Source organism: Euprymna scolopes, chromosome 28 (assembly GCF_053919585.1).
Source record: "Euprymna scolopes isolate OS-2025 chromosome 28, ASM5391958v1, whole genome shotgun sequence".
In the NCBI taxonomy this organism is placed as follows: domain Eukaryota; kingdom Metazoa; phylum Mollusca; class Cephalopoda; order Sepiida; family Sepiolidae; genus Euprymna; species Euprymna scolopes.
The window spans coordinates 30,315,500-30,459,678 of NC_136509.1; the positions used below are offsets into that span (position 1 = coordinate 30,315,500).

Sequence of the window (144,179 nt, forward strand, 5' to 3'; positions counted from 1 at the left end):
CATTCTTTAACTATATACTAGCAGACCTGTGTCTCGGCGTTACTCGAGAAAATTGTGAAACTCAAGATTATTATTATTATTATCAGGCTTACTATTAATTTTTAATCTTTCTACGCAATGCTAAAAATTGAAATTGCATAAATACATTCAAATTTGTTGCTTTTAATTCTAAAATTTAGAATTAATAAGCATCATATTTGTCTCAGTACCAGTGAAGTTAATTCCCTGAATGCAGAACAGTTTTGCGCCTTTTTTTTATGTTTCATTAGGAAGATTAAAATCAAGGGAGCAAAACCTATTAAACATAAACTTCTCCGCCCTTTTAATATATACTAGGGGACCCGTGTACCGGCGTTGCCCAAGAAAGTGTGAAACCAAGATTATTACTAATTTCAAATATTTCTAGGAAACGTGAAAATTAAAATTACATCATTTGTTCTTTTTTATTTTAAAATTTAGAATTGTCAAAAACCATGTACGTTCCTTAACATAGAACAATTTTGTGCCACATTTATGCCTCCTTATAAAGGTTAAAATCAAGATATAGTTTGCTATTAAACCTTATGTCTAGAGGTCTTAATCCAATTATGATTTTGATTTTGGAAATTGCCTCTAAAATCAATGTTTAAGCTTAAGGAATCTTATGAAGATATTGAATTTCAAGTAATGAAATGGTATCTACTGATCTTGGATCAAATCTTGAATGATTGAATGTTAAAAAGGTTGTGCTGGCATTCTGAGCCCTAAAACCATGTTAAATTCTAAAAAATAATAAATAAATGAAATTTGGGGAATATTCACTGATTGCTGTTTAATACCTAAATTAAACTAAATATAGTCAGCTTTACGATCCTTGCGCTTAAAGCTTTGTTCAAACATGATCGTTTAACTACTATAAGAATGGGCCATGTATATATAAATATATACACATATCAAACTTTAATGTATATATATTAAATTATATATATATATATATATAAGAACAAATAATTAATTTAAAAAATGTTATAAACACTTTAAGAAGAGTTAAAAACATATATATATATATATATATATATATATATATATATATATATATATATATATATGTTAGTATAAATAATAATCGTATTCTACATTTTCTTATTCGGACAGTGGTATTATCCACTGGAGAGCCATGTCTTGTTTTTAAATCTCCGAAACAGCTACATGGTAAACAGCTGAGGATCCCTGTTTTCTATTTACAAAATTTTAGTAAAATTCTCTTTTATAATTGCACATTTTTGTGAAATCGGCTCGTGCAAGTACTAAGTCTATTTATATTAAACGATTTTAGTTAAGTCTTTTCTTCTTTTTTTTTTAATACATTTATACATATATGATTTAATATACACTTCCCGGCATGAAACATGCCCACAGACTGAACGATGTCCTCATAGTACGGCATAATCACGATGACACACCGGTTCTCGTCAGATCACCGAAGTTAAGCAATGTTGAGCCCACTTAGTATCAGATGGGTGACCATTTGGGAATTCAAGGCGCTGTATGTGCTCTACGCTTTATCTCGGAATTTGTTTCCAGACATCCTGTACTTCACTTGCCACTGATATTTCTCAGAATAAATAATAAACTTAAATAAAACACTTAAAACAATTTTCTCGCTATAGACAATGACTAAAACACCGCTATTTAATAAAATCGATGTTCCTTAATGTAATATGCACATGACATCATCCCTTAATCATATATTTTGCAAGAATTATACTATGTATAGGAATGAATGAAAGATTGAATTAATGGACCTTTTGTATATGTTAATCAAATTGTGAACAAAAAAAAACAAATAAACAAACAAACAGGGAGAAATAAGAATTTATCTATATATATATATATATATATATATATATATATATATATAAGCTGAACGTTTGTGAGTGTGTGTCTAATATCGAATAGGCTCCTATATGATTGACTATTATAGAAAAATGATCACATATAATGATAGAAGACGTATAGAGACATAGTTATGCGTATGTTTGATCTGGCATAATGATGATTCATTAAAATTGTGGGGTCTGCGTACACACCTGGTCCACAAAGTAGGGAAATAAAAAAATTTTAAAAAAAAGTTTACAATTGTTTTTCATATAGATGTACATAATACTTTTATAAGTATGTTTTAACTTAAATAGGGATAGTATATTAAAATTGTGGGGTCTGCGTTCGCGCCTGGCCTCCATAGAATGGAAATAGGCACAAACTTTAATAAAGACTTTTCATATCTATCTGCGTAAGTATACTTTGATAATTATGTTTCAGTTTGAAGAAATATGGTATAATAAAATTATGGGATGTTCGTTCGCGCCTGACCTCCATAAAATGGAAATATGTCACAAAGTTTAACAAGTTTTTTTAATATAGATCCACAGAATATTGTGATAAGTGTTTCATTGTGAACAGGTATGGTATAATAAAGTATGGGGTTTATCTATTTTATTTTTACTTTCATCATATTTTGCTTTGGTTTCGATACCCCCAAATTCGAAGCTATCTCTTTACAACCGTTCCTTTTCATAACCTTTTCATTGAACCCAGTCAACGACGGGTACTTTTGCTAGTATATATATATATATATATATATATATATATATATATATATATATATATATATATATATATATAGGTCCTTGCTAGTGAAGGCAGAGATAGCTTCTGTTGCCGGGTTCGAATCTATCAACTGGTGTTAATCGTGACACTCTGCACTGATGATTCCCGAAAGGATGAAACACTAGTGTCTGTAGGTATTTAATAATCATTATAGTAAATAATTATATCAGCCCCTTTAAGAAACTCGTTTCTTATCGTTGAGCATTTTCAGTTGAATTAAAGTCGGTCAATTTAGCTCTTAAGTGCAGATCATCATATAATGATTAGATCACTCTGACAGACGTTAAAAAAGCATTTAAAAATAAATATTTAAATTTCAACAGTATTTCTCTGGGTTTATGATGGCCGAATGGTTTAGGTCCTTGCTAATTAAGCCAGAGATGGCTTCTGTTGCCGGATTTGAATCTATCGACTGGTGTTAAACGTGACACCCTGCACTGATGATTCCTGGAAGGATAAATAAATAAAAAATAAGGGCGATTTAGTCATATAGATATATGAATAAGATTAAGAGTTTATAGCTCTTAAAAATCGCTAAGGTAGCGGAAAAAAAATAAATGATGTGATTGTGTATGATTTTTCTTTGTTGGAGTCTTTTATTATAGCTAGTCCATCATCTCTATATAGGCCGATATTCGTAGTATCAAATATGCTTGTGAGGGTATATAGAATGAATAATCCCACAAGATCTGATGCCTCTGCAGAATCCTAAATCAAACGAATTTGTCATTTTAGTTTCTTATCCATTGGTTATTGTTATCAGAACTGATTTTCTACATTTTTTAATGGTTTTGATTTCTTCCGAGAATATATCAGTGTATGCCTCGGCAAATTCTAGTGCAATGTTGAAAAGTTCTTCGGATATCGAGGGAGATAACATTAAGAAAATAATACACAAGGAAATGAAAAAACTATGCCTATGAGTAGACGTATTAGCTAACATAAAAATAACAAACTTCCTGGACGTCACGTTAAATTTAGATAAAAACACATATGAACTCTACTTAAAAGATAACGCTAATCCAATATACATAAACCCTAAGTCCAATCACCCACCATCAATTGTAAAACACATTCCTAACTTGATCATAAATAGACTTAGTAATAACTCAAGCGAAGAAAATGTATTTAACAGAACAACCAATATTTATGAAACAGCACTAAAAAATAGTGGGTACAAAAATATTAATATCAAATATAAGCAACAAAACACCAATGACTATAATAAAATTAAAAATAGAAGAAAAACAAATATAATCTGGTATACGGCGCCATACAATCAAATGTTAAAAACAAAAATTGGCAAGAAATTTCTAGATCTTATTGAAAAACACTTTCCCGCAACCAACACCTTACACAAAATTGTCAATAAAATAACCTAAAGTTATCCTGCAGCTGCTGCAACATTTTAGAAATGATAATTAAAACGCATAATAGCAAAATATTAAATAAAAGCAATGAAAGCAACGACAAAATAAACAATAAAAAGTGGACACCATGACAAAAATATAACCAACACAAAAATAGAAATAATAATAATAATAATAATAATAATAATAATAATAATATCAATAATAATATCAATAATAATAATAATAATAATAATAATTAATAATAATAATAATAATAATAATAATAATAATAATAATAATAATAACCATACTAGAAATAAAAATAAAAATACTAATAATGAACAAGATAAATGCAACTCTAGATACCGCACACTCTGCCAACTTCAAAATAAATGTCTAACCAAAAGCATAGTTTACCAGGCAACAATAATTGCGAAAGAAACCCCGAATAACAAGAAATATTACGTTGGTATGACTTCCTTAGATTTCAAAACTCGATATTATAGTCACAAAAGTACATTCAATAATAATAAAAAAAAACACTGTATGAAAACAACTCTAGCAAACAAATACTGGGAACTCAAGGAAAGCGGACGTTCGCCGATAGTCGAATAGAAAATAGTAAGACAAGCAAACACATCTAGAGACCTAGACAATCCATGTAGATTATGCCTTCACGAAAAATTGACTATCCTATAATTTAAAGAACCTCAACATCTATTAAACTGTAGGAGAGAAATAGCGAAGAACTGTGTTCACAGGATACTCTAGGTTAGAGATACAAAATAATCTTAAAACTAACAATAACAATAGAAAATAAACAAATAAAATAAATAAACATGCATATACATAAACCATCACACACACACACACACATATATATATATATATATTTATTTTTTTTTTTTATTTAATATGTTAGTTTATATATATATATATATATATATATATATATATATATATAAACTAACATATTAAATTAAAAAAAAATAAATAAATAAATAAAATAAAATAAACTTAACCTAGATTTAAAACAGGGCAACACACTAGATATCTACGCTAAATAGCAAACACAAAAGAACGGGTCAACCAGGGGTCAAATGCGCCTTTGTCCTGTAAGTGCCTGCTCATTGGCTGATTAGAAAGAGTACGGTGGATACTAGAAAGTTGATTGGCTAACAAAAAGCTTAATAGAAGGTGCGTATTAAAAAATGCGAGACAACCAGAAAATTCTCGCATAAACCTGAAGAATCCTAGAGTGGATGAAACGCGGAATATTCAGTGTAGCTTTATCGCCATATGTATTTTATAACTTGCAATATATATATATATATATATATATATATATATATATATATATATATATATATATATATATATGGCGCCCAAAAGTTGTTGTTCAGCCACATTCTTCTCAAACGCTTTCTATCAGTGCGTCCGATCGTCGTCAGAAGCGATTGTTGTTTTCTTTTTCTTTAACCGGATCTAATTTAACACCGGGACAAATATACTGTTAGTATTTAATAACTAAATAAACAAGCTATAATATAAGAAAATCAAAATTAAAAATAAAATAATTCGCCCCTAATGATCCTGCACCCACCTTTATAACCAATAAAAAAAGAAGAACTAAAGATTATAAATACGCCAAGCCTCAAAGAAAAAGAAAAAGGAAACGACAGCAATAATTGCTCCTGGCGACGATCGGATGAACCGAGAGAATGCGCTTGAGAAGAATATGGCTGAACAACAAATTGTGGGCGCCATAATATACAATATGCCAGCTGAAATAAAACAAAATCGCTCGGCGAATTGAAAAGATATTGTAAAAAATCGGAAAAACTAAATCTGTCGTATTCAATCAGACGTGCTTAAATAATGACTTGCTGCCAATATATATATATAATATATATATATATATATATATATATATATATATATATATATATATATACTAGACTAGACCACGCGTGACCCGTTGGGTCAGTATATGTTATAGCTATCTTTTGAATAGTGAGTATATTAATTATGTCAAAAATATGCGCACTTGCGCGTACACCAATGGCCACCACTGAGGAATTACATTGCTTACTATCCAGAAAACTACTTATTTGCGGGAAATTTAAATGCGATATTCGTTGTCAGCATAACCAAAGACGGATGTCATTTTCAGCTAATCGAAAACCGAAAGTCGTCATTTTAAAGGAAAATGTTAAGGTGGAAACAAAGTAAAAATTTACTTTTACAGGGTGAAACGATGAAAATGTCGCCCTAGAAAAGTCGCCATGATTCCATTTCCGTTTGATGAAAATCGGTTTTATTTTTATTTTTTTTTGTTTTTGAACCCAGTCAACGACAGGTACTTTTGCTAGTATATATATATATATATATATATATATATATATATATATATATATATATATATATATACTAGCAAAGATACCCGTGCTTCGCACGGAGCTTTGTTGCGCACTCGGGTACCAAAATCTGTGGGCACCTTTCCAGTAAGTTGATGTTGTAAGAGCAACGATTGCATAAGGTGATTAACATTTTAACTACCTCTTGTAGTGACTGAAATTCAATCAGGAACTTCACAAAACATTTTCATCAAAAAGGAAGGTTACTTGATGTTACATAGTAAATTTTTCATTGAAGTAATTTTCAACTCTTGCTTAAATTTTATCTTGCACATTCAATACTAAAAACTTACCACAATCAGATCATGTCAGTTTTTCCTCATATCCATTTCTCGAACTTTTCACTGAAGAGCCTCAGTGTAAACTACATTTCTTCTGCTTTGATTTGGAGCCAGAATGTAGAGTTTTTCTGAACTTCATGTCCGGCTGATGGAGACGTAGAACATACCGTGACTGAAGCAGTCTGATGTCAAGTCTACGCCAATGGTGTTAAATGTCTGACCTTGACTTTTGTTTATGCTCATTGCAAAACACACCTTCACAGGAAATTGGAGTCTCCGGAATTTAAATGGAAGTTCTGAGTCCGATGGAACTAAGGGGATCCTTGGCAGTAGAACGGTTTCGCCTTTGTAGGGACCACAGGAAATGGTGGCCTCAAGTACATTGGTGTGCAATCTGGTTATAACACATCTGGTTCCGTTTGTTGTTTTTGGCGGTTCCAAGGATCGAAGAATCATGATTGGCGATCCAATTTTGAGATTTAAAATGTGTGGAGGCATTCCAGATATCCCCAAAGAGTTTAAAAACTCCACAGGGTAGTGAACAGCTTCATATTCATTAGTAGCCGAATCAACTGACTTGTATTGCTTTGTGTCTCCTGGAAATTCATCCATTATTGAATTGTTCAAATGATTCACATTGCTGTTTAATGGCGAAATAATAGCCTTCTCAGCAAGCCAATCCGGTGATTTTCCATTGTTTTGCAGGTCTGGGTACACTTTGTCTTTCAGTTGCTTCTGATTACCGACACATTTACCAAGCGCAGTTGGAATCTTAATTGTGTCAGGTGAAGAAGTGATAGGAAACTGACCATTACCGATTTGGAGAAGCAATTTTGAGAAGTCTGCTGCAGCTGTGTTATCAGAGATATAGGCTCTCATATTAGTAGTCAGTCTCTTCACTATAACGTGCCTCCAGAGATAGGATTGTTTCAAACTTGCATTGACAATGTTAGCCCTTGTGCCATTTTTAACCACTGGGAGGATTTGACGGAAATCACCGCAAAATAAGGTTGGAATGCCACCCATGGGATTCTTGTTTCCTGTGATGTCTTGCAGTGTTCGGTCAATTGCTTCATAAGCACTCTTGTGCGTCATTGGGGCTTCGTCTACAATGATTGCAGAGGTGTCTCTAATTACATTTGCCAAGGCTGAGTTACCAGTAATTTTGCAAACTGGCTGATCCATTCGATGAGTATCCAAGGGTACTTTAAAAGTGCTGTGAAGAGTGCGGCCACCTTGTAGTAGAGTATCAGCAATGCCACTGAATGCTGTTGCAAGCACAATCTTTCTCATGGATCTAATCTTTGCAAGGATCAAATTGATTACAAAAGTCTTGCCCGTACCACCTGGAGCATCAAGAAACATCATGTTTTTGTTCATTTCACCTTGTGCTTCCAACATTGCCATGAATGAATTGTAAACTTCTCTTTGAGAATCGGTCAGTTTTTCTTGCATATTTTCTGCTTGTAGGGAAAGTTCTTCAAGATTATAAGTAACTTCACGTTGATACTCTCTCGCGAGTCTTTCATCTCTCCCTTGCGTTGGTGCAGGTAATCCATAGCTTGCCAATGGTTGACCGCACATAAGGAGAACTTTTTCTTCAATTAGACAAAGAGTTTTATTGTAGATGTCCTCATTAAAATCTGCTTCTGGATTGTTAACTTCTTGCCTGTATCTGTGAAGAATGTCTTCAGATATTACATCACGAAAAGCCATCCAGATCTCAAGAGGATTTCTTGGCTCACAGGCTGTTAAAATTATCACAAATAGGCTTCGCAAATTTGAAGGTGATTGAGTGGCACTTGCCTCTCCTACTGCTTGATGCAAGTGATGGTCATTTTCTAGAAGGCCTCGAGCAAGGCACGCTGCTCTGTATGTTTCAAACACCTGACCATTGTATGCTCGCAAATTTTGAAATGAAGTTGGACCAGCAACCTCATTGAGCAACAGGCGTAAGAAATAACACTCCCCTGCTTTTGGACTAATCGTGTAGATTCTCCCAATGCATGGTGCCTTCCATACATCATCATTTTCAGTACCTTCAACTTGTACCCCACGCATTCTTCTCATCCATTTCTTTGTCAATTTGTTCCAAGTGTAAAACTCAGGGACTTCTACGTATTTGAGACCCCTTGCAAAGTCATCCTCATGGCAGAGTTGAAAAAATGCTGTCAAAGTTGTGGCAGGCGGTGGACCTTGGGCTCGTTCCAGAGCAGTATCAGCTGAGAACATGACATGCTGCCCATTTTCAAGATGAACAGAAAGTTGTACAATTGGGGGGAAATGTTCATGGATGGGATGTTCCAATATCCTCCAGGCCGCCTCTGAACTGCCGACATACCTTGCATTCTGGAACTGCTGGATCTCATCCACAATGTGACTTTGTACTTGGCCTTGTTGGTTAGCTGCTCCATCAGTTCTTTGTAGTTCAAACACTGCTTGATCACATCCTTTATTCACGTATTTGAGGACATATTTGATGCTTTGGATCGAGCTGCAAATTTCTACGTTAATGTGAGCGTTGAACTGCTGAAGGAGGACCTTGTTGTACGGAACAATCCACTGGTTTGTTATTTCTTGATTAACATACCGACCATTTCTCTTCATCCTTATTGTACCAGTCTGGCCTCCATCTTCTGGTTTTCTTCGCCTGTACTTGGGGTAAGAGTCTTGGCCTTGCTCGGTACACTGAAGAAATTCTTTTGGGTATTTTTTGGAACATTTGTTGTCAATCATACATGGACAATTTGGATTAAATGGTCCACAAGGTCCATGCACCATATGTGCCATCACTTTAGCATGAAGATCAGGATCTTCCTCTTTGTCAGGGATCTCTGCAGATATGCAGAGATCCATTTTTTTCTGGTAGAAGTTTGTCCTCTGGGGCCTGCCAGGTGAGGATGTGTGCATGCGGCAGTCCTCTTTTTTGATATTCAATACTGTACAGGAAAGCCCTCAGCCTGCCAAATCCTCCCTTTTTAATAAATTCAAGTAACTTTTTTAGCTTCTGCCTGAAAACCCTGGCAACAATATCTGGACGATCCTGAGGGTCTTGCCCTTGAAGACAATTTTCTGTAATTTCTGTCCACTTTGGATTTGTTGTGAACGTGATGAAGAGGTCGGCTCGGCCCATTCGCCGAACATATGCCATGGCATCACTTTGACGCTCAAACATGTATCGAGGGCCTCCTGTATAAGTTGCCGGAAGTACAACTCGTTGACCAAACTGTTCTGGATTCCCATCCTCCCTAAGAATTGAATCTCTCAAGTTGCTATAATTGTCAGCTCTCAGGGTCTGTTGCTCACGCCTCAGGAACTGTAAACGTTCTGTTTCAATCTTGCAGTACACATCCACCAGCCATTGTTGAAATAGCCTTCGGTACCAGAGAAAATAGTTTCCAGGCCGAGTCATTAAATGGTACGAATAAAATTGCTGTTGGGTAACTTTTCGCCCATTGGATGCCTTCATGTAGATGTTGTAAGATGGAGAACCATAGGGGTACATTAACGGGTACATTAAAGTATCGTAGAGGGGATGTAGTTCGGAGATCCATTTTAATGTATCATTTCTAAAACGCAAGACAATATCCCGGTTAGCTGTTGGTTCATTCTCCATTAATATTCCAATCTCATACGTTGTTGTTGGAGCATTGAATCGCCGTGGATGCTCTTCTTGCGGCCTTCGGTCTTCCCTTATGACAACTTTATGTTCTACCAAGTGTTCTTCTTCAATCCTCTCCTTTGTTGTTTTCAGCTGACAAATAAAGCTGTTGTTCTCATGTAAAAATTCAGTCAGACTTTGGAGAATGTCTCTATTGAGTCTACTGTCACGTCACCGATTATGTAGTTCCTCTTCCAGACTATCCAAGAAGTAGACTTGAATAAACTTTGCTGTTTCATCTTCAGGTGGTAAAAGACTCCCAATCTGGTGGCAAACCTGGCCTCGAATTCTAAAAGAAGGATTCCACCCATGTACTGCCGAAATTTTGTGACCAAATGATGTCATTGCAAAACAATTGTTATAACAGCGTAGATTTTGCAGAAAATCTTTAGAGATGGGATCATTGCCGGAGAGCAAATCTTGAAGCAACTGAGGCAGTGGTGGAAAGCTATCAAGCACAACTTTGCCAGAAGAACAACAACAACCAGGGGTTTCTCCTTTAAATTTTACAGCTGAGCAATGTTGACATACTTTGTCCATTTTTCCTATATCAGCTGTAGTGAGAGAGTCATTTTTGTTGTAGAGCAATCCTTTTCTATTGCAGTGTTCTATTTCATGGTGTCTCAAAGCAGTCATTCGTTGTCTAGCTGCCTCGTTTTCTGTCAATTGCTGGGGCAAAGTCATACTCTCTCTCCATGCAGCCTCTCGTTGTTGCCCTTGGTATAGGCGAAAGCTTCGTTGGGTTTCCGATTCATTCTGATGTCGTTGAGCCACTCTCAACTGACCTTGTGTACGTCTACTTACCTCATATAATTCATTCGATCGTAATATTGCTTCTCTTTCCAGTGTATATCTTTGCCTTTCTTGAATTTCATCTTGTGATAAATTTAACCGCCTTACAGCATGTCTAGTTCTGTCAGCTTCACGTTGGGTTTCTCTTTCCAAATCTGACAGTCTTGCTCTCCTTTCTCTTTGACGTATCCTGTTAAGTTCTAGACGTCTTTCTGAATTGTTTTCATTGGAGCGAATTGCAGCAACTCTTAGTCTATTAGCTTCCAATCTTTCCATTCTTTCTTCCTCACTTTCGTTTCTACTTCGTTTGGGTGGCATAATTTCGGTTTTAAACGGAATTGTTTAACGATATTAATGATTGTAAATTAATTAAGCGTAAAGGAAATGTATACTAACTGAAATGGACGAACTATAAATAATATTTCTGAATAGTACAATTATAAACAATTATATTGTGCCTATTTACTATGCCTCCCCACGGGACAGAGTTAGACACCAGGGTCGTTTTTTAACGTGGAGAAAAGGTACAAAAATAAAAATTGTCTCAGTCGTGAAGGATTTCTCCTCCACCGAAAGAGAACAAGAAAATGAAGTGCAGCATCTGAAGAACAGATACTACACTTTGATCTTGACCAAAAGGAATGAATAAAAGCGACCTACGTGTGACTCATTACTTCCGGGTGTAAACGTCACAGTCTAAAAGTAATAATTAAAAAAAAAAAGTAAATGTAAAATAAATGTAATACCAACTTAGGTTAACTAAGTAAACAGTACAATTAAAACAGTTCTATTAAAACAAATAATTACTAAGATCTAGGTAATTGTTAGTCTCATTGTTATGGTTTTAAAGGAAAAAATGTGTAAAAAAAGTTCTGCTTTTGTGAGTACGTGTATTTCTTTTAAATTACATAACCTTTTTATTTTATTAATTATATCTCTTTTAAATTTATATATTTTGTTAGTAAACTGGAAGAAATTCAGTTGAATAAAACCTTGTTCGTGTTCTTTACGTTAAACTCATATTTTTATAAAAGGTTCATCCGGTTTAAAGAAAGCGCTAAGTTTAAATAAGACTGGAAATAACTAATTCAATATATAAATAGAAAAATGAAATAAATATAAGCTTTAAGTCTTAAGATAGTAATAATCAAAATGTAATAAATTATTTGTAGTTCAAATCTATGATAAGACAGGCTTTCGAAATAGGCTCGACCAGAAAGATTAAATTGGAATGAAATTATAATCTCCGTGCCATTTTCAAAACAACCCCACAAAAGTAACGATATCCTGCAGTTGGTTAAATGACAATGGTTGTAAGAAAAATGTAAAAGAAAATGCGCTTATCTGTTTATTTTGACCTGTTTTATTTAATTAAAAAAAAAATTGGCTATAACTGGAAGAGAGCGTTATGTTTTGGGGGTTGTTTAAAAAATAGAATGGAAATAAAGTTAGTTCCGTTTTAATTGTCTTTAATTGCGGCAAGCGCTAACAAAATCGAAAAATCACTGTTTACATTCGAAATGTTAACTTTTATAGGTTTACAGGTTTGCTGACAAGGCTGGGGGTGTTTAATACAATTATTTTACTAAATTGATTTTTTTCATTTAAAAATAAAATTATTTCTTTTTTAATAAAGTTTTATTTTAAAATATTTGTTTTTGTTTATTTATATAAAATTACGATAGTTGAATTGTATTCTTTCAATTATATTGGCAAGTAAAATATAAAAGATTAAAACGGAACGAAATTGAAATTTCCATTACATTTTCAATACAATCCCAAAACATAAAGTTTTCCTCGCCAATGAATTGTTTTGATAATATACGTAAAGTGAAATAAATCGAATATAAAATTAAATGAAAATATATTAAATAATTAAATGTTAAATAGATTTTGTAAATAGTACAGTTGAAATGATTAGAATATTTCCAATATGTAATAAGGTCGAGGTAATTAGTTAAAGAGATTTAATATAATGTGATATGCAAATGAGCATAAGTCATTCGATATGGGGGTGGTTTGTAGACTAGTATATAAAGAAATTAGGCATTGATTCTTATGTCTCCTATAACAGAAACATCCTAAAATGGGTTCTAATGTTTCTCTACCAGGAGAGATCTACCCTCTTACGTCCTTTATATTTCGTTGATGATGGAGAGCTGTACACACAGACAGAAACACACGAACCCTATTACTTTATAAAAATATATAGATATATATGAGAGAGAGAGGGTGAGAGAGAGAGAAAGAAAGAAATAACTTCCTCTTGGTGAATGAAATTAAGAAAACAAAAACACCATTACAAATAATAGAGATTTTTTTCATGTGCAAAGTGTAACGTTGTTCCATTTCAGAAACGGAAAAAAGACGTTGGAAATTCAGAAAACAGGTGAGAAGATTTCGTTGTTGAAGAGAGGGAGATCTTTAATGACGTCATATAGCCATTGATATATTTATAAAAATATGACACAGTTAATATTCTTTTTGGAGAAATGTATATGTATATATATATATATATATATATATATATATATATATATATATATATATATATATTCCAAGTTGAAATTAAAATCCAAATTACGATTCAAAGACACCTCAGTTATAACCAGGGGCGAGAGTTGCCTGATGTCATCGAAACAGTAATTCTATTATAACAACTAATGGTAAATTGAATAAAATGACACACACACACACACACACACACACACACACGCACACATATATATACATATATATATATATAGTAATTTATAAAATATATATGGCGATTAAGCTATATTCAGTGTAGCTTAATCGCCATATATATTTAATAAATTACTAACTAGCTCTACCTATGTATTGAGCACTTTTGAAGTAAATACTTAAAGTTTACGCATCAATTTATACTTTTGTATATTAATTTTATGTGAGTAAATGAAGTAGCTATATATATATATATATATATATAGAGAGAGAGAGAGAGAGAGAGAGAGAGAGAGAGAGAGGCAGGTAGATAGATAGTAGTGTTGTGATGATTAATCGGAATTGGAATCGGGAATCGGAGAAATCGAAACTTTTGGGGTATCGGAATCGGAAAATTTGTGCTTATTTTCTGATGCCAAAAATGATTCCTTACATTATCTCTTTTTTGTATTCATTTTATTTTAATCAAAATCTTTCACTTGAATTGTCAGTAAAGCTAAAAGCGATAGATCAATCATACAATTAAAATTTTACGTTTGAGAAAATATCTACACATTTAGCATGTGTTTCTATGGTAATCGGAAAAAAATAACAATTTTATCATTCAAATACTACCGTGTTTGAATATAAGTTGCAGTTTTAGTCATTTAGAATTGATTTAAAGCTTCACCGCTTACTCATTTTTCGACCAAATTTCAAATTTTATAGATCACTTTCTCAGCTATACAGTAAAAAAAAAATTTTCAATTTTCGTTCAGTAAAACAAAAGTTATGATGAATTTACTGGTGTTCCAAATCGTAAAAAAACGTAACGAGGTGAGCGACTTTTTTTATGACTCCTTTCCATAGTAACCACATCGGTTAAGTGACTACTGTTGCTACCAATTCATCGATTCGCGAATATAGAAGTTACAAGTGAAACAGACAGAATGAAAAAAATGGAAGGGAGATAATTTGGGGGATTTTGTTGAAAGCAGACGAGTGTCGCACATTGTTATTACATATGTGTATGTTGTGTATATGGGGGAAAAATGTAAGACTTAAATTAAACAAAGAACAAGTGAATTTACTGGAAGCCTGGAAAAAATCATGGATTACGATAGAAAAATTCGAATATGAAAAGTAATATGGTTAAGCTTAAACATGGAAAGGTAAAGGACTAGTTGTTAAAACTGGAAAAGAAAAGGACAAGATGTTCTAGTAAAAAATATAATAAATTGATAACTTAAAATATTGCAGCATTAAGAATTGATTATATTATGTTATAAATTAATTTTTAAAAATCTTAATGCTGCAATATTAAATTTATTATATTTATGACTAGAATATTTTGTCCTTTCCTTTTCCAGTTTTAACAACTAGATTTTTCGTTTAAATTCAATGTATAACATTATATAATCAATTCTTACAAGATTAACCATATTACTTTTCATGCTCGCATTTTTCTATTGTAACAGTTAAAGACTTAAAGATTTATAGAGAATCGGAATTGGTAATTGTCTCGGAATCGGGAAAAATTGGAATCGATCAACCTGATAGATAGATAGATAGATAGATAGATAGACAGATAGATAGATAGATAGATAGATAGATAGATAGGCGGAGAGGTGTTACATATTAAATATACACAAAATCTATGTTAAAAAGAAAAAAAAAATTATCCATTGATTCAGAACTACACACACCATGTTTTAGGTCTGATATATTCCTAACTAAACAATTTAGACATTTGTTATTTGATATACATATTTGATTTTTTTTCACCTGAAGATGACCTGACGAGGAACTGAAAACGTTTGTGATACATATGCAACATACATTAATTTAGACACAGAAAAACATTAGAAAAATTTATAAAAATAAAAAGGTATAAACAGTAGAATTCTCTTACGTTCTATAATGTTTGCTTAAACAAAAGAATGGTGTCTAAATACATACAATTTATATATATATATATATATATATATATATATATATATATATATATATATATATATATATATATATATATACGCAGACATGACAGAAAAGAATAGACACTAAAATAAATATTTTTCCTAAGATTAATCTATGCTTATTTATATTTACAGATAATAATAATAAGAATAATGCTGAAATAATTTAGAGTATCTCATTAAAATTGCATCTAACAGCATTGAAGCATGCCACGAACCAAAGGAACATCAGGCCTATCAAAATTTCTGTGAGGACAAATCATAGATCAACATGAAGGTAGTCTCAGTCAACGCAAAATATCAGGAACTCTTTCAATACTCCTTTCTACTGTTAATAGAGTAATCATACAATTCACAAGAGAGGACAAAGAGTGCACAAAACATCATTTAGATCGCCCCTGACCATCTGAAAGAACCTTGCGTCTTGTGAAAAGAAATGTTGAACAGGATATTCGATGCAAAGGCTCTGACATTGCGACACAAGCTGGTGTCAGGTATCTTCACAAGCTGGGGTATTATGGTAGAGCAGCGAGAAGGGAACATCTTCATCCTGCCAATATCAAGCACAGAAAAGATTGGGCTCGTGAGATAGTGGCAAGATCTATAACGTTTGGGACCAATGTCATTTTCTCTGATGAGTCACGATTTGCATTATTTCCAGACAGTGGAAGGGTATGGGTATGGCGGCTCCTTCAGCAAATGTTTTACTTACAAATACTGCAGCCAATGCTGAAACATGGGGAGGTTCTCGGTTTTGGTATGCAATTTCGACTGACGGTTGTCCAAACCTGATGGAGTGCAAAGAAAGCATCAATTCTGCTAAATATGTTTCAATATGACATGAAGGACTCCTACCAATATTCTCAAGTAGTAAAATAAACCAAGTTAACTCCTTGTGGAAGATGAAGCTCCTTGTCATTCTGTTAAGGCGACAGAACATTTGTTGAGCCAAACATAGGATTAATACACTTCCATGGCCAAATCAGTCCCCGGATATTAACCCAATTGAAAAGGAAGCCATGTTCTAAGCCTGAACTTTTAGCATTATTGCGTCAGACATGACACGAAATTCCTCAAGATGAAATCTGTCAACTGATCAATGTCATGCCTAGAAGGGTCCAAGCATTAAAAGGGAATGTTAACCAAGTACCATTTATTTTTTATTTTGTTCTATAAATTATATAAACTGTTTCTATGGATGCCTATTCTTTTCTGTCATGTCTGTGTATATATGAAAGGGTCAGTGATCATTGAATATATTTTCTTAAAAAAAAATTCAATATGGTGTAATGGAAAAATATAATGGTAACTGCAGATTCTCTTCCAATTTTCGGATTTTTATCATGTCAAATCACATTTCAATTCCTTTTGACGGATTGGTTGTTGCTATTTCTTCTGATGAGTTAAGCGCATAATAGATTCACTAATTGATATAATAATTAAGTGATTGATTTTGCGCTACGAAACAGATACTGTCAAGAATTGTAAATGTCAACTGATTTAAAGGAATAAATTATATGATGGTCAAATTTTCGAATATAACTTTTTGTCATTTATTATATATGTATGTGTGTGTGTGTATATAATCATATATATATATATATATATATATATATAAAAGTGAACGTGTCTGTCTGTCTGTGTGTCTGTGTGTCTGTCTGTCTGTGTACATTTCCCTACGCAATAACTCTGTCAATTTTTAGTCTATAGACTCGAAATTTGAAATACCGGGTACTGAGATTTGGAAAAATCGATGTGACGGGTGTCAGCCAGAAATTTGGCTGTTAAGGGGTCAAATTTCAACGATTTGACCTTTAAGAACTCTACCAAACTCCTCCGACAATTTTGGGTCTAGACACTTGAAATTTTAGATATAGGTTCCTTGAACCTGGATCTAACTTAATAAAGTGATTTGAGCCCGAAACAATAAATTTTAAGGGGTCATAATAGGGGTCAAAGTTTAAAAAATTAACCATTTTTTTTGGTTTTTTTTGCTTTTTTTGCACAGCATACACCTCCAAACAGTCGAGCAACGCCGGGCACCCCTGCTAGTAAATATATATAATCATATATATATATATATATATACGATTATTTACTATAATAATTAAATACCTACAGACACTAGTGTTTCATTCTTTTCGGGAATCTTCCATTACACGCGTGAAATAACGTTGAAAATTAAACATTTTATTTTTAAATGTTTTTTTACGTCAGTAAGATTGATCTAATCATTATATGATGATCCATGCATAAGAGCTAAATTTCTGACTATATATATATATTTGACAGACAATGGATACCCACGAAAGGTTGCCTACGCGTGAAAATCTTATTGGCACGAGTGGCGCAATCTTCAACCACACCTCTCCTGAGTCGACATTGTTAAATACCAGTGGCAAGTGAAGTGTTTGTACAGGATGACTGAAAACAAATGCTGGGATAAGCGGATATATATATATATATATATATATATATATATATATATATATATATATATATATATATATATATATATATATATATATACAGTATCGGCCATAATACAGGGTGTTTCAAAAGTCTTGGGAACATTACAAATGTGTATATCTCGTGAACTATTCCAGGTAAAAAAAATGAAACTGGTGCCATTTTAAAGCTTGCTTAATCAAGTTTTTGGTCATACTAATGATTTTCGTTTTATCTTTCCAGGTGCAGTAATGGCGTTCTCTAAACAAGACAAGGCATTTTGGCATTTTGCGTCCTCCAATTTGCAAAGACTGAATCGTGGACATGTGTTCAGCGTGCATTTCGCAGGAAATTTAAAAAAGAAGTCCCTGAAAGGAAATCCATTGTCAGATGGCATGCTAAATTTGTGAAAGATGGATGTCTGTGCCCAAGTAAGCGAACAGGTCGCCCTTAAACTTCAGAAGATGCAGTTGAGCAAGTTCGGACAGCCTTTCAGCGGAGCCCCCGTAAATCAGTAAGAAGAGCCAGCAGGGAACTTCAGCTTGCTCCAGCAACTGTCTGGCGTCTCTTAATGAAACGACTGCAAATAGTACCTTACAAGCTCAAGTTGGTCCAAAAGTTGAAGGACACTGATAAGCTACTTCACCGTGACTTTTGCATTGCAATGCAAGAGAAGTTGGAAGATAACGGCTTTGATGACCGGTTTGTTTTTAGCGATGAGGCGACCTTCCATCTGAATGGCAAAGTTAACAAGCATAACACTCGCATATGGGATACTGAGAATCCTCATGAACTTCTTGAGCACGAGCGAGATTCACCAAAAGTGAATGTGTTTTGTGAAATTTCCAAGAAAGATGTCTATAGACCGTTCTTCTTTGAAGAGGCAACTATCACTGGTGAATCCTATCTCAACATGCTGGAAGACTGGTTAATGGCTCAGTTAAAAGAAGCAGAATCTGATGACTGCATTTTTCACCAAGATAGTGCACCACCAAGCTGGAGTCTTAGAGTAAGGCAGTTTCTTAACACAAGGCTGCCTGGTAGATGAATTGCGAGATCTGGGCGAGGTGATGATGTTCTCATCAAAGTATTGACGAACTAAAGGCTTGAGTAACGGCAGTTGTGGAAACCATTGACGTCAAGATGCTGGAACGCGTTTGGCAGGAAATGGACTATCGACTAGATGTCTGCCGTGTGACGAATGGTGCTCATATTGAGCAACTTTGAAGATTCCCCACAAAACTTGAAACTTTAACCTTTCCAACGGTACCAATTTCATTTTTCAACTCCTAATAGTTTTTGAGTTATTAAAAATCGTTATGTTCCCAAGACTTTTGAAACACCCTGTATAAGGAACGGAAAAAAATTTACAATTATTCATGTATATTTCAAAAATTAGTGCATGGATTTTTCTGAAATACTCAGAATAAATTAATAGAACCAATGTGTATAAACTAGTACCAAAAAAAAATTACGATTCAATATTGAGAAATGTTTTAGTTTAAAATTATATCTGTGGATTTATCCTGGCCAAAAGTTAAGGAACGAAATAGAAAATTTATTTTTAAGAGACTAAACTTTATATAAAAATAGCTAGTTTTTATATTGGAACTGCTGATAAGCACAACAAAGAAAAATGGCGTCACCGACTCGCAAAACTCTGTCTCTCCAAGAAAAAAAATTAATTTTAGACAATTACAAAGAAAAGAAATCAATTTCAACAATTTCTAATATCGTTCGAAGATCAAAAAGTGTTGTTCATGGTGTGATAGCTCGATATAAGAATAAAAATACATTGGAAGCATCCCCTAAAACCGGCAGACTCCCTAAAACGTCTGAAAGAGAAGATAGGATTATAGTAAGGCAGGCTCTTAGCGACCAATTCAAATCCGCAATATCAATTTCTCGTGATTTTAATTAACAGACTGGTAAAAATGTATCTAGAAAAACTGTTTCTCGGCGGTTAGCAGCTGCTGGATTGCATGCCAGGTTGCCAGTATCTAAAACCCTTGATCTCCAAGAAGAACAAATATAGCTGTTTGAAGTTTGCCCATGAGCATGTCGTCTGGACTGATGAACAATGGGCTAAGGTTCACTTCAGCCATGAATCCAAGTTCAATTTGTTTGGATCTGATGGAAAGAAGCATGTACGGCGTAAAGCAGGTGAACGATTATCCTCCAAATCTGTTAAAAAGACACTTAAATTCGGAGGGGAAAGTGTAATGGTGTGGGGTATGATATCCTCGGAAGGAGTTGGCCCTCTAGTTCGAATCTATGGTAGGGTTAATGCGGAGACTTATAAGCAGCTCCTTCAACACATGTCATTGAGAGCTTACTCCTTTCACCTAATCAGCCAAGCATTTTTATGCAAGATAACGCCCCTTGCCATAAAGCTAAAAAAGTGATAAGTTACCTCGAGGAAGAAGAAATAAGAGTAATGGACTGGCCAGCGCAGAGTCCGGATCTGAATCCGATAGAAAATGTTTGGAAAATGATTGGAGAAAGAGCACAGATGAGGAATCCCCAAAATCAAAATCATTTGTGGGATTTATTTAAGGAAGAGTGGGAAAAGATAAATCCTGAATTTTGCAAGAAACTAATCCAGTCTTGTGGTCGAAGATGCAGTGAGGTCATAAACAATAAAGGGATGTTCACTAAATATTGAATGAATTTATTTTTTAAATAATTGGCATTAAAAAAACATAAAGTTTCTATTTCGTTTCTTAACTTTTGGCCAGGATAAATCCACAGATATAATTTAAAACTAAAATATTTCTCAATATTGAATCGTAATTTTATTTATTTATTTTTATTTTCATTTTTTTTTTTTTTGTACTAGTTTATACACATCGGTTCTATTTGTTTATTCTGAGTATTTCAGAAAAAGTCCATGCACTAATTTTTGAAATATACATGAATAATTGTAATTTTTTTCCGTTCCTTATATTATGGCCGATACTTTATATATATATATATATATATATATATATATATATATATATATATATATATATATATATATATATATATATATAAGAAATAAAATTACAATAAGTTTACCAAGGTAATCAAAATGGTAAACTTAAAATATATTATAAATATTAAAGAGTTAATATTTACAAGTAATCTCAACCAGATGTAAAAGCTCAATAAAGCCGAAAAGGAAATAGAGCTTATAATATGAACAAATGATTAATAAAACACGTTAAACATATACATATATATATACATATATATATACATATATACATATATATATATACATATATATATATATATATATATATATATATAAAATATATTTTAGTCATCGACATACAGACCTGTTTCGTTGTTTCACAACTCATCGGTGCCGCTAGACTAACACCTCTCCCAAGCCGAGGATCGAACCTAGAACCGTCGTGATGACAGTCGGCAGTCCTACCCCCTGACTACGGAATCGGTGGCCGAAATTAAATTGTCCGAACGTCTATTTAAATAAACATCCGTCCGCTACTCGTAGAGGGCTCAAACGTTTGTTTGTAAACAAATCGCGAGCTTCGCATTATTTCAGCTAAATTAAGTAGCGAGTAAGATAATTTACGAGAGTGCTCTACCGAAGAGGGGAGCTTTATAAAATATATTTTAGTCATCGACATACAGACCTGTTTCGTTGTTTCACAACTCATCAGTGCCGCTAGACTAACACCTCTCCCAAGCCGAGGATCGAACCTAGAACCGTCGTGCCTGAGGAGTCCTAGAGTGGATGAAACGCCGAATATTCAGTGTAGCTTAATCGCCATATATATTTTATGAATTACTATATACATATATATATACACACATATATATATATATATATATATATATATATATATATATATATATATATATACACAATGATAATGCTTTGCAAAAAAAAAATCTCAATTTTTTCTAATTTTAAGAGAATCGAACTTGTCAAGCCTTTCTCGTTATTCTCACGAACCACTTGCATCTAAAAGTGGGGACTTTTTTTTTTCCTTGGAAAATTCGATGACTCCACAAAAGTAGAATCCAGGGAACATCAAAAAAGCTGAAAGGAACTTCCAAATAATAATGATGAGGAATCTGTGAGGTTGCGGGAGTGGGGCAGATCGAGTGTCACAATGACTCTCGAGAAATATAATTGGTTCACAAACCCTGTTCCAATTCTACGGTTGACATGGGGAACAGAGTTCATTCTGGCTTTAATTGCAAAGATGAGAATTCTTCAATTGACCACTTTTTTGACAAGTGCCCAGAGAGAGAGAGAGAGAGAGAGAGAGAGAGAGAGAGCTGTCCGGCTTGAGCATCAATCCCTTTTAGAAGAGAGGAGCATCTAGTTCTTTGCTAAAAGCGCTAAAATCACCTGGAAACGAGGTCACAGTTCAGGTTCCATCTCGATCAGAAAATATGGTGTTTTAGAATTACAGTCTGTCTAAAACTATTATCCAAATTGCATGACTTGACTTGACTTGACTTGAGGGATAAACTGGTAAGAGATAGGTTGGTTTGGAAATTAATGCGTAAAATCCACTTGCACATGCCAGCATCATTAAAAAATAAATGTATAAAATAATGTCTAAATAATACTATAATATAAAACTAGCGGGACTTGTGGAAATTCCACAGGGAACTCATTCATATGTAATATATTGATGTTGGCATTCTGAGGATGTTCAGTGTAAATGGAGACGCCCTGATATTATTGTAGCTTTTTTGTTAAAACTACAAAAGTATTTATCTAAGCTAGCACGAATGTCCGGTAAAGCCCGGTCGTAAACTACGCTTAAATATGATATTTTAATTCTTACAGATTTCATATTTTTTTTTTTTTTTTTTTTTTTTTTACAAAGGCATCACCACATTATCAAGGCCCAGAGGCCACTCAAGGATAAGGGTTAAAGAGTGTACAGTAGAAGTTGGTCAATATAGTAATCATTAGTAATGAAAATTTGGTAAATTTAATAACTTATATGGAACGGCTCATCAAGAACTTATTTACTTTAGACTTGAACAAAACCATATTGTAGTCAGCCGGAAAGCAGGAAAACGGAAGACAATTCCACAGGCGTGCAGTTCTAAGAAAGAAGCTTTGTTCATGGAATCTACGTTTAGGTTTAGGCACAGATAAAGAGTGGGGGAAATTATTGATAGTGTTTACAGCTAGACGAGTGTTTCTTGTGAAAGTTTGGCGAGGGGGGACCATAGATTGAAGCTCAGTTGAACACTTTCCATGAAAATAACGATACATCAGAGACAAACTCGCAACATCTCTTCTGTGAGATAGAGGTTGCAAGGAGGAGAAAAGGACATCTCCTACGAGGCTACGAAGTCTATTTTGAACTCTATCAAGGCAGGACAAGTTCTTTCTAGCAGCTCCTGCCCAGATGTGGCAACAGTATTCCATCCTTGGACGTACCTGGCTCTTATATAGATAGAGAATAGCATCAGCAGTGAGATATCTACTGGATCGATAGAAAGATCCCACCATTTTTCCAGCGGCCTTGGCAACAGATTTGATATACGTGTTCCATTTAAGATCAGGAGTAATGGTCAAGCCCAGAAGCTTGTCAAAACTTGAGGCCTCCTGAAGACGAGAGCCATTCATTTCAATTGATGACAAATGTGGATTAGAATGTTGATGATGTAAAGAGAGAAGCTTGGTTTTAGATGCATTAAAAGTAACCAGCCACTCCTTTCCCCATTGTACTACGTGCTCAAGATCAGAGGAGAGAGAATTGGAGAGAACTTGCTCGTTTACTGTCTTAGATGTGGTACCATAAATGGTAGTGTCGTCAGCATAAATGTCTACAAATGATGTAAGGATATGATTTGGAAGATCATTAATGTAGATCAGGAAAAGAGTTGGGCCCAGGATGGATCCCTGAGGGACACCGGCATTAATATTGTGAGCTTCTGATTTTTGCCCCTCAACTACTACTCTTATGAATCTATCAGAAAGAAATGATTTAATAATTGAGAAGACTTTTCCAGCTATACCATAGCTAGCGATCTTATGAAGTAAACCTTTATGCCATACCCTATCAAAGGCTTTAGATATGTCAAGAGCAATTGCCCTAGAAAGATTGCCACCGTCGAGAGATTTGCTAATCCTATGCGATATAACTGTAAGGACATCTGCTGTAGATCTAGCAGAACGGAAACCATATTGAGTGTCACATCATATATATTATTACAGAGTTAATGTTCTATTGATTTTTATATATTATAAAGTTACGATTTCAAAAATAAAAAAATATATATCCATATGACTTGGGTGCATTAGCTTGAATCAAAACCGAAAAACTTATGAAAAATATATATATATAATAATATATATATATATATATTATATATATATATATATATAAATATATATAGATATATATATATTATTATATTATATTATATTATATATATATATATGTATATATATATATATATATATATATATATATATAACTTGAATTCCTTCAGCCATAATCGAAATCGAAACCAAAACTAATGAAAAATTCTTGGCAAGATTATTTATGAAAAAAAAATAGATTACCGTAGTGCCATCGGTCATAATCGAACCCGAAACACAAAACTTATGAAGAATTCTTCGTAAAATTATTCATGACAAGAAATGGAAGTATATAACAATTAAACGACCCGGATGTAAGCGTGGCACAGAAAATAACACACACGCTATCGTATTAATTTATAGATATCTATATATATAAAAGACAAAATATGTGTGTGTGTGTGTGTGTGTGTGTGTGTGTGTGTGTGTGTGTGTGTGTGTGTGTGTGTGTGTGTGTGTGTGTGTGTGTGTGTGTCTCGCAAAAACTTTTGACAGAGGCGACAGATTTTCACAGTATCATTTTCTAGCTCGACCCTTTGGACGACAAATATCGAAAAAATTGGCTAAAAACATTAATTCCTTCACCCTCAACTGGTCACTTTTCTACAGGGAGGGGTAGCAAAAAATCGTTTCTTCATGACATTTTAGCCAAATACGCATGCGCAAAAATGGTTCTTTCATGAATTAGTTTAAATTTTATAAAAACCGACCAGATTTTAGTGGCGCGCTCATAGCTCGGTCAGTTAATGAGTAGCGTCCTTATCTTAAGATTGTGCGTTCGAGCCGAGATGTAAGATTTGGTTGGGGTTTTTTTCCGATTTTTAAAGTTTTAATATTGAAACAGGGTTTTTTTCATCACGTTCGCGGTTTTTTTTTGGGGGGGGGTCGGATTATATAAGAAGTTTAAACATCGTTCGCTTACACGTCGGTTTTTTTCTTCGATTTTTAAAGTTTTTACATTGAAATAGTTTTTTTCATCGCGTTTGCCTTCTTTTTGTTTTTGTTTTTCCGATTTTTTAAGAAGTTTAACATCGTTTTATTTTTATTTTATAATATTTGAACACGGTTATTAATTCACTTATTCTTAAGTTTCCATTTTGTTTTGATTTACCCCCCCCCCAACACACACACCTCCAAACATCCAGGCGACGCCGGGCACCCGCGCTAGTCTATCTATATATATAAAAGCGAAAATGTGTGTGTGTGTGTGTGTGTGTGTGTGTGTGTGTGTGTGTGTGTGTGTGTGTGTGTGTGTGTGTCGAACCAAAAACATTCATTCCTTCACCTACAATCAGACCCTTTTCTACAGGGAGGAGTGGAAAAAAATCGTTCCTTCATGACAAAATGGCTTCTATGCATGCGTCAACACGCGCAAAAGACGTTGTACCTTGAATTCGTTTAAATATTATAAAAATCAACCTACGTTTGCCTACGCGTCCATAGCACAATGGATAAAGTGACAGCGTCGTTATCTTAAGATTGCAGGTTCAATCCGACTGATTAGATTGTTTTGTTTTTTTTCGATTTTTAAACTATTAATATTGAAACTAGGTTATTCATACCATTTTTTTTTTTTTCGCTTTTCGCTGATTTTTTTTTTTTGTTTTTGTTTTTCCGAACACGTTCATTTTTTTCATTTTTTTGTTTTTGTTTTTGTTTTTCAGATTTATTTAAAGAAGTTTTACGTGCGTTTGCTGTTTTCTTATTTTTTTTTTTTTTTTTTTTTCGCTTTTCCGATTTTTTAAGAATTTTTAACAGGGTTATTACTTCGCTTATTCTTAGCCCCCCCCTCTACACACACCTCCAAACACCCGGGCAACGCCGGGTACCCCCGCTAGTCTATTATATGAAGGGAAAAATTGGTGCGAGCATTTGTGTATGTCCATGAAAGGCTTTTTGGCTGGGTGTTCTACGCGTCGGTTAGATTTCGTGAGAAGTTTTCGCATACTTCCCAGGTCGTAATATCTCAAATTCGCAAACAGACATCGTCTCTATCTTTTTTGGTTTTTTTTTTTTTTTTTTTTTTTTTTTTTTTTTGATAGAGTTAAACAGATTTCTCACTGTGCCGTCGTGTCGGTTGTCTGTTTGTCTTTTTTGTATGTATAAAGCGAAAATATTCGAACGCAAACGCCAACGCCTGGCCTTCACCCGGGTAGTATCTGTTCTGTAATTCATCCTTGGTCAATGTAGGGGAAACCCTTCATACTGAGACAATTACTGTTTATTTGGATATTGCAAGAATGCTCCCTTTGTGGGGGGGGGGCTACTTTTCCCCCACATTAAAAACTGCCTTTGTGGGAGGTTTAAAAGCAACGCCATTTCTGCAAATCATTTTTATTTTTGATTGACTATGTTTCATTTGAACGCTTTAGATTTCCGGCCGCGTCATGGAGTAGAGCTAACCTCGTATAAATATAAAAATAAATGTATAAATGTATCTTCGAACCGACTATGTTATTAATATGATCATTGCAAGGTCTTGTCAGACGAGAGCCACTACCTCAGTCACTAAAAGTCCATGTGCCCGAATATGACTTTTTAGCCCTGCCAGCGACTTGCACACCCTCAAGCAGACATGACACTGAAAACGTTCACTGATTTGTATGAAACTAACAGCAGCGGAACCTGTATTATCGTGAGCTTTCATGTGATTAACAAAACCTGCGTTAGACAACAGAGCCCGATCACACACCTTACAGATCCAGAGATCTCCATGGTTGGGCGGCAAGGTTTGGCATTTCCTACATGCTCTCATAAGCTTCGCTCGGTCTATTTTGGCTGCTTCATAGTGTTCTGCACCCCTGTATATCAGTGTCCTCCACTGCTTGCGATCATACGCTAGTGACTCCCAACTGTCAACGGGAATATGAAAGCTCACCAGACTCTCCTTGATGTTATTAATATACAAGAATATAATAGACGCTGAAAGGCGAGTCGCCTTATATGCAAAAATATGACAGATACTCAAAGTCGCCTTTAATATTTTATAGTTTTGGCAGCCATATTTTTGACGTCACATTTGATCCTCTTGTAGAAATCGTGTTTTGGTAAACTTTCAGTATGTCCCCCGCCCCGACATGTAATACTACAAAAAATAAAAAAATAAATAAAATAAAACGCTTTCTTGGAATTTGTTCAGGGTAAAGATGTTTTTTGTTTTTGTTTTGCTTTTTTGGGGGGGAGAGGTCGTATTTTGACTGGACTACGATATTTAATTAAATTATTCTATTTGTTTTTTTTTTATTTTTTGGTTTATTGTTTTGTTTTATTACTACTAAATTAATATATTTTTCGAGCAAGACGACACACTACATTAAAAAAACGGCAATAATGTAGAAAATTTTAAGATGGAATTGGATGAATCACCATCATCATCATCAGCAGCAGCAGCAGCAACAGCAACAGCAACAATGATCATTATAATAATACCACCATCACCACCGAATAATTGACAAGGGTCAAGAAGGATGGAAAGACGACGAGAGAAAGCACTAACCAAACCTCCATTGGATGGGTGTGAAGGGCACTGGAACCTTGAGACTTATTGTCACTCAAATTTTTCTGAATACCAAAGGTCATCGCCAGCAAAAAGTCAATAGCAAACGGCTGTTACGATAACGCAAATTCATTTGCAAAGGTTATCAAAAGAGGTGAAGAGTACTAGATATCTAGGGACACTTGTTGTCACCCAAACTTCAAGCAGCACCACCTGTTATTGTCAGTGAGTAATCTCTGATGACGACTTGTGTGAGAACTTCTTCTTCTTCTTCTTCTTCTTCTTCTTCTTCTTCTTCTTCTTCTTCTTAATAATAATAATAATAATAATAATAATAATAATAATAATAATAATAATAATACATTCGGTTTAACATTTGTTTTACATTCTGCCATGAGTCGGACAGCTTAAAGAAATTGAAAAAGTAAGCTATCTCTGGATAGGTCTTTATTCATCCCTCCTTTTCACTTCCTTACATGTTTTTCCTTGCCTTCCCCTGTGAACTGGATCTTCTACCTCAACTGTTCTACATCTACCACAAACTTTCATCCATTCTTTCAATGTAGCTATACCATCAAATTCAACTTTTCTGCACTCGTATTTCTTATACTGATCAGATTTAATTTTTTTTTTTACTTTAATTTGCACCAGACAAGGTGCAATGCCACTGAGATCATAAGGAGCTTCTGTAAATTTAGGGGCAAGATCTATAGAGGCATCCTAAGTGAAGAGTTGTGCAGTGAAATGTTAGTTCACATTACATTTAAATTTAAATGTTGGTACAGTCAGAGAAACAAGGAGCAGAGAGGAGTTCCAAAGGGTAGCTTTGAAGGAAAGACACTATTACAGCTCAAAGCCTTCCAGTATTTGGAGCTTTTATGTTCAAAGGGTGGGATTTTGCTGTTTGTTACGTTGGTTGGGGTATTTATGTCGAGAGGGCATCAGAACAGCAAATTCGCTGAGCACATTCCATTAAAGCACTTGTCAAACAAACGCAGGGACACAACTTCATCGTGAAGGGACAGGAGTTTAAGCTTCGTAGATAGTATGGAATTTATTAGGCTAGAGGCATTTTGGGAAAGGGAGAACTCTGTCTAGAAGTGAAAGACTAGAAGTTGGTGCACTAGCCCAGATGGGACAACAGATACCTTGGCAAGTTGATTCAATGCAAGTTTACACCATGCATCAGCGAATTATGGCTTTGTAGAGACTTAAGATACTGGCAGGTGTGAAAGGTTTTTTAGCATGAGAGACAGATTTCATTCTGATGATCTCAGAGGACGATTAAATCTGGACAGTATAGAGAGATGTGTGCAGAACTGGAGACTTCGATAGTATGGTCAAATTGAAAAAAAAAATGGATGAGAATTCTTGGGTTAGTAGATGTAGAACAGTTGAGATAACACGTTCAATTTGCATGGGAAGACCAAATAAAATATGGTAGATAGTGGTAAGAATGAACCCGACGGAAAAAAAGATAAAGACTTGGCCAAAGATAAGTTACTTTGGAAGTCAATTTCTTAAAGTGATCCAACACATGCCAGCATCTAAAAGGGATATTAAACATCAGGTCAGGTTTCTTACTTGCTACTAAGACCATATAACTAAGTACTACCTGTTCCATGGTGGTTTTCCAGCAACTAAGATGTGACAATGATTTAGTAATTAACTAGTCTAGGTACCTGGCGTAGCTGTGTGTGTTGAGCAAAAAAAAAAAAAAGTTATAGTAGGCAGGCAGGCTTGAACCTATGACATGAAGGCGGAAAAGAAAGTGGAGGTGTGTGTAAGGGTGTTGGTTGAGCAAACAAAAAAAAAATAGGAGTAGTAAGCAAGCTCAAACCCGTATTGCGCCAGAGGAAAAAAAGGTGAAAAAAAAATCTGTCTTACCGATGTGCCTATCGTGGTTGTGACGCCATGGGCAGTCGAAATAACACGTTTTATGCGATGTAGTGGGTGTAAGGGTTGAATGATTTGCAAAAACTGTCAGCGAAAAAACTGACCTTCCCTGTAGAAAATCTTTTTGCCCAATTTTTTTATATTTGTCGTTCGAAGGGTGGAACTTCAAAATGATACAAATCTCGTGAAAATCCATCGCCTCTGTCAAAAATTTTTGCAAGACATACATACATACATACATACATTTAAACAGACAGATGATATTTATATTATAGACTAGCATGGGTGCCCGGCGTTGCCCGAGTGTTTGTCGGTGTAAAAAAAAAAAGTTTTGGTAGGTAGGTAGGTAGGTAGGTAGGTAGGTAGGCTCAAACCCGAACCCCTGAAGTGCAGGTTGAACAGAAAGTGTGAAAAAATCTGATATCTTACCGCTCGGCCACAACGGGACAGGAACTGAAAATCTTTTTAATTTAACGATAAAAAGTTAAGTGACAGGTGCATAAATTTAATAAGGTCAAACGTCACGCCATAGAGGAAACTTAACTTTGGCTGCAAGCCAGTTTTCTCAAGATGTTGGGGAAAGCCAGCTCCCCATAAAAAGGGGAGTGTCCAAATGACTAGCAATTGTCTGATATGACGGGTTTTGCCCACATTGAGCAAAGCTCATTGCTTTCTGGGCATCCCCGGCACGAGTGCACGGGGACTTGGTTTTGTTGCGGGTTCAGTTTCGCTTTTTTATATGGCAAAGCCAAAGAAACATGCGGATACCAAGAAATATTACAAAAATAGTAAAAGTCGCCCAAATTAAAGATACACATGATCTCGTTTCATGAATCGGAAATATTATAATCTAGGGAGTATATAAAAAGTTCTAAGAAACAGTGACCCCCCCCGAGATCCCCCCCCCAAAAAAAGCCTTTGCCAGACATACACAAAATGTGCACACACTGTCTTTTATATATATATATATATAGATGCCACGGACTGACAACCTGGTTGTCCTAAATTCAAATCCAGTTCATCCCATAAAAATCACTTTCACTTAGGATGTTGGCAACCTTCATGTGGTATTAGAAAAATATTTGGAAACAAATATCAACAATAGAATCTTTGGGTTCATATGATGATGATGATGATGATGATGATGATGGAAACTGAAGTAGCACTTGTCCGATGAGGTGGGAGTTTTGAAACTAAACAGCACTAAAGACAAGAACTTTCAAAGGACAGACGAGTTGTTGTTTTCAGTGCATGGTTTCAATTCTCTCATAGTATTCATCATCATTCAACTATCCATCTATCCATCTTATTAACCTTTATCCTTGAGTGGTTGTCAGCCTTGATAAGTATTGACTCATAAGTTAAAAAGTACAAATGAATCAGTGAGTAAATTGCTGGTTTTCATCATGAATTGATTTAGCTCAACAAGCACTTCTCCATCACCAATTGTTCCACTGTAGAATGTCTATAAAATTTTCTAGCTTTCACTTTTCAAATTCTTGCTAAAATCATATACACGCCTGACAATTCTTTTGTCGTTATTCTCAAAGTCAACACAGACGAATTTATCAACACATAAGTTTTATTTACAATTAAGCTTTTTGCTCATTGACAAAGAGAGAGACGTTTAATTGAAGGGGTTGGTTAGTTTGTGTGGGGCACGACGATTGAGAAAATGTCAATCACCCTCGATGGCTGTCAGCCTTCCGTCCCCTCTCTCTCTCTTCCTCCTCCTCTGTCTTTCTTAATTTGTTTATGTTCTGTCTTATATAAACATCAATCCACATTTCTGGAATGTAAATATTAAGATATTACATTCTTCTTTTTTTATTTTGTGTTGCGCAATTCATACCCTCCCGACCTAGAATGTTTTCAGTGATAATTACAATTCTAGTCATTTTTATGGGACACAAGAATGTAGATCAAAAATCCATCTGGAATGTGTGTGTGTGTGTGTGTGTGTGTGTGTGTGTGTGTGTGTGTGTGCACCTTTGCTTTCATCGGTGTTGCCACGGTTCCATATCCAACACATTATCCGAAAGAACATCTTGGGCCAGCTCTTGACTTTTTAAATTTGGTAGTTTTAAAAAAAAAACTTTCATGAACTTTGGAATTTAAATTTAACATCTATATTTAATCAAATGTTGAATTATAAGTGTGACGTTCTAAAAGAAAACTCTCTTATTGTTTTTAACTAAAAAAAAGTTGAAGAGCCACGAAGATGAGAGTGGTACTATTATAACAAGTTACCTCTTGTTCTTCAGAATTTCTTTTTCTACATAGTCACCAACATTCTCACTGCACTTTCCCCAGGAATTCAATGATGCAAATTTACTTCTGGCGTTGGTCGAACATAGGCTATCCTACCCTTGATTCATTTTTATTATTTTTTTTAATTGTTAATTTACCCCAAGCAAGGTACAGTGTCACATTGACGTACGGGGTTACTATTTCGGACCAAATCTACAGGGATACTATGTAGGGAGTTGAGCAGCAAAATGTCTGTTCACATTACACTTGAACTTCTGCATGTCAGTACAGTCAGAGAAGCAGGGACCTGAGAGAGAATTCCAAAGTCTAACAGTTTGAAGGAAGAAGCTATTTGAATTTCTGGCATCTAGGATCTCTACAGATGAGATTCTGCTGCTTGTCGGGATATATTTACATCAAGGGGGTGCAAGTGTTTTGAGTTCGTTGGAGCACATTCCATTAAAATACTTGTAAAACAAATCCAGAGATGCAGCATTTCAGCAACGGGACAGAGGTTGGAGTTTGGTTGATAGTGCAAAACCTTTTCTTTTTTATTTATTTATTTTTACCCACCTACACACCAAACAAGGCATATTGCCACTTGGACATAAGGGGCTATTAATTGGGACCATGTCTAAGAAAGATTAACAAGATAGTGGTTTACTTTACATTTAAAGTTCTGCATATCAGTACAGTTTGGGAAGCAAGTAGCAGGAAGGAGATTCCAAAGTCTAGCCATTCTATGGAAGAAGCTATTACAGTAGAAAATTTTCTGACATTTAGGGATCGCAACAGTGAATGGATGCGACTTTAATGCTAAGCGGGTTTGTTGGGGATATGAATGTTGAAGAGGAACAAGTGCAATGAGTTCATCAGAACACATTCTATTAAAATTCTTGTAAAACAGGCACAGGGATGCAACATTGCGATATGGGACAGGTGTTGGAGCCTAATTGACAAACTGGGACCTATTCGATTGGAGATCATTTTTTTTCGACCCTATCCAAGAGGAAGAGACTAATGGTAGATGCACCAGTTCAGATGTGGCAACAATACTCCATACAGGGGTGAATAGTGGCCTTGTAGAGATACAGGATATTCTGTGAGTAGTTCTTTAGCATGATAGAGGGAGCCCCCCTTCTTTGCAGCAGCCTTTGCAATGTCCTCAATGTATTTGTTCCAGTTCATGTCAATGTTAAGCCGAGGAGTTCGAAGGAAGAATTCTCAGGAAGGGTGTTATCTGTCATGGATATCAGTAGTTGGAGAGGCTTCTTGTAATTGTTCAATTTACATCCCCATTCCACTACAGTTCAGCCATGGTCTTGGATTTGTATACACCCGTTCTTCCCTCATGCATCTTTTCTAGCATGGTAGAGAGAGCCCATCTTTGCAGCAGCCATGGCAAGCAGTTTGATTTACTTTGGTATTCATTGTCTTTTGGAACCCTCCATCATTTCTCCCTGAGATATCCTCCTAAGTGGATGTACTGTTGCTGCATCTGGAGAAGAGCTATTCAAAGCACTTTTCCTGCTTGACAGACTACAAAACAGACTTCAAAATCTACTGATAATGTCTTTTTCTCCTTCCTTCTACCTCTTTCTCACAGAGGGCATATTACTACTCTTTCTCTACTCAATCATTATTTTTATAGTAGGTGCTCAACTGAGCTTCAGTCTATGCATCCCTCCCCCTCCTGTAAAACATTCACAACAAAAACTCATCTAGCTACAACCACTGTTAATGACTTCTCTTTCCTCAGCTCCATTGGTATTCAGGCAATTAGCAATAAATCAAATTTTTTCTTTAGAGAGAAAGTAAAGCCTGGGAGGGAGGACCGCCTAGAATTTAACAGAACCATACTTGTGCCTGACAACCCAACAAAATCACTTTCGGACGAATTGTCAAGTATGTATCCCCAACTGTTCACAAAGATCTACACAAGCTTTGATTTGATTGCATTCAAGAATTTTTCGATTCAATTTTTTTCAGTTATTAAGGTAGCCTGGAAGCTTCACTGAACTCGTCCTGGAATGCGTATTCCAGTTAGTACATTCTAGATCAGAATCTATTCCACCTAACACTTATTGTTGGTAAGTTTTTAATCTTGAAGTAATATTTTTTTTCTTTTAGCTCCTTACATCAAGTGGCTTCATGCCTTGTCTGGAACGATTTCCCTAAAAAACAAGGCCGATAGCCATTAGTCGCGTGCTCTCATGTAATGACTGAATGCATGAATGTAGGATTGACATGAAATTCTTAAAGATAAACGAAAATGACCGAAAAATGGTCTGAAATGACTTTAATAAATAAAAAGTAAATGACTTAGAATGACTTTAATGAACTTAAAGATGAATTGAATGACCTTAATAATGATTTGAATGCTTAAAAAGTAACTGGAATCCTTCAAAAACAACTTGAATGATCTGGAGAATGACTTGAATGGATTTGAGACTGACTGGTTGTAAAGTGGGTGATCATTTTACATTAAATTAATACAGAAAAGTGATCACCCACTTTATATATCTAAGTTACGAACATAAGTACAGCATGTAGTAAGAACAGATACTACATTTTGATCTTGGCCAAAAGGCCAAGAAAAGGGTATTTATTTGCTCTCCCACCGAGAAAATTAGGCACGAGGCCGATTTTTAATGTGAGGAGTGAAGGGGAAATGGGGACCAACTCCCCGGGGAGTAGGCGAGCTGGATAGTGACAATTGGTATAAAGGGTTGCCCCTACATTGACCAAGGTCTTATATGTGGGGTTTGTATTTATTTTCTCCCCCACTGAGCAAATTAGGCACAAGGCCGATTTTTAATGTGAGGAGTGAAGGGGAAATGGGGACCAACTCCCCGGGGAGTAGGGGAGCTGGATAGTGACAACTGGTATGAAGGGTTGCCCCTACATTGACCAAGGTCTTATACGTGGAGTTGCCTCCACATATAGTATTTGCTTGCAGTATCTGCCGGAACAGATACTACACTTTGAGATATTAAATCTTTTATTCAGGCAAAAATAACATAAACAAAAAACTTAGGCACAAGGCCAACTCACCATAATACCGCATTCGCCCTTTCATACTTGGAGACGTTCTACTTGGCACCCAATTGTTTAAAACATTTTTTATTTCCGTGTAAAAACAAAAAAGATAACAATGATGATACAATAATTCATTTGTGTCGAGGGCAGGGAAAAAAAACAAAAAACAAAAAAAAAAAAACAAAGTGGTTAGTAGGACCCTCCCAACCTCTTCTAGTTGATAGACCGTCTGTTTCACTTGGTTTGTAAAGGAACCTGAGCTCCTGCAGGCCGGTCTCTAAGTAAGGATGCTCTATAGATGAGACGAAATGGAGTAAAAAAAATTTTGTGGGTGAGGGATGAGGAGTTAGTGATTGATTTCTTTCTCTCCAAGATGGGTGAAATTTAGAGTGAGGGGTGAGAAGAAAAAATTGCAGATAGGAGGGGATGGGAATCTTGGAGGCTTCCTACTACACTTTGATCTTGGCCAAAAGGCCAAGAAAAGCTTAAAAAGCTAAGAACAGCGTCTATTAACAACAGACCTTTAATCTTAACCAAAAATGCCAAGCACAAAAGTGTTACGGACAGACTGACAGAGTGACTTATAGAGTCGCTTGCACGCGACTAAAAACAAAAAAAAACAAAACTAAAAAGGTAATGTGAGAATAATCAAGTTCATAACGATTTCAGTATGCCAACTTTGAATGCAGTCGGTTCTAAAGAACTGCTTTCACTCACTAATTTTTATACGGCTCCTCCATTATATACTAGAATCGAATGCCACTAGCAAGAACAAGCCAATAAAAAAATTAAAAAAAACTCAACAGATTCATACGAATTTACTTTATAAAACAAAGATGCAGCTACATTAATTATGAAGTTACACGTTAATATTTTGATACCAGCTTTTAAAAAATTGTTTAATTTTGTTGTTTTCTTTTTATAAAATTTCTGTAAACATAAGATTTTTTTGTTCCAATAATTGAAGTTATCTCCCTTGGACCACAGTTATCTCCCTTGTTAATTTTTATTTCTGTTGAATTTCTTTTTAGATTTTCAAATTGAGAGGTTTTAGTTTAATGGTAGAGAATATTTTAACTTCACAAACGGCAGGTAATGTTAGCATTAATAGGTACTGACCTGGAGATCGTGTCTCGATAAAAGCACATTTAAAAAGACTTCCACTGACCGACTGGAAAATTTGTCTCCTGTTTGATCTCTCATTTTATAAAGATAACCTTGCTTCCACATACAGTGGTGTTCAGAAGTCTGATGATGCCCAGGGCCAACTCATTTCCTCAAACTGAGGAATATGAAAAGAAGAATGTGTTCAAACTGTTATTGTAGGAGAGCTCTACAATCATTAACACGTTTTTACTATGAAGACCATAAGGTTCTGTTTAATTGTTAATGGATTTAAAACTATTTCCTAACATTAAAGATTTTGCCAAGGTAGATAACCCTGATTCAATTTATGGAACTTCGATATTAATCTTCCTCTCACGGGTCGGAGAGTGGGATTGAAGGGCCAGCACCCCAGAGGAAGAACATTCTGGCATGCAAAAATGCCTGGGCAGCACCATTGGCATTCCCAGATAGTTTAATGCTAATCATCTGAGGCAATTCTAACCCTTTCTAATAGGATTGACCTCCTAGAACTGCATAGGATTTCAGTCAACGACAGGGTTGCACAGGCATTTTTGGCAGGCAAAAGTGCTATTGCTAGGACACTGACTATGACTTTCCGACCCTTGTGTCACATCATCCCATATAAGTAGGAGGAGATAAGTATCAATATCACATTGGATGCCTCCTACTCTGCTTTGGATACCTATCTTATTTTAATGGATACCTATCTTATTTTAATGCTGGAAGAGCAGGGAGACCCATCGTTGCACAGGATTCAATGAGGATCAACAAATATTCCACACGTCCAATACTTTTATTGTCATCAAAATCAGTTAAAATCAACCATTTTTTTTTTATCAAATTGATTGATTACATGCTCTACTCTATCACATTGCACCAGGAGGAAGCTTCACATGCCTGGCTGCAGTGACTAAATTCACAATACATTGTAGTCTACATTGCACAGTAGAGAACCTACTATTCGTTTTATAAAATTACTAGCGGTGGGGAGGAGCTGGCTTTGCTACGGTCATAAAATACGCTTAAATATATTTTAATTTGTCCAGATTTCGTATATATTATTACAAAGATGTCATTTCACAAAAAAAAAAAAAAAAAAAAAAGTATTTGGGTGCCATCAACTAGAATTGAAACCGAATGCAAAACTGTAGCATTCAAAGCTGGTGACATTACCACTGTAACAATATGATACGCATATGAACGGAATAAAAATTAATTTGAATGTACAAAATGTAAAATGATTTTTTTCAACTTTGACTCATTTTTGACTCCTTGAAAACTATTTTAACCAGCTAAAGACCCATAAAAAAATCTAATCATTTGAGGCCCCTAGCGCCACTCTGTGACTTTTAGTTGCAGAAGAGATAGATTTTGTAAAATATGGAGACATACAGACACACATACTGAGTTTTATAAATTAGATGTTAAGTATAAGTTGTGTAAAAAATTTTTTGTTTTTTTTGTTTTTTTGTTTAAATCGGTACAGACATTTTGGAGTTCAGCAGGAATGAACTCTCATACAGACACAAAATGTCATCTATATCTATAAATATAAAAGCGAAAATGTATGTATGTGTGTTTGTATGTGTGTTCGCTTTTTCTGTGTGTCTACAAAAGGCTTCTTTCAAAGAAGCGGTCGGTCGGTTCACAACTTTTTATATCACATACAAATTGTAATATCTCACAGTTAACAACGAAGCTCACCTGTCTATTTAATTTGCTCGATTTCAGGAAGATAAATATTCAATATTTGTCGCTCGCCGCATGTGGGTTAGTCTTTTTCCTATAACATCTTCGGGGAAAAACAAAGTGTTCAGCAGGAAATGAATACTATCCCGTAGTCAAAACTTGACCTCATTTAAAACGGGCACCTGCTAAATCCAACTAATTAAATAAATTCAAACGTGTTTCCGTTAGCATCTCGCGGTGGGGCAATGGTTAACATCGCACATTTTTTTTTTTCACACTTTAATTTACAACTTTGTCGCAAGGGTTCGGGTTCAATCCTCATACTTACTTTTTTTTTTAAACCCCCCCCCCCCAAACACCCGGGCAACGCCGAGTACCCCTCACTAGTATGATATAAAGGGAAAATGGATAGAATGGCTTCACATCTGAATTGTTAGTTGGATTAGTTTCAAAGCACATCCAGACAAAAATATTCTTGCTCCAAACCAGTTGGAATCCAAGAGTTCTGTGAATTGAACGTTCTGCAGAATAGTTGATTAGACGAAGTGAAGACGAGTTCATATGCGAGACAACAAAGGATTTTATAGACGTCAACGGCGTTGTTGGCTTCGGGTTATAAGTAATGAAATGTTTTTATGAGGCGAAGAAGAAATGGCATGCAACGTTATTGTTATGTAATAAAAAATACCTTATTATTTCAGCCCAGATTTAAAGACAGGCATTAATAAACTTAAAATGCAAGCAGTTATGTTCCAAAGTAGATTCCATTGCCGGCTGGTGAGCTGCGGAGAACCAGTCACAAGACATGCAATTCAAATTACTCCCAAATCCCAACTAGTTAGTAGCAAGAAGTTCTTGAATGGATGTGCTTCGAGACTTGTCCAATAAACTGTATTCATACGCCAAGTTATTCTCTGGGTTGACAAGCAACTTACTCAGTGCTTATTCATCTGTTTACGGTAAGAGAAAATAGTGCATGACATGTGATTGTGAGGACGATAAACAGAAAAATTTACTGAAGTTTAAATTCAAAACTTTTATGACATTAATTTAAAAAAAAAAAAAAAAGTTCCAAAAGTAAAAATGTTTATGCAAGCTGGTTTTTCCCCTGAACCCCAAAACCAACAGAGTATAGGCTATTGCTAAGATGACCTGTTCAGTTCTAGGTCAACCCTCCCAGGCTTTGCCTTTGCACACTGAGAAAGGTTAGTTTAATGCTAATCACCTGAGGCACCTCTACCAGGGAATACCAATGTGGGGAGGGGACTGCCCAAGCATTTTTTGCAGGCCGGGCGGCTCTTCTGGCTCCTCGATCTTACTTTCTGACTCGAGGATCACATTCCGCTGTGGGAGAGAGATATATATTGAAGTCACATAACTGGAATCAGAGTTATCTATCTTGGCAAAATCTTTAAATGTTAGGCAACAGAATGCTTCTATATTATACAAATAATAAAACATTGGATTTCAAGTAACACAAATGGTACCTAATTGTAAGGTTTCAAATAGTAACATATCCAAAAATTACAATAAACGATGAGGTAGAAAAATAATTATTAATGAAAAAAGAAATTTGTGAAAGGAAGTGAAATCACTGTATTACACTTACTAAAAAGAGACAGGGGGAGATAATTAAGTTTTGTTGCTTATATCACATGATGAACGTAATTCAAAATGTCGGACGAAATTTATTCCCCATATAAATTTTATCGTAAACAGTTTTTCATTAATAATTATTTTTTTTACATTATAAAAAAGCTGACATTTAGTCAAAAACTAAGGCCAGGAACATGGTTATCATTTTCAAATTATTTTATTAAAATTTTACAAAAAATATGATGTGTACAATGGCCTTCAAGATCCACACAGTTATGCTTATCTGGGACAAAAAACAAGATGAAAAAAAAATGATTCAATGAAATATAAAAAAATTCTTTGCAAATGATTTAGAATTAACGCTTTTTGCAGTTCGGTTATTTAAATGGAAATTCTTTACACGTTTTGGATTGTTGTACAAATTTTGGCTATTGCCATGTTCACACGTAGATAACATTAAAAAGATCTTTCAAATATCCTCAAATGGTTTTTTAACTTTTGAAATAATATAATTGGCAATAAAAGGAAAAATTCTTGGAATTCATGAAAATTAATAAAATGTATTCCATAATATGCAAAAAAAAAAAAAATTTCAGAACGTTTCCTAATATGTTCAAATAAAAAAAAAAGTACCATTAGCTTAGGTGACTGAGCCATTAAAAATTAAAATAATACGTAAATAATATATGATCTCTGCATTTTAATCATACTTTCCAGGTCGTATACAATTTCATAATTTTACAGATATATTGTGATGCAGCAGAAAATATTTACTGCGGAGTTATTTATGCATTATTATTGTTATTTTTATTGACGACTTAGAGTCACCCCAGTACATAATTAAATAAATTACATGTTTTTTTTTTTAGGCCACAACCAATGATTTCATGCTTTGAACGATCGTTTCAAGATGTTTACTTTCAGTTTTATATGACCGCTTTGTCATTATTTATTTTCCTCCTCACAAGGTTAGATACAAAGTCGGTTTTTAATTTGAGGAAAATACAGCACCCAAAAAAAGGGGTATTTTGCATTGGGGGAAAAAGTTGTCTCAGTCTAGAAGGACTTTTATTCACTGACCGAGGACATAATCAACCAAATAAAGCATTAGACAGATACTACACTTTATTCCTAGTCAAAAGGCCAAAGAATGTTCTGTTGTCTGATGATCAACATTATATCATTTGAAAATCACTAACAGTGTGAAATTAATGGTTACGACTAATTCAAAAATACATAATTTATTTAATTATTATAACGCTCTGTCTAAGAAGGCATTGAGCACTGAATATACGAATGAATGCCAAGTCGGTTTTAAAAGCCGATACTCAGCAATTATCAGCGTGAGTATATATGTAAAGTGTAATTAAAAATGTTAAGATCACAATAGAGTTAGACTGACAGTTGCCAACAACATTATTCGTCTTTTATAGCTGATAAACTTCCGCCCCCACCTCCCACCTTGATACCAGCACCTTTTAAAAGATAAATGCAATTCACAGATGCAACATAACTACGGAATGGAGTAAGTATGGAATAGTCTTGTTTCAATAGATTATAATTTTACAATTTATGCATTTTATTATGCAATGAAATTTTCTTTCAAGATTTATAGCGGAATATAGAAATGTGTGTGCATTTAGAGAGATCACTTCCGATGAACACAAGTGATAATGCATAGCTCTTCGTATAAAAATAATACTTTTTTTGTGTATTTCGAATATAATATACAGAAATGTCAAGTGGAATGATGGAACCTTTTTTCATGTTAAATGATTTACTAATCATTGTTATCACATTATATATATCATGCAGGGTGACCCACAAAAAAATAAATACAAAACCCACAATTTTTTTTTCATTTTCACAATATAATAATCAACACTGTGCATAGCATCTTGTAAAAATATTCACTCTAAACATGTCCTGGTCAGTCAAAGAAAAAGTTTCTTTCATTTTCTTGAAATTTTATAATCATTGATATGATTTAATAACGTCCATATGGGTTCTGCTTTCTTTTTTGATCACCCTATATATATATATATATATATATATATATATATGTATATATATATATGTATATATATATATATATATATATATAAGTTATAAAAATGTATATATGGCAATTAAGCTACACAGAATATTCCGTGTTTCATTCTCGTGAGAATTCGAGAATGAAACGCGGAATATTCTGTGTAGCTTAATTACAATATATACATTTTTATAACTTACTACCTAGCTCTACCAATGTATTGAGCACTGTTGAAGTAAATATTGAAAATTTATGCATAAATTACATTTTCATATTTTAATTTATGTGATTAAATGAAGTAGTCATACATATAAGTAAATTGTTTACAATTGAAGGCTTAAGGAAGGAAAAGGTTTTCCGAAAATTATGCTCTAGAATATTCTAATGAAAAAAGAAAAAAAAAAATAGGATTTATCTTGTTTCTAAAACTGTCCAAGCCATTAAGCACGAAATTTATTTTTCACCACCTTTTCCATCAATCAATTACACCCTTGTGTGTGTGTGTGTGTGCGCGATTATATATATATATATATATATATATATATATATATTAGTGATGGGACAATTCCAATACTTCTTTTCCCCCGATTCCGTGCTAAATTCCCAATTCCGATACAATTACTGATTCTGATTCTTTATAAACCTCTAATTATTTAATTATAAGATTGTTATTTTCCCTGATTTCTGTAAAAAACATGTGCAGATATTTTTCTAAATGTCAAATTACACTTGTGGAGAAATGACCTATAGATTTTAGCTTTACTATTATTTTAAAATCAATAAATATTTATTATTTCATCATTATTACCAGCTATGAAAGATTTTACTTTAAACAAAATCAAATAAAAAAAATTTAAATAAAAAGAATCGTCTTGGCATCAGAAAATAGGCATCAATTTATCCAATTCAATACCCTCAAATCCTCCAATTTTTCCAATTCTGATTAATCGCCCCAACACACACGCACATATATATATATATATATATATATATATATATATATATATATATGTACATACATAAACACACATAAAAGATGATTTTGGAAAGTAATAAGACTATTCTGATTACTTTGCGAGCTATATGTGAAAAAAGAATGAGTGAACTGTGTTATCATTTAACATGATGGGAACATATTAATTATTAGCACAGTACATTATAAACAAAAAGGAATATCACCACAAGCAGTAATATTATTCACCTCTTGGGAGATATAATGACCAGGAAGCAACTAATTTGGGATTTTGCCATTTATTTTCTTATATTTAACAGGCTTTGCAAACTCACTTTTCACCATTTCAAACAATCTAATCCAAGCTCAATGGGTGAACCAACAAGTCACTATCTTTTTCTAGTCTTATTAGAAATATTTTGCTATGTGGAATTCCATCATTACTCTGTGTGTATTATATGCTTTCAATTATATATTTTTTTTTTTTGTCTTTGAGGTAAAAAAAAAATATGCAATGATAGACTTGCATTATAGTTGTATATAAACACTATTAAACTAAGGACAGATTTTTACAATATCCGTTTTTTTCTAATCAAATTTACATAAACAAAATCCATCTTCTAATAATTCAACTGAGTTTCATGTAGATTAAGACTTTCTTGCAGACTAGCACTAGCTACTGTATTAAAAATAATCATGTGAAACGTATACACACACAGATTATATATATATATATAGATATATATAGATAGAGATTGATAGTTATGTATATACAAATTAATGAAGGGAGATTACATATCATTAATGAATTATATGTTTTGCTATTTTTTTTTTGTTTTCCTTCCTCTTGAGTGTACAGTTCTTTTCTGGCATTGAGTGTTTTGATTATGTCCTTTCTGTGTCTCACAAGATAAAACCAGAACTCACTAAAAGAGCAAAGAGAGAGCCGAGAAGAAGATGACTCCGACGGACCGTTAGAATCGCGGCAGGATTGCATCCATCGCTACTACAGGTGAAAATACAAGAACGGTACATGCGGTCATGGTCAGGGTACCAAATGTCTTGGCATTGCTTCCCCATGTCGTGAGAACTGCAGAATCGATGAGTGCCAACCGTTCCTAAAATAAATTGGAAAGAAAGAAAATTAATTTTAGAGATTAACTGTTCGATTTCAAATTTAAAACTAATTTAATTCACAAAAGAAAAAAAAAAGTTAAAAGATTTAAAGTGATTTGGCAAGGGACTAGTTCAGTTGAATAAATGCTGAAACAAAGGCATACAGAAAACAGAGATAAAGGATATGTGTATTAAAATAAACAATAATATTGCAAAAGTCTTCGCAAAACTACATGCACGTGTTTGCAGCTTTAAAAAAGCTGCAAACACATGCATGAACAATAATAGATAAAAGTTCTTTAACACTGAAAAAATAAATGAACCTCTGAACGTCACATTCAAATTAAAGTTTTCTTAATTGACTGAAAACTAAAAGGTTTTGCCTGCCAATCCTAAAGCCAAATACTTTCAAATTACTGAAATCTCTTGTCTCGTAGACAATATGTTCATTTACATTGTTAAAACATGCCTCTTTAAAAGGGTGCAACTGAGGGTTCATTCTAAAAAAAGTAAAATAAAAATAAGATGACAGACGATTTAATAAGGAATAATCTTTGACAATTGAAAGCCCAAATTTCATCCACAAAAGATATATTACCATCACATATGTCTCAATAGATGAAAGGCAGCATGCTCTTTTTGACTTCCAGTTTCTGTTGCCCACTTGGCTGGATAATTAGACATGGTTAAGCAGACAAGAAAGACATTGTTAGCATAGAAAAAGTGAGGGGCTTTCACGTTATCTGAAATGAATATAATAGTTAATCAGAAAGGGAGCATATCTTGCTTGTCAACATTGTGCAATCACAAAAAGCAGATAGTCTTGACTTTAACCACATTGTTTCTCTGTGTAAGTCTGTTAGAGGAGGTTGAAACAATGACTAACATATCCAAGTTTAGACCGGGCTTGGATGAACATTCAGGTTGGATGTGGGTGTAAATATCTTCTGTCTCTTTACATGGCATGTCGCACTGCTTTATTATTTTTTGCCAAATAAATTTAATTTGAATACATTGTGTCTCTGCTCAGAATGTTATAAACACATGAAAATATAGCAGAAATAAAGAAGAGTAGTTTTATTATTATTATTATTTTTATTACTCTAACCCCCATCCTGGCCATCTTTGAAAGAATTTCTATGGGTGTGTTTGTGGAGGGGGAGGTTCTTACAGAGAGGAGGCCAACTTGTAAGCAGTGATTGTAACATCTGATTTACATCCTGAAAAAAAGGAAAACAGAAAGAAAAAGGGGGGAAAAGGAAAGAATGAAAAGGACAGAATGAAAAGGGAAAAAAGAATGAAAAGGGAAGAAAAAGGAAAAGGGAAAAAAGAATGAAAAGGGAAGAAAAAGGAAAAGGGAAGAAAAAGAAAAAGGAAAAAAAGAATGAAAAGGAAAAAAAGAATGAAAAGGAAAAAAAGAATGAAAAGGAAAAAAAGAATGAAAAGGAAAAAAAGAATGAAAAGGAAAAAAATGAAAAGGAAAAAAAGAATGAAAAGGAAAAAAAGAATGAAAAGGAAAAAAAGAATGAAAAGGAAAAAAAGAATGAAAAGGAAAAAAGAATGAAAAGGGAAAAAAGAATGAAAAGGGAAAAAAGAATGAAAAGGGAAAAAAAAGAAAAAAGAAAAATTAAAAAAGAAAAAAGAAAAATGAAAAAAGAATGAAACGGAGAAAAGGAAAAGGAAAATAAAAGGAAAAGGGAAAAAGGAAAAAAAAAAAAAAGGAAAAAAAGAAAAGGAAAAACGGGAAAAAAAGAAACCGAAAAAAAGGGAAAAAACGAAAAAAAGAAAAGGAATAGTGCGTTCAGTTACTTTAGTTTCATTAAGTAAATAGGCATGGAGGAGGGAAGGAGAAAGAGGAAGAAGAATGGTTTGAAACTCTAGAATGGCCATCTGTATTTGTTTTATGGAATCTCTCAAGCACTAACCTCCTGGGCCCTACCCTTAAGGGCCAACCTCATCTGGCCTTGATAAATTTACAATTGTCAAATTAAATTTGGATCTTCTGTCTGCAATAAAATAGTCTCACTTCAACCTTAAAAGGCAATAACAACAAGGCTTTCCAGACAAACAGTAAAACATTCACAAAAAAAAACAAAAAAAAACTTGTTTTGCTACAACCGCTGTTAATAATTTCTCTTTCTTCTTCACTCTACTTAAAACTAAACAAAACTTCCACAAGCAAAATTTATTTCCTTGGACTTACTCATCTGTGGAACACAGTCACACAGGGCTGCTTCCCACCTGACTATAACACTGTCATTTTCAAGTCTAATGTAAACAAGTTCTTGTTAAGCTATCATCCTATTTTTTTTTTCTTGGGAGTCCTTATTTATCAAGATCCGACGGCCATTCGAAGATAAGAGTTAATGAATGTAAGATGATTGTGTAGTAATCATTAATGGTGTAAATTGGGTAGAATTTGATTATTTATGGAGACGGCTCAACAAGAATTTGTTTACATTGGATTTGAAGATTACCATGTTGTATCACGGCCACCAAAAGGAAGAAGGTCTGTTAACTGAAAAATGTCTGCAGGCAATGTAGGTAAGATTTGTCAGACTGTCAGTACTATATGAGGGCCATTTGAAAAAGAGCAATAAAACATTTTTAAAAAGGAAAAAGAACACAGTTCGATTAATACTGAAACTGAACTTTATTTAATATAAAATATAAATATTATCTATGTAAAATTAAGTAATTTTAAAGTAATATACAATTTAATACTGAATTACAAATTTAGCGAACAAACAATTAAAGAAACATTAAAATATTTTTGGCCTTCGGAACAAGATCACAGTGTAGTATTTGTTTTGATGCTACACTTTACCTTTTCTGCCCTCGGTCGGTGGATAAAAAATCTTTCATGACTGAAATTATTTTTATTCCTTATTATTGGGAAGCTGGATTATTATTAATCCTTATTTTTGAGAAGCTGGATTTTCTCCACAAGATTATATGTTGCAATATTTAAATAACTATTACTTTAAATACAGAAATTATATTTAAAGTTTTGGTTTTCTGTTCTTCTATTTCCATTTTTTCCCCCATGTTTTTTATCAAAATGTGTAGCGTATTAGTTGTCTCACAGGCCATCATCAGTGATCGCTCACTGGAAGTAACCTGTGGTGTTCCCTGGAGACAAAGTGAAACAAGTCTCCCCAGATTTTCAATGTTCTCCACTTCTTGCGCAGATGATTGCATGTTATTGCAACAGCCGTTGTCACTGATTTCTCGTTGGCATCAGCCATTGGTGTTTCCTGGGGTTTGGGTGACAAAATGCCTCCCCAAGGTACCAGATTTGAACTGCACACTTCCAGTGGAGATTTGGTTAGTACTCTCCCACCTCGGTCTTTCCATCCTCCCTGACCCTTCACAACTAGTTGGTGGAGCGCCAGTTGATGTCATCTACACCAGTTTTTTATTATTATTACTATTATTATTATGATAAGAATAAGGCTGCTTGTGCAGTGTACGCACGCGTATTTCAAATAGTATTTTCAAGTTAAATTAAATTTTGGGTTTGTATTACTGTACACATAGATTCGAAAAAGTTGTCAAAAAACAAATATATAACAAATAAATGTTATCAAAGGATAGATAAGTTACTTTTCTACCTCACTGGATAATTTTTTTTTTTTATATAGTAAATAATTTACAGTTAAAATGTTATAAAAAAAAAAAAAAAAAACTTGAAGTTTTAAATATATTTTCAAAGAAATAAATTACGCCCGGTGCTAAAATATTGAAAATTCATCGATCGTAAAAAAAAAAAAAAAAAAAAAAAACCTGCCGTGAAAAAAATGCTAACTTTAAAATATTTGGAAATACTCCGTGAAAAGTTTTCTTTATTATTAAAAGAATGTACTGAAAAATATATCAAAATTGCTTGTTTTGCAGTAAAAATAAAATGAATAAAATGAAATATTTGACTTTCTCCAATAGAAATTAAAGTTAAAAAATGAGTTCACTTACTATATTTTGTTAGATTAAAATCATCCCAATGTGCAATTATAATAATTATTATCCAAATGGAGAATTGTTCTTTCTCTTAAGAACATACATGGACAATCGGTAACACAGCCATATTTTTTATGCCTATTAGCATGACCACATGGTTGAATACCGGAAAGTATCTATACCTACAAGTTGATCAGGAAGTGACGTTATGCTGTCATGTTCACTGGCCTACTCTTTCGGTTGTGGTGGTTGTATCCAACTGGGAAGCAGGCCAGTGGAAGAATATTATTTTCAAGACATTTTCCATATTTTCAAGGATTTTTCAAAGTAATAATAGAAAGGTCTTTTGAAGGCAAAATTCAAGGACTTTTCAAACCTGTGCGAACCATGTCATTTTTAAGTTATCTGTCCTTGTTTCTTCAAAGTGGCAATGCAAGACAGTCCTTTTTTGCTTACTCATAAAATTTGATTTTCTTAGTTAAAAATAAATAAAACAGATGTACGTGTGTGCATAAATATTTCACCGATAAACTCTTAAATTATTGGTCACATAACACTGAAATGAAAAGGAAACAGTCATCATACACCAAGGATGGTTTATAACGAGTAAAATCTTTGTTTGGATGGATGAATAACACATACAGAAATATATCTGCACGTTGAAATACAAAATGTTCATTTCAACTTGTAAACATTTTTACTTCTTTCTACGCATGCCCAAATTCAATTCATTTTTTCAAGTTGTTTAATGTTAAATTTTTCTTACCTATCTCTTGATAAGCTACATCAGTAGGAGATGTGGCTGGAGTGCTAAATGTTTGGGTTTCAATTCTAGCTGATGGCACCCAAGTCTTTTTTTTAAACTTGAAATTACTACTATATATTTGATACAATATAATATTCAATAGAGAATTAGCTTTGTAATAAAAAAAAGTCTGCATGAATTAAAATATATTTACAACCGGGCAAAAAAATAAAACTACTTGATCAATTTTTGTGATATCATATCTTCGTTCCGTCAAGAGTATGTACATTATACAAATTTGTTTATTTTTGTTTTTTAATATATATATATATATATATATATATATATATATATTTCAAATTGTTGGCATCCATTAGTCTAGAAAACTATAGGGTTGCAACTGTAGATGTGGTTAAACACGGTCTCCTGCAACTGAATAAACTTATTTTCAATCTATATTGCTAGTTACAGACATCGCAGGTGAAGGCCAGTGCTTCATGTGGTGGTCTGTTAGATTTTGTTGACTGGCTTTCCTGAATAGTTTTTCAGTCTCTACCTGCTCTGCAACCTTTCGCCAGTAGTCAGGCCTTTGGTTACCGTGTGTCTCCAGATGTTGCGGACAGCTTTGAGCTCCCAACCAGTAGGGTCAATATCACATGCTTTCATGTCACGTTTACACACATCGACGTAGCAGAGGGCACAACCAATTTTCCTTTTGTCAGTAGTAAGTTCACCATAAGGAATGTCTTTTATGATCTGCCCATTGTCCACGCGGTGAACATATCTTATCCAGCGTAGGCATCTTTGGCGAAGGAGAGTGAAGATAGAGGAGATACCAGCTCTTGCAAGCACAACATTTGTAACTTTGTCCCTCCAAGAAATTCCAAGAATTCTCTGCAGACTATGCATATGAAATGTGTTCAGTTTCCATTCTTGTCGGATGTTCTAATATCACATATAATACAAATACGACAAGAAATGTTTTCTTTTTATAAAAATATTAGCATACATTAAGATCGTACCAGCAAGTGATGTGGGCGTGATAATGATACAGCGTCATTTAACAATTAACAAGGCCGACGTGGTTCCCCAGGTTGATAATAATGAGGGGGAAATATTACCAAAGGGCAACCACCGTTAGTCAGAGTCTGGATAATTATCAGAATTAATGACGGCTAAGACACGGTGGATGAAAATAAAATCTATTTAATTATTATAATTGGAAAATAATAATATAGACAATCTGTTTTAAATAAACAAACAAAAATAGAAAGACAGCCAAAGGCAACTTAATATATATATATATATATATATATCTACTGGAAATGTTTTTTGTTTTATTTTTTTGTTTTTTTTTAAATAAGCAATCAAATGGCTGTGTGTGTGTGTGTGTGTGTGTGTGTGTGTGTGTGTGTGTGTGTGTGTGTGTGTGTGTACACACACATATATAGCTATTCATATAAAGTATGTGCATCTTTGTTTGCCGGTCTGTTCAAGTTTATCTTGGAAACTACTGACTGAAATTATGTATGGTGCAACGAACAAAGTGTTATGGTATCCATTTAATGCCCAGTGAAGGATAATTAGTGATTAGTATTTAATGCAAAACTGAGCACAAATTTAACCATATTCAACCACCAATTTACGCAAAGTACTCCTCCTAATCAACAGGCTATAACTTTTGCCCGTTTGTAGTGGACTTAAAAGTCTTATATGTACAAGATTTACTCCTAAAGTAATTAAATCATTTGAAAGCTTTTTGGAAATTCGAATAAGTCAGATTTGGGTGAAATTTTAACAATAGGTATTAGATAATAAGAATAAGAATACTTTCCACATTCCAGTTTCTCTGGGGTATCTTAAAGGGTTTTTGTTATGGATGATATTTCAGATTTGCATTAAATTTGTATCTAACAAATTCGTAGTTTGGTTTCGAGGAAACAGATAGTTTGGTTAAAAAAAAATTTTAAAAAAAGATAATTTGGTTAAATAAAAAAAAGATAATTTGGTTAAAACAAAGATAATTTGGTTAAAAAAAGATAATTTGGTTAAAACAAAGATAATTTGGTTAAAACAAAGATAATTTGGTTAAAAAAAAGATAATTTGGTTAAAAAAAAGATAATTTGGTTTAAAAAAAAAAAAAAAAAGGTAATTTGGTTAAAAAAATGTTTGGTAAAAAAAAAAAAATGGAACAAATAAAAGATCACACAAAAAAAAATGCTACTTAGAGCACTCTTTCTTGCCTTGACCAAATACAAAATTGACATTACAATCTAGTGGGGAATGATATCTTTCTTACAGACGTTTTCTCAAGAGAAGTTGCTAGTTTTTTCTACTCTATGCTTATAGTCATGAAAGATGCTCAACTGAGCTATAATCACTGGTTTCTCCTTTTAAGATATTCATCACAAGAATTCATTTTTCTACGAAAAGTTCAAGTGACCTTGCTTCTTTCATATGTCTAATATCAAATGGAATTGCAGTGAACAGAATTTCTAAGAATTTGACATCTGTGGAACACATAAATATGCGATTGTTTCAAATCCAAGGTTAACAAATCCCTATAACTATACTTTGTTTAATGCATTCACCATTTTCAATCCTCTCATAATATTCTTCATCATTCAATTTACTATCCATCCATTGCATTAACTCTTATCTTTGAATGGCTTTTGGCTTTTGTGGGTGAAAATTCATTAATATATATATATATATGTGTAATTAAAAACTTTTTTATTTTATTTTAATGAAAGTAAAATAATCCTGGGCAACACCGGATAGCATGCAGCAATTGAACAAGAAAAAATGCTGTTTATAAAAATTTTGTTAGAAAATGTTTTTTAGTAGAAATGATAGAAAATATTTGCAGTTATTTTTTTTTTAGTAACTATGCTAATTAAATTTATTTAATTAAAATAAAATTCTGTAAACTGAACTAAAAAAAATTTTAATAAAAAAGTTTACATTAATTAAAAACACATTAGATTGGAGAAAGTAACTTTTCAAAACAATATAAATTATACTTTCAAAACAATATAAATTACACTTAGGGAGGTATTTTGGTGGTCAAGTCACTAAATAGAGATTAGCTGGTTTCCCGGCATAGCCCAGGATGTAATAAAGATTGACTGAAATACATGTTCTAGCTGGTTTCTAGGCGTTGCCAGGGATGTAATATAGACACATTATGTTGTATATTACCTGTTCTCTTCTCCCTAAGGTAAAACAATTTCATATACATGCTGTAAATTACCTACGCTAGGGATAAAACATGAACAATACCAGTCCTAGGGTAGATAAAACAAATAATACATAGAGATGAAAGATTCCTCTCCCCTAAGAATAAAACATATATTCAATATCTGCTTTTGTTTTTTCATTGTTTATACGGTCCCGAGCAACGCCGGGTAGCCCTGCTAGTAATATAAAGTTTTAAGGAGAGTCATTATGTGTGTGTATATACATATAAGTGACTGTGTGTGTATATCTATTATATATATAAAAGTGAACGTGTCTGTGTGAGTGTGTGTGTACATTTTCCTACACAATAACTGCCAATTTTCAGTCTATAGATTCGAAATTTGATATAGAGGGTACTGAGATTTGGGAAAATCTTTGTAATCCATTTTCGGCCAGAAATTTGGCTGTTAAGGGGTCAAAGTTCAACGATTTGACCTATGAGAACTCTACCAAATTCCTCCGACAATTTTGGGTCTAAACACTTTAAATTTTAGATATAGGTTCCTTGGACATGGATTTAACTTAATAACTTGATCTGAGTCCAAAACAATAAATGTTAAGGGGTCATAATAGGGGTCAAAGTTTAAAAAATTGACCACTTTTTTTTTGGCTCAACACACACCTCCAAACACCCGGGCAACGCCGGGCTGAAATGCTGGTATATATATATATATATATAAATATTAAAAAAGTATAGTAATAAATATGTCAGCCACATTAAGAACTCGGTTCTTATTGTTGAACACTAAGTTGAAGTTAAAGTCGGTCATTTAAGCTTACATGCGCAGATCATGATGTTATAATCATAAGATCACTCTAACTGCCTGGACATTTATGCTTTATATGAATGTTAATTTTAACTGTATTTCTCGTGGTTAATGTTGGCCGTGTAGTTTGTTCCTTGATAATGGAGTCAGACATGGCTTCACCAATCGGAGGTAATCATAACTTCCTGCACTGATGATTCCCGAAAGGATGAAACACTAGTGTCTGGAGGTATTAAAAAATAATTATAGTAATATATATATATATATATATATATATATATATATACATACACTACTGTTGGGAATCGGAGAAATTGGGACTTTGTGAAGAATTTGTGCCTATTTTCTGATGCCAAAAAAGATTCCTTTATCTTTTTTATTTTGTTTAAAATAAAATTTTCCACTGTTGGTAGTAATAAAATAATATTTATTGATTTTAAAATACCAGTAAAACTAAAATCTATAGAATCATCCCTACAAGTGTGCATTTTACATGCGGGCGAGCGTTGTCATGGATAAGAATTAGTCCCTTCATCAATCTTGAGCACATACGTTGGAGCTTCTGGTGAATTTTGTCAATTTGTTGGCAGCACTTGTCCGCCATAATCATTTCGCCCGGATTCAAGACGCTGTGATGGATGAAACCAGCTGCAGATCACCAAACAGTCACCATAAGCTTTTTTTGGAGCAATTTTGGCTACAGGAAGTGTTGTGGAGCTTCTCCGGCATCCAATCACTGTGCCGAGCATCACCGATTGTCATAGAGAACACACTTCTCATCACACGTCACAATCCGCTCAAGAAATGGGTTGTTTTTGTTGTGCAGAAGGAGTGTAGAAGGCACCTCAAAATCACAATTCATGCGAACTTTAATTTGGCAAACAACTGTTGAGTGGTCAACCTCAAGTTCAACAGCAACTTCTCATGTGGTTTTGTGAGGATCAGCTTCAATTAAGGCTTTCAAATGTTTGTTATCAAACGCAGTCGGCCAGCCATGACTATCTTCATCTTCGAGGCTCTCGTCACCATTGCAAAATTTCTTGAACCACCATTGTGCCACACGTTCATTAGTGGTTCCTAGGCCAAACGCATCATTGATATCATGAGCTGTCTCGACAGCTTTTCGGCTTAGTTTGAACAGGCACAAAAAATCATGCAGATTTTAATTTTGTCCATGCTGTCGAAAAGCCTACAAAAAAAAATGAATCGAGATTGAGATCGGTAACGAATAACACGATTTGATAGAGCAAAAAACATGCTTCAAAATGATATCTAACATGGCTATATATATATATATATATATATATATCAATGAATTAATTCAGCAATTGTAGCCCGTTTGTGAGTTGCGGCATGCTAGAAACATCTGTTTTGGGTTCGTTTTTTCCCATGAGTTAGAATACAAACCGAACCATTTGAGGGAAACTTTCACGTTGTCCTGGAACCGTTGCCGCTGTCCTCCTGCGGATCTTTTTCCTTTGGACAGTTTACCATAAAGGAGCTGTTTTGGGAGCCTTAAATCAAGCATGCGGCATATATGACCTGCCCGATGAACCTAGCACTGCTGTAACATGGTGTGTAATGACGGAAGGTTTGACTGGGCTAAAACTTCTGTGTTTGGTATGTTGTCTTATCATTTGATTTTCAACAATCTACAGAGGCAGGTAATATGGAAATGGTTCAGTTTCTTGGTATGTCTGGTATATAGAGTCCAAGTTTCACAAGCATACATGATTAGTCAAGCAGATAAACAGCAAAACCTCCATTTAAACAACTAACTTCCAAGTAGACAAGCATATTTATTAAATCTGATAAATCTTATTTTGTAAAGAAAAAATTTGATGAACATCATTTTGTACAATTGAAGACAACACGTAAATGACAGTTACAATTTCAATGGTTATCTACATTTCTTTGGATTAACTTGGTTATAGATATTGGGAAAATATTCTTTATTTCAAACCTCCATTTTTATGTATTTTTTTTTCACAGCAAAGTTATGTCCCCTCCCCCCCTCTTTTCATACATTTCTACGATAAATAAAAAAAATTTACACTAAATGCTGCCTCATCCTCCTCTCTCTCTCCCTCTCTTTTTACTTTTCAGAAAACGGCTTAATTGGGTGTGCATCCCCCCCCCTTCTCTGCCACTGTCCTTTGCTCCAGGAATCCCCCTCTCATCCCAGATCCGTTTCTATGAAAGTTATCCACAGGTAGAAAAGGGAAGACAGCTAAATCTAAAGCCAAAATGGCCGCGACCCACTATCCCAAATATCTTTTTACCAGATCCGATTCAGTTTTTCTATTAAACGGAGAAGTCGAGTCATTGCAAGTCTAACAACCTGACTGACATCCATATACAATAGGCTTATATACTTTCATAAAAGTTGCTCAATTTTATATCAAGAGAGGAATTGTTTGCTTCTTTTTTTTCTTTTCTATTCTTGGATAATATGATTTCTTTTTTATTTATTTTATTATTTCCGTTTCTGCCATTTTGCTGATGCTGACACGAGTGAATTGGATGACACTGGGTTATGGGCTCAAAATTGGTTGCTTAGAAAATTCTGAAAAGTTGCATACATCAGCTCTTGCAGAAAGGCTTCGAAATGGTCTGGCCAGTGTGCCGAACAAAATACTATCAAGATGAGATTCTTTGTCTTTTTTCCCCCCTCTTCTTCCCCATCTCTCTCACTTTTGTTCAAGACAATTAGCATTTCAGTTCAGTTTTTCTGCTTATCTTTATTTTTTGATTTATTCATTCTTTATATCTTCTTTTCTGTCCCTCCTCCTCCTCCTCCCTTTTTTTCTCCTTTGGATTTGGTTTTTTTTTTTTTTTTTTCATTCCCTTTTCTTTCTATTCTGTCTTCCCTATTATTTTTTTTCCATTTTGTTAGCTCGCCTCTCCATTTTCTTTATCTTTTCCTTTCTTTTTCTTTACCTCCTTTTTCCATTTTCTTTTTATTGCTAATCACTGACTATTTCACCCTGTGCCACTCAAAAGAATATTATATAACATACAAAGTTATCTTTTCAAATTTTCAAACTCACACCCAAATAGCATTTAAGCTGACAAATCAAACTTTGCTTCTGACTAATTTACATTGTTATTGCTTCACCATCAGTAATATAACATACTTCACTAGAATATAGTTACAGGCAACTACTAATGTTAAACATTTTTAAATAATCACCTTAAAATTGGCAAGGGAAATAACTCATTTTCAATATATATATATATATATATATATATATATATATATATATAGTCATCTACATACAGTACTGTTTCACAGCTCATCAGTGCGGCTAGACAGGCAACTACCTCAAGCCAGGATTGTACGACAGTCAAAGCTCCTAACCATTATGCTATCGGCAGCTGCTGAGTGAGTTGTGAGTTTAATGATGTTTTGACATCATCTGAATTACCTAAGCTCGATTTGTTTACACAAAGAGCATCGCTTTATACGCTAATGGTAATTTGTGTATCACTTCACAATGTGCTCAACTCAAGGTGAGAAGCATTATAAGCATCCACATATAGTACTGTTTCGCTGTTTCACAGCTCATATACATACACACACACACACACACGACAGAAAAGAATAGATACTTAAATAAATATTTTTTTCTAAGATTAATGTATACTTATTTATATTTGCAGATAAGAATAATGTTGAAATAACTTAGAGTATCTCATTAAAATTGCATCTAACAACACTGAAGCATGCCACAAACCAAAGGAGCATCAGACCTATCAGAATTTCAGCGAGGACATATCGTGAGTCAACATGAAAGTGATCTCAGTCAATGCAAAATAGCAGGAAATCTTTCAATACTCCTTTCTACTATGAAATTTTATATTTGGCTTTTAGCTGGGGAAAATCGGTACGAAAGTGTGAGATTTAAAAAAATGGAATTTGTCAGGTGATGGTTGAACAACGGTATTATGAATATGCATGCATAACGTAATAACTATTGGTTTGTGTCTTAAGTTTTAGCCTTGCAGCAAGAATGTCTTCATAGCTCAGGTATTTACGTCAAAGGGAAAAGTAAATTGTAAGCTAAACTTTTGGTTTCGATTCTCAGTGGTGGCACATGAGTCTTTTTTAAATCATTACTATATATTGGGTCCAATATAATATAATAAATACAAAATCTGCATTAATCAAAATATCGTATTTAAGTGTATTTTACGACCGGGCAATGCCGGACGACCTGCTAGTATATATATATATATATATACATTGAGCACTTGTAAAAAAAAATTTTTTTTTAAATGTTTAATTTTCTTATTTATTCTAGCTGTGGATTCACCCGCTATCTCATACATGCTATCTGAAAGATCTTTTAAGATTGTAACCGTCCCTTTAGAATGTAATTGTTTGTATCCCTCTAGCACTTCGTTCACCGGGTATATTTGCCAGTTTTCGAAATGTTTTCATGAATCTGGTTGCTCCTATAATTCCTGGAATGATGGAGATCTAAAACTCAAATTTATTTTCATGTTGTACATAAGACCTACATATTTTGCTTTCTTTACCCTCGCAGCTCTGTTCAAGAAAATAATTTTAGCTATTCCAAGACTGGCATTCTTCTAGTACGTGGGTGTGTGTGTGTGTGCGTGTGTATAGAGAGAGAGAGGGAGAGGGAGAGAGAGAGAGAGAGAGAGAGAGAGAGAGAGAGAGAGAGAGAGAGAGAGAGGAGAGAGGGAGAGAGGGAGAGGGAGAGAGGGAGAGGGAGAGAGGGGGAGGGAGAGAGGGGGAGGGAGAGAGGGGGAGAGAGGGAGAGGGAGAGAGAGAGAGGGAGAGAGAGAGAGGGAGAGAGAGAGGGAGAGGGAGAGAGATAGAGGGAGAGAGAGGGAGATAGAGGGAGAGAGAGGGAGAGGGAGAGAGGGAGAGAGAGAGAGGGAGAGAGGGAGAGGGAGAGGGAGAGGGAGAGAGAGGGAGAGGGAGAGAGAGAGAGGGAGAGAGAGAGAGAGAGAGAGATATGCACACACATGTACATATGCATGCATATCTTAGCATTTTTTTTTCTTCTCTTGTTTTAGCAATTCCCCTTCTTATCTAATATATAACTTAATTTCCTCACATTAAAGCTTATTCCCTTCTGAACCTTCTCAACCACTTGAGATTGGCTCAAACACTCAAAAGTTGTTGAGATCCTTAATTTAAGATGACAAGACCTTAAAAGGGGAATAGATGTTCTCCCTTTTTTCTTTTCTTTCCTTAAATCATGAAAAGGTTCATTTTTCAGGAGACAAGTCTGTTTACAGTCCCTCCCATTCTTTGCCAGAACCAAGGATCCTATCCTCTCCGGAACACATTTTGAGTAGGTCCCATCTATGGTAGCATACTGGCTCTGCATTAGAAGAGGTCTCCTTCCTATAGTTTATATTGTCAATTACTCTTTGTAATATAATTTATAGACTTCATTGAATCATTGCTTCAAGAAAGACATGTTGGCATGAGAGGCAGGATTGGAATACATTAGATTTGGACCACTCTCTCCCCTAGTGTTAACCTATAAAGATTGAGCCGGCTGTTCTGTCTGCATTTAAGATCAATTTATAAGCAGCAATGTTAAATTGATTGCTGATGGAGGGGGGGGTAGTTTTCCTACTTAGTTATTGACAATGTCTATGGAATAAAAATTGGGAAAAGTATGAGACTCCAACTTCCTCTCAGCTATTAGCAAAATAGAAATTTGGTTCAAAGGTTTGTCTACACATATTGTTTTTGTCTTGAAATAATCCTAAAAAGACTTCATATGCTATAACATAACACCAACAAGTCAATCAATCGTTTACAATCGGTATAGAAGAACTCCACATATTTATGTTTTCAAATATGAATACTTGAGAAAGAAAAATATTCTTACATGAATATTTGAAAAAGAAACTAAAATGTTACAAACACTTGGTAAAAAAAACTAAAATATTCCGATGCAAACACTTGGTAAGAAAAAACTAAAATGTTCCGATATAAACACTTGGTAAAAATAAAATGTTCCGATACAAACACTTGATAAAACTAAAATGTTCCAATATAAACACTTGATAAAAATAAAATGTTCCAATATGAACACTTGGTAAAAAAAAATATTTTGAATAGAAATAGTTGGTAAGGAAGTGTGTGAATATAAAGAATTGGTAAAAAAAAGTCAGCATACAAAGAGTTGATATAAAAAAAAAAAAAAAAAAAAGGATCTAGGTACATATAAGGTATTGTTTTGGACATAAATACTTGGTAAAAAAAAAAAAATGATTGGATATAAATACTTGGTAAAAAAAAACAAAAAAACGTTTAGATATGAATATTTGGTAAAGAAAAGTTTCGATATGGAGAATTGGAAAAAAAATTTTTCAGTATGGACATGACAAATTAGAAAACAGAAAATCTGGATAAGTTAACGTAAAAAAAATGATCCAAATGCATACAAAGATGAAGAGTTATGTGAAAAATTTGAATAAATCACATCAGATTCAAAGTTAACATTTACTTTTGCAATAAACAAATTCATAATGGTGAACACAAAAGAGATCATCTTAATCGCAATTAAATATTTACTAATAATTTAGATATTTCAATTAAACTATGAATGCAAAAAGTTTTTACTCGTTGTTAATGATTTTTCTAAAAGTATTTACAATTTCTGCCTCATTTAAGTTTGCATCATGCGTGCGTTATTGCAGTCGTAAACAACTGGCAACTTCGTTAATAGCGTGTTCTTTCTGCAAGTCGCATTTCTTCAAGGTTAGAAATATAGGACCTTCTTAAAATCACAGCAATAAAAAAAAAAAAAAAAAAAAAAAAAAGAGTCGCAAGATGAGGAGTTTTGCAAACATACATGTTGACTAAAATGTAATAGACTCCTACAAAGTTTTTTTTTTTTTACTTGGGAGTCACCACTTATCAAGGCCCAAAGGCTACTTGAGGATAAGGATTAATGAAGGTAAAATGGTAGTGTAGTAATCGTTAATGGTGTAAATTTGGGTAGATTTTGATTATTTATGGGGACGGCTCAACAAGAACTTGTTTACATTGGATTTGAAGGCTACCATGTTGTATTTAACTGGGAAGCAGGTCAGCGAAACAGTGTTCTACAGGCAAGGCGTTCTGGGAATGAAGCTTTGTTCATGAAAGATGTGTTTAGATTTAGGCACAGATAGAGAGTAGGGGAAATCGTTTATAGTGGTTGTAGCTAGTAGAGTGTTTTATTTTGTGAAAGTTTGGCAAGGGTGAACCATAGATTGGAGTTCAATCGAGCACTTGCCATGAAAATAATGATAGAGCAAAGACAGGCTCACAATATTTCTTCTGTGGGAAAGAGGCTGCAGGGAAGAGAAAAGGGCATCACCTACTAGGTTTTGAAACCTGTTTTGAACTCTATCAAGGCTGGATAGAGCATGCCAAGCAACTCCTGCTCAGATATGGCAAACAATACTTCATTTTTGGGCATACCTGGCTCTTATACAGATAGAGAATTGTATCGACAGTGAGATACCTGCTGGAGCGGTAGAGTGATCCAACCATTTTTCTAACGAATGTAAGTTTATTTTACTTTCAATCATGAGAAAAAATAAATAAGCATGCATAACTAAAAAAAAAATATCATTTGGGAAAAGTTTTTTAAATCTACAATTTACGGGATTGTCTTGTTTCCTATTTTATTTATTTTTAAATACATACAAACATTGCTCTTTATTATAGAGTGGACAAAGCAAGTGTTGCAGAATCCCCAACCAAACCTCTCCTGATCACAGTGGCAAGACGATTGGAAACAATGAGTAGAGATATATTCGTCCGTCGGAATGATGAAGATCATCTGATCATCTTGGGGATGATGAATGACACGTGCTGGGAGTTTGTTTAAAGTGAAGCTGATTTGCACAGAGTCAGCCTCACTCTTCCATTCCAACTAATCTTATCTAACGACAGGATAGGGTTGAGACAGCTGGAGGGAGTACTGCTGCCATATCTGGGCAGGAGCTGCTAAAAACAGCCTATCCTGCCTTGACAGAGTACAAAATAGACTTCATAGCCTAGTGGGGAATGCCCTTTTCTCTTCCCTGCAACCTCTCTCCCACAGAAGGGACGTTGCGAGTCTGTCTTTGTTTTATCGTTATTTCCATGGCAAGTGCTCATCTGAGCTCCAATCTCTAGTTCCCCTCTCGCCAATCTTTCACGAAAAACACCCGTCTAGCTAAAACCACGGTCAGTAATTTTCCCCACTCTTTATCTGTGCCTAAATCAAAACGTAGATTCTATGAACAAAGCTTCTTTCTTAGAAGTGCATGCCTGTGGAACTCTGTTCCATTTGCCTGTTTCCCACCTTACTACAACTTGGATGTCTTCAAGTCCAATGTAAACAAGTTCCTGATGGATCGCCTCCTTAAGTAATACACTTTATCAGATCTCCATTACTAACGATTACTATGATATTGTCCCATTGATTACTGTACATGCAATAACCCTTATCCCTGAGTGGCTTCCTTGATAAGTGGTGACTAACACGTAAAAAAAAAAAAAAGGCCAGGTGGGATGCAAGAGATGCTGAAAGTGTCAACAGCATCTCGTATTCCCAAATGGTCACTCATCTGGTACTGGCCAGGTTTAACATTGCTTAACTTTGGTGATCTAACAGCTACCAGTGTGTCAACATGATTATAGGTCATATTCGTCTAAAAGTTCTTAGAATGTATAAACAATAAAAAAAACTTACTTTTTTTCATGTTGCAAAGACTAAAGTTCTCTTTTAGAAGGGCCTCGACTTAAAATATACTACAGACCTTTTGTTGGTTCAACTTGGCACTGTCAAAAGCCCAAGCAGCCCTCCGCAAGAGTATTAAAGAAAAAAGTCTGCAGATAGCGTATCGTTTAGCTTTCACAGATGTTGAAAGATTTATAGAATTTTTACGAAATATTACCAAAATCATAATTGTTTCGGCAGTCGTCATGGTAACTGGGGATGCTGTTGGTTGAATGATTCCAAAGTTACCATGACGCCTCTCCAAACACTTGTATCTACATTACTTTTTTTTTTAATTCCATAAACCTTTCAACATCTGGCGAAACTCAGTTTGGTTTTCATTCAATTTGATCTTGCCAATGAAGCAACTTCCTCCAGTGAAACATGTTACAAAGATAAACCGTTTATAACAATTTTTCCAGATAAATTTATACATCTAAAAAAAAAAAAAAAAGTGAGAATGTGTGTATGTAAGGACACTTCTCAACCTATATACTCAACGAATTTTTGATCTACAGCTTTGAAATTTGGTATATACGTTATTCAGATATGTAGAAAACTTTAATACATTTTTATCCAGTAAAAATGTTGCTAAGGGATCCAAATTAAAAAATTGGGATGTGGTGGTCAACAGATTTTTATCTATTTGTCAACTGCACAGTCGGGAAACATGACAGCTTACTCATGTTAAAAATGGGTAGGTTTGAATACACCGCTTATAGATTGTGGCAAGTTGGTCAAATGGTTATCATACTTGACTAACTGTCTTTAGGTTTTGGTTTCGATCTTAGTTCAAGTATTTTTTTTTTTTACCTACAAGAAGTGAACTGTTTAAGAAAAACATTATACTCAGAGGCACATGTTTCAGTTTCTTTTCATATTTTTCTTTTATTCATTTTTTTTTTTTTTGAAGAATTTAACATTACATTTAACACTTACAGTATTTCTGTTTATAATAAATAAGAAATCTGCATTAATTAAAATATAATATTTATACAGTTTTTTTTTATAACCGGGCAACGCCAGGCGGCCTGCTAGTACTGTATTCAACATTAGAGAGCGATATTCAAATCTGTAATTTCCATATTGAGAACTTTTAATTATGATAATACATAGGATTAAGTTTATATATTAGCTTTACTATCATTTCATACATTCTTTAGATGTTTTCAGATTTATGCGATCACGCCAAGTTATTTTTATTTTTTTTTTAAGTTAAAAAGTTCCTACTTTTCTGAAGAGTCAATGTAGGAAATATTCAAAACTAGCCTGGGTGCTTGGCATTGCCAGGGTATTTGGAGTTGTGTGTTGAGCAAAAAAGAAAAAAAAAAAATGGTAGTAGGCAGGCAGGCTCGAACCTGTGGCGCAAAAGTGAAACAAAACCTGATGTCTTACCCCTACTTTATGATGCGACCGGAAGTTCGGTACGTTGAAATTAGTAAACGATATGATGACTTGCAAAAATTGCGAAGCAAAAAACAAAAAAAAAAAAAAAAAAAAGCGACCCCCTCCTTGTAGAAAACTGCTGAGTTGAAGGTGAAGGAATTAATGTTTTTAGCCAATTTTTCGATATTTGTCGTCCAAAGGGTCGAGCTTCAAAGTGATATCAATCTCATGAAAATCTGTCGCCTTTGTCAAAAGTTTTAGGCAGACATACATACATACATTTAAACAGACAGGTGAGATTCATATAACAGACTAGCGAGGGGTACCTGGCGTTGCCCGAGTGTTAGGAGGTGTGTGTGGAAACTCTGGGGGTGGGGATGGGGTAAAAAAAAATGTTTTGGTAGGTAAGTATGAGGATCGAACCTGAACCCTTGAGGCAAAGTTGTAAATTAAAGTATGAAAAAAAAAAACATGCAACGTTAACAATTGCCCCACCGTGAGATGCTAACGGAAACACGTTTGAATTTATTTAATTACTTGGATTTGGCAGGTGCCCGTTTTAATGAATTAATGAGGTTAAGTTTGACTGCAGGATAGTATTTCATTTACTGCGGAACGTTTTTTTATTTTTATTTTCCCCAAGATGTTATAGGAAAAAGACTAACCCACATGCAGGGAGCGACAAATGTTGAATATTTATCTTCCCAAAATCGAGCAAATTAAATAGACAGGCGAGCTTCGTTGTTAACTGTGAGATATTACGATTTATATGTGATATAAAAAGTTTTAAAAAGTTGTAAACCGACCGACCGACCGCTTCTCTGAAAAAAGCCTTTTGTAGACATTTTTTTTTTTTTTTTTTACACAGTGATCACACCTTATCAAGGCCCGGAAGCCACTCAGGGATAAGGGTTATTGCAAGTACAGTACGTTAGTGTGGAGATTTGATGAAGTGTTTAATTAAGGGGGCGGTTCATTAGGAATTTGTTAACATTGGACTTGAAGACATCCAAGTTGTAGTCCGGAGGGAAGCAGGCAGACAGAACAGAGTTCCACAGGCGTGCACTTATAAGAAAGAAGCTTTGCTCATGGAATCCGCGTTTTGATTTAGGCACAGATATAGAGTGGGGGAAATTTTTCACAGTGGATTTGGCTAGACGGGTGTTTTTCGTGAAAGATTGGCGAGGGGGGACCAGAGATTGGAGTTCAGACGAGCACCTGCCATGGAAATAACGATAAAACAAGGATAGGCTCGCAACGTCTCTTCTGTGGGAGAGAGGTTGCAGGTCAGAGAAAAGGGCATCCCCCACTAAGTCACAAAGCCTATTTTGTACTCTGTCAAGGCAGGATAGGCTGTTTTTAGAAGCTCCTGCCCAGATATGGCAACAGTATTCCATCCTTGGACGTACTTGGCTTTTATATAGATAGAGAATTGCATCAGTAGTGAGATATCTTCTGGAGCGGTAGAAGGATCCCACCATCTTTCCAGCGACCTTGGCAACAGACTTGATGTACGTGTTCCATTTCAGATCAGGAGTAAAGGTCAAACCCAGAAGCTTGTCAAAACACGGGGCCTCACCCAGATGAGAGCCATCCATCACAATTGATGCCAGCTGGGGATCAGAGCGTTGATGATGTAAGGATAGGAGTTTGGTTTTGGATGCATTAAAGGTAACCAGCCACATCTTCCCCCACTGAACCACGCGCTCGAGATCAGAGGAGAGAGAATCAGAGAGAACTTTGTCATTTACAGCCTTTGATGTGTTGCCGTAGATGGTCGTGTCATCAGCATAGATGTCAACAAATGATTTAAGTATGTGTTTAGGGAGGTCATTGATGTAGATCAGGAAGAGAGTTGGGCCCAGGATTGACCCCTGAGGGATTCCAGCATTTATATTGCAGGCCTACGATTTTTGTCCCTCTACCACTACTCTTATGAGCCTATCGGAGAGAAATGACATACAGAAAAAGCGAACACACATACATACATTTTCGCTTTTATATTTATAAACAAAATTATATGACTGTTTCTGCGCTACAAAACAGATACTGTAAAGAGTTGACGTATTGACATGTTGAATGAAATAAAATAGTTGGAATTTGGAATATAGCTCTTTTGTCATCTATTTGTATATGCTCTATAGTTACATCTAGCATACATTGAACTTCATAAATAAAAGGATTGATATAAATAAAGGGTGTTTTCTATATATATAAAAGCGGAAGTGTGTGTGTGTGTGTGTGTGTGTGTGTGTGTGTGTCTCGTAAAAACTTTCGACAGAGACCATGGATTTTCACCAGATTGATATCATTTTCAAGCTCAAACCTTCCGACGAGAGATATCGAAAAATTGGCCAAAAACATTCATTCCTACACCCTCAACCAGACCCTTTTCTACCATGAGGGATGAAAAAATCGTTCCTTCATGACAAGATGGCTTCTACGCATGCCTAAACAAGCGCAAAAGACGTTGTACCTTGAATTCGTTTAAATATTATAAAAGCCGACCTACATTCGCCCTCGAATCCATAGCACGATGGATAAAGTGACAGCGTCGTTATTTAAGATTGCAGGTTCAATCCGAGTTAGCAGATATATTTTTTTTATTTCAAGTTTTAAACTTTTTATATTAAAACAAGGTTATTTATACCATTTTTTTTTTTTTTTCGCTTTCCGCCGTGTTTTTTCGTTTTTGTTTTTCCGAACATATTCATTTTTTAATTTTTTTTTTTGTTTTTCCGATTTTTTTAAAGAAGTTTTACGTTTGCTGTTTTTTTTTTGTTTTGGTTTTTCCGATTTTTTTAAGTTTAAACAGGGTTATTACTTCGTTTATTCTTTACCCCCTCCCCCTACACACACACACACCTCCAAACACCCAGGCAATGCCGGATACCCCCGCTAGTACAATTGAAAAATTATATTTTTCCTATAAACATATACAGGGTGACCCAAAAAAAACAGAGGACATTCAATTGTTTTTCTGAGTCAACAGAGAAAAAAAGGCCAAAGACCCTAGTGTTTTGATGTGATGTTTTGGATATGATTAACTAGTTATGACCAAAGTTTCATTTCATTCAGACAAAACACTAAGAAACGAGGCCTAATTAGAGTTGGGGCCCATTTTTTGGGGCTCACCCTATATATATATATATATATATATATATATATATATTTCCCCAAAGCTTCTAACCTTGATGGAGGAGAAGACAAAAATATTTGCTATGGTTTCACATGAGCTAAAATAACAGCAAGGGGAGACTTGATTCCAAATATTTCTCAAATGTTTTATCTCCCCTCTTTTGGAAATAGGGTACGATTATGAATATCTCCAGTATCAAATAATCCTGATACACTGTGAAATTTACTTTATGTATGAAAACCAAATTTTTCAACCAGGTAACACTGGGCCACTGGCTAGTAAATATATAAAAGTGACCTTGTCAGTGGGTGGGTGTGTGTGTGCAAAGCATATCTACCAAACTCCTCTCTGAATATTTGATCTACAGATATCAACATTGATAAGGTATTTGGACCAGTGGAACACATTCAATTTGGTTTTTAGTCAGTAAAAATAGCTGCTAAGGGGTCAAAATTGAACAAAAATGTTGACCTTGGCAGGAGTAAATTGACTAAGTTCTAAGCATGCTTCCATATACATTTTTAACTTAAACTCAATTTTTATCCATCTGGTGATAGCTCAAATGGTAACGATGAAGGCTGATATGTTAAACAGCAATTACGACTGGCGCATTAAATGTTTTGTTTCAATTCTAGCTTATGGCACCAAGTCATTTTTTTTAACTTTTGAAATTATTACCATATATATTAAGTACAATATAATAATCAATAGAGAATTTGCTCTATAATAATAAATAAGAAATCTGCATAAATTAAAATATCATATTTAAGCGTATTTTACAATCGGGTAATGCCAGGCGGCCTGCTAGCATATATATATATATATATATATATATATATGTACCGCCCTGTATATGTTATACAGTCACATTAGACCCTCTGCATAATTACACCAATGTTCGCTCATGGATATATTTGCCATCTCCTTGCACAGTATGTTCTGCAGTCCTGAACGAGCTGCCTCAAAACTATGTGAATGAAAATGTATCACCGTCACATTTTCGGAGTTTTGTATTGTCTAAATATCGTGATGTTCCTAAGCTTTATGCATTCCTTAATTAGCTTCTGTCTATTGCTAACATTATTTCCTTCACTCTCAACTGGTTTTTGTGTCACCATTTTTCCAAGTAATCTTTTCTTTTCGACTGATTATACTTAATTTTGACACTTTTAACTTCCGGTCGCGCGATGGAGACATTGACTAAGACGTCACACTTTTTTTTTTTTTTTTTCCTTCACGTGACGGGTTCGAGCTTGCCTGCCTACTACCAATATTTTTTTTTTTTTTTTTTTTTAGACACCTCTCTCTCTCTTACCCGGCTGTTTTGATTTTTTTTTTCTACTCGACACACCCAGGTAACACTGGATTGTTTTTTTTTTTATTTTATTTTTTTTTTTGTTAACATTTGTAATTTTTTCCGCTTCTTCTTCCTCTTTTTTTATGCCTCGCCCCTTGCTCAATATCCTTATTATACCACCCCTACACACCCGGGCAATGCTGGGTACCCCTGCTAGTAAAATAATGATAATGACTAGCAGAACCTGTGGAAATTCCATAGAGACTCATTTGTTCAGCTTTTTCAGTTTTACCAAAAAACTACAATAATATCAGAGCATCGTCATTTGACGATGCTCTGATATTATTGTAGTTTTTTGGTAAAACTGAAAAAGTATTTATCTAAGCTAGCAGGGACGCTCGGCGTAGCCCAGTCGTAAAGTATGCTTAAATATATTAATTCATACAGATTTTGTATATATTATAGAGTTAATGTTCTATCGATTTTTACATATTATAAAGTTGCGATTTCAAAAACAAAAAAATATATATCCATATGACTTGGGCGCATAAGCTTAAACCAAAACTTATGAAAATATACGAGGGGCATGCAATAAGTGATGCCCCTGACCCACTTCCAGTTGTCTGATCTATCTGAAATTGTGCATGTACAATGTTTTATATCTCTATGGGTTATGTGGCAAATTACAGCTCTGAACTAATTGTGGTTTCTGTTTTACAGGTGTTTGAACTGAGTCAGGTGTGAAATGGAGCCTATTGAATGTCGAGCAGTAATCAGATTTTTGTATTTGAAAGGACGCACACCACAGGAGACTTTTGATGAAATGAAAGAAACTTATGGTGATAATGCCTCATCATATGACCTTGTAAAACGCTGGCATCGTGAATTCAAACATGGCCGGAAGTCTGTGAAAACAGCTCCCAGACATGGCCACCCCCTTCTGCCATTGATGAGGCATCTGTTCGTCAAGTTGAGGCTGCCATTTTGGAAGATCAGCGCATTACTATTTGCCAAATAGCCCAAGATGTCAAGATTAGTACAGGGTCTGTGGAAACTATCATTCATGACTATTTGCATATGCATAAGGTGTCTGCCAGATGGATTCTCAGGTTGCTCACACCATTCCAGAAGAGAGAACGCGTTGAGTGCTCGAGGATGAATTTGGAGATGTGCCAAGAAGATGAGTCAAAGTTTTTCAAAAGACTGATTACACAGGATGAAACCTGGGTCCATCACTATGATCCAGAGACCAAAGCCCAGTCAATGCAGTGGAAGCACTTGGACTCACCACCTCCAAAGAAGGCAAGGGTGCAGCCCTCCGCTGGCAAGGTCATGCTCACAGTCTTCTAGGACCAGGACAGAGTAGTGATGACAGATTTCCTGGCAAAGGGTACCACAATTACAGGAGCCTATGATGCTTCATTTTTGAGGAAATTAAGGGAAGCTATCAAAATCAAGAAGCATGGCAAGATCAGCAAAGGTACCCTCCTCCTGCAGGACAACGCTCCAGTCCACAACTTGCATGTTGCCAAAGCACGGGCGTGTGGTTATGAAATCCTTCCCCATCCTCCCTACTCTCCTGACCTTGCACTCTCTGACTTTCACCTCTTCCCAGCCATGAAGTTGTTTTTGAAAGGAAAGCATTTCCCAGATGATGCAGTCTTGAACGTAGTTGGAGGACCAACCTGGGGTGTTCTAAAAAAAACGGTCTCCAGAGATGAATGGGAGAAATGCATAACTCTTGGTGGTTCCTATGCAGAGAAAGACTAATAACTGTGCCAAGTTTCGTTGCTCTACTGGTATGGGAAGTGTGTCAGGGGCATTACTCATTGCAGCTATTATCAAAACCGGAACTTGTGAAGAATTCTTGGTAAAATTATTCATTAGAAGAAATGGAAGTCCATAACAATTAAACAACAGTCACTCGAATGTAAAACAAATAACACACACGCTATCATATTAATATATAGATTATTATTATAGAAGTAAGAAGAGTTCTTTTTAAATATAAAAGAAATCTTAAAAGCTATGTTACGGTTTATGAATTCAAAAATGAAAAAGTAGAATAGTGGTCGTGACCCAACACGTCATGGCTATCTCCCGTGTGAATGTATATAAAACAGTAGAGTTTCAATCTTATCTGAGACATTATTTAGCCACACTGAAGTGCTGTGATACAGTGAAACAGTCTCTCTTTGAATGGCTAGATATGCCCTCTTTCTTAGGTTGTGCACTGTGGTAACTTTTTTATGTTCTAACGAGCCAGTACTTATTAAGGCCCATAGGCCACTCAAGGATAAGGTATAACGAGTTAGGACAGTGAAACAATGTGATGGTTTGTAACAATGCTAGAAATTAGATTTAAGGTGACTGAACAAGAATTTGTTAACATTGGACTTGAAAATGATTGTGCTATAGTGTGCTGGAAAGTAGCTCCATGGTTCCACAGATAAATACTTTTTGGAAAGAAACTTTGTTCATGGAAGTTTCGTTTAGTTTTAGATACAAGTAAGGAAAATTATTTAGAGGTCACAACTTCTACTTGTTTTGAAACCAAGCTTATTTTTGCGAAGAGCATCAAATCAAAATCCAAGAACCGTCGCAATTAACAGATGAAGCATTCATGTCTGCCAGTTCTTTACCTCCACATCCTCCCGATTTCTCTTCCTGATGTTGTCGTCTTCATCCACACACATCCACGTAAATATGGGCGAGTAACGCATTCCTTCCCATTCATAATGCGAGCATGACATTGTCTCTTTCCTCTAACTCGGTCATCTTTCAGTATCAGACACATCTTAGCGGATGGATAGATGGGGCATATAAATGGAACAGAGAGAGACGCATTTGTCAAGAGATGTTACATCGGTAGGAAAAGGAAAGAAAAAAAATGAGTGAAGAAATTTTCATTTAATCCTTTTTTTTAACTCTTTTTTTTTAGCTCCCTATCTACATTTTTTTCACCTCATACTTTTTTTTTCCATTTTTCTTAAACTTTTTCTTCTAGGGGATGGGACATCCAACCAGATGTCTGACATTTACCCCTATTTTAGTGAGTCCAACCAAGAGATCTTTTCAGGATTCTAGCCGTCCCTTTCAGTGCAATCGTTTGTATTTCACTTGCACTTGGTTCACCGGGTATGCTTGCTATGTACTTTTTAAAGTTCTTTTTCATAAGCCCAGTTGCTCCTATGATGACTGGTATAATTGAAACGTCTTTTAATTTCCAATTTCGTTTCATATCATACATAAGTCCTTGATACTTTGTAATCTTTTCCCTCTCAACTCTGTTAAGCCCTGTATCATTGGGTACACTGACCTCTATTACGGTCACTTTTTTGTTTGCTCTGTCCCAAATCACTATATCTGGTTTAACAGCTGCATTTTCAAGATATGTAGCAGTAGGGATTATGTAGTCATAGTGAATAGTGCAGTAGGGATTATGTAGTCATAGTGAATAGTGTAGTTGTCATTCCCAACTGTTCGTTCGGGTTTATGTATACTTATGTATGTGTGTGTGTATATATATATAACTACTTCATTTACTCACATAAAATTAATATACGTAAGTATAAATTTATGCGTAAACTTTAAGTATTTACTTCAAAAGTGCTCAATACGTAGGTAGAGCTAGTTCGTAAGTTATAAAATATATATGGCGATTAAGCTACATTGAATATTCCACGTTTCATCCACTCTAGGACTCTTCAGGCTTATGCGCATAAGCCTGAAGAGTCCTAGAGAGGATGAACCGCGGAATATTCAGTGTAGCTTAATCGCCATATATATACACATACACACACACACACAGACGGTGGAACGATAAAATTGTCGCCCTAGAAAAGATGATATGATTCCATTTCCATTTGATGAATACTGTTTTTTTTTTGTTGCAGACCATCTACTAGTTGGCCAGTTATGTACAAATCCCAAGATCAATAGGAGCTTTCTATCATGTCTGAAAGTGACACAATGTTTAACGTGTGAGACCGAAGATGTGCCACTGTACAACTCATGCTCTCTACCAATTCAAGTTATGACAACAGGACCATTGCCAACACCCTCAAAACGCATCACCGGATTGCCACGAATATCTGGGACGTGCTCAGGATGATGAAAACAAAGTTTTCGGACACGGTTATGGTCTTTGGTGTGGTTTCAAGTGAGGGCCAGATCATGCCAACTCACATCTTCAAAGTTGGCTTGAAAGTTAACACCCAAGTGTCCCCGGATGTGTTGAAGATTGTGGTGATCCCCTGATGCAATCAGGTGGCCTGCTAGCAGACCCTGGGTGTGGCGACAGGACTCGGTGCCGGCCCACAAGTCCAAAGAGACCCAGGCTTGGCTTCAGAAGGAGTGCTACAACTTTGTACTTTTCTCTCACTGGACCTTCTCCTCCACCAACCTGAACCCGCAGGACTATTTCGTTTTATCATATGTCGAGAACATCTCGAATATGACCTACAACAACAAAGCCAGTCTGATCGCTGCCATCCGACGAATATTAGCCAATCTCCCACCGGCGCTTGTGAAAAAGGCATGCTTCCAGTTCTAGACCTGTATTAAGGTGTTGATTGAGGCTGAAGGTGGCTACATTGAATAGACGTCAGCCCTACTACATAATCAAGTTATCTGAATGTATTTTTTCAATAAGTTTTAAAATAAAGCTGCAGTATCGTTTTCTTTAAAGCGACACATCATTCCACCCTGCATTTTGGTTAAATTGGCATATATAAGTTTTTAAACTCACACTTGTTGGTTCAAATCCTGGCACAGTAAGCCATACTGATGAGCCGTAGTGCAGCAAAACAAGTGTCTGTGGAAAACTATTTTATCTATAATTAAATAAACGTGTGTGTATGTGTATATATATATATATATATATATATATATATATATATATATACATACACACACACACACACACACACACACACACACACAGCAATAATGTATATGCAAAGGAAGAAAACGACAAAAAAAAAAAGCCCCATGTGGAGCTAATTCATACCAATAAAACTTATGTCTAAAAAATAAGAAAAAAAATTGATAAGCAATAACCTAACACGTAATTTCAGTGAAACATTCAGGACATAAGAGTAAATGCACCTAACTACCGGCTCTGTGGTAATGGGTTCGAATCTTGGTATAGTAAGCCACATTGAGAATTCATACAGTGGCAAAACATGTCTGTGGATTACTATTTTATTTAAAAATAAACAAACACACACACACATATATTAGGAATGGGACGATTCTAATATTTTTTTCTGGTTCCAATACAAATACTGATTCCGATTCTTTATAAATATCTAAATATTTAACTATAAAGTTGTTATTGTTTTTCTGATTACTGCAAAAACATGTTAAATGTGCAGATATTTTTTCAAGCGTAAAAATACACTTGTAGGGCATGATCTATCGATTTTAGTTTTACTAATAGTTTTAAATCAAAAGATATTCATTATTTTAGTATTACTATCAGTGGTAGAATATTTTTCTTTATAGAAAATCAAATAAAAAAAACAATTAAAAGAATCGTTTTTAGCATTGGAAAATAGGCACAAATTTTTCCAATTCCGATACCCCAAAAAGTTCTGATTTTTTCGATTCCGATTAATCATCCCAACACTAATATATATATGTGTGTGTGTGTGTGTGTGTATATATTAGAAAAATATCTATTCCAGGATGGGTAAATTTAATTCACTAAACAAAAGAGTTTTTCACTTTTCGCTATTTTTTGTCTTCTCATGAAACGATGAAAATCAACATAATGATACTAAATCATATCTAGAATCCTTATTCTAATTCTTCCTTAAAACTCCTCGGCTTAACATTACAGGAAATATGAACTGGAACAAATACATTGAGGATATTGCGAAGGTTGCTGTAAGAAAGGTGGGCTCTCTCTAGCATGCTAGAAAACTACTCACACCTGAGAGTATCATGTACCTTTACAAAACCAGCATTTTCTCATGCGTGGAGTATTGTTGCCACATCTGGGCTGGTGCATCTACCACAAGCCTCTCCCTCTTTGAAAGGATCTAAAAAAGGGTTTCCAATCTAATAGTTCCTGCTTTGTCAACTAGGCTCCAAACCCCACTCCTAGTGCTGCGATGTTGCATCCCTGTGCCTATTTTACAAGTATTTTAATGGAATGTGCTCTGATGAACTCCTTGCACTTGTGCCCCCTCAACGTACATATCCCTAACAAACCTGCTTCACAACAAAATCTCACCCCTTCATTGTTGAGGTCCCTAAATGCCAGAAAGCATTCTACTCTAATAGCTTCTCTCAAACAGCTATACTTTGGAATTCCCTTCCCACTATCTGCTTCCCTGACAGTATTGATATGCAGAAGTTTAAATGTAACGTAAATCAGTATCTTGTTAATCTTTCTTAGGCATGGTCCCAATTAGTAACCTCTTATGTCCAAGTAGTGATATGCCTTATTTGGGATGAAGGTGAGGAAAAAATATTTTTTTTAATTAAAATTACATGACTAATTCTAAAAAAAAAAATTTAAAAATTAGGAGTCTTAAGAAGTAATTGACTCCCTAGCGAGTGCAGCCTTGGTGTGGTTAGAGAGCTTGCGTGTCTCTAGGACCCAGATAGCTATGTTGGCAGGAGATTTGTCTCCTGGCAGGGTCACCCAAGCCAGACAGGTTGAAGGGCAGACTAAGAACACTCACTGGTCCTCCAGGTTGTGGGTTAGAATAGGGCCAACAACCAAATTCTGTAAAAGAAAGAAAATTACAGAAACTGCAACAACATCATCTGTGGACTTCTTGGTCCGGGAAGGGTCGTCTCTTTAGTAGAGTTCATGACGTGAGCAAGTTTAAGCTTCCGGGAAGCCAGTGCACCAATGACCCTTCTGACAACCAAGGCCAAGATAGGGACATGGAACATCAGGACCCTATACAAGACAGGCAAGACTGCACAGGTGTGTAGTGAGATACATAGATACAATCTTATCAAAAAACGAAAATGGAACTGGATGGGCCACACTTTGCAGAAGCCTACATTTAACATCACCAGGCAGGCCCTTAAATGGAACCCACAAAGCAAGCGTAAAATTGGTCGCCTGAGGCAGACATTGAAAAGAAGCATTAAGACTGAGACCAGGGCTGCTGGAATGACATGGGCCGAATTGAAGAGAACTAGCCTGGACCAGGTTCGATGGAGGAGCGTCGTTGCGGCCCTATGTTCCCCAAGAAATCAAGAGGCCTAAACCAAGAAGTAATTGAAATTCATGGAATCTTGCTTAATTGGTGTCTCATAGTTATGAATCAAATTCAATGCAAATCTGAAATATTTGACATTTCTTATGTGTAATTGTGCCCATATTATGCCTCCTTCAATCTTTTTATAATACTCCTGAAATTTAAGGAGTTAGCCTTCCCTAGTGACCCAGCTATCGATACTGTTCCACACCTATTAATCCAAGAACTCTCATCTATTCTTTCAACTTGGCTGTACCATCAAAGTATCTTTATCGGAATGCATCTCCCTATGTTCAGATCTTATATTCCTCAGAGTGTACCAGATCTAAGCCTGTCTTCAAGACTAACATTACACATCTGTTGAATCATTTTCATATCATTTCTCTCCATGCAACACATGTCCTCAACCCTCAGAGCCAGTTTTATTTATACTATTACACTGGAATGCATGTACTCTGATATCACATCCATTAATATCAGAATTTATTTTTAACCATATAATATTTATTTTTTTATTTTTGACACTATATGACAGAAAGACAAACATCTGGATCCGCCAACAAACAAGAGTTATTGACATCAATACTGCCATCAAAACATCTAAATACAGATAGGCAGGGCACGTAGCCAGACAACATGACAACAGATGGTCCATCAGGACAACGGAATGGACACCTCGTGAACATAAGATGCCAAAGGGAAGACCAAGAATGAGATGGAGGGACGACCTGATACAGCACATGGATCCCACATGGCAACGAATAGCTCGTTAGATAGTTAGATGTCTAAAGTTCAGAGAGGGGTTCCTCATTAAGTGATAAAACCCTTGTCGATGTTGATGTTTGTATAGATAATGCCATAAAAATAATTTAGTACACGAGAGTGCGAAAGAAGAAAAGCAAAACAAAGCAAAAAATGAGACTCTTTATTTTGTGGCATTCTTTGTTTATTTCCAGGCATGTGGACCAAAGTAACCAGTTGTTTTATAGTATATTACAAACACAAATGTATCAAAAGAAAAAATAGCAAGATTCGTGATATTGATATTGACAAAAACAGTTTAAATAAATGTGCAAATTTTGTGGTTTTGCTTATTTCATGGCCTGTGGACTAAATTAAGCATTTATCTTAAGATATATTACAAGCACAAGTATATCAACAGAAAATGATGTTGATATGGAAAAAGGCTGTTTGAATATCTTATCACAAGCTGACAGAGAGTTTCATTTCTGGGTTAATAAAATGGTTATATAAATAAATAAGTAGATGTAGAATTAATTTAATATCTTACCAAGGTATTTGACCATGGATCTATTCTTGTGAAGGGGGGGGGCTGAACTTTTATCAAGATTGTTGTTTAGTGGAAATCAAACTTTTGAAGACATTGTTGTTGGTTTGTTTTTCTGGATAATCACAAAAATCCTCTTCGTAAGAGATCCGATGCATGTATGACTTAAAATAAACATTTTCTTGAAACGGCTGTAAACGACATAAATACCTTTATGTACATTCTTTATTTAGAATACGACTTAAATTCTCAAAAATGCATATATGAGGGGCATTCTAAAAATAATGCCTCCCGTTTTTTTTTATTTTGCCTGAATGGATCAAATTATATTATGATGAATGAACTTATGCATTCTTGGCCTGAAAGTTTCTGCTCTCTGTTGCAAATATTGATGGTGTGAGATTAAGGAAGCAACCAGTTATGGACGTGCATCAGAAGCAGAGATTTGTCATTGAATTCCTGGTAAAATGCATTGAGAATGGTGGTGATTATATAGAAAAATAAATTCTGAAGCACAAAAGGTCGCTCATTTTGAAAGGATTAAAATCCAAAAATTGGAATTATAAGGTATTTGCAGCTTCTCTTCCAAATTTCGGATTTTAATCATGTCAAAACGCACTTTATTTCCTTTTGATGGATTGATTGTTGCTATTTCTTTTGATGGGTTAAGGGCAAAATAGATTCACTGATTGATATAATAATTAAGTGATTGATTCTGTGCTATGAATCAGATACTGTCAAGAATTGTTAATGTCAACTGAATTGAAGGAATAAATTGTAAAATGGTCAATGTCATGAACTTTGGAATATAGACTTTTGTCATTCATTCTCTTTATATATATATATATATATATATATATATATATATAATGCTCCCTATCATGGGTTGAGCATATTAGGAAGTGATATACAAATTGCCATTAGAGTATTAAGTGATGCTCTTTGTGTAAACAAATCGAGCTTAGGTATTTGGACGATGTCAAAACATTGTTAATTCACTACCCGTACAGCAGCAGCCGAATAGCATAATAGTAAGAAGCCTTGACTGTTGTTTATGCGGTTGGGTATCGATCTTGGGTTGAGGTAGTTGCCTGTCTAGCCACACTGATGAGCTGTGATACAGTGAAACAGTACTGTATGTGGATGACTATATATATATATATATATATATATGCACATAATCAGCTCTATTTCACTAAATGTCGAGCTATCAGAGGTTTAAGTTGATAACTGATCTCTGTAGTTAATTCAAATTTTTATATTTAATCTAAACTTTAATGTATACAGATATGTGTGTGTATAAGTATGTGTGCGTGTGTACTTTGTTTAGCCCTACACAGTGATAGACCGATACAACAGGAAGCAGGAATTAAGAGAAATTCTTTATAAATGTTAATGGGTACAAAAGTCGGGACAACAAGAATCAATTTGTTTGACCTGACTCTACTTTCGGGAGTTTGAAAGGTTCCAGTCCCAGAATAGTTACGTGGCTCCAGTAACACTTTATTGGCTCTCATTTTAAAAAGGAAGACTGAATTAAAAAGATATATATATATATTCTTACAATAGACATCTCATTTTGTTAGCCTGTAATATTTGTCCACAGGGTCACCAGAGCTAATATATTTATATACATCCTAATAATGTATAATAAAAACATACAGGAAGGCTTCATTAGAAAATTTGTTTTGAAGATTACCAACTAAAATTTCATCCAAGAAATAAACAGTGCATTCCTTAAAAAAAAAAAAAAAAAATTTAAATGCAAGTTTCTTAAGTGTGCTACTAACAGATAAATCTTGATTAAATTTTGCATTTCCTAATAGATGATTGAAAAAAAAAAAAAAAAAAAAAAGAGGAAAGTCTCCCAAATGTTTTCTCACTCTACAATAGGAAAGAAAAAATATATATATATATTTAGAAAGTATTTTTAAAAGAATTTAAAATGGCAGACAGATTAACAAAACAGTCAGTTTTCTGTAATTAATTTGCTTTTATTTTATTTTCTCTAATATATATATATATATATATATCACCTGTCTGTTTAAATGTATGTGTGTCTGTATGTATGTCTGCATAAAACTTTCAACAGAGGAGACGGATTTTCATGAGACTGGTATCGTTTTTAAGCTCGACCCTTCAGATGACAAATATAAAAAAATTGGCTAAAAACATTAATTCCTTCACCCTCACCTGGGCACTTTTCTACAGGAAAGGGTCACTTTTTTTTCGCTACTATTTTCGAAAGTCATCCTCTCTTTTTGATTGACTAGCCTTAATTTAAACCTACATCACTTCCGATTTGGTGATAGGCACAACAGCAAAGAAATCACTTTTTTTTTCACGTTCTTTCCCTCCTTTGTGGTACGGGTTCAAGCCTGCCCCCCCCCCTTTTTTTTTTAAACACACACCTCCAAACACCCGGGCAATGCCAGGCACCCAGGCTAGTATATATAAATAAATAAACAATAATTATTCTTTATACGTACAAACACTAGTGTTTCATGCTTATGCAATCATCAGTGTAAAGGGTGACAATTCCTAATGGCCATGAGATTCAAACCAAAACATGAAGCCACCTTTTAAGAATTATTAAATGCCAAATTCGGGTGAATACATTAGACAATCTAGTGTTCGAATGAGCAGAAGTTATGAACATTGCATAAATGCTATTTGACTGTTTTTTAGTTACTACTAGTGGGGGTATAATTAAACAATAATTATTCTTTATACCTACAGACACTAGTGTTTCATGCTTATGTAATCATCAGTGTAGGAGTGACAATTCATGCCAATCATGAGATCTGAACTCAGCCACAAAGCCACCTTTTGCTCCATTTGCTTGTATCAGTTGCCAGTTTTACTAAAAATTATGTACGATCAATGTATGACTAATTGCCGCTGCTGTTGATTAAAGCAACTTTGACACAGACGATCAACTGGGTTCATCAGTGTAAAATACTTTATAATAAACAATAAAATGGGATATTCAGAAGTTTCAAGAGGTTATTTTTAGCAAATATCTGTTTAAGTCCTACCTAAAAAAGTTTTTACTAAACATAACTCCCGATTTTTATTAAATATTAACTCTTACACGGGTGATCTATTGGGTCTTTTAGCACAAAAAAATGTTATTAAAATAAACAATAAAAAGATTTTAGTCGCAGTTGCGATTATTTTTTGGCAAATCCTTAAAGACCGAGACTTTTTTCAATCTAGTGAGCCACTTTTTTATTTTTTAATCTTTGTAAAAAAAAAAATAAAATAAACAAACAAGTTTATTTCTTTATTATTGAAATAAAAACAAAACAAATTTAGTCAGTCACAATTTTCAGCAGAGAGTTTTTTGGGGTTTTTTTGGCAAATCAAATTTTACAAGTGACCTTTTCTTTAAAGTTTGACTTTTGTAACACAATAACAATTTAACATTAGAAAACGTTTGTAAAAAGTAGAAGAAATCCTTGTCATTTTTATCAACTACGGCTTGTTTTTTGTTTGTTTTTTTAAATTAAACTTGAAACTGTCGAAGTTGCTTTGATTAATTAAACTCTTAATGACTGAGAATTTTTTTTCCAATAGAGTGTGTCAAATAATTGTGTCAGACTTTTAGGATTTAATTAGACATGCGTTAAATCGTGTTTAAATTTTAGTTGTGCATAAGTAGTAAAATTAAGGCATGACTAATCTAAAAAATGAACTTTTTTTTTGCAAAGATTTATTTATGAAAAAAACACAAAAAAAAAAAAAAAAAAAGTGGTGCACAAAATTGGAAAATTACTATATATATATATATATATATACACACACACACACACACACACAGTATTTCAAACAGATCATAGAATTAAATAAGTATAAACTGTTTTTATGTTGATATACAAAAGTTAGGATAGGTGGAAAAACCTTCTGTATTTATTCGTTTAGATATATATCATATTAGTTATTATACTTATAGGAAGAGGTCTTAATATTTGCTATAGAGCTGTGTATGCTTTGATCTAAAAATAAATGTACAAAATATATTTCTCAAACCAATAAACACTTCTTCAAATCAAACTCCAAAATATTTAACCGAAACACCTCCAAATTTAGCTAGAGTTGCATGGAAAATATACAGGGTGTTCCAAAAGTCTTGGGCACATTTCAAGTCCTCATATCTGCTTAATGTTCCCAAGACTTTTGGAACACCCTGTACTACAAATAATAAAAAAGATGTTTAACACCATGCAAACACCAGTAAAGCTATTATATTTTATTTAATTTTTTATTAGAATCCTTTGAGATGAGTAATTTGTGTGTTTATTTATTTGCGGACTGTTATCCTCATTTTCATAGTTGTTGTTTCACCACGTTTCAGCCAACTCACCCTCTGGCCTTCTTCAGGTGATTAATTGTGACGGGATAGGAACTCCAAAATCTCCTAACTGCATTCTCAGCAATTAATGTGTTCCATTGTTGTTTTTCGTCTCACCACGTCTCTTGGTCAACTAAGCCTCTGGCCGGTTTTGAGTAAGATTGAAACCGCTCACCTGTGATACAATGTCTTTATCCACTGCGCCACGGCCCCGAAGGGCGATCAAGGTTGGATTTTTTGGTCTTATAAATCCACGTTTATATCTGATCTTCCATTGACAGGTCAGTACTGAATGATATTTATTGGAATTTTTATTGATATGAATATTATTTGTTTTTATTTATTGCGAACTGTTATCCTCATCTTTCTTTTTTATGATGTTTCGGCCAACTATTCCTTAAATCAAAATGTAGCAAAAATACATTGGGGAAAATAAAAAAATAGTACCAGCTATTGAGCACAATTCAAAACACTAAACACTGCTGTAACCTAAATAAAAATTGACTGCACTATTTTTTAAGGATGCCATCCCACCTCTCTAAAACATGATGCCAACTTTTTCTTGCCAAAATAGCTTGTAATCTAAATTTAACAGCACTCCTTCTCACTGACGCCATAATTCACACCAACTTAACTTCAATCTGTCCTCCTTAATGAAGCTGTTCCCATCATATGCAAACTAATGCCTTCATATTTTCAAACCACAGTTGTTTAGAACAGGAAATAGTAATTATCACATAAAAAGAAATCTCTAAAACAACTGTGCATACATATACATAAGTACAAATGTTTGCGCATTAGATCCCAACTCTCCAAGATGATAGTGTAGTATCTGTTCTGATGCTACACTTCACCTGTTCTGTTCTCAGTCAGTGGAGCATAAATATTTCATGACTGAGACAATTTTTACTTTTGTTCCTATCCAGAGTGCCCCTTTTTGGGGAGCTGGATTTTCCCCACATAAAAAATAAATGACCTTGTGTCTAACTCTGCCCTTGTGGGGAGGCAAATAAATAGGAACAAAGCGTAATGTATATTTTCTTGTAAGATTAAGCGTGACTGCAGAATAACACTGTGCAACAGTAAAAAACACACAGGGCATTTGTGGCCATTTTTATGTGCATGATGGCATGGAAAATCCATTTCTAGCCTTCTTTCTATCGAATTAGGTAGTTTTTTTGTTTTTTTTTTTAAATTGTCACTTTCGAGATTTTTTTGTAGAATGTGAGTGATGAACATGGCGAGAGGTTCGATCAAGATATTTCAGTGATGGAGAAACGTTTTAAACGAAAAATGGAACCCTGGCATGTTGGCAGACTATTGCTGGAATATAAAAAAGGAGGATGACGCTCAACACAAAAGGATTAAGAGAACAAATATTTAAACTGAGAATTGTTTTTCATTCATAACCAATAATAAAAAATGATTTATAGCACATGAAAACAGTGTCTACTCTATAAAAAAAATAAAAGTATCAGGGTATTTTTCTTACGCCGAAACAGGGTTTATGTGGCATGTATTTTTTTAACACAAAATTTGTTGCACAGTGTAATTATTGGTGATAAGTGGAGGGGCTTTTTAGGATGGCAGTTCTAATATATATGGTTATACCCAGTCTTGGCTTATAGACAATCTACAGATTCTAGTGTTGCATTTATAATTAGGGTCTTCTTGCATGATTTCCTGAGAGAGAAGAAAGTTCATCATGTATCTGTCTTTCATTTTTCAAATATATTTTGACATGCTATGTCTGTATCTAACAAGGCAGAAAAAAAAAAAAGTTTATATTTCACATAGCTTCTTTTTTTTTTTTTTAAGTAAAAACTCTGTGAAGACTACATACATTTGAATAGTGCCTTTGGAAACGACTGTAACTTTATATAATGTATATATTTCGGGAATTTGCCCATCAGCTATCACACACACATATATGTGTACATGATGAAAATAATGGAAATAGTATTCCGACAAAATAGAGAAAATAAAAAAGGAACAAACAGTATTATGTGTTCATCAACGTTTCGTCTTTATTTCGAGACTTCCTCTGGATGAATGAGATTAAGAAACAAAAAATACCAGTACAAAATATGTGAAAAAGTTTCACGTGCACAGTGTGACACAGTTCTATTTCAGAGAAACAGAAAAAGACGTTGGAAATTCAAAAAGGAGGGGGGAGGGCTGGCGCTGTTAAAGAGAAGGAAATATATGTGTGTGTGTGTATATATATATATATATATATATTAATACGGCATAATTGTGTTGACACACCAGTTTTCATCAGATCACCGAAGTTAAGCAATGTTTAGCCTGGTTAGTACAAGATGGGTAACAATTTGGGAATTCTAGGTGCTGTATGTGCTCTCCGCTTATCTCGGCATTTTTTTCCAGTCGTCTTGTACACACACTTCACTTGCCACTGGTATTTAACAACGTCGACTAAGGAGAGGTGTGGTTGCAGATTGCGTGCCTCCTGCCACATAAATTTTATGCACAGGCACCCATACGTGGGTATCCATAGTCTGTTAAAGACTGAAGGAGCCTTAAAAAAAATATATATTCATTTCATTTTACTTCAGTCGAAGTTCTCAGAAATGAAGGGGCCCCCTGTCTTTAGGCTAACACTTGATCTCTCTATGAAACACAGATATTCGAATATTCCATTGAAGTTTTCTCCCTTTACCTCTCAAATACTGAGTTAGTAAAGAATTTAAGAATATGTTTTCCTCCATGATTGACCATTTAAATGTGTTACGGAATATCTTTCTTCTTGGTCTCTTAGTCTTAATGGATTCCAGGACAAGAATTTACCTAGTTTAGTGGAGTACCCAGCTTTGCACTGTTACTTCAAATGCACGATTCATTGTAAAAGCCAGTAGGAGTTAACCACATCGAAATCTTATTTAGAATGCGAATACTATGTGATTTTGAATATTTAGTGTTTACTTGTAAGAAAAACTATCCTCACACCAGGCTGCTTCGACAAACTCCTGTACAGAGAGACTTTAGTCACTCGAGGATAGTGTCTAGTAGGCATTCAAGAACTTGCACTCTTATATGTATTAAGTTTACGTTGGATTAAACATAAAAATGAATATTAAAAGAGAATAAAAATATCCAAAATCTTATTTTCCAAAATTAGATCGGATAAGGACAACCTCAATCTATAAGGATTTCTTTACTGACCAAGAACAGAAAAGATGAAATGCATTACCAGAACAGATACCATCTTTTGCTCCTAGCCAAAAAGCTTTGCCTTGATTTATAATATATATTGTGATGTGGAATTTGATAAATAATAACATTTACTTAGGCATTTGACTATGAATCTATTCTTGTAATTCTTGCTTTGTTTTGGGGGTAAAATTTTAACTTCTTTTTTGGGACAGTTGCTTTGTAGTTTGTTTAAAAAATATTGTGATCCATAATATAACTTGAAATAAACACTGTCTTGAAACAGCTATAACACCTTTGTGTATGTTCTTTATTTGCAATATCATTTGAAAATGTTTTAAATCATCAAATATTTATCTATATTATACTTCTCTTAGTCTGTCTGCTTGTATGTTTCACTTTCTCTTAGAAACTATTGAGCCAATCTGGCTGAAATTTTGTACAGATCTTTGTTATAACAATGTGTAGAAAACTAGGTATTATGGTATCTGTTTAAGGCACAGTTAGAGGTTAATAGATTAATCACCAAACTAATATCTCACTGCTGATGCAATTCTCCATCTATATAAGAGCCAGGTACGTCATATTTACCCTATAATTTTACTCGGAAACTACTGTATAGACTTTTACTAAAGGTACAGCAAACTAAGTATTAAGGCAAATGTTTGATGCACATGTAAGGAGGTAAAGAGATCTCTTTACCTCCTTACTACCAGGAATTTCCATTTCAAGATGTAGCAATCATTTGGGATTTAAAGTACAATATCCTTTTTCTGCCTCAATGTCTATTTCCCTTATTCTATGTATCTAAAATGTTTTAAAAAAACTTTAATTTTCTATGTTTATTGCTTTTAGTAAATAAGGTGCAAACCAATAAAAACATTTGATGATATTTTTTCTCTGAAGAGATGAATAAGCATTGAAAACTCATGGGTTAAGGAAACAGATTTATTCAATTGAATTCTTTGTTTTCAAGCAATAAAAAATTCTGTATTTGAAGATTAACTTTTCAAATCATAAAATTTAAATACATAAATTTTGATTCATTTGCTCTATCTTGTATATTGAGTAATTTTATTTAGCTGGGATTGTCTTATATAAAATATTACATCTAATAATATTTGATATGACCAAAAATCATTGGATTTGCATATCAGTAGATATATTTCGTTTCATTATTCTGAAGTGTATATATATATATATATATATATATATATATATATGCATACATACTAGCAGGCCACTTGGCATTGCCCGGTCGTAAAATATGCTTAAATATGATATTTTGATTAATGCAGATTTTGTATTTATTATTATACTAGCGAGGGGTACCCGGCGTTGCCCGGGTGTTTGTAGGTGTGTGTGGAAAAAAAAAAAAAGTAAGTATGAGGATCGAACCCGAACCGTTGAGGCAAAGTTGCAAATTAAAGTGTGAAAAAAAAAGTGCGACGTTAACCATTGCCCCACCGCGACATGCTAACGGAAACACATTTGAATTTATTTAATTACTTAGATTTAGCAGGTGCGCGTTTTAATGAGTCAGTGAGGTCAAGTTTGACTGCGGGATAGTACCTTCATTTACTGCTAAACGCTTTTTTTTCCCTCCCAAGATGTTATAGGAAAAAGACTAACCCACATGCGGCGAGCGACAAATGTTGAATATTTATCTTCCCGAAATCGAGCAAATTAAATAGACAGGCGAGCTTCGTTGTTAACTGTGAGATATTACGATTTATATGTGATATAAAAAGTTGTGAAGCGAGTGACCACTTCTCTGAAAAAAGCCTTTTGTTGACATACAGAAATAGCGAACACATACATACATTTTAGCTTTTATATATATAGATTATATTGGACCTAGTATATAGTAATGATTTAAAAAGTTTAAAAAAAAAAAAAATGACTCCTGCATCACCACCGAGAATCAAAACCAAAACGTTCAGCCTACAATTTACTTTTTCCTTTGACAGTAATGCCTGAGCTATGAAGACATTCTTGCTGCAAAGCTAAAAATTGTACATGAACCAATAGCTATTACATTATGCATGCATATTCGTAATGCCGTTGTTCGACCTTCACCTGGTAAATTCCATTTTACTAATTTTCACTTTTGCACTGATTTTCCCCCCCAGCTAAAACCCAAATATAAAGTTTCACATGGGTTTGAATACCCTATGCATTAAGTTTTATGCCTGTAGACAAAAAACTGACAGAGGAGTTTGGTAGCCAAAATTTTTAAACAAATATATATACACATATATAAATATATATAGAAAGATATTTGTGATTACCATAACCTTTTTATGCAAATATTATGCAAGTATGAATCATGTAGAATATCTGCATGAATATAATTACAGATAATAGTTAACTAAAGATGATCATCCCATAAGAAAACTGAAAAAAAAACTAACAGGGAATTAATTAAAATGAATGTTTAAAAGGATATGCAAATTAGCTAGATCTTTTGTAGTTGAATGCAATTCCATTACTCATATATAATAAAGTTGTATTTTCTTTTAAATAAATAGAAAAAAGGGTTTTTAATATGAATACACAAAAAATTTATAGAAATAAATATCTATATATATCTATATATATCTATATATATATAAAAGCGAAAATGTATGCATTTATGTATGTTTGGATATCTGCTAAAAACTTTTGACAGACGCGACGAAAATTCACAAACTCGGTATCACATCGAAGCTTCATCCTTTGCTCGAAAAATATCGAAAAATTGGCCAAAAATGTTAACTTTTTCACCCCGAAATCAACAATTTTCGACAGGGGGAGGGTTTCAACAAAAACGGTCCTCTCGTGACAATGATCGATTCTACGCATGCGTCATATGACGTTGTGACCTGATTTACTTTAAATAGTTGAAAAACCGAACAAATTTCATGTACGTCGCGTTAGCTCAGTTGGTTAAGGCCTTGGTTCATTATCGAAATGTTTTTGGTTCGAATCGTGGTGTGAGATTTTTTTTTTTCGATTTTTTAAATTTAAATATTGAACCAGTGTTATTTAAGTCATTTTTCACGTAACATTCATTTTTCTGCTTTTTTTTTTTTTTTTTTACTTCGCTTATTCTTAGCGACAACCAAAAACACCTGATTTTTTAAATTTTAATATCGAAACAGGCTTATTTAAGCTATTTTTCACGTGTTCGTTTTTCTGTTTTCATCCTTCGTTTGCCTTATGTTAGTTTTTGTGTTTTTTTTATTGTTTGATCGCCGCATAGCGAGGAAAACAGAAACTGGCTTCCGCAACTTGACATTGTCGCACCTGCTAATTTTGGTTTATAAACGTCAACCTAACACACTTATCAATTCATCTGTTCCCGTGGTCGAGATGGTTAGGTCGCAGGGGTTTTTTTTTTCCATTTCCTTTCCACCTCCGCGTCAAACGTTCGGGATTCAAGCCTACCTTTATACTGAAACTATTTTTTTTTCTTTTACACCTCCAAACAACCGGCCAACGTTTTTTTTTTTTTAACAGGGTTATTTTAATCTCCCCCCACCACCACCACCAACACAAAGTTACCAAATATAGCAGGACATGGGGTGGGTGGAGGTTTTGACGGGTTATACCACTCACCCCCATCAATGGGGTGGGGGCTTCAGGAGTGTCACTTGTAAATGGGAACCCAATGCATGCTCATACCGTTTAATGTAGAGCTACCAAACTTGCCATGATAACCCCATCATGGGAGAGGGGGAGGTTTTTATGGGTTACATTGCTCACTCACACCAACAAAGGTTGCAGGGGGGAGAAAAGGGCATCACTTACTAGGTTTCGAAGCCAGTGGTAACAGTACTCCATTTTAGAATGTATTAGCTAGAGGATTGTGTCAGGATCATGGGTCATTTATAATGGGGAACCCTAATTAGTGTTCACAGGTTTGTGTGAATAAAGATCCATACTACTGCCCCCTCATGTTCCTTTGAGGGGGCTGCTTTGGCTTTGCTACTTCAAAAGTTTGAAGCTATTTACATCCACAACCTCTTTTCTTAACCTTTCAGAGTCCATTTTTTGAAGACTCTTTTTTAGCCCAGTCAACAACAGGTACTTTGCTAGTATATATATATATATATATATATTAGTAGTGAAACAATGAATAGCCAAAATGAAATTTAACCAACATCAGCAATTTTGTGGGTTGTGGTCACAAAAGATTTGGGTGGGGAAGGCCTTTCACAGTGCTGAAAAACCACAATTATTTCCCCGTACTTTACATTGACAAAAAAAAAAAAAAAAGAAAAAAAAAGCATCAGATTTTGCTTTTAGATTCAATCTCACCCCCCACAGCTGGAAGACAAATGTCCCAGACAGAGGGAGAGAGACACACACAAACAACTTCCTTTCTTTCCAAAAAGGGCTGCTTCAAATGTACCTATTGTTAACCATCTCCACTTAAAGCTCTGCGATTAATCAAGAAATTAAAGTTTTAAAAGGACTTTGGAACTATCAACTTTACAAACTGATATACATGTTTATTAGAATTTTGTGTTCTTGTCCAAAATTCTTCCTATATATTATATAAAACTAAAAAAAAATAAAAGAAACATCTGTGTGTATGTACCCATGATGAAATGAAAATATATTCCAAAAATTGTGTAAATTATTTAGTCATCTATAATATAAATCTCAACTGTCTGTTTAAATGTATGTATGTATGTATGTATGTATGTTTGCCTCTCAAAAACTTTCAACAGAGGAGACGGCTTTTCACGAGACCGGTATCACTTTGAAGCTCAACCCTTTAGACGACAAATATTGAAAAATTGGCCAAAAACATTAATTCCTTCACCCTCAACTCGGCACGTTTTTACAAGGAGGGGTTGTTTTATACGCTGATATTTTCGAAAGTCATCGCCTCTTTTTGATTATCTAGCCTTAATTTAAACCTACATCACTTCCAGTTTGGCGATGGGCGCAACGGCTATCGCGTCACTTTTTTCCCCCCCTTTGCGGTACGGGTTCGAACCTGGCTGCCTAATACAACTTCTATTTTTTTTCAACATACACTTACAAACACCCAAGTAATGCCGGGCACTCAGGTTAGTATTTTTATAAAAGAAAATCGTTTCTAAGCAATTAATAAAAATTTTTAGACATTACAATATAAATTTCACAAGTTTGAATGATGTTGCTTTATTTCTTTGACCAGCCAAATTTTATTTGCTATTGTTGTACCATGTTATTTGAAAATATAAGGACATACTTTGTTACAACTGACTTTTAAACCCAGATAATTGCTAATATGAAAATTACTATTTTTCGTTTTGAGCGATACTCCATTTTGTAAAAATCAAGCTTCTTGTAGCATATTTACACATTTCGAACATATTTTCCTGCTGATTGCATGCATTGTATTAAATATATTTTAAGCCAAAATGATTCCTCATTAATTATTATAAAAAAAAAGTAATAAAACAATTTTTATCAAATCACGTTAACCCCACTTCAAACTCATCATTTATCAACTATTTTAAGTTTAAAAATATATAAAATATAAATTAATGATAAAATAGGTTCAGCTAGTTATCTAGATCTTTCATACAGTTTTCATAATCTTGATTGCTGCCAATCTCGCTAGGTTCCAACCAATGTTCTCTCAAGCTTTCTTCAGGTCACTTTTGTCTTAGTTGGTAATATTTTTTGAATTTCAAATTGAATATTTAATCAACTACAAAACATTCCATACCATTTTTTTTTTAAATTTAGTTTTAGTGAACTGTTTTTGTTAAGTTACTGTACCAGGGATTGAACTCCTCATCTCTAGGCAGAATACACTTGAGAATGCCTCCCACCCAATGTTTTTATCTATTAGGCTAGATTACATTGAACTACTCTTGGAAAGCATTACTCTTTAAATAATTACTCCTTGGCATTAGTGAGCATTGTTCTCAACATGATTGAGCCTCAGACCTCAACTATCTATTTGGGGAAAAAATAAAAAAGGATAAATAATGTTTTGATTTTTTTTAAAGAACCAGACTGATTAAAATTATGTAAAATGATAGAGTAGTAAAAATAAAAGTTATCAAATTTTATTGCATTTGTTAATGCTTAACATTTCTTAAAATCAAGGGGAGGCAACTGATATTTTGACAAAATAAATGTAATCCCTTATCTATAATATAAATCTCACCTGTCTGTTTAAATGTATATTTGTATATCTCACAAAAACTTTTGACAGAGGGAATGGATCCTGACAAGATCAGCATCAATTTGAAGCCTGATGTCTCAGATGACAAATATCGAAATATTGGACAGGAACATTAATTCCTTCACCCTAAACTCAGCCGTTTTGTAAAAGGAGGGGTCGATTTTTTTCGATTTTTTTTTTTTTTGGAGACATCGGCTAAGATGTCAGATTTTCTTTCACTTTCTTTTCTGCCTTTGCATCACGGGTTCGAGCCTGCCTGCCTGCTACCACTTTTTTTTAACACCTCTCTTCACCCCCGACTGTTGTTTTGATTCCCTCCCCACACTACTACCATTTTTTTTAACACCTTTATCCACATTCATGGGTTCAAGCCTGCCTATCACGGTTTTTTTTTTGTTATTTTTTTCTCAACACACACCTCCAAACGCCCGGACAATGCCGGGCAACCAGGCTAGTTTCAACATAAAGAATTGTAGACAGCTAATATCTATGTATTTTGTAAAAAAAAATAATTCCAACAGACCTACTTGATTATTTTTTGTAATTTTTGGAATTCTTACTAATTCCAATGTGACACGTATGTAATCGTGTTTTTGCCTAAAATGCATTTTTTAAAATTCTGCACAAGCACTGAAAAATTTATTAAATAAAAATGGTGGCTCAATTTTTTTGTTTGTTTCTTTTGTTCAAAATAAGGCCAGAGCGTTTTGATAGATTCATCTTAAATAAAAGAACAAAAAAATAAGTGTTCATCGTGACATACAATTTTTCTTAGAATAATTCTGAGAATGCAGTCAGCCATGACACACCTCTGAATGTGCTGCCACCATTTCACACAGAAACCACTACCTCAATTGCTTTAAACAATAGACTTTTTGAAATAATTTTGCTTTTAGAATTGCCAGCAATCACTGAAAAAGGATTATATAAAATGCAAGAGAGTCAGATGCTCGATCCATCAAGTCCAAGGTAGAAGAACAGAGGCTTAGTTCCCATAAGTTTTGACAAATAACAAACAAGATCCTAGTCTTCTATCCCACCACCATCAATGGGGCTGGAGTGATTTCGTCAGTAGCTGCCAAGACCTTCATCAAATTAAACCCTGTGTGATCAAGGCCACATACCTTCCAAATTTTCTCCCAAGATCAAAAATAATTTGAGCAACATCCACATATATCTGTCCTTGATATTACCAAATTCATCAAGAACCTTAATGCCAGCAAAGCAACTGGTCCTAACAATATTCCAGTCATAGTACTCAAAAAAGCTTAAACTAGAACTAGCACCCATTCTTGCAAAGCTGTTCAATCTATGCCTAAAGGAAAAAGGCTTCCCAACACCTTGGAAAACCTTGCTGATCTGCACAGTATTCAAAAATATTGAAGATAGGTATGCTGCATATCAGTACAGACCAATTAGTCTTCTGTGTGTCATGAGTAAGTTGCTTGAATCTGTGTTATAGAGAAATTGTCAACCACTCCAGGAAAAACAAGCAACAGGGTTTCCGTCCTACAGATGATGTGTTGACAATAATTTCACATAGTATCAGTGAATTTATCGACGGGGGTTTCTTCTCTAGAGAAATCATCATCATGACGGGCTCCTTGCCCGGACCAATGTGACTCTTCCTCTCCAGAGTTTCCTGTCTTCCATCAGCTGCCTCAGATCTTGAGGTTCACAGTTGGCGTCATGTGCTATTTGCTGGATGTATGTGGATCTAGGTCGTCCTTTGCTTGCGCGTCCATGTCGTAGTGTCCATAGCAATGCATCACTCACTAATTCATGCTTGCTACTCAGACAATGACCAACAAACCGTAGGCGTCTTTCTCTGATGGTATTAGATATGGCAGGTAGGTTGCCATAAGTTGCTGCTCGTGGGATGATTTTGCCAAGATATATTTAATACTGTTCGTAGTATACGGGTGTATGTGCCGTCTAGTTTTCTTTCCAATAAAAGAAATAGCTCAACATATCAAAGCCATTTGATACAGTTTGGCATAAAGGTCTTCAACTACTGAATCTTTTCTTTCCAATAGGTTTATACAAGTAGTCATCAATGGGCAGAAGTCGAAAGCTGGTGTGCCCCAGGTATCCATCCTAGACCCAACTCTTTTCCTTATCTTCATCAATGATTTCCAAAATCACATTTTAAGTTCATTCGTCATTCATTTCAGAGTTTCTCTCTTCAGACCTTGAGCATGTGGTTGATTTTCACACATCCAAAACCAAGCTTCTATCTTTTCACCATAAATGCTCTGATCCCCACTTGGCATCCAACTTATGGCTCTTGTCTAAAAAAAAAAAAAAAATTAAAAAAATAAAAACTCCCTGCTTCAGCAAGCTTCTGTGACTAATCTTCAATTTCTGACATCAAATGGAAGACAGATTAAATCTGTTGCTAAGGTCGTTGGAAAAATAGTTGCATCATTCTACTACTCTAGAAGGCATCTCATTCCTGACACAATCCTCTAGCTAATACATTCTAAAATGGAGTACTGTTACCACTGGCTTCGAAACCTAGTAAGTGATGCCCTTTTCTCCTCCCTGCAACCTCTTTTCCACAGAAGAGACACTGTTTCATGGCAAGTGCTCATCTATGGTTCTTCCCAGCCAAACTTTCACAAAAAGCACTCGTCTAGATACAACTACTATCAACAATTTCCCCCACACTTTATCTGTGCCTCAATCTAAACGCAATTTCATGAACAAAGTTTCTTTGTTAAAACTGCCTGCCTGTGGACCTGTTTTGCTGGGTTGCTTTCCAGCTGACTACAACATGGTCGTTTTCAAATCCAATGTCAACAAGTTCTTGTTGAGTCGTCCCCTTAAATAATGAAGTTTTACCCAATTTCCACCGTTAATAATCACTAGGCTGTTGTCTCACTGACCACCGCACATTCATTAACCCTTATCCTCGAGTGACCTTTGGGCCTTGATAAGTGGTGGATATCTTGTAATAAAACAAAGAATTCAAGGAAAAAGAACATTTTCTTTTAAATACCAAACGTGTGTACATAATTAAAAGAAAAAGGTTTTATTTTTGCTCCATTCACAACCTTTTTAAGAGGAAATAGATATCCTTCACATTAAAAACAAACTGTTTAACTTTGTCCTCGTGAGGAGGCGATAAAAGCAACACATCTAATAGTATTAACTTTGAGAAAGGACTTGGCGGACTTGGTTGAGTTCTAAGGTCCACAGGTGATCAGCCGTCGGCAGTAGAATTGTGACTGGTTAACAATCTTGTGTGATCATTTCCTCAACCGCCATGCATGGGCTGCCGCAAATCAGAGAAGTCGGCTCAATTCAACCAAGATGAACAACACAGAGAAACTGCAGAGCACGTTTTGTTTTTCGCTCCGAATATGTTCCGTCTCATATCATAGAAGAAAAAGATGGCTTCAATGTATCTTTACTTTTATTTTTGTTCATGTGTGAATAATGATTTAACCTTTGTTTCTCTACATCGATTAAAAAATGTTATCATAGAAATGTGTAGCAGACTATCAAATAAAGCATCAATGAATCATCACTATTAGTTAACTATCTCGTGCGACCTTGCTTTGGACCGCCATGCATGAGCTGTCAACATTCATACCATAAAAGGAAATATTTTTTAAATTGTTGAATTCATATTTTTAAAGCTTATTTTTTTAGCTCTCTAACTTGCCCAATCAGTCTTGCATGTGACGGCACATGCAAAAGCACTCAAGAATTTTATGTCCGTGTATTATTCAGGCTCACCTATGGTGAAAATGAGATCGTTTAAAGGCTAGAAAAAAACAACGCCAGAGTTGTTCAGCGAGTAACTACCGAAGTTGCTATGGTAGTGTGTCTGGTTGTGTCAACGTAATTGTTCACATCGTGTCGGGTTGACAGAATTGTTCAGGGTAATATTGGGTGGTTGTATAATTGGAGATGTCCGGGATCATGTCGGGTCGGGTCGACGGAGATGTCCGGGATCATGTCGGGTCGGGTCGACGGAGATGTCCGGGATCATGTCGGGTCGGGTCGACGGAGATGTCCGGGATCATGTCGGGTCGGGTCGACGGAGATGTCCGGGATCATGTCGGGTCGGGTCGACGGAGATGTCCGGGATCATGTCGGGTCGGGTCGACGGAGATGTCCGGGATCATGTCGGGTCGGGTCGACGGAGATGTCCGGGGTCATGTCGGGTCGGGTCGACGGAGATGTCCGGGGTCATGTCGGGTCGGGTCGACGGAGATGTCCGGGGTCATGTCGGGTCGGGTCGACGGAGATGTCCGGGGTCATGTCGGGTCGGGTCGACGGAGATGTCCGGGGTCATGTCGGGTCGGGTCGACGGAGATGTCCTGGATCATGTCGGTCCGGGTCGACAGAGATGTCCGGGATCATGTCGGGTCGTGTTGACAGAGTTGTCCAGAACCATGTTGAGTCATGTCGACCGAGTTGTCCAGGATCATGTCGGGTCATGTCGATTGTGTTTGTTCAGGATTGTGTCGATGAAAGTGTTTGGTAACATGTTTGGTTACATCGACAGCATTGTTCATGTTGAATCATGTAGATGAAAGCATTCAGTTTACATTTGTTGTAATCGTACTTCTGCATCCAATAACGATTTTTTTTTTCACTTTTGAGTCTGGTTCATTACTCTTTCCTAGTGAAGCTATATTGTACAGCACCAAAACTTTATATAACTTTATCATGGATGGTTTTTTTTCTTTTTTTAAATTAATTTTTAAAAAAGAGAAGGATAACAAAAAGATGTACTTACCTCCCCACATGCCATAAACTTTGACACAGTATCTTGCACGATACACATTGCAGGGTTCCATCTTAATTGGGTTGGTTTCTGGACTTTCAAACTTCTCATTGCAATTCTGATCGAGGGTTGAGTTACATACAAAGCAACTCAAGCCTTCTGTTTGGCAACAGTACACTACAAGTAAACACAACAAGGTTCATTATCATTAATATATATATTAGTGATGGGACGATTCCATTTTTTCCCTCAATTCCTATATATTTATTGATTTTGTTTGCAATTCCAGATTCCAATTCTTTAAAAATCTCTAAATATTTACCTATTGAGTTGTTTTTATTCTGATTACCATAAAAACTAATTTAATAAAGGTATATATTTTCGTGAATGTAAAAATACACTTGTGTTGGTTATCATAGTATTCACCATCTTATCATTTTATGATTTTAACAAAGCACAATACTAAATGGGGAGTTGTGTAACAAATTCTTGTTCCTATTCCATTTTAACATATGCATGTTAGTACAGTTAGAGAAGCACAGAGGCAATTCCGAAAGCTAGCAGTTTGAGGAAAACAATTATTGAAATAGAAAGTAGTCCGACATCTGGGAACCTCAACAGTGAAGGGGTAGAATCTTGCTGACGAGTTCATAGAGAGTATATAGTGGGGCCTCAGTACAGCACATTCGATTAAAGTACTTGTAAAACAAAGGGGTGCAACATTGCAGTGATGTGACGGGGGCTGGAGCTTGCTAGATAGTGTGGAACTTTTTAGAGACTCTGTAGACCATTTCATCTGTATTTTAGTTTGTAAGCATGACTATATTTTGAACTAGCAGGATGAACCAACATTGCCTGGGATTGATGATCAACGAATGTTTCACACTCACATATTTTTATTGTCATCAAAATTAGTGAAATCGTCCATTTTTTAATCAAATCAATTGGTTATCTGCTTTAGTCGGAGATCCATTGCGGTGACTCGGAAGGAAGTTTTACATACCTCTTGCAATGATTAGTCCACAATATATTGCAGTCAACATTGCATTGTAGAGAATCTACTTTTGATCTTATAAAATTATTTGTTAGATATACAGCAGAACCCCGGGATATGGCATTAAAAATTAGTAACAAAATACAGCACAGTATATAACACACATGTATATAATCAAATAACATTTTAAATAACACTGTAAGGCGGGGAAAATACCGTAACTAGGGGCCAGAAAAATATCATATTCCACATCGTAACCAGAAACAACCGTATTCTAAGGCCACCATATCCGAGGGTTCTACTGTAATGGCTTGCAATTAAGTTTAAAATGCAAAAATCAAGTATCTTGCTACAATTGTGCTCTAAACAGAAACATCTGTAGCAGACGACACCCGCTACATCACAGGCAGGAGCTACTTCTCACGACTTTGAGATTTGAAATCCATTTCTCCCTGGCTTGTCAAATCACAAGCCAGCTCTCAATCACGTGACATATATAAAAGGCGAAATCTGAAACCATTCTCGCTGGTCTGCCCAACAGCAAACATGGGAGAACATGAGTACTACGAGCTAACACTGGCTCTCTTCTAATTACCATTTATTTCCTCGTGCTGTGCCCAAACAAACTTTATCATTCTACAGGACTACCCAAACGAACATTCTTTATCATGCTAAAGAACATACAACTCACACTCATGCACGACAACACGTCAACACACTGAAGACTTTGCCCTTTCTTTCTCTTTTAACCAACTTCCTTCATACCGACAGCTACTAGCTATAAACACGTGTAAACAGAACTGAACTATTCTCTTCTTCAACCAGCCGGCATGATATTAATTCTATCCTCACACAAAAACACTTCAACCTACTAACCCATTTCTCTTGTGTACACTCTACTAACGCCACTAACGAGAATGACAAATAAAGTTTGTTTATTAAATGCTAAAATGAAACTTCTTTTCGTTTTTTTCATTATTAACTAAAAATGTGTGTGACGTCTTCCGAGCGCACTGACCTTATGATAATGAAGGTTGGACTCTCCAACAAGATGGTGTGACAAGCCACACTGCTCATATAACAGAGCAGTGGTAGAGAGACAAAAACAATGGCCCTCCTCATCAGCTGATCTTAACGTTTTTGATAGTCATTCCTACAGAGTTAAGACTGCTCTTCACCTTCTCAAAATTTTGAAGTTTTTAATTGGCTTCCTTTGTTCCGGCGACTACGAGCTGTAAATACGTGTGGACTGAACTGTTCAACCAGCCGGTATGATATTAATTTTATCCTCACACAAGAACACTTCAACCTACTAACCCGTTTCTCTTGTGTACATTCTACTAACGCCACTAACGAGGATGACAAAGTTTATTAAATGTTAGAATGAGACTTCCTTCCGTTGTCTTCACTATTAACTAAACATTCATGTCGAACACGCCCTTGTCATATCAAAGAACCTACTGTCAATTTTATACACCTGGCTTTACTGCTGGGGTGGTGATAATGGCTTGAATTTAAGTTTAAAATGAAAAAGTCAAGTATCACGGTACAATTGTGCTTTAAGCAGAAACATTCGTCTTGAATGCGCTTCTGTTATATCAAATAAATTACTGTTGACATTATATGTCAGGAATTTTGGCTTGTGAGGTAATAAAACTTTTCAAATACACTTGTGATGTTAGGCTGCGTAACGGGTTAACTTTGGTCAAAATCACCTACTCTTTCTTTCATCAGATTATTTCAATTATCGATACTTATCAGAGACATTCGGATACAAAACCTATCTAAGAACACTGTCAGGTACAAAGTACCTTTGTTTGAAATTTCATAAAAATTGATCCAACTGTTTTAGAGTCTATAGGGAACAAACTCATACAGACACAAACACAGTCAAAAGTCCTTTTATATATTAGTAAAACTTTTTCTTTTAAGTCTTCCGCCTGCCAATATGTCACCAACCAATCAATACTGAATATATAAGGCTAGTATTTTTATAATAATAGTTTTTGATAACTTAACTTATAATTCAAAACTGCTTCCAACCATCTTACATATCGAAATAGGAAAAATTATCAAAAAATTATTTTCCAAACATAATCTCAGCAATTATTATTTTTTTAATTGCATGTGGAATGGCTAGAATGCATTGTGGTGAAAGAAAAATATGAATTTTATTCTGCAGAGACAATTAAATCCAGATTAACAAAACAGAATATTTTGAAGATGCATCCAATATTCATTAAGTATTGAAAAATTTCATTTCAAATGCAAAACGAAAAAAATATTGCAAATCTTTTAAACTGAAGTGTGACAGGCAAAAGCAACTGTAAGTCTGCTATATTGATGTGTGGACACGTTTCAAAAAGATCTTTTAATTTGAAGTTAAAAATTTCTGCTTGGTTGTCGGGTTTGCCCAGGTACTTTTTGATTGCATTTGATCGCTAAAGAAAAAGAGAAACAACGGATTGAGAGAAAAAGAAAGGAATTCAGAGAAAGAAAAGGAAACAGGGGAAAAAGAAAAGGAAAAAGAAATTAGAAAAATACAAGACGAGAGATAAGAAATAGAAAAAAAAAAAACAAATAGAAATAAAAACAGAAAAAACTAAAAAAAAGGGAGAAAAAAAAGTTTCCTATCCCTTCCTTTGCCAAAAATAAAAAAAAAAACTCATTTCTGACAATCAGAATCGAACAGAAAAACGGTGAAAAATGACCGTTTCACTTGTTTCTATCTTTGCAATTTTGGTTTTCTCTCTCATTGTCTTCGCTCTATAAAAATGGTTTCCGCTCTAGGCTATGACACATGGCAGAAGCCATACGAAAACTCATTTCTTTTACGATCAAAGAAACGAGAAAACAGCCAGACCTTTTGGTGTACATTCTTCATCTTCGCTCAATGTTTTTCATTTTCTTTAATATAAGGTTTCCTTCGGATTTCTTTGTTGCACGACATAAGTTACTGACAAACATTTGGGTCCCTTATAATTCTGTTTGAGATAAATGGGGAGGAGGGGGGATTTAATTGAAAGTTTTTAAAATAATTAATGGCATTTAGAAAGTAAAAAGTTAACCATCAGTTTATTTTCAAGCATCATAATTCTCTTTTTTTTTTTCCTATTTTATCTTTTAGCTCTCACATTACATGCACAATGTTTCTGATAAAGGAGTAAGAATTGCTGTTTTAGGAGTCAGCTATTGTTTTGAGTTAATGGCATGTGGGAAAGTATTCAGCGTCAGACAGTTTTCAATTTATCCAATTCAAAGACTTAAAAATTGCTTTCAAATAACAGTGGCATGATAGTAAACACGTCATAGTGACAATTTATTATTTGAAATCAATTTTAAGTTTCTAAGCTGTCAAGTGGTTAAACTCACAGGCAAGTGTCCGATTTCAGCATTGTTGTAGTACATTATAGACTGAGCTTAGCCGTCCATGTGGTGCAAATGGTCTGCCTCACATTGAGGGTCTGTAATGTGGTCATTATTCTTTTTCAACAGTGTCGTTACATTTTAACATTCGGGCCCAATACGTTGTATGTGAGACAGTCGCAAGGAAACAAACAAAAGGAAGAAATTTGACTCTGCTTTTAAAAGTCTCGTCTGTCATGTAGTTAACAAAACTCTGAGGTCTCGACATAGGCTTAGAAGTCTATCGTCCCCATGGGACACATGTCCATCTCATCGGCACACGCTTTTTCCTGGTCCTCACCAAATGGTGCATTTTTTTTTTTTTGCTATTTTCTTTCCTTTCTCTTCCTCTGCTGTGACACCACATTGCACACCAGCTTGGTAATTTGCATACATGTCATGCAGCTGTGGCTGCAACTGCTGCTACTAACACACATGAGTGGCTCTGTTACAGGTCAACCTTGTGTTGTATCTGACCCTTGTGGCGGGGTTGTTGATAAATAGGACCAGAACAGCAGGACAAAACATAGACGTTAACGTATTGTGAACAGAAGAGAATACAATAACCTCCCAACATTGTAAGCTTATCGCAATGACAGGACATTAGACATTAATATATTTCATTATAGGGGTTAGACATAAGATCAGGAAGGGATTTGAAAAGTTAGCATACTAGAGAAAGTATACTCTGGTCTACAAAAAGTGCCTATCAGCATTCCCCAGTAAGTAAACCTCAGGTGATTAGTAATAAACTAACCAATTCTTAAAGTGGGAAGATAAAGCTTGGGAGAGTGAACCTTTGAAGATTGAAGAAAACCACACTTCAATTCGAAAATTACAAAACATTGTTAGGCTAACCCTTAACATTATGAACGTAAGCAGATACAAGAACTGGTGTAACAACGGCTTCAAAAAGGTCACAGGTCACATTTCATCTTGGTAGGAAGCTTTAACTTCTAAATTTCCTTCAATCTAGACTTGTCTGGCCTACACCTTGTTGATTTGCACATCTAGTCCATTCTTTATGCAACGACATTGTTGATGATTTCGTCATCCATCTGGTTTTTATCTCTTTGATCATGGGTTGAAATCCAAGGAAAAATCTCTGTAGAGTTGCTCTCTTGCGGAGTGCTACTTTCAGGAAATCTCTTTTCTAGTGTATACAGCGGCAATTTTCTTCTCCAATATTTTTATGAAATCCAAATGCCACTTCAAAAACTGATGTAACAAACCAAATCAAAGAAGTCCCGTTTCATCCTGGTAGGAAGACTTGTTTTTATTTTGTCCAGTCTAGTCTGGTTCTTTCATGCTATTTGACAAAACAAACTTATTTTCTATAAAAAAAAAAAAACAAAAAAAAAAATTAAAAAAAAACTCTTAATTCTGTTTTGAATTTAAAATGTTTATTTTTAAAAAAATGAATAAATAAATAAAAAGAATGCTAAATCGTAGGATAGGGACTGTTAGAATATTTCACCAAATTTTAGACAATTTTGATTTTTTGGGTTCTTTGGCCTGCAGTACTGGGGACAATGGTGATCACATTGCCAAACCTTTCTGCCAATATATATTAGATCCTATCACAAAGTACATAGTTTCTATACAGAAGATCAACATCTCCATTATACTGTCGATCTGGCAAATTATTCATTTTTTTTTTTTTCATTTAATAACAAAAATTATTAACATTACTCGGTTTTCAAAAGTTTTCAAATGTCTTTTTCATTTGAACAAAATTTCTATAAATTTGATGCACTCCGGTTAGATAAATTGTTTTAAACATCTTTTGAGATGAGGATTGGTATTAATTTTGGTTGTTTGGACTATCATTCTCATCTTGGTAGTTGTTCTCACAATAGAATCTTTTCCAAGCCTTAGATTTTGCTGGAAATTACCCAAAAGCAAGACCATACGCACATACATCTGGAAATGTAATATTTTACCTTTGGGAAAATTGTGGGGCTTGAGTCCCGGAGTGTTTTAGGGGTAAAACACATTACTTTTGGGATTAAATTTTATTTTTCTCAAAAAATTCATACTTGTGTCTAAATAGGAGTTTTGAAGGGTACCGAATTCAAATTGTCATCATTTGTCATGAAACCGTGTCATTTGGCTGTTTTACTTCAGGCCAGGGGTTTAAATGGAGAAAATAGCCAAAATCAGTCAGAGGAACTGTATAGTTTTTGGCTTGTTATATTAATATTTATAATTATATTATATTTATAATTCATATAATGTATACTGTATATATTTTTGGCTTGTTATATTAATATTTATAATTATATTTATAATTCATATAATGTATACTCATATTTATAATTATATATATATAACAATAATATTTTCTCAATGAATATTTTTTTAAATAATTTTTTTATATATACTAATTTGAATGGGGGGGGGAACTTATCTTCAATTTTGATAAAAAAAGACATGAAAACTTGTAAAAACTGAATGTACACACTTTTTTTTTTTTTTAATGTCAACATGTGGAAATAGCTGGTATGGTACCCAGGCACAGTGTTACCGCACTTGGCAAGATGACACTGTATTTCTTGTCACATCATCCATTATGGATGCAATCAGCGAGGCAAATAATCTCAACAACTTTCAGATTTCCAAGTGTAGTATCTGTTCAAAGGTGCTCATTTTTTGCTTAAAGAATAAAAATTTCCCATCACTTTGGAAAACAGCATCAGTCAAACCATTACTTAAAAATATTCGAGATTTGTCTTCTGCACTTCCGTACAAACCAATCAGTCTCCTATATGTCAGATAGTTGTGGAACAGAAGAGAAATTGGCTGTTATCTATCTATTTATCTATCTTTGTATCTGTTTATGTAGCTATTAATCTATCTAACTGGTGAGGTGAGCAAGAGAAGAGATGTGAAGCTATGTTTTGATAAAAGTTGTCAAAACATGTTGAGGTGTTAATTGGACATGTTGCACTGAAGAGAGTATGTGTCTGTTGTCACGTGTTCTGGTTAGCTGAGAAAATAGATGAGTTGAAATAGAGGTCCTCAAACAGAGCGGACGGTTTAACAGGTTGTCCCCGCCACACTGGGGAGGGAGCTGACGTGTCTTAAAGTGAAGACTAGAATTAACCACCCAAGCAAAAATATTCACTTCCCATTCTTCTGCGATCGACACTTGGGAATTAATAAAAAAAAACTATATCAAATCTACCATCGTCTTGGAGTTGAAATGCATTCATCCACAGATTCCATCCAAGAATAGATGAAATTCCCAGGTGAACCAAAAGACCAACAACGCAGTTGAAAAGTTGACGAGGTATGTCAAAATACATGTATGTGTTTATGTAAATGTCTGACACGCACGCACACAACACAGACAATCACGGAATATAAATAAACTGTAACACGATAACTTAGGGTCCAGATGGTGAAGCCACTATATAGGCATTTAGTAACACGACGCAATCACGCGACATAAATGAACCCCTCCATATTTTACACTATGCATCATGCGTAAATTCTTTCAATCTGTGATAAATCAGGAAGTTGTTAGTCATCTCAGCAAAAACAATCAACTGAATTACAAGCAATATGAATTTCATCCTGCAAGATTAACAGCTGACGTATTATCTATAATATCACACAGGATCAGCAAATCTATTGAGAGGAGCTTTGTTTCCAGAGCAATAGCTCTTGACATATCAAAGGTCTTTGGTCAGGTTTGACAGACATTTCTGCTTCACAAGCCTTCTAGTTATGGAATATCGAGATATGTTTTCTCAACCATCAAATCCTTTCTCTCGGACATGTTTAGAAAAGTTGTTGTTGGAGATCGACAGTTGAAAGCACATTCAACGCTGCATACTTTAAGGATTCATTTTAGATCCAACCCTCTTCCTGATATTCATCAATGATCTCCCAATTCAAAATTAAGGTCATTTGTTGTCATCTATGGCAGCACTTCGAAGAGCATTAATGATGAAGATTTTTCTGATTCTCTCTTTTCCCATGTGGACAATGACGATAAAGGTTGCTGATTACTTTCAATATATCTAAAAACCAAGCTTCACTTGCAATGCAAAGACTTGTCATAGTCCATTTATATTTACTAAACTTAAAAGGCTTATGACTTATACTAAATATTTCGAATGCAAACACAGGTCACAAAAATATAATAAAGCAAAATTGTCCCTATTTACTTGGCTCCTCACTAGAACAGAGGTAGATATAAGGTGAGAAAAACCCATCTCCCCAACAAAGCCACTTTTTTTTTTTTTTCCACAACTGTGAAATTAGTCATGTGCATAAAACAAAACAATTAGGACTTTTTTTCACTTCCTGGAGTAATTTCATGTTAAGGGCGGCTTTCGGAATAGACACCCCCAACCTCCCTATGTTAAGAACAGCTTTCAGAACAGACACTCCCAACTTCCCCATGTTAAGAACGACTTTCAGAATAAACACCTCATTGGGGGGGGGGATTTTTTTTTTTTTTTTTGATTGGAATAAAAATAAAAATTGTCTCAGTCTAGAACCACTTCACGGACTGATGGCTCGAAAGATTAAGTGCAAAACAGATTCTATGGTTTGCTTCTAGCTAAAAAGATTTTTTTTCTTTTTTTTAATAATTTTCCAACAGTATTTGCTTTAAAAATAACTAATGTCGCTAATAGTCATGATTATCATACATATATATGATGCGTTTACTAGGTAAGTTGCTAGTTATTAGCAGGCAGAGCTCATGCAGAGGATAGTGACTCTGATGAGTTCACATAGGCTGAATATCTCCAATACACGTTTTATTTTTTATTACCGCAAAAAAAATAAAAATAAAAAAATAAATAAAACGCATATTTGCTCTACAACAGTATTGAGCACTTTCTCCAGTTTTTATTAATTACCATTTCTACTAAACTAAACGTAAAAATTAAAAAAAATTTAAAAACGCTTCAAAATAAGTTAAAATACAAAAAAATAATGTATCCAGGTAGATGCGAGTAACTTATCTTGCCTTTGGTAACATTTACTTCTTTTTTCACCATTGTTTTGTTTACTATTGTATAAAAAGAAAAAATGCTATACATGTTTGTTTTTTTGTTTTTTTACAATAGCAAACAAAACAAAACAAAAGGCGGTCAAGAAACAGATCACAAATAAATGTTACCATAGGCAAGATGAATTATTCTTCTACCTACCAGGTTAAGATTTTGGTGTTTATTTACTTTGAAACCCAAGTAGTGTCGAGCACTTAAGTTAAAACGTCAACAAAATGGCGAACATGAGACTGTCACCTTTAAAGTCTCGATAATCACTCAAAACTAAAACGAAATACAGATATAAATTCACCCAATAAACGTCACGGTGGCAAATAACCGGTCCAAAGTGCTCGAATATTATTAGAAGAGGTGCATAAATTATGCACTGCATAATTGGATTAGTCCTAAGGAGGTTGTATATACTGAAAACTCGATTTACACACTCGCGGTTTTTATTTATAATAACATATTTTAAAAACAAAAAAAAATCTTTCTGATGGACACATGAACGAAGATGTCATATTCCAAAAAGTACATAAATTGACCTAGTTTTTTTATTTTTTTTTTTTTTAAGAAAATCAAATTTTATGACTAGCCAGATGGGATAGGTGGTATGCGCTATATTTTTGTTCAGAATGCATTAAACTTCAAGGATAGACAACTCGATTCGACTACTGAGATTTATCATGGGATTATCAATTTCAATGGCTACCAAAATACTTAATCGCTAAAAATCGTAAAATTTGATTTTCTTAAAAAAAAAATTTTTTTTTAAATACTTGGTAAATTTACGTGATTTTTGGAATAGGATTTCGTTCCGTGATGATTATGTAGTATGTACACCATAAAGATTTTTTTTTTGTATATATATATTTTTAAATAAGAGTAATTCTAAATATGCACGGTACATATAATTTAAAAAAATATATTTTTGTAATGGAATTAAACATTTTAAAATATCAAGATTGTTGTTGTTGTTGTTATTATTATTATTATTATTATTATAAACGTCATATTTCACTGGAAACTTCATGGATTTAAAACTCACAGGTAAATACAAAATATACTTGTATATTTTCATAAAAAATAATAAAATAACCACAAATACATTTAATATGTATACTAATCGTAAATAAGTAGATAATTATTTTCTAATTTTATAAAATTTTTAAAAATTGAGAAATTCGAAGTTGAAGCGGAAATAGAATTAAAGAAAAAAAAAACTAGGCGGACCCGAATAAATATTTATCCGTTTAAATTATTTAAATTGATTTGAAACTTTTTAATTGTGTCATTACAATAAAACACCATTTTAAATAAATATACATAGTTAAAAATTAAGAAATGGTGTTGAAAATATTCAACAGTTTTATAAACGATCTTATTTACACCTGCGTATTTTTATTTTTTTTTTTTTAGGTCATGTAAATTTGAGAAGTTTGGTAACGTAATTTTTGTTTTGAATTTTATATACTTACGAGCGAAAAAAACGACTAAAGACGACACAAAATGGCACCAGGGTGTCTTTATCCGCGCCATAGTTCCTTTTAAAAGACTATTTTTGAATTCCGTCGAATAGACATATAAGGCGAAAACTTGTCCCCACCTAAAAAAAGAAAAGACAGGTGGTTGATTAACTTAAAGGTGTAATGGCTGACCGGATCACTAGAGGGCGCTGGTTGTTTAGTTAAGAAAGGACAGGTAAGCAACAGGTGTGAACGGAAGGGTTCACTGCCTCACAAAGTTTACCCCTTTCTTTATCTCTTTTCATTTACTTGTCTCCCCACGAGGGCAAGAGTTGACATAAGTTTTAGCCTATCCAGCTCGCAAAATAGGGTTGGTTCTAGATAACTGGGATAAAACTAAGATTGCTAAATTTTTACATTAGGTCCACCTCCACAGTTTTCTTTAAAATGACAAATGAAATGTTTTCAATTATGCTGAATAAGAAAATCTCATTTAAATTTTGCAGAGACAAGTAGTTTTCGAGATATAAAAACCTTGTATTTGTGCACTGTAATTCACTGGACGCCATGTTTGTACGTGCGTGCGCGATAAACAACTGCCACCTAGCGGAAACACCCCCCCCATTATTTTTTTTATATTATTTGTGGAATATCACAGTTTATTTTTAGGGTAAATATTCGTAAATATTAGTGTTTATTCTGAAAGTCGTTCTTAACGTGGGGAAGTTGGGAGTGTCTGTTCCGAAAGCCGTTCTTAACATAGGGAGGTTGGGGGTGTCTATTCCGAAAGCCGTCCTTAACATGAAATTACTCCAAGAAGTGAAAAAAAAGTCCTAATTGTTTTTTTTTACACGCATGCACATGACTAATTTCACGGTTGTGTGAAAAAAAAAAAAAATTGGCTTTGTTTCCGCTAGGTGGCAGTGTGGGTCGCAGAGAAGTAGATTTGTTTATCGCACGCGCGTACAAACATGGTCGCCAGTGAAAATCAGAAATACTATAATACAGGTCTTTATATCTCGAAAACTACTTGTCTCTGCAAAATTTGAATAAGATTTTTCTATTCAGCATAGTCGAAAACCGGTCGTCATTTTAAAGAAAATTGTGGAGGTGGAGGTGGACCTAATGTAAAGAAAATGCCCTATGGTTATTTCCAAATATATATTTATTTTGAAATATTTTTAAGGAACTTGTGCATAAATGTTAGTGCATTAAAATAATAACGTTATCAAAAACACCATTCTTAACATGGGGAGGGGGAGAGTGTTTTGTAACAATTCTGTACTTTCACCTAACAGTTTAATAAACAAATAGATCGTAAAAATTTAACTTGAAAATACTCTTTAAAAAAAAAACAGTGCGATGCAATGCATTGCATTGTATAAGTACCGTTTTTAAGGAATAGGTTTATTTTTAATAAAATGTTATGATAAAAATATTTTTTTAATTTTGAAATTTAAGAAAGCCGAAATAATATGTGCATTTTTTTTTTTTTTTCCTGCGGATAATCCGGATAGAAGAGACCAGAATACAAGAAAAACGGATACAAGTACCAACTTAGAGCCTATGCCAATGTACTGTGTAATCTGGATTATAAATAATAATAAAAAAAAAATTTTAAAAACCTGATATAAGAGAGTTGCAGGGATTATATCCGGGTTACACTAAATTTTTCTTTTTTTTTTTTTTTGTTAAACAGGAGGATATATCTTTTTGGTGTTCTTAAATTTTAATATTCATTTCAAAATGATATTTCAACAATTAATTGATTAAAAAAAAAAAGCACCGGCCGATTTTTTTTTTTTTTTTTTTTTTTTTTTCATTTGGCACATACGCATTCGCATTACTAAATCGCATTACTGTTATTTTAGACAAGTTTTTTCATTTTTTTAAAGAACTTCTTTAGAACAGGGCGGTGGTTGACAATTTTAAGAAGACCCTATCTGAAAATGACAGTTTCGCGTAACTTTTAGTTAAAGACAAAACATGCACTAAAGTAATATCTATCTATCTATCTATCTATCTATCTATAAAAGTGAACGTGTCTGTGTGCCTGTCTGTGTACATTTTCCAACGCAATAACTGTGTCAATTTTCGGTCTATAGGCGCGAAATTTGATATACAGGGTACTGAGATTTGGAAAAATCGGTGTAATTCGTTTTCGGACAGAAATTTGGTTGTTAAAGGGTCAAAGTTCAACGATTTGACCTTTGAGAACTCTACCAAACTCCTCCGACAATTTTTGGGTCTAAACACTTGAAATTTTAGATATAGGTTCCTTGGACATGGATCTAACTTAATAACTAGATTTGAGCCCAAAACAATAAATTTTAAGGGGTCATAATAGGGGGTCAAAGTTTTAAAAAAAATTTACCTCTACGGTCTCTACCAAATTACTCAGACAATTTCTGGTCTAAACATTTGAAATTTTACATAAAGGGTATTCAGAGATAGGGCAAGCTTTTTCATCGGTTTGGGTCGAAAATGTTTAGTTACCAATATATAAATGTATGTATGTATGTTTGCATGTCTGCCCAACACTTTCGACAGAGGCGACGGATTTTCTCAAGATCAGTATCGTTTTGAAGTTCGACTTTTCAGACAAAAAAATTGGCTAAAAATATTAATATCTTCACCTTAAACTGGGCACTTTTCTACAGGGGGAGGTCGCTTTTTTTGCCGATATATTTAAAAGTCATCCTCTCCTTTCGATTGTCTAGCTTTAAATTTAAAAAATGTCACTTCCAGTTTGGCGGTGGTCATAACAGCATAGACGTCAGGTTTTTTTCCCGTTCTTTTCCTCCTTCGTGGTACAGGTTCAGGCCTGCCTTCCTACTACTACTTTTTTTTTGGGGGGGGGGGGGCTTTTTTTTTTTTTGTTCAACATACACCTCCAAACACCCGGGCAACGCTGGGCTGAAATGCTAGTATATCTATAAAAGTGAACGTGTCTGTGTGTCTATGTGTCTGTGTGTCTGTCTGTGTACATTTCCCTACACAATAACTCTATCAATTTTAAGTCTACAGACTCGAAATTTGGTATACAGGGTACTGAGAGTTGGGAAAATCTATGTGATCGGTTTTCAGCCAGAAATTTGGCTGTTAAGGGGTTAAAGTTCAACGATTTGACCTTTGAGAACTCTACCAAACTCCTCTGACAATTTTGAGTCTAAAAACTTGAAATTTTAGATATAGGTTCCTTGGACATGGATCTAACTTAATAACTTGATTTGAGCCCAAAACAATAAATGTTAAGGGGGTATAATAGCGGTCAAAGATAAAAAAATTGAACTATTTTTTTTTTGTTTTTGCTCAGCATACACCTCCAAACACCCGGGCAACGCCGGACACCCATGCTAATATATCTATAAAAGTTAAACTCTGTGTGTGTGTGTGTGTGTGTGTGTGTGTGTGTGTGTGTGTGTGTGTGTGTGTGTGTGTGTACACGCTTCCTTACCAAATAGCTTTGTCCATTTTCGGTCTTCGGTCTACAGACTCGAGATTTGACGTAAGCAGTATTGAGATTTGGGAAAAACTTTTTAATTGGTTTTCGGCCAGAAATTTTGCTGTCAAGGGGTCAGAGTTCAACGATTTGACCTTTGAAAACTCTACCAAACTCCTCCACCAATTTTGGGTCTAAACACTTGAAATTTTAAATGTAGGTTACTTGGACAGGAATCAAACATTTTAATTTGATTTGAGCCTGAAAAATAAATGTTAAGGGGTTAAAATTGGGGCCAAAGTTTTTTTTTTTAAATTGACCTCTGCAATCTCTACCAAATTACTTAACCAATTTCTGGTCTAAACATTTGAAATTTTACATAAATTATATTCAGAGATAGGACAGGCTTTTTAATCGGTTATGGTTGAAAATTTGAGTTGTCAAGGGGTCAAAGTTCAAAAGATTTACCTTTGCGCTGTCTAGCAAACTACTCAGCGAATTCTGGGTCTAAACATTTTAACTTTATTCATAGCGGGTATTCAGACATGCGGCAAGCATTGTAATGAGTTTTGGAACGAAAATTTGGCTGCCAAAAGGTCAAAAGAGGAATTTGGTAGAATCTGCAAAGGTCAACTCTTTTGAGTTGACCTTTGCAGATTCTGACAATTTTGGTTCTAAAGACTTGAAATTTTAGATGTAGGTAACTTGGACATGGGTAAAACTTAGTATTTTGATTTGAGACCAAAATGATAAATGTTAAGGGGTTAAAATTTAAAAAAAAAAACTGACCTCTGTGGTCTCGACAAAATTACTCAGACAAATTTTGGTCTAAATATTTGAAATCTTATATAAAGTGTATTCACATGTAGGACAACTTATGAACAGTACATAGGGCCCGAGCAAAGTTGGGCTGAACTACTAGTATATATAAAAAAAATTGTCCTTTTGCTTTTAAATGTTTTCTTAGAAATATTTTTTTCTTAGAAACTAGTTTACATAAAAAATATAGTAGCGAAATTCTAAATTTTAAATATTGAATTTCAAAGCAAACCAATGGTCTCTACTTAATTGTCATGTTACAATAATGAATATATCCAAAAATTACAAAAAATGATAAGGTAGGGAGAAAACATATTAAAGAAAACATTTTTGGACGAAAATTAGAGAAAATAAATGTTTGGCTAAAAAAAAAAACACCAACGAGTTCTAAGGGGAGGTAAATAGCATGCAACTATTGCTAATTTTTTAATAAATTGTGTGGTTTGTCTTTTTAGCATAATTGAGTTACTTCCCTTATTATTATGTCATGCATACCCAAGAAAATATGGCCATGTTAAAAAGTCGTGTTTGTTTAAATCTGACATGCCAATTAAATAGATGTCATTGCTTTAAGTTGAAATTGACACAAAAAGTCAGTAGATACCACTGATTTTTTTATCATTTCTTTCTTTTTTTTTTTCATTTTCCGAATTTCACTATTATATGTGTAGTTGCACCAAATAATCTGTAGTTGGAATTTTTTTTTTCTTTCCTCCAATAATAAAATGAAAAAAGACTTTTTTATGGCTCTCGTCTTGGAGAAGCTCCATGTCTTTCTTTCTTTTTTTTTTTCTTTTTTTTTCTTTTCTTTTTTTTTACACAGGAATCACCACTTATCAAGGCTTGACACGCTTCTGGGACTGACCTTCACTTCTGATCTGAAATGGAACACATACAAATCTGTCGCCAAGATCGTTGGAAAAATGGTTAGATCACTCTTCTGCTCTAGCAGGTATTTCACTGCTGATGCAATCCTCTATTTGCATTAGAACCAGGTACACCCTATAATGGAGTACCGGTGTCACATTTTGACAGGAGCTACTCAGTGCACTCTATCCAGCCTTTATAGAGTTCAAAACCAGCTTCAAAACCTAATAAGTGATGGCCTTTTTCTCTGCAACTTCTTTTCCACAGAAGATACGTTGCGAGCATGTCTCTGCTCTATCATTATTTTTATGGACAGTGTTCGTCTGAGCTCCAATCTAGGGTTCCCCCGTGCCAAACTTTCACAAAATACACTCAACTAGCTACAATCACTATAAACGATTTCCCTCACTCTCTATCTGTGCCTAAATCTAAACACAGATTCCATGAACAAAGGTTCTTTCCCAAAACTTCCCACCTGTGGAACACTGTCCCACTGTCTTGCTTCCTGGTTGAATACAACATAATAGCCATCAAATCCAACGTAAACAAGTTCTTGTTGAGCCGTCCCCATAAATGATTAAATTCTACCCAATTTATACCATTAACGATTATTACACTACTACCTTGCATTCCTTGACACTTATCCTCAAGTGGCCTTCTGGCCTTGATAAGTGGTGACTCCCAAGTAAAAACAAACAATTATACATGTCAAAGTAAATTAAAAATAAAACCATTCTGAAAAATAGTCAACTTCATTTGCTTATTTGAAAACATGAGGTAAACATTAACCAGAAGGGACTTTTCCAGGGAATTCACTTTGGAGCAGAACGGTTGGCAGAAACGAAAGTAAAAAAGAAACAAAAAAAAATATGCAGACCTTGGGGATAACCAAAACTAACAAGTGATTCAATCCAGGAGGACTTTTATCCCCTCCCTGACTGACCTAGTACAGAACAGATGCTACACTTTGAATTATTTATACGTAAATCAAAAATCAATTTCACTTACAAATTAGACACAAAATGAATAGGGTTGGCTCATTAGTCCCTATTTACTGGCCTCTTCACGCAGGCAGAGGTGGATACAAGGTCGATTTTTAATGTGGAGAAAATGTAGCTCCCAAAAAGGGGCACTCTAGATTTAGATAAAAATGTAAATTGTCTGTGAGACTAACTGTAGCCCTCGGCGCAAGAGGGTCCGTGTGTGCCTGGTGTGTGGGGTGGTGGCTGATCCTGTGGTCGAGGCAGCGGAAGAAAGAGTTTCAAGATGGCGCCTGCCTGCTTTTATTAGAGACGGAATCTCGCAGGATCGCGCGAGATCTCGCGGGGATGCAAATTAGCTAGGCCATCTTGAGGAATAAAAATCGGTCCATTGGAGGTGCGAGGCAGTCGGGTTCTGACGTTCGTGGCGATCAGTACAGTGACCGTTGGGTTCCGTTTCTATTCGTGCAGTCAGCTGAGCTTTGTTAGTTACCTTTGCGCCGTGGCTGTCATTGTTTGTTGGTTTGCTGTGTGTTGCCGTGGTTCTTCAGTGAAACGCTTCATCGCCCACGACGAGACTCCCCGTCTCCTACACAAGATACTCATACATTGTCTCAGTCTTTTTCACTGATCATGGACAGAAAAGGTGAAGCATAGTATCAGAACAGATACTATGCTTTGCTCCGAACCAAAAGATTCTCTATCCTTATTTATTTGCCTCCCTACAAAGAGAGAATTAGACCGTAGATACTATAATATGATGGCCTAGCGACGACTATAATTTAGTCTGGTGATGTCATGAACATCGGTCTGGTGAAATTTGGTCACGTGTCTCATGACTAAACCGGAAGTTGGTTTAAAGTTTTGGACGGTTAAATAAATTTAAACATGCCGTCGAGATGTATAGTTCCAAAATGCCGAGGTAACTACGAAAATGGACCAAAAGTTATTGTGTTTTCATTTCCCAAAAAAAAGGAAATAATTTATCAGTGGATTAACGCAATAAAAAGAAAGGATTTTACTCCACCTAAATACAGCAGAGTAAGTGTTAAGATGTTTGAGATATTTAAATAAAAAAAACGCGCCTTTTTTTTATTTTTATTTATTTATCTTTTTAGGACGTATTTTAAAATAAAAATGAAAGTATGTATATAAAAAAATGAATTTTACATGTAATTTAAGTTATGTGCTGAAATAATAAATTATTATTTAGGAACTTATTTAAAATGCGGAGTATGGTGAAAATATTATGTACTTTCACCTAACAATTTAATAAAAGCGATATCGTAAAAACGGAATTCCCTGTTTAAATAATTCTAAATAAGAAAAACCATTTATCTTTTTAGTTCAACTGTGCAATATTTATATCAGCGTGAAATAGATTAAACTTCTTTTTTAAAGTTTATGACCGTTTTTTGTTATCCCAAAAGCTTATTAATAATTATTTGTGGTAAATGTCGTGGCCCTGTAGGTGTCAGAATTTTGGAGAATAATAAAATAAAATAAACTATTAAAATTGTTTAAAAAATAATCGAAATATTATTTTTTATTTAAAAAAAGTGTTTACAAAATGCCATCAATAAAAAAATAAAAAATAATATTTCTATTATTTTTTAAACAATTTTAATAGTTTATTTTGGAAGTATATTCCATAAAGAAAATAAACAACCCACTTTAAACGGAGAAATTACGAGTTTTGTATATGTTATCCACAGTTTTGTGTTAGGGTTGTCAAAAATTCCCCCAAAGTTCTGATACTGCTAGTGGCACTGTAAACGAAAATAACGTTTAAAATTACGGCAAACGAGTAGTTTCCAAGATATGAAGAAATGTTAGTTTTAAAAAAATAGGGGATCACTTTTCTATAAAAATTTAACGTAAAATGAGCACCCACTTTATGGCCATATTTTTTTTTAGGGCGCTTTCTTTTTAACAAATAAAAGTGAAGAAAAATGAGTATGACCACCTTTATGTTGGGGGTTGGGAGTCAACGTACAATGAACACAGTTTAACATAAAATGAGCACCCACTTTCAAAAAGTGTAAACAGAATTTTTATCAGGGAGAGGGGGTCAACTGTAGGTGCTCATTTTACGTTTAGTTGTGTTCATTCCTACATCAAAGACACGCTTCGCCTTGTTTGAGGAGAAAATGTAATTTTAAAAACATTGCTCGTTGCCCCCCCCCAAAAAAAAAAAAATTGGCCATAAAGTGGGTGGTCGTTTTAGGTTAAATTATCCACCCTCCCCTTTTTTTTTAACTAACGTCTCTTTATATCTTGGAAACTTCTAGTTTGCCATAATTTTAAACGTTATTTTCGTTTGCAGCACCCAAAAGCCTACAAAAGTGGTAATTTAAAAGGATTTAATTCTGCACATTTACCTTATTTTTTTATTTTATCGTTTTTTGTCATGTAATTTTCTTTTTCTTTTTTTTGTATTAAGTCAAACATGGTACGATTTTCTTTTAACTTATTTCTTTATGTATGTGAACTTCATTTTCGACCTGAAGACATACAGCGAGAGGCATCAGCATTTGATAAAAGGACATGAAAAGACAATTAAAAAATCCCTATCTTAAGGATGATGCTATTCCTCGAATATTACCAACTGTCCCTCCTATTTATCGTCATCAACCACTTTTAGAGTCTCCTAACGCAAAGAAAATGCGTTTAGAAAATTCTGCTCTTAAGCGTGCATTATGTGAAAGTGTTGCTGACGAGTTAGAGTTACGGAAACGTAAAACTTTCCATAATATTGATGATTTAGAAAAATAATTAACGTTTATAGATAAAAATTATTGGACTTCTATTAGGCAAGACAATACCATCATTATATGCCATATAAAGAGATGCGTGGCCAAAAATAAAAACGTCTATGGTGATTGAACCGGACTTGGCCGTTAGAGTATTCTGTAGTGATGTGGAAATAAGTGCTATAGGGGAGTATAGAATTTCTAAGCATGTAACAGAGGAAAATACTCTGCAGATTTTGATGGAAAACATGAAAAAAAATGGACATCGAAGAACAGGAAATGAAAGCTTCTAATATAAGTTTTTTATTAAAATTAATCTTATCATTTTTGCTATTAGTGCAGTCTATATATCTATAAAAGTGAACGTGTCTGTGTGTCTGTCTGTCTGTGTACATTTCCCTACGCAATAACTCTGTCAATTTTTAGTCTATAGACTCGAAATTTGAAATACCGGGTACTGAGATTTGGGAAAATCGATGTGACGGGTGTCAGCCAGAAATTTGGCTGTTAAGGGGTCAAATTTCAACGATTTGACCTTTAAGAACTCTACCAAACTCCTCCGACAATTTTGGGTCTAGACACTTGAAATTTTAGATATAGGTTCCTTAAACCTGGATCTATCTTAATAAAGTGATTTGAGCCCGAAACTATAAATTTTAAGGGGTCATAATAGGGGTCAAAGTTTTAAAAAATTAACCATTTTTTTTGTTTTTTTGCTTTTTTTGCACAGCATACACCTTCAAACACCCGAGCAACGCCGGGCACCCCTGCTAGTAGTAAATATTTTAATGCCATTAAGTTCATATATGGACAAATAAACATAATGACAATGAATAAGGTTAATTATTCGAGTGAAATGATGGTATTTTCTTCCTTATTATATAACTGCTCCCTTAGAGGGTACAGACTGTTAAGAGACACTAAAATGTAATTTTACCATGCTATTCAACCATTCGAAGATTAACCTTATCAACTTCTATGAATCCTGTCATTGAACAACACGATAGCAATTTTCTCATGTATGTTAAAAGTAAGTTCAAGAATGACATCACAGTATCTTTACTTGTTGATGAAATACATCTCAAACCTTATCTTGATTATAAAGGTGGTAATATTGTTGGCTTAGCTAACAACAGCAATGAACCTGCCACAAGTGCATTTGCTTTTATGCTTAGCAGTGTATTCTCACAATATAAGGATGTTGTGCATGTTATGCCAACTAAATGTCTTCTAGCTGAGAACTTATTTGACATAATTAAACGTGCAATAATTGGCTTAGAAGATATAGGGTTTAAGATATTATCTGTTATAACAGATAATAATGCAATAAATAAAAAAGCTATGTCTTTCTTTTGTAGCCCATCAAAGCTTTATATATATAGTATATCCTCATCCAGTTAGGACGTCTAGCTCTCTTTTCTTCTTATTCGACTCAGTGCATATATTAAAATACATTAGAAACAATAGGCTTGGCCAAAAAGATGAACGTAAATGCATGATGTTCCCAAAGTTTTGTTATAATGGAAATCATGAATTAGATAACATCCAAAGTGTTCCATTTTCTAGTTTACATAAACTTTATGCCCTAGAATCTCAGTCACTTGTGAAATATTGTTATAAGTTGACTTCAAAAGCTCTTTCTCTGACTACTTTTGAAAGGCAAAATGTTAATTTGGTTTTTAAAATTTTCAACAAATATACTATTCAAGGTTTGCTAATCTTAGAAAAACAGGAATGCTTGCCAAATTATGCAGAAATCGCAGAATACTGTAGCAGAAACAAATGGGACTTTTTTCTTCCTCGAATCAATGCCTCTCCCCTGCGCTATTTGGTCACTTACTGACCAATCCTTCCTATCCTCTAAGGAAATCGGCCAGCATCCAGTTTGAAGAAGAAGAACTCGTCCTTACTGAGAGAGACATCAAACAGAAAGGACCTCCATTTTCTTCTCTCTCTCCACCTCAGTGATTTCTAATGGTATCGACGATTCCACGGGGAATAACTACAGTGATAGCACCAGGTAGCCGGAGTCCAGCTTTTGACAAGGACCATATCACATTCTCCTTAATAAACCTTTTCTGTGTTACTTTTTATGAAGTTGTCGCGTTTGTCATTTCAGAAGCTTGTATTGAATTATTTATTTTATTAGGTTGTGCCCTAAAAGCATTCTAAACCCTAAAATACATTCAAATATTTTATATTTGGTGGACAATATGGAATGTGAAAACACCATATAAAGGTTGTCGACTCTGTAATAAATATGCTAATCCACTTACATTAAATAGTGATAATTATAGTTTCCTAAATGTGTTCTGTGACTGGTTAGAAACTTGGAATAGCATTCCTGGAAGAACTGGTAAGTTAACAAAGGAAGCATATACTGCTTTGCACCATACTACTTACGCAATTTTAGTATTGACTAAATATTGTATAAATGCACTGAACATGGTGTATATATTACCAGGAAAGTTTCAGAAAGATAACCTCGAGGCAAGGTTTGGCCAGTATCGACAACTTAGTGGAGATCAGTATAATATATCGATACGTCAGGTGTATGAATGTGAAAAAAAAACTCAGAATGTTGTCAGTTTTAAAATTGAGCTTACCAATTAATAATCGAACTATTGAATTGAAAAATTTAAAAGAAACTAATTGGGATGAAATGAAAAGGGAGCAAGAGTTACATTTATATAAATTTAACATAGATGTAACAGAAGATGATGTTAATCAATGCAAGGAAGTACTTCCTCTTATATTATACTTAGCAGGTTATTGCTGTCATGAAGTTTTCAAAAAACTGAAATGCAATAGCTGCAAAAATTTAATTTCCGGGAGAGAGGCTGTTGAAGAAATAGCTGAATTAAACAGCTACTTTCAGGGTATTAACAGAGGTTCTCTGCTATACCCAAATGATATAACTAATAATTTTGTCTTATATAATTATATAGTTATAAATAAACTTACAAAATGCGATTCTTTTTTACATTCGATTCATCAGAGAAAATTAGCCATGTACATAACTTTAAATATTTTGGCTGATCAAAATCGATTATTTCATGTTGACTCTTGTGATGAGGGTCACACTATTCAGCAAATTGAAAAAATGCTGATATGGAGTCTATCGAATTCCCTTATAAACAATTTTTGTCGCAAAGAGAATGACAATATTAGTAAAAAAAAAATATCAGAAAAAGAAAAATTCAAACTTTTAATTAAATTCTACAACAGATTTTTGAAAAGTTTTAATATTCAATGTTTGAAATATTTCTGCCTTAGTAACTTTGTTTATACTAACATTTGTTTGAATTTAATTTTTACTTATTGTTTGTTATTCAGTTAAACTAATTTATTGTTCATATTTCCGTTAAACTAATTTATTGTTCGTATTTCAGTTAAACTAATTTGTCGTTTGTTTTTCAGTTTTGATTTTTAAAATATTGTTTTATGATTTAAAAAATATTTATTGTTCGTTTTTATTTATTTCTATTGAATAAACTTCAGTTACATACAAATCAAATCGTATTCCTTTTCTTTTTAAACTTTTTAACAACTTTTCTCCCTTTCAATTCGTTTTTTATTATTAATATTTTTATTATTAATATTGGATGAGTTTCAGTACAAAGTATCATGTTTATCTTTTTTAATCCAATTTTGAAGTTTTCTAACACTTTCTGTAAAAAATGTCTGCTCATTATCGACAGTCTGTGTTCCACTTATCTTGCTTGCTAGGACCTATGGCAATGACGTCATTTTTCAGCTGACAGGCCATCTATGACGATGGTCACGATTAGACACAAGGTCAGATTTTAATGGGGTGGGGAGGAATCCAGCTCCCATAAAGGCGAATCTAAATTTGAACAAAAATATAAATTATCTCGGTTTAGAAGGATTTCTTTTTCACTGATTGAACAGATGACGTGTAGTATTGGGACAGATGCTCCACTTTGCTCCTAACCAAAAGATCTGCTATGTTTCTTTCTCTTACTTGACTCATTTTGACCCATTCATCCAATCACTATCCTTCTTCATTCTCTATCATTTGTCTGTTGATTTCATTTCAGCAGTCACCACAATACCACATTTACTTTATGGACTACCCTATTTAAAATATCTCGCATTGTTTAAAATTAGTTTTATTGAAAAAAGATATTTATAATTAAATTAGAAAAAGATGTGGAATGGGACAACAAATTCACACCAAAAAAGGAAGAAAAAAAAATAAAAAGATGAAATATAACAGGCCCAGGTTAGTAAGACCACGACCACCGAGAGTAAGGAGAAGGCCTGTTAACTGAAAAATGTCTGCAGGCAATGTACATAAGATTTGTCAGCCTGTCAATACTATTTGAGGGCCATTTGAAAAAGAGCAATAAAACATTTTTAAAAAGAAAAAGGAACACAGTTCGATTAATACTGAAACTGAACTTTATTCAATATAAAATATAAATATTATCTATGTAAAATTAAGTAATTTTAAAGCAATATACAATTTAATACTGATAAAACTGAATTATGAATTTAGGGAACAAACAATTAAAGAAACATTAAACACAAATACTTTTTGGCCTTCGGAACAAGATCAGTGTAGTATCTGTTTTGATGCTACACTTTACCTTTTTCTGTCCTCGGTCGGTAGAGGAGAAATCTTTCATGACTGAGATTATTTTTGTTCCTATCCAGAATGCCCCTTATTGGGAAGCTGGATTTTCTCCACAAGATTATATGTTGAAATATTTAAATAACTATTACTTTAAATACAAAAATTATATTTAAAGTTTTGGCTTTCTGTTCTTCTATGTCCTTTTTTTCCCCCATGTTTTTCATCAAAATGTGTAGCGTATTAGTTGTCTCACAGACCATCATCAGTGATTGCTCACTGGCAGTAACCTGTGGTGTTCCCTGCAGACCAAGTGACAACAAGTGTTCCCAGATTTCCAGTGTTCTCCACCTCTTGACCAGTTGTGCTGAGCCGTTGTCACTGATTTCTCGTTGGCATCAGCCATTGGTGTTTACTGGGGTTTAGGTAACAAAATTCCTCCCCAAGGTACCAGATTTGAACTGCACACTTCCAGTGGAGATTTGGTTAGTACTCAAGAAAAATAGAATTTGGGGAAGCCAAGGGAAAAAATTAAAAGTGGGGAGTGAGTATCTTGGGGGATTTCTATTACCGAAAAAAAGAAATGAGGCGGAGGATTTACTCAACGAGCGATAATCTGTAACCAGAGTTAGTTCCAAAAGAACCCAGAACCACATGTGCAATGCTCAATTAGGGAATACACCTTCTGAAGTTGGAAGCCATGTTTAGTTTCAGAACAGTTTCCGAGGGGTAGTTGTTCTATACAAGTCCTGGAGATGACGAATTATCAGTAGAAAGTTGTTCTGTACAGGTTCCGGACTTTATGATTTTGTAGCCATAGAACAAAAGATTCTTCCCGCGTTGACACGAAGAAAACATATGCAAGGTTGCTAAAGAAGGTGGTTTAATTTTTATGGAGCAATTCTGGTTTCTGATTGGTTGGTAGCAAAAAATGAATTAATTTGATTCGTCAGTTCATAGCAGCAGCGTTTATAAATAGAATCTCCCAACTGTGAGGGACCATACCCCCATTACTCGTCTGATGGGGGAAGGTCTCCTAGCGGCTTCGGCTGCAGGGAGACAGGGTAGTACATGTCAAGGATTCATCACTTGACACTCAGCCCAACAGGTGAGGGGCCGGGAACCGGCCCAGCACCTGTTGGACTGAAGTACACCGCCTGGGTAATACCTAGGAGGTCCACCCTCCCAGGCCTTGCCACCGGGCTTTCCGGTGGGGCAAGTTTATTGCTTTCTGTCTGAGGCGCCCCGACCGGGGAATGCTGACGGGGTTACTCAGGCAATTTTTAAAATTGCAGGAGTACCCCTCCTTTAGGGGAGCCTGCAGGGTTCCCACTTTCCAGGCCTTGTGCCAAATAATGCTGAGGTGGGCAGCATTTAAATAACTACCCTCATTACTCATGACGGGGATGAGTCTTCTAGCGGCTTCGGCTGCAGGGAAACTGGGTAGAGTCTCTGTCAAGGATCCGTTCTTGACACTCAGCTTGACAGGTGTGGGGCCAGGAACCGGCCCAGTACCTGTCGGACTGAGGTACACAGCCTGTGTATTACTCAGGAGGTCCTCCCTCCCAGGCCTTGCCATCCGGCTTTCGGGTGGGGCAAGTCTATTGCTTGTTGCCTGAAGCACCCCAACCGCAAAATGCTGACGGGAATACTCAGGCAATTTTTGTAATTGCAAGAGTGCCCCTCTATTAGGGGAGCTTGCTTGGATCCCACTTTCTGACCTTGTGTCACATATTGGTGATGTGGGCACCAATTAAATATGTACCCTATTACGAGTCAAAAATATTGTAACACACACTCATACTTGATCCTAGACCAATGGCCAACTCGTGTGATGTCCCTACTTACCACCTCTCTGCAACTCTGCAAGTTGAATGTGACACAAGGTCGGTTCAATGTGAGAGATATCCAAAATGAAACCATTTGTTTACAAAAAGAAAATATTTGTGGATGTGATAAGATACTTATATACTTCATATATTCCATTTTAAGGAACTAGCAAATACATAGGTCATTCCAAAAGTAAAGCCTCCTATTTTTTTAACTAAAACAGTTGAAGAGCTACAAAAGCAGGAGTAGTACCATTAAGCAAGCGACCTTTTGTACTGCAGAATTTGTTTTTCTACATAATCAACACCATTCTCAATGCACTTTTGCCAGTGATGAACAATGGCTGTGTACGGGCATCCGGAGCACGCTTTGTCATACGAGGGTTGTTCCAAAAGTAAAGCCTCTACATTTTTTTTAAACTCAAAAAGTTGAAGAGCTACAAAGACGGGAGTGGTACTATTAAAACGAGCGACTTTTTGGCCTCAAGAATTTATTTTTCTACATAGTCACCACTATTCTCAAGGCACATTTTCCAAGAATTCATTGATGCATCTTTGATTCTGATGCAGGTCCATGACAGGGGTCGCTTTCTTAGAGTCTCATACACTCAATATCTGCAATAGAGAGATGAAACTTTCAGGTCATGAATGCATAAATTCAGTCATCATAACAATGCAATATCCTTTGATCCATTTGGATTGAAAATAAAAGATATGGAACGGCCCTCATATATGCTCCCTTTTTGCTAGGCTGAGAGGATTATATGCTTGTTAAAAAACTACATTCAATATGTAATTAAAGCAAAATGAATTGTTTTCGAATAAATAAAATAATTTCAACTCATTCATTTATTTTTTATTATTTTTGAAACATGATATAAATCATGAATTTATTACGTCATGCCAGAGCTATAATATTTTGTTATGGTAATATTTTAAGCTCTATTTATCAGAAAGTTCAAATAGCTCGGTTCGTAGAACACCAGAGTGAAGGCTTCAATTTCCAGTCATAGCATAGTTGGAAATTTATTATTTGTGTAACAATAAAATCTCAACAAGAGTCCCATATATAAGGATACTAGCCTGGGTGCACAGTGTTGCCCGGGTGCTTGGAGGTGTGTATTGAGCAAAGAAAAGTAGTAGTAGGCAGGCAGGCTCAAACCCATATCGCAAAGAAGGAAAAAAAACATGCAAAAAAAAAATGTATGGCTTTGCTGTTGCGCCCATTGCCAAACAGGAAGTGGCGAAGGTTTAAATTAAGGCTAGTTGAAAAGGGGGAAGGACTTTCGAAAATATCAGCGAAAAAAGCGACACCTCCTTGTAGAAAAATGTCCAATTGAAGGTGAAGGAATTAATGTTTTTGGCCAATTTTTCAATATTTGTCGTCCAAAGGGTTGAGCTTCAAAACGATACTGATCTTGTGAAAATCCGTCGCCTCTGTCGAAAATTTTAGCCAGACATACATACATACATACATACATACATTTAAACAGACAAGTGAGATTTATATTATAGACTAGTGAGGGGTACCCGGCGTTGCCCGGGTGTTTGGAGTTGTGTGGGGGGGTTAAAAAAAAAGTAAGTATGAGGATTGAACCCGAACCGTTGAGGCAAAGGTGTGAAAAAAAAAGCGTGCGACATTAACCATTGCCCCACCGCAACATGCTTACGGAAACATGTTTGAATTTATTTAATTACTTGGATTTAGCAAGTGCTCGTTTTAATGAGTTAATGAGGTCAAGTTTGACTGCGAGATTTCATTTACTGCTGAACGCTTTTTTCTTCGCCCCCAAGATGTTCTAGGAAAAAGACTAACCCACATGCGGCGAGCGACAAATATTGAATATTTATCTTCCCGAAATCGAGCAAATTAAATAGACAGGTGAGCTTCATTGTTAACTGTGAGATATTACGATTTATATGTGATATAAAAAGTTTTTAAAAGTTGTGAAGCGAGCGACCGCTTCTCTGAAAAACACCTTTTGTAGACACACAGAAAAAGCGAACACACATACATACATACATACATACATACATACATACATTTTCGCTTTTATATTTATAGATAACCCAATGTGTGTCCTATGTAACAATACGAAATGAGAGAATTAATCTGAGGAAAGTCCTATGTGCAGAATCTTATGACTACAAAATTAGCAGTATTTGCCCACATTCTCATAACGTATAAAAAATATAAAATGCCAGCCATGTGGTGTTACAGCCATGTAGTGTTACAGCCATGTGGTGTTACAGCCTATATGACATGTTATCTTAGGTTCAGATCAGTATTTTCGTGGAATAACCAAATGAAGTACACACAGCTAAAATGACATAACACAACATCTAAAGGGGTTATATATATATATATATATATATATATATATATATAGTCATCCACATACAGTACTGCTTCACTGTTTCACAGCTCATCACTGTGGTAGCAGCAACTGCCTCAAGCTAGCTAGGATCGAAACCCGACTGCTCAAATGAAAGTCGGAGCTTCTAACCGTTGCGCTATTTGGCTGCTGCTATGTGGGCAGTGAATTAACAACGTTTTGACATTGTCCAAATACCTAAGCTCAATTTGTTTGCACAAAGAGCATCGCTTAATATGCTAATGGTAATTTGTATATCACTTCCCAATATGCTCAACCCAAGATAGGGAGCATTATAGTCATCCACATACAGTACTGTTTCGCTGTTCCACAGCTCATCAATGCGGCTAGACAAGCAACTATCTCAAGCTAGGATCGAAAGACGATGGCTCAAATGACAGTTGGAGCTTCTAATCATTGCACTATTCAGCTGCTGCTATGTGGGCAGTGAATCAACAATGTTTTGACATTGTCCAAATATCTAAGCTGAATTTGTTTACACAGAGAGCATCGCTTCATACGCTAATGGTAATTTGTATATCACTTCCCAATTCCAAAGTTCATGATGTTGATCATCTTACAATTTATTCCTTTAATTCAGTTGACATTTACAATTCTTGACAGTATCTATTTTGTAGCACAAAATCAATTACTTAATTATTATATCAACTAGTGAATCTACTTTGCCCTTAACTCATGTAAATAAACTTATTAAATAGTAACAATCAATCCATCAAAGGGAAATAAAGTGCGTTTTGACATGATTAAAATTCGAAAATTGGAAGAGAAGCTGTAAATACCTTATAATATTAATATGCTTACCTTACGCCATTTGGAATATATATATATATATATATATATATATATATATATATATATATATATTATTACATTTTCACCCCAAACAAGGCACATTGCTACTTTGGTGTAGGGGCTACTATCAGGGGCAACAACTACTGGGGTACTATCTCGGGATTTGGGCAGCAAGATGTCGGTTCACGTTACACTTGAACTTCTGGACATCAGTACAGTTGGGGAAGCAGGGACCTAGAATTGAATCCCAAAGTCTAGCGGTTCTGGGGAAGAAACTACTGGAGTAGAAAGGTCTTTTACATTTAGGGATCTCTACAGTGTGGGGGTGGGATTTAGCAGCCTGTCGGGTTTGTCGAGGGTGTTCACGTCGTGGGGGCACAAGTACTTGCAATTCGTCAGAGCATTCACGATTAAAATACTTATAGAACAGGCAGAGGGATGCAACGTTTCGTTGATGGGACAGAGGCTGAAGCTTAGATGCCAGTTCAGGGCCTATCAGATTTGCGACTCTCTTTTGAACCTTGTCAACGAGCGAGAGACAGCAATACTCCATACATGGGTGAATGGTGGCTTTATAGAGGTACAAGATACTTTCGGGTGTTAGTAGTTTTCTAGTATGGTAGAGAGAGCCTACCTTCCTTGCAGCGGCCCTGGCGATGCCTTCAATGTAATTGTTCTAACTCATGTTTCCTGTGAACGTTAGGCCAAGGAGTTTGAAAGATGTACTCTCAGATAAAGAGACGTTGGCCATTGCTATTGGTGGTAGAGAAGGTTTCTTGTAATTATTGAATGAAACTAGTTTAGTCTTCGCGGCATTGAACGTGACCATCCATTTTTGTCCCCATTCCACTACAGATTGGAGGTCATCCTGTAGTACTTACCAACAAAACAAACGCCCACGTGTTTGTGCCTTGTGTAGGCATGCGCGACAACAAAACTTGGGTTTTTATAAGCGAAAGTCTCGAGGTTATCAGGAATCTCCGGGCGCATGAGCAAGAGGAGGGATTGAGATAGTGGTATAAAAGGCAGGTCGAGTGAGAAGGTTGTTGTTGTTGTTGTCATTGGACATTACAGTGACGCGTGCGTTAGCAGGTGATTAAGAGGCTGTTTTTTTTTGTGTCAAGTCGCGCACCTCGGTGAGATCATATAAGTCGTGCACCTCGGTGAAGGTGAAGGTCATAGTGTTTCTGCCATTTCTTTAGATATGTGTTCATTTGTTTTCCTGTCATGCCTGTTATAGAGTGTGGTGTCACCAGCATATATACCCATCTCAGAGGCAATTTTGTCGGGGAGATCATTTATGAATATCAGGAACAGTAGAGGTCCAAGGATAGACCCCTGGGGCACTCCCGCATTTATATCATATTGTTTAGATGTACGACCGTCGAGGACAACCTGGATTTTTCTCTTATCTAAGAAGGATTTAATTATGTTAAGTATTCTACCAGTGATACCGTATGATTTAATTTTCCTGAGGAGACCCTCATGCCATACCCTGTCAAAAGCCTTAGATATATCTAGAGCTACCGCTCTGCCCTCCCCCGCTTTGTCCAGTGAATGGTATATACGTTCAGAGATTACAGTTAGGATGTCTGCTGTGGAACGAGCTTGTCTAAATCCATATTGTTTGTCAGTCAGAAGTTTAGCATCTGTTAGGTGATGGACTAGAGCATGGTTAATTAAAGTCTCAAATATTTTGGCAAAAAGTGGGAGGAGGCTAATGGGGTGATAATTTAATGGGTCAGTTCTTTCATCAGAATTCTTGAATACTGGTACTACAGAAGCAGTTTTCCAACAGCCCGGAAAACAAGATTCATTAAGGCATTTGTTGTAGAGTTTGGAGAGAACTGGAGCTACTTCGGTTGAGCACTTTTTTAATAGCACAGCTGGGATGAGATCGGGTCCACATGCTTTTGAAGTGTCAGTGTTTTTTATGATAGCATGCACCTGAGCAGGGGTGATTTTCAGATCGTCTAGCATGGCGTCTGTCCGCATAGGAAAGTCAGGTAGGGGTTGGTTGGAAGGGTCCAGTGTGTAGTTTGAGGCAAACAGACTGGCAAGCATGTTAGCCTTCTCGGTTGCTGAGCAAACAACCTTGTGAGTTTTGGTTAGTGGGGGAATTGTTGATTGCCGATTATTTACTACACTGTTGTAGATTTTCCAGAAGTCACGAGTTCCTAGTTTTTGTGCTTTGATGCGTTTTTTAGTGGTTTTCGTAAATTCTCTCTTAGCTGTCTCTATTTCTTTCTTAACGTTACTTCTAGCTTCTATATACTTCTGTTTGTTTGAACTGGACTTATGTCGGTTAAATCTGTGGTATGCATGCTGCCTTTGAGCAATGGCAGTAGCGCAAGTCGAAGTAAACCATTGGGGAGAGTGGGGCTTGCTATAAAATATCCGTGTGGGAACATGCGCTTCGATTGCAGTTTTGAACCATTCGGTGGTCTCGTTTGAACACTGTTCAGCAGGAAAAGAAAAAATATTTTCCAATGGGGCATCTCTGATAAGATCTCTGATGGCTTCCCAGTTAGCCTTTTTATAATATCTCGTTGTTTTGAGCACTGGCTCTTCAGTTTTGGGTCTAGAGTTTAGGGCGATTTCAACCATTATCACTGCATGATCAGCGTTCCCAAGTGGGCTGTCGGCATTCATTATACATTGAACTGTGGTCAAAAACAGATCTAGAAGTGATGCATGTTGTTCTTGCTGGTCAGGGAAATGGGTTGGAAACATAACAATTTGTGATAGGGAATGAGATATAGAGAAGCTAGGAGTTGTGCTGCCCGCTGCATCTGTGTAAGTAGAGAATCCTAGCCAGTTTTTGTGGTGAACATTAAAGTCACCAAATACATGTACTTGTGCGCTAGTGTTGAGGGAGAGTGCTGTGTCTATGCTGTCAGAGACTTTGATTATTATGGTGCAGTCTTGGGTCGAGAGAGAGCGGTAGAGAAAGTAAAAGTAGCTAATGTTGTGTTGTATATATATATATATATATATATATATATATATATATATATATATATATATATAATACTTTTACTACATAATAGGGTTCAATCCCCAACAATCTCCATATAATACCCAGTGAAACAAAGGAGAGTTGAGCAAAAAGAAATCAGCAAAACGAAACCATATTTTTGTCTTTTTTTTTTTAGAATGCGAAATGGTTACTTGATTCCAAATACAAAAATAAGGAACATATTCAAACGTAAATGTCCTAAGAAATTAATTCAGCTTTTCGTTGTGTGTGGGATTGGAGCACGAACACAAAATATTTAGCTGATGAAAACATGCGATATCCGAATTGAATAAAATGTCCAAATGAAATATTATTTTCAGTTCCGAATTCTCCGAAAATTCGGTATATAACAACACAGTCTTTAGTTTTATGTTTCTCTCAGCAATACCCCTTGGAGGGGCAGCTGCATCTGTAATTGTGAGGCAAGGGTTGTGCAATCCTCAACCACGCCTCTCCTGAATCGACACTGTTTGAGTCCAGTGGCAAGGAGAAGACCAGGACAACTGGAAACAATGGCCAGGCTCATCGTTGCTTAACTTTAGTGATCCAGTGGGAACCAGTGTGTCAACGTGATTATGCTCTATATACTGAGAACAGGTAATCATTAGACCTCAAATAAAAAATAATCTGATAGAACCTACTAGTATTTCATAATCAGAGTGATGGTGACTATGCAGAAAAATACATTAATGGTAGCTGCTCCTACAAACTACAAGCCCTCGTACACCCTCAACGTAAATACCCCCAACAAACATGGCAAGCAGCAAAATCCCACTCTTACACAGTAGAAATCCCTAGATGTAAGAAAGCCTTCTACTTTAATAGTTTCTTCCTTAGGACTGCTGGACTTTGGGATTCTTTTCCGGGTTCCTGTTTCCCTGACAGTGCTGACATGCAGAAGTTCAAGTGTAATGTAAACGGACATCTTGCTGCTCAGCTCCCTACATAGTACCTCTAAAATTATATCCCAGATAGTATCCTCTATATAAAAGTGGCACTGTGCCTTGCTCGGGGTGAAAATGCAATAAAAATAAATAAATAAATAAATTCTAGAGCAGAAGAGTTTTAATAGTACTACTTCTGTTTTTGTAGCTCTTTAATTTTTTGAGTTAAAAAAGCCAAAATAGGAGGTTTTACTTTTGGAACGACCCTCGTATGCTACAGCGCACTCCATTCACCCATGCACAGCCATCATTCATTGCTAGCAAAAGTAGATTGAGAATGGTGTTGACTATGTAGAAAATACATTCTGGGAGTTTAAAAGGTGATTCGTTTTTATAGTACTACTTCCGTCTTTGTAGCTCTTCAATTTTTTAAGTTAAAATAGGAGGTTTTACTTTTGGAACGACACTTGTACGTTGATACTTCTGAGCTTGAAACTTTTTTGTGAGAAATGGGGAAAGTGAAACCATACAAATGGAGAATCTTTTCATCTGGAAACAAAATCAGTATCGTTTTAAAACTCGGTCTCTCAGACGACAAATATCGAAAATTTGACCAAACACATTAATTCCTTCACCTTCAACTAGGCTGTTTTTCACAAGAAGGGGTCAGTTTCTTCATCGACATTTTTGCAAAGTCATCGTCTCCGTTGGATTAGCTACCATTAATTCCAACGCTTGCGACTTCCTACAGTTGTTTTGATTATCCCCTCCCACCTCTCCTCACCCCTGCTTCTACCACTTTTTTTTTAATACCTTCCACCCTTAGCGTTCCTTACAAGACCACCTCTCCACAGCCAGGCAATGCCGAGTACCCTCCGCTAGTCTAACATAAAGGTTGCATTGTTATCAGTTGTTGAACTTATTTACTTCAGTTCACGTGACGGCATATCAACCCTTTTTGGACTTTACATCATATGTTCTGACATAAGTTGGCTAACGTAGGATTTCATTATATAAGAGAAATATCTCAATAAACAAATAAATGGTTGCATAAAAAAAAAAATGAAAATGTTGTTTCTGGTTAAAATGCTTCCATAATTCTCATCTGACAGTGTGTGTGTGTGTGTGTGTGTGTGTGTGTGTGTGTGTGTGTGAAACGGCACTAACCCTATTTAGATTTAATCAGCTTCCTCCAGAGGAGGAAGTTCCATGGGAGTATGAAATTCACAAGCGATCCACAGGCGCATGTATATCCCCGTTATGGGAGATGACGACGTTAGGTTTTTGCAACTCTTGCTGCATTTCAATTTCTTGTTCTCTGTCAGTGGAGAAGTCCTTCACGACTGAGACAATTAAAAAAAATTTCTGTTCCTTTTCTCCACATTAAAAAACGACCCTGGTGTCTAACTCTGTCCCGTGGAGAGGCATTGTAAAAAGGAACTTTTGCAGGAAGGTGTCGACGTCCTCCTACATACAGCGCCTGGAGTTCTCATTTTCTTCACCCATTTTAGTAATGACCAGGCTGAACGTTGCTTAACTTCAGTGATCCAACATCAGCAAAAGAATAGCAATAGCTATTTCTGCATTTGGACGTCTAAAAAAAAAATATTAAGCTAAAAGGACATATCAGTTAAAAACAAAAAAATTGGAGGCTTTACTTTTGGAACCACCCTCATATGATAAAGCACACTCTAGACAGCCATCGTTCATTACTGGCAGAAATACATTAAGATTGAGAATGCTGTTGACTATGTAGAAAATAAATTCTGGAAGTATAAAAGGTCGCTCGTTTTAATAGTACTACTCCTTAACTATCATTGAATTAACTTTTCGATCAGAAAGATACTTAATATTAACATATCCATCATTAATGTTATTTGAAAAAAAAAAAAAATTAAGGTGGTTTGATTGCTAGTTCTTATTATTGTACTAGCAGGGAAACCTGACGTTGTCCGGGATTCAATGAGGATTAACAAATGTTCCACCTTACCATACTTTTATTTATTTGCTAGCATTTCAGCCAGGCGTTGCCCGGGTGTTTGGAGGTGTATGTTGAGCAAAAAAAAAAAAAAAGCGGTCAATTTTTTTTAATTTTGACCCCTATTATGACCCCTTAACATTTATTGTTTTGGGCTCAAATCAAGTTATTAAGTTCCAAGGAACCTATATCTAAAATTTCAAGTGTTTAGACCCAAAATTGGCGGAGGAGTTTGGTAGAGTTCCCAATAGTCAAATCGTTGAACTTTGATCTCTTAACAGCCAAATTTCTGGCGGAAAACAGATTACAAAGATTCTCCCAAATCTCAGTACCCTGTATGCCAAATTTCGAGTCTGTAGACAAAAATTGATGGAGTTATTGCATTGGAAAATATACACACACAGACACGTTCACTTTTATATATATATATATATATATATATATATATATATATATATATATATATATATATATATATATATTTATTTATTTTTTACACATGTTCATCCCTTACAAATCATATCGCCATGTGGATGTAAGGGGCTACTATTTGGGGCCATGTCTAGGAAAGATTAAAAAGATATTTGTTTATATTACATTTAAACTTCTGCATATCAGTACAGCCAGGGAAGCAGGCAGCAGGAAGGGAATTAGTCCACAATGCATTATCACACTATAGAGAATCTACTGATTTTATAAAATTATTTTGAAATAGCGGCTTCAAGTTTAAAATGCAAAAGTCAAGTATCATGGTTCAATTGTGACCTAAACAGAAACATTTATTTCAAATGCGACTCTGTCTTATCTAAGAACCAACTGGTCATCTTATGAAATTATTTGCACATGACAACTTGAATTAAAGTAAAACGAACAAAAGTCAAGTATCATGGATCAATTGTGCTCTAAAAACCATTCGTTTCGAACGCGCCCCTGTCTTATAAAAGAACCTGCTGTTGCCAGGCCTTTCTACTTGTTTAGGCCTTTCTGCTGCACTTGTGATGTTAGGTTGTATAAAGGTGTTAACTTTGGTCAAAATCGGACGTCCTTCTTTAATCGGATTTTTTTCGATTATCAAATTTTTGATGCTTATCAGACACATTCCGTTACAAAATCTGCGTAAGAACACTCCCAGACACATCAAGTACCTTCATGTGAATTTTTTTAAATAGTAAAAGAAAGAACTCACACACACACACACACACACACATACACACACACACACACACACACACACACACACACACACAGTTCCTTTCATATAATAGAGATAGACAGGTGAAACCTGCACTATACTAGTGGAGCATGGGAGGAAGTTCAATGTCTTTTAAATTGAAAGGTTTAAGAACTATCAATGAATTAACTTTTCGATAAAAAAAAGATGCTCAATATTAACATTTCCACCATTAATGTTATTCGAAAAAAAAAGGTGGGGGGTTATGGTGATTTAGAAACATTTACCGGATACCACACTCCAGCTATGTGAAGAAATCATAAAAAGAAGATTTCATCTAAGAAAGGGCAAAAGGACGACCACCAAAAAGATAAGGGTTGAGATTGGCACGTTCTTCCTGACATCTGAAAGACTGGTCCTCAAAATGTGATAAGTTGCCTGATTTTGTTCTCAAGCGTGTGGCGAAGCTGTTCGAAGAATGTAAATAAGTCGCGCGAGTCGGTCAATGACAATGGAATCAAAACAGGTAAAAAAAAAAAACGTTATAAAAACGTTACATGAATTATCTCACGTTTTTATTCAAGAGTTAAATTCACACACACACACACACACACACACACACACACACACACACGTGTATAATGATGGCTCCTTTTCTTGTTCTAGTATCTTTTATTATTATTATTATTATTATTATTATTATTATTATTATTATTATTATTATTTTATTTATTTTTTTTTTTTTTAAGAGGACAAGTCAGCACTTCCAGCGAGGCGGAAGTCTATTCGGTAAATTGACGCCAAAATGAGTTTCTGGGGCTCACTTGAGATCCGGAAAACTAGTCCCACCCTCACTGCTTTCTCCTCGTGTGTGGAAGTGTGTGTTTCGTTCTCCTCCTCTTTCTTCTCTTTTGTCTAGCCTCCCATCGGCACCCAAACAAACGGAAAAGATTTTTTTTTTTTTTTTTTGTCAGCCTTTTTCTTTTTTGACCCCCTTATCGGCGATTTGACAATCCTATTGTTGTTTCTAATTTACACATCGTTAAATAAGTCTATCGTTCTGATTTCGAGGCATATTCTTACACTATCTACCTCTTCCTTCCACCCGCACTCTTTATCTATTACTCCCCCTCCTAACTCCTCCTATTTCTCTCTAGTTAATTCACCCTAGAAAAATGATTTTCACCAAAGGCAAGGATGTACTACACAACACATATATGCAAACACGCACGCACGTGAAGTTATGGTGATTGAACCGCAGAGTGATTCCTACGAACGCTAAAATGCAAATTGACTCTAATTCCTTAGTTTCCTCCTTATTGAAATCGTCCCATCACTGATATATATATATATATATATATATATATATTATTTTTAAAATGTAATTATCCGCTGACACGTGTTTCGTCGTCTATCGCGATATATCCAGACAGTTGGCGAGATGGGTCAGAGGTAAGGGGCTTAGGCTCATTACCGTGGGGTCTCGATTTTGAATCTCGCTATATTCAACCACTCTGATGAGTCGTAGACGACGAAACACGTAGACGACGAAACACATTTTAAAAATGATATATATATATACCGCTCCCCATGTGGGGGTACCAAATTGGTTAAAGGGAAAATTATTCCCAGCTCGCATTTAGGTAGTAATGCGCTTTCGTAAATAATTGAATTCATTCCAAACATATCACTAAAAGTTTTAGCGATATGTTTTGAATGAATTCAATTATTTACAAAAGTGCATTTTTAGCCTAAAACCAAAACAAACAACATATATATATATATATATATATATATATATATATATATATATATATATATATATATATATATATATATACTAGCGGCGGGAGGCGGGGGGGGGCTTTGCCCGGTTGTCGTAAAATACGCTTAAATATGATATTTTGATTTGTCCAGATTTCGTATATATTATTATAGTTGTGATTTCAAAAGTAAAAAGTACCAGATGAGTGACATTTGGGAAGGCTAGGCACTGTATGTACCTTCTGGGAAGGTTGGGCGTGGGGCCAGCACCGTCACCCCGAACAAAGAACTCCTCGCTACAAAAGCATCTACAAAGTTGTAGATGGCCTATGCCCCTCTAGGGGCTCAAGGCTATGGACGCATCAAAGAAGATGCATCTAATCTTGAGAAAATTCAAACAAACCTGTTCACCCTTCACATCTGATAAACATTGTCAACGGAATAGTTTCTTAACCATATATATATATATATATATATATATATATATATATATATATATATATATATACACATGTACTTGCCATTAGCAACCTGACTAAGATGTGAATGTACATGCCTTTGAATCAGATGGGAAAAAAATCATTGAAGATATGATTGGAAAGTCAGCATTTACTTAAAAATTTAAGAGGAAAGACAGAGCCCAAACCCTTGGAAATATCTCTGCTGTGAAGACTGCTCCTAATCATACTATTGATCCTGCCCTTCTGTCCCAGCATTTTCTTATCGTGTAAAGATCAGGAGATTTTTCCCTTGAAGAGATCTTGATATATGAGCTAAGCCCATATCCTCCAGCCCTCTTTGAGACCAAGAACATTCTTTGAAAAGCAGATAAGCCTCTGCTTGCTCAGGCAATTTGAGACCGTTTCAGCCTTTTCAGGTGAGGCTGTGATTAACTCCAAACCTAAAACAGATTGTTATGTGCTTGATGGAAGCATCGTTTACCATGAAAAAACTGAGATTCATATTATACAATAGCCGAGTCTTATGCAGACTGTGAGAAATGGACAAGCAATTGTTCGATGGGTATGGTGAAAGCCTCTCTATAAAAGACAACACACATCTGAGAGTAGGAAAAAAACTGCACACTATAATTAGTTTCACGGCAGAAACAGAGTTTTCAGGCAAAAAGGAGGACTTTCTATCTCGTGACAAAAACAAGACAGACTTGATTTCTTTTATCGGCACAGCACTAACTAAAAGGGGATGCCATGTCATTCAGTCACCAGGTGATGCAGATGTTGATATCGTTTAGGCAACTGTTGAACTATTTCATCATAACCCTAACCACAACGTTGGTTGGTGAGGATACGGATTTGCTGATCTTCCTCCTTCATTTTACCAGAACAAACAATTAGACCATTTACTTCTGTTCTGATGCAAACAGTCAAGAGAAGACAACCTGTTGAAAGAAATTAGAGATGATGTACGCATTGAGTTACTCTTTGTAGTACATGCCTACTTAGGCTGTGATTTCACTCCAAGGATTTTCGGCATTGGAAAAAAGTCAGTCTTCCAGAAATTAGTGAAATCTGATTCTCTCATGAAGTTCTGTATGAGTGCATTAACCCTTCAAAACAAATCTCAAGAGGAGATATCAGATCTCAGAAAAGAACTGATGGCTGGTTGCTTTGGAAAAAAGTCTAATTATACACTATTATCATTGCGCCGTACCATTTTCACCAATGAAGTAGCAACCGCTGAAGTATTTGTCACGTATGAAAGGCTTCCCCCAACATCATCAGCAACAAGTTTCCATAGTCAACGCATGTACTTTCAAATTATGGTATGGATCAGAGAGGCAAGTGAAATGAACCCAATTAAATGAGGATGGAAACTCAAGAATGATCAGTTAGTTCCAGTTATGACCCAAAACAATGCTGCACCTGACAAACTCTTGAAAATTATCCATTGCAACTGTTCAGAGGGATGCAGATTATCTCGATGCAGCTGCAGACGTGATAAACCCCCTTGCACTGGTGTATGTGGCCCTTGCCAGACTGAAAACAATCCAAACAACACTCGAAAATACTGAGGAAGAAAAACTCTAAAACTTGTTCTATGCAGATAAAAGTCATTAACTAATGTAACTAAATGAAATATAAGGCTGTTTAGTGTAATTAGAATTTGATATAATTAGAATATTAGATAAACATAAGTACTGTAAGGTAACAATTAGTTTGTTATCATTATACCTCTAAGAATAAATCCTTTTGACTATTGCTTGTTGTAAGTGTTTGTGTATAAGGTGATAGTGAACATCTGAAGATGAACACTCCGATTTCATAATGATTTAACATCTCAATTATATCCCTAGTTGTGTTAATGCGTTCTTTGTCCCCTCAAAATATAGGAATAGACACCAAGAGCATCAAATTTGAGTTGATAGTTATAAGTTCAAAGGTTTTGGCAGCCATCTTGGACGCCATCTTGAAAAAACACTTTTCCGGGGGGGGGGTCATTCTTCAAAAATCTTTTAGTATGTTAAAAAGTACATTAAAACCTACCAGAATCAGTTGAGAAACCTTTTGGTCCTATTTACAATGCCTCCCCACGGGACAGAGTTAGACACCAGGGTCGTTTTTTTAACGTGGAGAAAAGGAACAAAAATAAAAATTGTCTCAGTCATGAAGGATTTCTCCTCCACTGACAGAGAACAAGAAATTGAAGTGCAACATCTGAAGAACAGATACTACACTTTGAGGTATTTATTTGCTCCCCCACTGAGCAAATTAGGCACAAGGCCGATTTTTAAAGTGAGGAGTGAAGGGGAAATGAGGACCAACTCCCCGGGGAGTAGGGAAGCTGGATAGTGACAATTGGTATGAAGCGTTGCCCCTTCATTGACCAAAGTCTTATTTGTGGGGTTGCCCCCACATATGGTCTTTGCTTGCAGTATCTGCCGGATTGGATTTATTTGCTTCCCCACTGAGCAAATTAGGCACAAGGCCGTTTTTTAATGTGGAGATAGGGGGAGGGGGGGAGGGAAAGGGGGGACCAGTTCCCGAGAGGTGGGAAATGGGAGCTGGATTAGTAACTGTTGGTATGAAGGGTTGCCCCTTCAGTGACCAAGGTCAGATATGTGGGGTTACCCCCACATATGGTCTTTGCTAGTCATAGCTTGCAGCATCTGTCTTGATTTATTTACTTCCCCACTGAGCAAATTAGGCACAAGGCCGTTTTTTAATGTGGAGAGAGAGGGAGGGGGGAGGGAAAGGGGGATCCAGCTCCCGAGAGGTGGGAAATGGGAGCTGGAAAGTAACTGTGGTCTGTAGGGTGATCCCTACATTGACCAAGTTCAGATATGTGGGGTTATCCCCACATATGGTCTTTGCTAGTCATAGCTAGTCTTTGCTTGCAGCATCTGTCGGAACAGATACTACACTTTGATCTTGTCCCCCGTGCCACCTTGCAGTATCTGCCGGAACAGATGGTATTTATTTGCTCCCCCACCGAGCAAATTAGGCACAAGGCCGATTTTTAATGTGAGGAGTCAAGGGAGGGGGAAAGGAAAAAGGGGACCAGCTCCCGAGAGGTGGGAAATGGGAGCTGGTTAAAGGTCAAGCATGTGGGGTTGCCCCCACATCTGGTCTTTGCTAGTCATAGCTAGTCATAGCTTGCAGTATCTGCCGGAACAGATGGTATTTATTTGCTCCCCCACCGAGCAAATTAGGCACAAGGCCAATTTTTAATGTGAGGAGTGAAGGGAGGGGGAAGGGAAAAAGGGGACCAGCTCCCGAGAGGTGGGAAATGGGATCTGGTTAAAGGTCAGGTATGTGGGGTTGCCCTCACATCTGGTCTTTGCTTGCAGTATCTGTAGGAACAGATGGTATTTATTTGCTCCCCCACTGAGCAAATTAGGCACAAGGCCGTTTTTAATGTGAGGTAAAAACCAGCTCCCCTAAAAGTAGGCAAAAAGGGGGCACTCTGGTTACCAAAAATAATAATTGTCCCAGTATAGAGGGTTTCCCCTCCATTGACTGGTACAAATTATCAAGTGCAGTATCTGCCGGAACAGATGGTATTTATTTGCTCCCCCACCGAGCAAATTAGGCACAAGGCCGATTTTTAATGTGAGGAGTGAAGGGAGGGGGAAGGGAAAAAGGGGACCAGCTCCCGAGAGGTGGGAAATGGGAGCTGGTTAAAGGTCAGGCATGTGGGGTTGCCCCCACATCTGGTCTTTGCTAGTCATAGCCTGCAGCATCTGCCGGAACAGATACTACACTTTGATCTTGGCCAAAAGGCCAAGTACATTTTTTCAGTTCAGAAACCTTTTTGTTACAATTTTACCCTGACTACTATGAACATATTTTTTAAACACATTTCTAAGCCATGTGACTATTTACTAAGCTTTCTTTACCAAATACATGTTTTGCACTGTAGACATTTACTAACATGGAAATAAGTTTTATATTCTTATTTCTGTTATAAAAATATTTTGTTATAAAGTTTTGTTTGTCTCAATTTTTGCATTTAAAAAAACTCTTATTATATAACACTTGCTATCTAGTGGCGCTTCTGTTCTCTTGATGTTTTATTTAATTACATTTCACTAGCGGGGGTGGGGGGTGGGGGCTTTGCCCGGTCGTAAAATACATTTAAATATGATATTTCTATTTGTCCAGATTTCGCATATATTATTATAGAATAGTAATTTCAAAATTTAAAAAAAAAAAAAAGTATTTGGGTGTCATCAGCTAGAATCGAAACTGAAAGCAAAACTGTAGCATTCAAAGCTAGTGACGTTACCACTGTACCAAGGTGACATGCAAATGAACTGATTAAAGATTAAAAATCAAAATAAACTAAATGTGCAACGATTTTTTTAATTTTTATCCATTTTTGTCACCTTGAAAACTATTTTAACTGGTTAAAGAGACATAAAAGAAGAGTCCGCAAAAAAATTCAATTAAGAATTAAGTGAACTTTTGTATGCTATAAAGTTTTTATGTTTCATTGTCTAGGTGACCCCACGTGGCCCCACCGACAGGCCGCCGACCCCAAATGTTGTGTGTGCCATAGATTTTTTGTTCATCTTATCGTCTTTTTTTTTTTTAATTACATTTCCACCCCAAACAAGGCGCATTGTCACTTTGGTGCAGGGGGCTACTATCAGGGACATGAGCTACTGGGATACTATGTAGGGAGTTGGCCAGCAAGATTTCGGTTAACGTTACACTTGAACTTCTTCATGTCAGTACAGTTGGGGAAGCAGGGAGCCGAAAGGGAATTCCAAAGTCTAGCAGTTATGGGAAAGAAACTACTGGAGTAGAAAGCTCTCTTACATCTAGGGATCTCTACTGTGTAGGGGTGGGATTTAGCTGCTTGTTGGGTTTGTCGAGGGTATTTACGTCGAGGGGGCACAAGTGCTTGCAGTTCATCAGAGCATTCACCATTAAAATACTTGTAGAACAGGCAGAGGGATGCAACATTTCGTCGGTGGGACAGAGGCTGAAGCTTAGATGACAGTTCAGGACCTATCAGATTGGAGACTCTCTTTTGGACCTAGTCTAGGAGCAAGAGACTAGTAGCAGATGCACCAGCCCAAATATGACAACAATACTCCATACATGGGCGAATTGTGGCCTTATAGAGGTACAGGATATTTTTGAGCGTTAGTAACTTTCTAGCATGGTAGAGAGAGAGCCTACATTCCTCGCAGCAGTCCTGGCAATGCTCTCAATGCTCTCAATGCAATTGTTCTAACTCATGTTTCCTGTGAACGTTAGGCTGAGGAGTTTAAAAGAAGTACTTTCAGTTAATGAATCTTTGACCATTGCTATTGGTGGTAGAGAAGGTTTCTTGTAATTATTGAAGGAAACAAATTCAGTCTTGGCAGCATTGAATGTGACCATCCATTTTTGTCCTAATTCCACTACAGATTGGAGGTCATCCTCTAGTGTTTCTGCCATTTCCTTAGATATGTATTCATTTGTTTTTCTCTCATGCCTGTTAAAGAGCATGGTGTCATCAGCATAGATACCCATCTCAGAGGCAATTTTGTCGGGGAGATCATTTATGAATATTCTTATTGTGGTATCGTCATTTTCTCACTGACGACCGTTGATGGGGACGCACAGGAAAAACACAGACGCTGATGCTTCACATATATGTCAGTTGCACTATGAGTGTGTATTTCTACATGCTAATTCACATGCACGTTCTATGCAGTTTGGATGCATCTATTGCAATTAGTTCATCTCTCCATCTCCCTCAGAGAATCTCCAAGTGACCAACTGTTCTTAGCTGTATCAAAAATCCAACTGTCCACCTCGGAGTTCAGGCCTAACCTAACCAAGCATACGACTGACCCCCTCCTTCATTGTTTGATCCTTTGGTTCTTTTCATATCGCCATTCATCACACCCTAATTTAAATCCTATCCTTATTTCTCTTTGCATTAAGAACAAACTCCTATCCATTAAAGTACTTTTATTACTCGCTAAACCTACTTTTTTTTTTTTTACAAAGGAGTCACCACTTATCAAGGCCCAGAGGCCACTCGAAGATAAGGGTTAATGGGTATACATTAATCATTACAATTATAGCGTAGTAAACATATGTAATGAGAATTTTGTAAATTGGATTACTTAGGGGGACGGTTCATCAAGAACTTTACATTGGACTTGAAGACAATTAGATTGTAGTCAGGTGGAAAGCAGGCAAACAGAAGAGAATTCCATAGGCGTACAGTTCTAAGAAAGAAGCTTTGTACATGGAGTCTAAGTTTAGGTTTAGGCACAGATAAAGAGTGTGGGAAATTGTTGATAGTGGTTTTGGCTAGACGAGTGTTTTTGGTAAAAGTCTGGCGAGGGGGGACCATTGATTGAAGTTCAGACGAGCACTTGCCATGAAAATAGCGATAAAGCAGAGACAGGCTCGCAATGTCTCTTCTGTGGGAAAGAGGTTGCAGAGAAGAGAAAAGGGCATCCTCCACTAAGCTATGGAATCTATTTTGAACTCTGTCAAAACACGATAAGCTGTTTCTAGCTTATCCTGTCCAGATGCGGCAACAGTACTTCATCATTGGCCGAACCTGGCTTTTATATAGGTAGAGAATTACATCAGGAGTGAGATATCTACTGGTGCGGTAGAAGGATCCCACCATTTTGCCAGCGACCTTGGCAATTTTGTCATCTGTTCTTTTAATACCCTTCCAGCACTCAACGACCTTAGTCGAACATAGTGTCACATCTATAGTGTTGATAAAAAAGAATTATTTTATATCAATAGACTTTGTCGTTCTTTAATTTGATAATGTTTAATTTCGTGCACAAGAACTAAAAACTGCTACCATTCAACAGAAAATAATGCAGTGATTATTAAAACGAACTTTGAAGGAAAAACACCGGATTTATTCACTCCAAATACTGTTTCTAATTGATGCAATTCTTTTTATACAACCTAATTTAAGATAACATTTTCCGCTTCTTATAAAAGATGGCGCTCATGAAATCTACACTATAAAGGGCAAACATCTTTTCTTTGTTTCATAAGTTTATTATGAATTAGTCTCTCGCTCCTGGACAGGGTCCAAAAGAGAGTAGCCAACCTAATAGGTCCCGAACTGTCATCTAAACTTCAGCCTCTGTCCCACCGACATGATGTTGCATCCCTCTGCCTGTTTTACAAGTACTTTAATGGTGGATGCTCTGACGAACTACAAGCCCTTGTACCCCCTCGACAAACTCCCGACAAACCCGACAAGCATCGAAGTCCCGCCCCTACACAGTTGAGATCCCTAGATGTAAGATAGCCTTTTACTCTAATAGCTTCTTCCCTAGAACTGCAGGACTTTGGAATTCTCTTCCGGTTTCCTGCTTCCCCAACTGTACTGACATGCAGAAGTTCAAGTGTAATATGAACAGACATCTTGTTGCTAAACTCCCTACATAGTACCCCTGCAACTTAGGTCCCTGATAGTAGCCCCTTACATCAAAGTGGCAACGTGCCTTGTTTGGGGTGAAAATGTAATAAAAAAAAAATTAAAAAAAAAAGAATTATCTGAGGCCCCCTCACTGGGAAATGCTGAAGGGGCATTTTTGGGGTTAGAGGGTACAACTTTGTGCACTCACTTTTCAATACCCACCTTCTGACCGTGTGTCACATATCAGATGCAATCATCTTTCAACCATTTTTTCATCCTTTTGTATTTGCTGGAGATGTAGCATCCTATTGGATGCAAGGCATTCACCTGCTTCCTCATCTACATGAAATCTTTTTCTTTGTTTCATTTTACTTTGTTAGATAATAATATGGTTAAAAATTAAATTAGTTATTATTGATATATCTATCTATTATTCTATCTATCCAGTGATATTATTAAAATAGTTTATATGGGAAGTTATTTCTTGTTTGGAGATTAGAATTGGTCTGGAATACAAATGTACATGTAAATGTACCTCTATAAGGTAGGTTCTCTCTACCATGCTAGAAAACTACTGACACCTGAAAGTATCCTGTACCTCTATAAGGCCACCATTCGCCCATGTATGGAGTATTGTTGTCATATTTGGGCTGGTGCATCTGCTACTAGTCTCTCACTCCTAGACAAGGTTCAAAAGAGAGTCTCCAACCTGATAGGTCCTGAACTGTCATCTAAGCTTCAGCCTTTGTCCCACTGACAAAATGTTGCATCCCTCTGTCTGTTCTACAAGTATTTTAATGGTGAATGCTCTGACGAACTGCAAGCACTTGTGCCCCCTCGACGTAAATACCCTCGACAAACCCGACAAGCCACTAAATTCCACCCCTACACAGTGGAGATTCCTAGATGTAGGAGAGCTTTCTACTCCAGTAGTTTCTTCCTCATAACTGCTAGACTTTGGAATTCCATTCCGGCTCCCTGCTTCCCCAACTGTACTGACATGCAGCAGTTCAAGTGCAACATGAACCCACATCTTACTGCCCAACTCCCTACATAGTACCCTAGTAGCTTATATCTCTGATAGTATCCCCCTACATCAAAGTGGCAATGTGCCTTGTTTGGGGTGAAAATGTAATAAAAAAATTTTTTTTAAATGGGTCTAGCTGAAAATGTTTACAGAATTGAGCTGAGTTAAAAATAAACAAAATAACGTTGAGCAGTTGCGTACTTGACAGAGCTCATACGTTAGGAGACGAGTACTTTTGATGATGGCGTAACGGAACTTACAGATCAAGAGGCATGAAGATTAAATTGAGGTTTTTTGAGTTTGGTCAAGAACGTTATCAGACGTGGTTCAAAGCCGGGAAGTGGGCCTGAAAGAACAAGCATGTAGACATGTAATGCAGACTCCCTGTGAAGACCACTGAGACAGCTGAAATAAATTTATATTTTTAAAATATAAAGTGTTGTTCTGTGGTTTCACAAAAGAAAAAAAAAACAGGTTCTCAATCGATTATGGTGTTGGTGGTTGCATGTTTCATCACTGAACCCAGCAGTGAAGACAGAAGAACTCCGGGATGAAGAAAAGGTATGCAGCATCTGTATTCTTCTTCTTATAAAATATGATACCTTTATGTAAATACCAACTGAGATATATCCTCATTGCTATACTATACAACATGACTCAATTTATACGTTTATCTGGTGCTGTTTGAAGAACAATATATCATCCTCTCTTATGTAACAATTTCAGTGGAAGTTTTCAGAAATCCAAGCTCCTCCATCCTCAGGCTAAAACTTCATCCATATATAGGACATATAGATATCCATATATAAGACATATAGATATCCATATATAAGACATATAGATATCCATATATAAGACATATAGATATTCATATATAAGACATATAGATATTCATATATAAGACATATAGATATTCATATATAAGACATATAGATATTCATATATAAGACATATAGATATTCATATATAAGACATATAGATATTCATATATAAGACATATAGATATCCATATATAAGACATATAGATATCCATATATAAGACATATAGATATCCATATATAAGACATATAGATATTCATATATAAGACACATAGATATCCATATATAAGACACATAGATATCCATATATAGGACATATAGATATCCATATATAGGACATATAGATATCCATATATAAGACATATAGATATCCATATATAAGACACATAGATATTCATATATAAGACACATAGATATTCATATATAAGACACATAGATATTCATATATAAGACATGTAGATATTCATATATAAGACACATAGATATTCATATATAAGACACATAGATATTCATATATAAGACATATAGATATTCATATATAAGACATATAGATATTCATATATAAGACATATAGATATTCATATATAAGACATATAGATATTCATATATAAGACATATAGATATCCATATATAAGACATATAGATATCCATATATAAGACATATAGATATCCATATATAAGACATATAGATATCCATATATAAGACATATAGATATTCATATATAAGACATATAGATATTCATATATAAGACATATAGATATCCATATATAAGACATATAGATATCCATATATAAGACATATAGATATCCATATATAAGACATATAGATATTCATATATAAGACACATAGATATCCATATATAAGACACATAGATATCCATATATAGGACATATAGATATCCATATATAGGACATATAGATATCCATATATAAGACATATAGATATCCATATATAAGACACATAGATATTCATATATAAGACACATAGATATTCATATATAAGACATGTAAATATTCATATATAAGACACATAGATATTCATATATAAGACACATAGATATTCATATATAAGACATATAGATATTCATATATAAGACATATAGATATTCATATATAAGACATATAGATATTCATATATAAGACACATAGATATTCATATATAAGACATATAGATATTCATATATAAGACATATAGATATTCATATATAAGACATATAGATATTCATATATAAGACACATAGATATCCATATATAAGACATATAGATATTCATATATAAGACATATAGATATCCATATATAAGACATATAGATATCCATATATAAGACATATAGATATTCATATATAAGACATATAGATATTCATATATAAGACATATAGATATTCATATATAAGACATATAGATATTCATATATAAGACATATAGATATCCATATATAAGACATATAGATATCCATATATAAGACATATAGATATTCATATATAAGACATATAGATATTCATATATAAGACATATAGATATTCATATATAAGACATATAGATATTCATATATAAGACATATAGATATTCATATATAAGACATATAGATATCCATATATAAGACATATAGATATCCATATATAAGACATATAGATATCCATATATAAGACATATAGATATTCATATATAAGACACATAGATATTCATATATAAGACATATAGATATCCATATATAAGACATATAGATATTCATATATAAGACACATAGATATTCATATATAAGACATATAGATATCCATATATAAGACATATAGATATCCATATATAAGACATATAGATATTCATATATAAGACACATAGATATTCATATATAAGACATATAGATATCCATATATAAGACATATAGATATTCATATATAAGACATATAGATATCCATATATAAGACATATAGATATCCATATATAAGACATATAGATATTCATATATAAGACATATAGATATTCATATATAAGACATATAGATATTCATATATAAGACATATAGATATCCATATATAAGACATATAGATATCCATATATAAGACATATAGATATCCATATATAAGACATATAGATATTCATATATAAGACACATAGATATTCATATATAAGACATATAGATATCCATATATAAGACATATAGATATTCATATATAAGACACATAGATATTCATATATAAGACATATAGATATCCATATATAAGACATATAGATATCCATATATAAGACATATAGATATTCATATATAAGACACATAGATA

General features: G+C 35.0%; 1 protein-coding gene and 1 pseudogene across 1 annotated transcript; both read right to left on the reverse strand.

Annotated features, from left to right (window-relative positions):
* Positions 1 to 34,624: 34,624 nt before the first annotated feature.
* Positions 34,625 to 34,834, reverse strand: LOC145249834 (U2 spliceosomal RNA; annotated as a pseudogene).
* Positions 34,835 to 42,953: 8,119 nt separating this feature from the next.
* LOC145249552 (UPAR/Ly6 domain-containing protein bou-like) lies at positions 42,954 to 105,108 on the reverse strand. Its single transcript, XM_080111226.1, has 3 exons — positions 104,913 to 105,108; positions 94,036 to 94,200; positions 42,954 to 43,788 (listed from the first exon to the last, which is right to left on the reverse strand). Exons 1-3 carry the CDS (start codon positions 104,971 to 104,973, stop codon positions 43,574 to 43,576), a joined length of 441 nt encoding a protein of 146 aa, XP_079967352.1. The 5' UTR covers positions 104,974 to 105,108; the 3' UTR covers positions 42,954 to 43,573.
* Positions 105,109 to 144,179: the final 39,071 nt, after the last annotated feature.

What these genes read in the sequence shown, in the direction of transcription:
- LOC145249552 (XM_080111226.1), bottom strand. Translation starts at nt 104,973, where the DNA reads ATGGCGCGGATAAAGACACCCTGGTGCCATTTTGTGTCGTCTTTAGTC. An exon ending in TTTAGTCGTTTTTTTCGCTC is followed by an intron (nt 94,201 to 104,912) that starts GTAAGTATATAA and finishes GTTTACTTGTAG; the next exon opens with TGTACTGTTGCCAAACAGAA. An exon ending in AGTTTATGGCATGTGGGGAG is followed by an intron (nt 43,789 to 94,035) that starts GTAAGTACATCT and finishes AATTTATTTTAG; the next exon opens with GAACGGTTGGCACTCATCGA.